Source organism: Balaenoptera musculus, chromosome 9 (assembly GCF_009873245.2).
Source record: "Balaenoptera musculus isolate JJ_BM4_2016_0621 chromosome 9, mBalMus1.pri.v3, whole genome shotgun sequence".
NCBI classification, from domain to species: Eukaryota; Metazoa; Chordata; class Mammalia; order Artiodactyla; family Balaenopteridae; genus Balaenoptera; species Balaenoptera musculus.
The window spans coordinates 42,361,422-42,504,991 of record NC_045793.1 but is presented as its reverse complement, the minus strand read 5'-3'; the positions used below and the strand labels follow the sequence as shown (position 1 = coordinate 42,504,991).

Genomic DNA, 143,570 nt, shown 5'->3' with positions numbered 1-143,570 from the left:
AGAGAAAAAGAAGCCCAACACCAAGAAGTACCTATTGTGTGTCCATATATGTAAACTTCGAAACACTCAAAGCCAGTGCCTGCTGCTGGAGGTCAGAGTAGGGGTCACCTTTTAGGTGTGGTGCCTAGAAGGGGGCACAAGGGACACTTCTGGGGGTGCTGGCAGTGTTCTGCTTCTTGATCTCAGTGCTGGTTACATGGGTGTGTTGTCTTTGTGAAAATTCATCAAGCTATACACTTACGATCTGTACACTTTTCTTCTTGTATGTTTTACTTGAATCAATAGTTTACCATTAAAATAAACTGTCTAAGACAATAATAATGTCTGCCAATACAGAGGCCTCAACAACATGAGTTCCTTCCTTCCCTCTCTCTTTTCTTTGTCTGGATGCCTCTTGCTGGTTCCTCCTCTCCAGGCATTGGCCTTCCAGTGTTGTCACTGGGTCTGGGGTCAGGGTTGCTGGGTTATAATGGGATGCCCAGAGTCTGAGACCTGGGGGTCTATGAGATTTCTTGGCTGGACCAAGGCGAAGAGAACATCTGTTCCCTCACTGGGGCTGCTCGCTGGGTTCACAGGGGGCTGCGCCCTCCCTGCCTCTGCAGGGCTCAGAGCTGGCTGCCTTGTAGTGGACCGAGTTCACAGCCGGAGAGCGTGGCTCGAATTTAGTCTCTGCTGGAAACTCGCTCTGCCCCTGGGCAAGTCATTTAGCACAACGGAGCCTCCACTTGCCCATCACAAAGTTCTTAATGACCTAAGGTAGGCAGAAGTACACTGTATGCTGCAAGTGTGATGTAAACACGGGGCCTCATGAATAATAATGAGGCGTGAGAGCACAGAGAAAGGACCCAGCACAGCTAGAACAGGGCACAGCCCTGCGAAGAATCCACCATCATCTGCTTTCCCTTGTCTCAGAGTTTCATGCTCCCTCCACTCACCTGGCTCTGCTTAAAAAAGGCTTGGGCTTAACTTTTTGTGGTTTATGTCATGGTTCCTGCAATATCCCCACAGACAAAGCGGCCGCCTGCAGAAGCTTCAGGATTTGGGCTTACTGCAAGCCCCTCTGTGAATACCGCTTCCTAGAATTCCCCGGGTCTAAAACCAGCACCAGCTGGCTGGTTTCATCAACAGTGATGGCCCTTGCCTTTGCGAGCAGTCAGCGTTTACATGGGAGGGATCGCAGAGGACATGGATGTCCCTTTGGCTGCCGAATCCCCTCCACAACCCCCCGACGAGCTCTTGTCCTGCCTCTGTTTGAAAATCTCCAGTGGCAGTGAACTTGCTAATTTCCACATACTCCTTCCACAGAGAGACCTTGAAAGGAGACTGTGGCCTCATCACTGGAATAAGACTCATAAATTTGAGGCTGTGCCATTCTGTTCAGAGGAGGAGCCACTGGGAGGAAAGGGTTCGGTAAGAACAGAGCATGATGCTCAACCCATGACGGAAAGGACTTCTGTGGACCATCCAGCAGAGCTGGGCCCCTCTCAGCTTCCCTGCCACGTGGAGCCAAGATGCCTGCTGAGGATGCCCAACCTAGGACAGGGGTGAGACGAGGCTTGGCAGAGGTAAGCTACTGTTGTCACTGCATCCACGGCAGGAAGAAGGCTGGGCTGCGGCCGGGCACAGGGCCCAACCCCGTCAGGGAGGTGATCCTGCTTAGTGTGGCCCGTCTTAAGTCTTCCACTCCCGGGACTCTGATACCATTAAAGAGTATGGAAGACCCTAAAGAGTTTTCCTGGGTTTTATCCACTAATACTAAAAATCAAAACTCAAAATGTTCTTAAATTATTCAATAATTTGTGGGTTTTTGTTATTTATTTATTTATTTATTTTTGGCTGCGTTGGGTCTTTGTTGCTACGCACGGGCTTTCTCTAGTTGCGGCGAGTGGAGGCTACTCTTCGCTGTGGTGCGCAGGCTTCTTATTGCGTTGGCTTCTCTTGTTGCGGAGCAGGGGCTCTAGGCGCGGGGGCCTCAGTAGTTGCAACATGTGGGCTCAGTAGTTGTGGCTTGCGGGCTCTAGAGCGCAGGCTCAATAGTTGTGGCGCACAGGCTTAGTTGCTCTGCGGCATGTGGGATCTTCCCAGACCAGGGCTCGAACCCGTGTCCCCTGCATTGGCAGGTGGATTCTTAACCACTGTGCCACCAGGGAAGCCCCGATAATTTGTCTAAAAGTGTCAGATTCCCTGGACTTGAATCCCATTTCTGCCACCTAGTGAGTGCTCACTCTTAGCGGTTGTTATTATTATCACAGCAGGTACTCAATACAGACTTGGTTGATTTTATTTCTAAAGCACAAGATCTGGAATCTCCCACCATAGGATTCAAACCAGTTCCTCAATTTCAGCAAGGAGCTCTAAAGGTTAATATTATTGCCGTATAAATATATGCCATATTGTTTCACTCTTGCAAATAGGATTAGAATAGTACCAATCCTGATAAGAGAATGGACCCTTGCTGTAGAGATACCGACTTCGTGGCCAGAGGAAAAATGCCTCCCATTGCTGAGTGATCTTGGCCAGCTTTTTAACCTCTCTGAGCTTCATTTTGCCTGTTCTGTAAAAGGAGATTAGTAACAATGCCTATCTCATAGGTTTGCTGAGAGAATTAAGTAAGGTAAGGCACTTGGCTCCCCACCTGGTACAGAGTCAGCACTCCATAGATGTTACCTATTATTACTTTTAACCAAAGGTTTTCAGTAGCATGTCTGAGTCACACCCCTCGGGCTCCACCTTCTAGAAATGCCACAAAGGTATTTGCTGTTGACACAAAAATGACTCCCTAGATGAGCCAATTTGTGGGGTTTTAGATCAGAAGTTATCAAATTATATTTCTAGTACTTTTTTTAGGTGCTGGGGTCATCAGAGACAAATCGCACAACTGGTCAGGGTTCGGGGTGTTTCGGGTGTGTCTGCCCCTTTGACACTGGCTGCACCTGTGGGCACATCAGGTCCCCACCGGCCGAGTCACACACCTGGCTGTCCTGTCTCATCTGCCAACAGGAGCGTTGTGATGGACTCTGGCCACGCTCAAAAGCGTAGAAGGCTCTGCAGCCTCACCGTGCCCAGTGCACGGAGCCCTCCTAGCTGGGGCTGGTGATGGTTTCCAGAACTGAGGCTGATGGAGTTAGCAGCAAAGACATAAAATTCCATTTTCAGCAATGCTCCAAATCACTCTCACTTTTCCCCTTCACGACTTTACGATCTAAATCCTTCCTGATAGTTACTGCATGTGTTTCTTCCCCCTGAGAATCATTTATAGATAATCCCAAAATTAAAAGACACGTTTCTTCTGGTTCTGGAAATTCATTTTTCCATCACAGCCCTGTGAACCTCTATCACATAAATGGCCATTATCTGCTTTGTGGTCAAATCATTGTTATTCAGCAACGCCACAAGCATTTACTGACCTTCACCTGTTTGCCAAACGCTGTGAATAGATACAAGGTGAAAGGGTGAGCCACCTCTGGGCCGGCCGCGGGAGCTGTGTCTTGGGCGACATGGAGACAGCTGCACCAACAAAGGACCGCAGGGCAGAGGGTGGGCGGGGGAGGGGAAGGCACCAGACCAGGCTGCCAGAGGAGGAGGAGTGGCGATCGGGCCTGCGTCCTCCAGGTTGGCAAGGACCGTGTCCCACTGTGTGTCCCCACTGCTTTGCTCTCTCCTCCTTCCCTCCGATCCTTGCATGGCTGGCTCCTCTTGTCATCAGCTTTCACTTCAAACGTCACCTCTGCAGAAACGTGCTCCTGTTCATCTGATTTGCAGCAGGCCCTCGTCCCAGGGCTCTGTCTCATCGGCACGCTTTATTTTGTTCACAGCATGTATCATTTAAACATTTCATTTACGTGTTTCCTTGGACATCATATGTTTCCCTGACCTAGTAAACACCCAGCGAGCATTATTGGCTGAATGACTGGCAGAGCCCCTAAATGAAAATGAATGAATGAACAACATGCTCATAGATGTTAAATCATTAGTCAGCATCACATGGACAATTTTGGAAAAGTTAAAAATAGCTAATGTCATAGATGTAATTACTGTCTTCAACATATCAGAATTTTTCATGAGAATATTAGTCTGGAGGCTTCCATGATTACAGGATAAAGTGGACCCAAATTAACATGAAAGGAATTTTGTAGTGAGGCCCTACCAATTAGAAACATACATCTGAGTAAAGACTTTAGTTCTGGAGACTTTGGGGGAAAATGACTGTTTTGAGGGTTTATTCCTTCACTGGCCTGAATGCAGGAATCTCAACCAGATGTGAAAGGCTATTATAGGGTAGTGAGCCAGCCATGCCCCAGAGAATATTTCCAGGATCTTCAATCACATATAGATACATGTGTATATAACATACTTACATGTAAATGTATATATTTTAATATATTTACATATACATATACATACACACACAGGAGTAGTAAAAATATGGAGAGACTGTTTAACCAGTCCAGTTTGAGCTACACAGGTACCCCTGACAGGTCAGCTATCTCCTCTGTCCTAGATTTTAGGCACACTTACAATGATGCATTCTGGAACATTCTTGGTACTATTGAATAGTGAGTTCATTAGCTGGCAAAAGTGCCACGGACTTTTGAAGCATTAGTGCAGACTCAGGCCATGTTTTTGCATTTCTGGAGACTTATTCATCTAGGAAACATGTGAAATATATATAGCACTGTTCAGTGCCAGGGCCAGCGTAAGAAACCAGGCATGCAGAGAACTTGAATGGACTAATGATGGAAACAGACACACAAATAACTAGCTGCTATACAGAGCGGGGCTGCTGAAGTATACTCAGCAGGGGTTAGGGGACCCATGGAAGGGGTTGTCGATATGCCTGGGGTTCTTAGAAGGCCTAGAAGTTTCCGTCAGCTAGAATAGGAAGGCTAAGTAGGGGCTTGCTGGATGTAGAGTAGGAGGGGCTGGGGCTCAGGGAGTGAGGAGGGCACTGCCAGGCAGAAGGAACACATGTGCAAAGGCAGGAGAGGAAAAACCGCCTACAGAGTTGAAGATGCGTGGACGTGGGCAGGGGCCAGATGAGGCTGCAGAAGCAGACAAGACCGTATCGGCAGGGACCTTGGGTTTGAAGCCAGGGAGTCTGAACCCTGTTCTGAAAGTTAAGGGGTGTCATAGAAGGATTGCGATAGACCTGCCTGTTAGAAAGAAGCTTTTGGCAGCTGGGAAGACGCATCAGGGAATTCCCTGGCGGTCCAGTGATTAGGACTCGGCGCTTTCACTGCTGTGGCCAGGGTTCAATCCCTGGTCGGGGAGCTAAGATCCCACAAGCCAAAAAAAAGAAAAAAAAAGATGCATCAGATGGGAGAAGGCCCCCAGCTCTTAGCAATAGTTCCAGGGAGTGGACACCAAATAGGGGAGATGCAGATGGGAGACAGTAAAAATACAGAGGGGCCTCAGGCCGTGGGAGACGGATAGGACATGATGAAGAGAGGAGTGTGGAGGATGAGAACCACGGTGCACCAGCCCTCGTTCTAAGCTCCTGGGCTCCGCAGTGGACAGAATAGAATGACAGCCCGGCCTGATGGCTCTGGCATCTAGGAGGAGGAGCCAGACAGAAATAAGCAAGTCAGCAGGTAATAAACCAGGGCTAAGTCCTCTAGAGAAAAATAAAGATAGCGGCCCTGGCAAAGGGGGCGGGCAGCTTGAAATTTTAGACAGGTGGCTTGTGAAGGTCTGCAGGGCCTGGGGAAACCAGCCCAGTGGCTCCCTGGGGGAAAAGCATTCCAGAAGGAGTGAACAGCAACGCGAAGGCCCTGGGGCGGGATATTTCTGGCATGTTCGAGGAACTTCAAAGGCCCGTGTGGCTGGAAGGACCAGGAAGGAGAATAGCAGATAAGAGAGCTGCGGGGGTGATGTGAGGGCAAGAAGGACTGTGAGGAAACTTACAGGCCGTTGTAAGAACTTTGGCTTTTACTCTGAGTGAGATGGGAGCCAGTGGAGGGTTGTGAGCGGAGGAGGACGTGCTCAGACCTCCGTTTCTATAGTTGACTCTGGCTTAGGGTGGAGAACAGACTGGAAGGGGCAAGGGTAGAAGCGGGAGACCTGCCTTAGTGGGGGCAGCAGAGGGGTTGAAAGTCATCAGATTCTGGTTTTATTTTAAAGGCCAAGCCACCAGGCATTGCTGATAGATTAGATGTGCCTGAGAGAGAAGTAGATGTGACTTCAAGAGTTTTGACCTGAGCAGCTGGAAGTTTGGAATTGCCATCTTCCAAGGTCAGAAGATCAGATGTGGAGCTGGTTTGCAGGTGGGGAGGGGGACAATCATGGGTTTAGCTTGGGGAAGTGAGCTTGAGATGGCAGGTGGAGATGTCCAATTAGCAGGGAATTATAGAGGTCTGAGTCTCACCTGGGCTTCAGATGGTGCTGTGGAGGAACAGGGCAGGTAGGAGGGTCGCATAGGCAGCACCCTGCAAGGTGTCCTGATGAGACCATCTTCCCATCGCTGGGGGTGTCTGAAATTCTGTCTTTAATGTCATGGTTCCTGATGGAGCTGACCATCATAATCACCAGGAGGGCTTTTTAAAGGAACAGATTCCTGAGTCTCACTTCAAATCTATAGAACAGGAATCTCAGAGGTGGGGTCCAAACCTAGAAAAATGTTGAAAGTCTGCATCAGGTGATTGTGATGAGCACCACTGGTTAAGATTCCCCACATATAAGGGGATTTCTGCTGGTTTCATTGCTGTTTTAAAACTAAGGGGGTCAATGCAATGAGAAGACAAGCCACACTCTTGGCTTGGGAGAAACTGTTTGCAAAACACATATCTGATAAAGGACCTTTATCCAAAATATACAAAGAAGTCTTAAACCTCAACAATAAGAAAACAAATAATCCAATTTTAAAATGAGCAAATACTTGAACAGATACCTCACCAAAGAATATATACAGATGGCAAATGAACATATGAAAAGATGTTCAACATCATATGGCATTAGGAAATTGCAAATTAAAACAACAGTAAGATACCATCACATACCTATTAGACTGGCCAAAATCCAAAACACTAGACAACACCAAGTGCTGGTGAGGATGTGGAGCAACAGGAACTCTCATTCTCTGCTGGTGGGAATGCAAAATGGCGCAGCCACTTGTGAAGAGAGTGTGGCAGTTTCTTGCAAAAGTAAACACACTTACCGTACAATCCAGCAGTCACACTCCTTGGTATTTACTCAAAGGTGTTGAAAACCTATGTCCATACAAATACCTGCATACAAATGCTTATATCAGCTTTATTCATAACTACCAAAAATGTAAGAAACCAAGATGTTCTTCAGTAGGCGAATGGATAAACTGTGATATATCTAGACAATAGAATATTATTCAGCACTAAAAAGAAATGAGCTATCAAGCCATGAAAAGGCATGGAGGAATCTCAAATGGATATTACTTTGTGAAAGAAGCCAATCTGAAAAGGCAATGTACTGTATGATTCTAACCATATGACCTTCTGGAAGAGACAAAACTACAGTGACAGTAAAAAAGATCAGTGGTTGCCAGGGGTTGAGGGGAGGGAGGGATGAATACTTGGAGAACGGAGGATATCTAGGGCAGCGAAACTACTCTGTATGATACTATAATGGTGACTATGTGTCAGTATACTTTGTCAAAACCCATAGAATGTACAATACCAAGAGTAAACCCTAATGTAAACTATAAACTTTGGTTGATAAAAAACAAAACGAAGGGGGTGAAAATTTATGGAGAGGACAGCCAGAAGAACATAGGAACCTGCCTTTTTTTGCCAGGCACTCAGCAGGTGCTAGAAATGGGCGAGTGAACAGAACAGGCCGATCACTGCCTTCGTGGAGCTTACATTCTAGAAACCCTGTTTGAAAAGCATGGAGACAGAAGGGGAAAGCAAGAGTGCCTGGAAATTGTGCCTCAGACTGATCTTCCGTCTCTGCCTAGAGAGAGGCTCCTGATGGTATAGGGAAGGAGAGTAGCTCACACAAAGCTATGTGCAAGGGTAAGTCCCTCATCACCCCACCTTCTCGGACCGCAGTGGAATGCTCACCATCTGAGCCCTAGCAGCCCCTGTTTCTTCCTGCCCGCCCCACAGGTGTCTTGACACTCAAAAGAATTGAAAACAGGATTCCAAAGAGATATTTGACACCTATGTTCACAGCAGCATTATTCAAATAGCCAAAAATGGAAGCAATCCAAGTGTCCATCAATGGATGAATGGATAAGAAAATGTGATACTTACATACAATGGAATATTATTCAGCCTTAAACAGGAAGTTCTGACCCACAGGGCAACATGGATGAATCTTGAGGACATTAGCTAATGAAATAACAGTCATATTTTTAAAACATTTTATTGAAGTATAGTTTATTTATAATGTTGTGCTAATTTCTTCTGCATAGCAAAGTGACTCAGTTATACATATATATATTCTTGAAATATCGGTCATAGAAGGACAATTATGCTAAATGAAATAAGTCCTAAAAGGGCAATTCTTTTTTTTAATTTTTTTTAACTGAAGTACAGTTGATTTACAATGTTGTGCCAGTCTCTGCTGTACAGCAAAGTGACTCAGTTATACACATATAGACATTTGTTTTTACATTCTTTTCCATTGTGGTTTATCACAGGATATTGAATATAGTTCCCTGTGCTATACAGTAGGACCTTGTTGTTTATCCATTCTATATGTAATAGTTTGCATCTGCTAAATCCCAAACTCCCAGTCCTTCCCTCATCCCACCAGCCTCCCTTGGCAACCACAAGTCTGTTCTCTACGTCTGTGAATCTGTTTCTGTTTTGTAGATAAGTTCATTTGTGCCATATTTTAGATTCCACATATAAGTGATATCCTATGGTATTTGTCTTTCTCTTTCTGACTTACTTCGCTCAGTATGATCATCTCTATTTGCACATAAAAGGGCAATTCTTGTATGAGGTACCTAGAGTAGTTAAATTCCTAGAAACAGAAAGCAGATTGCCAGGAGCTGGGAGGAGGGGAGGGAATGAGGAGTTATTGTTTAATGGGTACAGAATTTCAGTTTTGGAAGATTAAAAAAAAGTTCCGGAGATGACTAGTGGTGAAAGTTGCATAGCAATGTGAATGTACTTAAATTCTGAACTGTACACTTGAAATGGTAAATTTTATGTTAACTGTATTTTACCACAGTTTAAAACAAGGGAGTTAGGCACTTCTACTAACCAAGACTAGTAGGGTGGATAGGGGCAGCAAGGGCCACGGGGCCTCCTGGAAATGCAGCACCCAGACTGATGCAGCCAGGCGCCCCCAGAACCGGATCAGGAGCAGCTGTGGCTAGGAGGGTGCGGATTGGAGCCCGTGCTCACCTCTCCTTCTCTGCTGCGCTGCCCTGCACCACCCCCCTCCTGCCCCCAGCCTCCCAGCTTCTGCTCTCTAAGGCAGCTCGCTTCCTCATCTCCCTGCTTGCAAGGGACCCCTCAGGACACTCCCTACCGTCCTCTCCTGAGATGTTCTTTCATCTTCAGCTTCCCTGATCACTGCCTCGTCTCTGTAGCCTCCACTTCAAATTTTGAAGGAATCAGATTGGTCGTCCCATTTGGGGGGAACAGGCATACTGTGAGTGTCTGGCAGGCTTGTGGGCTGGTACCCCTGCTCCAGTCAGCTTTGCCAGGTTAGTGGACAGCCTCCTGGGCAGCTCAGTCAGCAGGGCTCTGGCCACCCTACCCTCAGTAGGGGCTGTGGGCAGCAGGGATGATGGGTCCTGATGATGGGACTCACTACAACAGCAGTGACCGAATCTGAAACCTCCAGACTGACAGGTTCTCTATCCATCCCAAAGTCAGCCGTCCTCTCCCTCCCTTCCTATCCCCGTAACCTCTCCATCATTTGTTATTCTGTTGCTCATACACTCCGGAAACAGTAAATTACACACAAGGCAAGGCCTGCCTTATTGATTTTTATATTCCCACATCACTGTATGGTAGCACTCAAATGTTTACTAATAAACTAATTAATGGGAAGATGAAAACATAGAAGGAGCAATGTGTTTGGAATCTGAAGACCACAGCTGAGTCACTCAAGGTCACTTTCTTTGTGACCTTTGAAAGAGCATCTAATTACTCTGGGCCTCAGCCTCAAATTCTGCAGCATAAATGGGTTGAAATCTATCAGTAGTCCAAAACGTGTTCTACTGTATCCCCCCCAAGGAGTCGAATGGGTGTCTTTCCAGTAGAATTTCTCAAAGTCTTTAATATGATGACGGGGCTTTACAAACTTCCCAGAGAGCGATTAAAATACAGAACACTTCCCAAATTCACTTCTCCATATAGTCCTTTAAACTTGGAACATCCTACGCGGCTTGGGCAGGGAAAGATGAAACATCTGTTTGGGATGCACGTGATTCTAAGGGCTGATTTAACCTCAAAGAATTTTGGAATTCATATGAGTCTATTTGCCACTGCCTGTCTACTCACCCAGAACAAATTGCTTTGGATTTTCGATCGGCTACCTTGGGTAATTTCCTATGTAAATATCTCACTCATGGTTGTCTGAGGTTGTTTCCCTCTGTCTGTTTACTCATGACCTGAAGTTAACCAAGGCCACTGAGTCAGATTCTACAAGTTGTTCCTCCTTATCTCGGGGTGACATGGTACCTCCTATTTCCAAGAAAGATAAGGCGCTGACACACCAGGCTATTGCCGCTGAATCACCAGGTGAAGGCATCTGAGTGGGCAACTGTTACCTAGGAAGTCCCCTGAGTTGTCAGTTCGCTGCCAGATCACTATCTCAGCCATATAATCAGTGGGATGCATAATCTAACTTGAGGGTTTATTGTAGGGAAGTTAAATAGCTTTCATGACTTTGGCTAATGGCCAGATACTATAACTTACTGGGGAACAAGACTCACTGTCAAATCAAAATATGGGGTGCTGGGGCTGCCACAGCTGGGGAGCGCTCTCCTGTAGTAGTTTCATGGGGCTGCTGTAACAAAGTGCCACAAAACTGGGTGCCTTAAAACAGCAGAAATGTATTCTCTTCAGGCCGGAAGTCTGAAGTCAAGGTGTCGACAGTGCTATATTCCTACAAAGCTTCTAGGGGAGGATCCTTCCTTGGCTCTTCCGTGGCCCCAGATGATTTTTAACTCATGGCTGCATGACTCCAACCGCTGCCTCCATCTTCGCAGGGCTTTTCCTCTGTGTCTGGGTCCAAATTTTCCTCTTCTTATAAGGACACCAGTCATGTTGGATTCAGGGCCACCCTAATGACTTCATCTTAACTTGATTATATTGGCAACGACCCTGTTTCCAAACAAGGTCACGCTCACAGGTACCGGGGATTAGGACTCCAACATATCTTTTGGAGGATGTGATTCAAACCATAACTCCCCTCATGTCAAGAAAAGGTATGTTTAGGGAGTTCCCTGGTGGCCTAGTGGTTAGGATTCCGGGCTTTCACTGCCGTGGCCCGGGTTCAATCCCCGGTCAGGGAACTGAGATCTCGCACGTGCAGTATGTTGCACTCATCCCTCTGAGCCCTGTCTGTGAATGATGACTATCTAGTCTCTCCTTTTGGGTCTATTTTTGGTTTTGAGAGAGGAGAGTCCAGAGTCTAGGCACCTTCAACACAAAAGGTAGAGTTTAGGGCCAAGGATGTCCAAAGTATTTGAGGCCATTTTTGCAGACAAGAGTATATCTCGAGTCACTGTAATGCGGGGATTAGGAGCCAGCTGGACTCTGGTTTGAATCCTGCCTCTACCACTTGGTAGCTGTGTGACTCTGAGCAGAGCTCTTGACTACTCTGAACTGTGGCTTCCTCACAGGTAGATGGGAATGACACCAATCCCCTCCCAGTGGTTCTCACCTGAGGAAGATTTTGCCCCCCGGGAGATATGTGGCAGTGTCTGCAGATATTTTTGATTGTCACAGCTGAGGAATGCTGCTGGCATCTAGTGGGTAGAAGCCAGGCATGCTGCTAACATCCTACAAAGCACAGGACAGCCCCCATATAACCAAGAATTATCTGGCTTCAAATGTCAGTTGTGCCAAGGTTGGGAAATCCTGTCCATCCTTGTGGGGTTGATAATTATCTTTGAAAATGAGGCATGCAAGGTACCTAGCACATGCATGGCCTTGTGTCAGCCCAATAAATGGCAGGTCTACATATTGCAAAGTAGGGAGTTTGTGACAATCTCATAAAAATATGTGAACTCACTAGAATTTTCAGAGTATGAAGAGGAAAAAGGCTCTCAAATTCAGCGTAGTCCCTGAATTATGAACTCCCAAGAAACATAAGGAATGTAAAAATACAATTGGCTAATGCAGATAATGAGTCATATAGAAGGGATAAAAATATTAGCGGAGTGCTTGTTATGTCACATGCTGGCCACTTTTTCCTCCATCAGCTCGTTTAATCCTTTTAGCAACATTAGGAGGTAAGAATTTTTAATCCCATTTTATAGGTGAAGAAACTGAGGCTCATGAGAGTTTAGATCTTGTCCCTGGGTTATGTATCTATAAGTGGTACAGCTGGTATTTGAGTCCAAGTCTATCTGTTACCAAGCCGTGATTCTCTGTTGCCCTGCCCTGATTCACATGTAATCACTGCAACTGACAAACTTATTAATCATGAACCCAGCAATGTGGATGCTGAGGGACACAGCCAGGGAAACCCTCAGGAGAATTAGGAACCTGTTGAAGGCGCCTCAGGGATTCCAAAGGATGTCTACCCCTCTAAGATCTCCTCTCCTCTTCCCTGCATTTGAATCCAGGCCCCTCTTGATGCTGTCTCTGGTGATCCTGATAGCTGGACCATGCCTGCCCTCCAGGAACAATGCAAAATGTTAAAAAATGAACCCATGTTCTTCCCCTCCTCTAGTTTCCCATGACAAGTCCTATTCCCTCAGGGTCACAGAGCACCAGCATACTACAAAGAAGAGACCATCTATTCTAACCAGAGATGTGACAACAATAGCACAAAAGTTGGGGGTGGAAAAATGGAAGTGTACTTGTGTAAGGTTCTTGAATATACATGAAGTGATAGGACATCACTTGAAGGTAGACAGTGATAATTAAAGATGTATACTATAAAACCTAAAATAACCACTAAATTAATGATACAAAGATTTACACCTAATAAGCCACAGAGGAGATAAAATGGAATCATAAACAGTTCACCAAAGAAGATAAACAAATGGCCAGTACGCACACGAAAAGATGTTCAACATCATTTGTTGTCAGGGAAATGCAAATCAACACCACAGTGAGATACTGCTTTAGACCAACCAGGACAGATATTAACAACTGTTGGAGAGAATGTGGAGAATTTAGAACCTTCATGCATTGCTAGTAGGAATGTAATATGGGGCAGTCACTTTGGAACAGTCTGGCAGCAACTCAAAAAGTTAAACGCAGAGTTACCATATGACCCAGCAATTCTACATCTAGGAATATACCCAGGAGAAATGAAACATATGTCTAAACAAAAACATGATATTCATGGCAGCGTTATCCATAAAATGTCCATCAACTGATGAATGGAAAAACAAATATGGTATATCCATACAGTGGAATTCGTTGATATAAAGGAATGAAGTAGGGGTATATACTATAACATGGATGAACCTTGAAAACACTATGCTAAGTGAAAGAAGCCAGTCACAATAGGCCCATATTATATGATTCCATTTGTATAAAACGTCCAGATTAGGCAAATCTGTAGGGGCAGAAAGTAGATTCGTAATTGCTTAGTGCTGGGGGAGGGGTAGGAATGAGAGGATTTGGGGGTGATAGCTAAAGGTATGAGGTTTCTTTCTGGGGTGATGTTCTGTAAATATGGTGATGGTTACACAATTCTCTGTATATACTAGAAATCACTGAATTGCACACTTTTTAAATGGGTGAAGTGTATGAGATGTGAATTATATCTCAAAAAAGCTGTTACAAAAAAGTAATCAATCCAAAAGTAGGCAGAAAAAGAGAACAAAGGGAAAAAGGAATAAGTGGAACAAAAAGAAAAACAGCGAGATGGTCAATTTAAACCTAACCATATCAATAATCACATTAAATTTAGATGGTCTCAGTGCTTCAATTTGAAGGCAGAGGTTGAGAGATTGGATGAAAAAGCAAGAACCAACTCTATGCTGCCTACAGGAAACCCACTTTAAATAAAATAAGGTAAACGTAGAACGACACAAAGGGATGTACCATGGTAACATTAAAAATAACCAAACCAAACCAAACAAACAAACAAAACACCAGGGTGGATATTAATATAAGACAAAGTAGATTTCAGGGCAGAGAATATTGCCAAGGACAAAGAAGTCCATCTCATAATGATAAAATGGTTAATTTATCAAGAGAAGATAACAATCTTAAATATTTATGGGCCTGATAACAGCTTCAAACTGCATGAAGCAAAAACTGATAGAACTGCAAGGAGAAATAGAAAACCCCCAATTATATCAGTTATTTTAATTTAAACACTTGTCATACAATAACTGAGGAGGAGGTTTGGAGATTGTCCAGCCCAGTCCACTCATTTTACTGTATGAGGCAAATGGGGCTCAAAGAAGTTCATTGACTTACCCAGGGCCACTGAGCTCACTAGTGTCAGAGCCTGGCCATTAGCCTAAGCGTCACCAGGGCTATTTGGCTCTGTGAGACTCCCTGCATTATACGGACTCCCAAATACAGCCTAACACTGTGGTGAGAGACTTACCATCATGAAAAGGTGGAGTCTACTAGATAACTACTCATGGTTACTTGTGTGTTAAGAGACTATCCATTCAGCCCCTTTCATAAATATTTATTAAAGCCTAGGCGCTGTTGGAGGTGCTTGGGGTACAGCAGTGAAGTCCAACTCCCTCCCTTCAAGGAGCTTATATTTTAGCTAGGAAGAGACAGGCAGTGAACAAATCTACAAGTGATAAATGCTATTAAGAAAAATAAAGCAGGTTAAGAGGGATCAAGAGCCGGCCAGAGCTTTAGGAAACTGTGTCCGCCTAGTATTTCCCCAAGAAAGGCTGGTCCTGTGAAATCTTTCACATAAAATGTCAAACAAGCACCGCCTGTACTGTTTCCTTCTGGAGATTCCCTGTGCCTGTTAGTAAATTGAAGGCTATGAGAAGTCCTGCCATGATGAAACATTTCAATTTCTCTGATCTAGTACTTTCCAACTATGGAGCATGCCTTGAGGAATGTCCATGGTGCCTCTTAGGCTCCCTACAACATCTTTCCTACCCACTTTCTAGAAGCCAAACTTCCAAGTTTTTGTGTCTTTAGCTTATTCCTCGAAAAGATTGTAGTTTCTTCCAGCTCAACTTGCAGTTGAGGCAATTACATCCACCAGAGAGGCAGCATGATGCTAGGGAAGGAGCCCTGCCCCTGGATCCTACGGGGTGATTCCCAGCAAGTTTCTTGGCCTTTCTAGGCCTCAAAAATAAAATGAGGATCTAGACTTGGTGCCCTCAGATCCCCTGCAGCTCTAAAATTTTATAATACCTTGGACTGAGATTTTAAGACTGTGGTTGACCTTGGCCATTAAAATAGGTATTCATGTTCCAGATGCTGATCCTGTCACTTTGGTGTGGAAAAAATGTTCAATCTCATTCATACTCCAGTCTAAGACTGGCTTAAAGCACTGGTTCCCAAGCCATGCACCGGAGTCATCTGGAGGTTTAACACATACACTGTTTAGGTCCCACCCCCAGAGTTTCTAATGGGATTGGTCTCGGGGAGAGGGGCCTGGGCACTGGGATTTCAGCAAGTGCCCTTGGGGTTCCCATGTGCTGCCATGGTTAAGAACCACTGCCTGTAAAACATGGTTTTTATACTGCAGCCTTTCTTGAATACATTCAGGGATTATTGCCATATCTGAGCACCATCTGGGCCTGGGGATGTATGACTGTATATGGAACAGCTGTATCTTTGGCCATAAATAGAAGATACCCAAAAAACAGAAACCCCCAACTGGAAAATAATATAATTACATTTTAGCTTAATACTGGTGCCTGTCAAGATTCTGAGCCCGAGATCACCGTTTTCTCCATGGAAAGAGATGAACAAATCTGAGAACGTGTTATGGTCACAGTGGCCCTGAACTGAGAATTTCCCCTCGACACAAAGTGACGGTCAGAGTAATGAAAAGGCAGAGATTCCCTACTGAGGGGTTCAATCGTAGTTAGTGCTGTGGCTGGGGCCTCCTAAATGTCTATTCCTCACCACCATTGGATTACATTTTGGGAGATGCTCTTTAAGTCCTTCAAGGTCATTTCTTAAGGGAGTCATTCCTGGAAGTAGGGCTATGAGATCAGGGAAGAGATGATCAGGGCTTACTTTTCCAATACTTGGGAGAAATGTGGCTAAGAAAGAACATCAGTGGCAATGGTGAAAGGGGAGAGAAGGCGAGAACCGGAAAAGTGCGCCATGAGGTTGAACTTGGCAGGGTGTGGACGATGGGGACGATGCTGCCAGGTGAGCCTGAAGCGGGAGTCAGAGCAGGGGAGGTCCACCTGCTGCTTGTGTACGATGAGAGCCCCCCAGCTCCAGCCATCAGCACTTCCGCCTCCGGCCCAGGGGCTGGCTGAAGGAGCCTCCTTCCCCGCTCCCAGAAGTTCAGGGTCCAAGGGCCTGCCTGATTCCCTCTTCTGCCTCTGGAGCATCCTGTGCTAAGTGAAACCTCCTAATTAGGCACCCAGAAATCAAAGTACTAGGCTCTACCAAGAAGAAGGTTCCAGAAACCCTCCAATTTAATAAACAATAAAGAATAAACTGTTCTGTGAAGAAGCGGAAGTCTGAAACTAACTGCAGATGTTGCTTTTAAGAGGAAATGAATAAAGCAAATGGGAGCTAGAGTTCCTAAGTGATAACCATATCGCCTTTAAAAATTAATGAATATTATTTTCTGTAATAATAACAACTCTGGGCATTACCATCAGAAGAAACACAGTACCTCTGACGGTAAATGTTCTCCATTTTGGTACTGTAAATGAAGACACCTCGTTCTGTTGGGACTTTGCTAGAATAATCTCCAGCCAAATGCTCCATAAGAAATAAAATGCCAGATGTCGGGGGAAATGACAAAAGCCTTCAACTGTCAGCCATGAAATGCAACAATTTATCAGTCAATAGACTATGAGCTTTTTTTTTTTAAACAATGTCTTTTTTTTTTTTTTTTTTTTTGGCTGCGTTGGGTCTTCATTGCTGCACACGGGCTTTCTCTAGTTGCGGCGAGCGGGGGCTACTCTTGGTTGAGGTGTGCGGGCTTCTCATTGCAGTGGCTTCTTTTGTTGCAGAGCACGGGCTCTAGGCACGTGGGCTTCAGTAGTTGTGGTGCGTGGGCTTCAGTAGTTGTGGCACGCAGGCTCAGTAGTTGTGGCTCGCCGGCTCTAGAGCACAGGCTCAGTAGTTGTGGCGCACGGGCTTAGTTGCTCTGCGGCATGTGGGATCTTCTGGGACCAGGGCTCGAACCCGTGTCCCCTGCATTGGCAGGTGTATTCTTAACCACTGTGCCACCAGGGAAACCAGACTATGAGCTTTTAAAGGAGGAATTTGATACAAAGAAACCCGAAATGGTACTGCCAAAATTTCATTCCTGCCTTTCAATCCACTTCCCTGGAATAAGGCCAAGTCCACTGAAGGAAGGAGAAATAACACTTCTGGGTTCCCTGGAAGCTGTGAATTGAGGTGCCTGTTTTTAACTGCTTTTGAGCTCTGTTGTGGGCGCTGATGTGAAGCCATTTAGTAATACCAAAGCAGATGCAGACTTGCACATAAGAATGATTGGGAGCTGCTTCTTCTCAACATCCATGTATCTCATCAGAAAAATAGGTTCTTCTATTTCTAACAGCAGACAGTGACCCCTTGGCACATAAGCTGGCACATCTACAAACAGACAGATGGATTGTAAATGGGGAAAGTTTTTTACAATCCTTTCTATTTACTTTATTGTCATAGAAATGTTTTGATTAATCTGCTTTAAAAACTTCATTTTGAAAAACAAAAAAAGCCTTCCTCAATAGACAATCCAAATAGGTCTGTATCTATTAAAGAAATTGAATCAGTATTAATACCCTTCCAAAACAGAAAGTACCAGGCCCAGATGAGTTCACTGGTGAATTCTACCAAACACATAAGGAAGAAATGATACCAATTCTCTACAAGTTCTTAGAGAAGATAGAAGCAGAAGGAATACTTCCTGAACTCATTCTATGAGACCAGCATCACCGTAATACAAAAGCCAGACAAAAACATTGCATCATTTTATGCAAAGGAACATTTCTGTATAGTATCATGATGTCAGTTAACTTATGGCATCATTTGAGACCAATCATTCAGAGGTTAAAGAAAAAAAGAATTGAGTAGTTTAAGTGTAGACATTATGAGCTTTCTAAAAGTCAAAAATTATTATAACTTTTAAAACTAGAAATGAAAAGGCCACTGAAGCATCCTACAGTTTTTAATTGCAAATAAGTTAGATATCAATTGCTATAATCCACATAAACAAAAAGCTTCTTTTTTTTTTTTTAACAGTAAAGGATTTTTGAGTCAAAAAAGTGAGAAAAATCAGTGTATATTATCCCCAGCTGTGATAGGTACATTTCTTCCTATGACCTCATAAGGAGCCATTGTTATGGAATTCCAGGCACCTGGGTCCCTGGCTGGGCCTAGATTTTTGGTCTGTCTAGCCCAGGAAGCTAGCTTTCAGTCATCTGAGGGGTTTTCACCAAAGTTAAATCTTTTCCTCTTTGGCTCTTTGTCTATTTTGCTTACTACCTTTTCTCCCCCTCCACACCCCCCCCCATTCTTTCCTTTTTTCTTTTTCTCATTTTTTCTTTATTTTTTCATTTTCATTTTTCTAATTTAAAATGTTTTTCTTTTAAATTTTTCCCTGCTTTCTTATATTTCTTTATTTTCTTTTTCTTTTTTCTTTTTCTCACTTTTTTCTTTATTGTGGGAGTGGGTACTGAGCAGAACACACAGTATTCCCTTCTATGGGATATTTCATATGAAATATGAAAACCTGCTCAAGAAACTCATCATCTTCAACCCCATCAAGGGAAGCCCTTTAGATGAAATCATAAAGGATTCATGGATGAACATGAGCCACGAGGAGGAACTAATGCCTTACACAGAGCTACTACCTGACTACAAGGATCCTGGGCAGACTCAGTTGATGGTGTCCATGGGCTACACATGGGAAGGGATCCATGACTTGTAGATGGGCCAGAAGTATGAAGAACTGAAGTGATGGTCACCTATGTGCTCCTGGCTTACAAAAGATCTGAACTGGGGGGCTATATCATTACCCTGAAGCCCGCTCCTTTGGCTAATCTGACCAACAGCTTGCCCTTCTTACCCATCCTGCAAAGTACAGCTAATCCAAAGCAGCAGCGTTTCAGCGCGCTTGCCATTCCCACCTTTAATTCTTACTCTGAGAGCAGTCAGAGCAGCAGCACAGAAAATCAGTGGCCTGAGGGGGATCAGGAGTTAGGACGGAAGTCCAGCAGCACAGCCAAAGTGCCTGCCAATCCCCTACCTGGATGGAGAAGACCACCCCAGCACAGCCCCCGGCCTGGCCCTGTGGTCTCCCCCTGCACCAACACACCACCAGCAGCAGTGGTGGAGTACACCCCAGATGGAACCAACCTCCCCAGGGGGTATCCTGCAAAAGAAAACTCCCTCCACACTGGGCAGCCCAGACAGGTGCCTGGCCACCAGAGTTTGCCTGAAAGTGCAGCAGCCAGGGGCCAGTGGGAAAGTGAAGGTCCTTCACCTGCATCTGCACCTGTGTTTCAGGTCAGCCAGAAAGAACCAGTCTGAAGCTGAAAGCAGAGGGAACCTCAGGTAGTCCAGGCAGTGATATAAACAAGAAAGCACATTGGGAGGTCAAGCGTGCTCCCTGCACTTTACGTGGAGTCTGAAGATCATGAGATCCATGGAGCCCAATGAGATGGTGTGGGAGATCGGTCAGATACTGCAAGAAAACAGCTGCGGGTGGAAGTTGAGCTGCTGTGGGCACACGGCCCATCCTCGAGAGGACTTTGTGCAGTGGAAGGTGGAGGTGTGCAACCTGCCTGGCCTTCGCTCACGGGGTTCAAATAAGAGGATATCCGGCACCTCCATGGCCTTCGAAAGCATAGTCTCCAAGTTAACTGGCAGCTCAAAGGACTGCCATAGGGCCACTAGGGGGACAAGAGGAGAGGACCCTGGCTGGAGCCGCAGGCCGGCCCCTCCCGCGCACCTGGGTGAACTTCTGAGGCTAGACTGTTACCCCCCCGCCCCCCTGCATTTCTCCTCGTCCCTGCTCTTCTCCATCTTGTCTTCCGTGTTTGTGGGGGAGGGGAAATGGCTCGGTAGAAATAAACGCAATCAAAAAACATGTGTGTTAATTTATTATGTTTAAATACAATCATTTAAAAAAACTACCCTGCTTTATTGCTACAGCTGTCACAAGACACTCATCGATCACTTGGCCAGAGGAAGGCCCTTGCCAAAATTCTCTCATGAAGCAACTGAAAAAAAAATAAAAACCACTTTTCTTGGGGGAAACCAAAGTCTGGTGAAACCATCCTAAGAATGAGACAAAGGTCAATGAATTGTAAAGGGGACAACATTTGGAGCTGTGGCATTGGCTTTTCTTGCTGGGAAAACAAGGCCTGAGGATCACATCTATATGATACATATTGCTGTGAGACAACCACTTCAGTATTTATAAGCTTAAAACAAAGACAATGTATTCTCTCTCATGACACCTGCCTTCTGGGTCCCCAATCCTAACTGGGGAGTGTTCACGGGTCTCTTCTGTTAGCTCCAGACTCACCTTCTTGGACCCCTTTGTTCCCTTTCAGCTTCCTCCTCTCCATCCCAGGTCACATATCCATCCTCCCTAAAATTACCGTCTTTTTTTTTTTTTTTTTCTTTGTGTTCAAAGAGCACTCCTTTTTATTTTTTGAAGATTTCCCCCCAGTCTTTATTGAGGTCTAACTGAAGTATACTAAACTGCACATCTTAAAAGAGTACAATTCTATCAGTTTTGACATACATACTCCCATGAAACCATGACCCCTCAAACATTTCTATCACCCCCCAAAGTTTCCTTGTGTCCTTTTTTAGTCCATTCCTCCATCATATCCCCAAGCAACTGCTGATCTGCTTTCTCTCTATATAGGTTAGCTTGTATTTTCCCTGGAATCATACAATATGTTCTCTTTTTTTGCATGGCTTCTTTCATTCAGTATGGTTTTGAGATTCTTCAATATTGTGGGTATTAACAGTTTGTCTTTATTGCTGAGTAGTATTCCATTGTATGGATATACCCCAACTTGTTTATCCATTCTCTACTGGTGGATTTGGGTTGTTTCTGGGTTTTGGCTATATACCAAATTTCCTATTAAAATTCACGTACAAGACTTTGGGTTTTATGCTTTCATTTCTCTCTGGTAAATACCCAGGAATGGAATCGTTGGCTTGTGTGCTAGATGTATGTTGAGCTTTTTAAGAAACTGCCAAACTGATTTCCAAAATCATTGTATCTTCTCACACTCCCACCAGCAATGTATGAGAGTGTCAGTTGCTCCACATCCTCACCAGCATTTGGTATGGTCAGTCATTTTAAATTTAGCCATCCTGTTGTGGTTTTTGTTTGTTTTAATGCACAGCAGTTTAGCTTTTGGCTTCATTTCTAAAATGGGGAACATATGCTTATGTTTCTAGGAAACAAAACCAGATTATGCCTGTTGTGCCAGTGAAGTTAATAGTTCCCATCTTATCCTCCAAAGTGTTCTGGATTAAATAATAAAATATGTTCCAGCCCAACTAGCAATGCCCCCAGGCTGTCCGTCCATAGCCACAAAGGGCCATTAAGGCATTCTGATCAACAAAGATTTCTTCCTCCTCTAAAGATATTTTTTTTAAAATTTTTAACAGCTTTATTGAGATGTAATTCTCATACAATGTAACTTATTTTTCTGTTAAACAATTTTTTCCCCCCTTATCACAACAGGATTACTGGAGGAAAGGAGTGGCATAATGTAGCCTAGTGCTAGGGTTGGGGAGAAAGGAGAGGAGGTAGAGAGGGTCAGACCAGGTCCTGATGACATCATTTGAGCTGGATGCAGTCACGTGTGACATAGGTAAGATCTATTCCTTAACTTTTCTACACAAGAACCCGGAAATCCTTTAGCTTTTATGTCTAAGCTAGTTTGACTTGGATTTCTGTCACTTGCCATTAAGAGTCCCGACCAGTATACACAGTCAGAAAGGCGATAGCATTTTGCCAAGCCTTGGCTGGCTCTCATTTCACATCTGAAGTTCCTCTGCGTTCCCTGAGAATTGGTTTTTGTTGACCTAGCCTGGGAAATTTAAAGCTGAAGCACCGGTCACACTGGTTGGGGATGAAACTTCAGAGGTCACTGAATACCCAGGATCAAAGTATTCAACGGTATCACCACACCGTTTGTTTAATCGAGTACTCTAGCTCCGTGTATCCACTGTAATGCAGCAGGCTCTTTAATCTTTAACTAAATTACCATTTAGTGGTATGATCCAAAAACTCTTCTGAATTTTGGGAAGCAGCCTCCATTTCCAACTAACACGTTCTTCCTCCTTAATAACTAGATTTAATACTTATAGAAAATATCCATATTTACTCAGTGCACTAAACGTGCAAACGAGCAACGCTATGTGACCTATGTGAACACACCTCTAATCCGTGGTGCGCGCCCTCTCCTAGTAGCACAGAGTTGCTAGGGCTGTTTGAGGACCTCTCTCAGCAAGCAGGGCAAAGGTAATACTCCACAGGAAGAAACGAGGACGCCGAAAGTGGGGGGGCAGAAGTTAAAAAGATCCCATTCAGTCCTCTCTCGAACGTTCTCAGACAGAACTGAGGCGAGGCCCCTGACCCGCAGGGGTGCCTCCCCCACTGGGAGTGCCCTCGCCCTGTCCCCACGCCCCAAAGACGGACTAAACTCGGGCTGGCGGCCCGGTAGCTTCTGCCGCGCCCCTGGGTGCAGCCCACCGAAAAGCAGTCGGGCAGGTCTCGCCCCGGGAGAGGCTAAAAAGCCTCCATCCCGCACAACCAGCTCTCGGTCCCCGGTAGCAACCCGGGCTCAGGAGCAGAAGACCCGAACACAGCCTCGCGTTGACCCGCCGCGGCTCCTCTGGCGTCGGCGCCGCCTCTTCAGTCTCTAAATCCCGCCTCTGCGCCCCCGGGGCCGCCTCCTCCCGCAGGGCCCTGCCTCCGCACTCCCCGTGCCATCACCACCCCCACGCGCTCAGGCCAGCCCTCTCCCAGCACAGCCCCGCCTCTCACACTCCTGGGCCCCGCATTCCTCCACCTCGCGTCCCGGCCCCGCCCGCGCGCTCTCGGGTTTGGAGCTCCCAGGTCCGGGCCTAGCGCTCGGGCCCCGCCCCCACGTGCCCCGGAGTCCGGGGGAGGAGTTGGCGCTCTGGAGGAGGCGTGGCCGTGGTGCCAGCGGAGGCGCGGGCGTTGCGGCCGGGACTTTGGTTTTGACACGGACGGCGAACGGGAGCAGTGTCTCTGGTGCTGGGGTGTGGACGCGGCTCTTGCGGATCCCGCGTTCGAGTCGGGGGCAGGACTTTTTGTCTGGATCAGCGCAGCTGCGGCAACGCAGCAAGTCCTGGTGCAGCCGCAAGACCTGGTACAGCCGCAAGACTTGGATTAGCTGCGGCGGCCGGATTTCACCGCCGCTGCCGCCTCCATAAAGCCCTGCAGCTCCTGCCGGTTCTGGGAGAGAGACTCTTGAGAGTTTCTCCAGCAGAAAGAGCTGGGACGCGCGGCCCGAGGCGGCGTGGGAGGGATCCCGCGGCCCGCCCCTGACCCGCACCCGCGCGGGCCCTGGCTCAGAAGGCAGCGGGCCAGCGCTGTCCTGGCCTGGGCTCAGGCCTCGGAGCCGCAGGTGGAAGGAGGAAGCCCTGGAGGAGCGGCTGAGAGGTGGGGCGCCGGAACGGCGGCGGGTCTGGTAGGGGGCGATAAACCCCTTCTCCGTGCCCGCACTAGTGAGGACGGAATTCCAAAGTTGCTGGTGGCGCTGAGTGCCAGATGGGGGCTACCGAAGCAGGGGGAGATGGCCCCAGTTCTGGGAGAGTTGAGAGAGGCAGGGACGAGAGGTGTAGGCTGATGGGGACAGGTCCCTTTCCAAGAGAAGCGGCTTATAGCGTTTTTGGACCCCAGTGTGATAAAAATTGGACCTCACCAGAAATCCTCATGGACCAGCCCTCTTGTATGTGTGTTTTCAGAGGTTCACAGACAGGCATCAGCCCTGGACTCCTGGCTAAGAACTCCAGCTCTAGGTAGGGAGTGCTAATGCAAACTGATTAACTGATTCGATCGATTTGTATGTTTATTAATTTGTTTTCCAGGTGGCCAAGTGAAAGGTGGTTTGGACACGCTGGGCATGGCTATTTAGTGTTTGTCTGTGGTAACCATTTCATGCCCTGAATCCTGCACCTTCCCTTCTGTGCCTGTGAGCTGCGCTTCCTCCCTAGCCAGAGAGTTCTTCTGTGGTGGTGAGGCCTTCCTGGCCCCTTGATCCTGGCCGGCCATGGGGAGCACCCTGGGCTGCCACCGCTCCATCCCCCGGGACCCCTCGGACCTGTCCCACAGCCGCAAGTTCAGCGCGGCCTGCAACTTCAGCAACATCCTGGTGAATCAGGAGCGGCTCAACATCAACACGGCCACGGAGGAGGAGCTGATGACCCTGCCTGGGGTGACACGTGCGGTGGCACGCAGCATCGTGGAGTACCGCGAGTACATCGGTGGCTTCAAGAAGGTGGAGGACCTGGCCCTGGTCAGCGGCGTGGGTGCCACCAAGCTGGAGCAGGTCAAGTTTGAGATCTGCGTGAGCAGCAAGGGCAGCTCGGCGCAGCACTCTCCCAGCTCCCTGAGGCGGGACCTGCTGGCGGAGCAGCAGCCTCACCACCTGGCCACCGCCGTGCCCCTCACCCCGCGCGTCAACATCAACACGGCCACCCCGGCTCAGCTCATGAGCGTGCGCGGCCTCACGGAGAAGATGGCCGTCAGCATCGTGGACTACCGCCGCGAGCACGGGCCCTTCCGGAGCGTCGAGGACCTGGTGAGGATGGGCGGGGTCAATGCCGCCTTCCTGGACAGGATACGGCACCAGGTGTTTGCCGAGAGGTCCAGGCCCCCGTCCACCCACACCAACGGGGGCCTGACCTTCACCGCCAAGCCTCACCCCAGCCCCACCTCGCTGAGCTTGCAGAGTGAGGACCTGGACCTGCCCCCGGGGGGGCCTACACAGATCATCTCCACTCGGCCTTCGGTGGAGGCCTTCGGAGGCACAAGGGACGGGCGGCCCGTGCTGAGGCTGGCCACCTGGAACTTGCAGGGCTGTTCAGTGGAGAAGGCCAACAACCCTGGGGTGCGAGAGGTGGTGTGCATGACGCTCCTGGAAAACAGGTGAGGACGAGACCCACCAGCGGTGCTGGGTGTGAAGGCAGCTGTTGCGTGGCCTCATTTGTGCATGCAAATGAGTGGATTTTTGGGGGGTAGGGAGAGGGCAAGATTTTTAAATCAGTGTTCTTGAGGCCCCAGCCAGTACTGTGCAGTATTCTGAGTGGCTTAGCTCTTCTTCTGCTCCAGAATTTTCTGAATACAGCTATCTGGGCTTGAGGTCTGTATCTTGAACATGGTATATCTGAGATCAGTTCCTAACTTTGGGGTAAGTGGAGATTGTATTGGTGTTACTGCTTTGGAGAATATAGTTTGGCTTACAAGACTTCATGGGGTTCACACCAGATCAGGCACTCAGAGCCTGGGAACTACTGCAGTTTTGCATCTATGAAAGAGCTACTTGGATTTCTTTTTTTCTTGGGAGGCAAAGTCACATTCGTTCCACCAAATATGCCTATTTGTGTGCAGAAAATCATCTTAAAGGCCAGGTATTTGCAAACACATGTGCTATGTATATTTACCAAAATGCTGTGAATGAATCACTCTTCATTCTTTTCCCTTATTTAGCCTGAAGTTGGTTTTTAGGCCCACAGCTGCAGCCCCAAATGTATGTAACCTCTCCTGTCCCAGAGTCAGAAAAGTCCAAGCTGAAGTGTGGTGAATATTGGCCAGATTTTCCCATTTGAACCATAGAAGATGAGAGTTGTAGGATGGGCTCTTATCACTGAGTATTTACATTATTCACAACACTGCTTTCTGTAGGAACTTCCGTTAACCCTCCCTAACACAAAACAATATTATTGTAGCAGTAACTCGCGCTGTTAGTGCAATAGTGTATTATATAACATAATCAACTTTGGGAAGAAAAGAAATGTTTCTAATGGTCCCTTCCAGGGCAGAAACCCTCTGATCCCGGTCTGGAGGGAATTGGCCATGCCACCCCCCAAGACACAGTATGTTTAGGGCCACTCGCTGCTTTCTTTTGCACTGAGCTGTTGGTGAGGCTGGTGAGGTGGCAGTTAGTGACATGAAGTGACTTCTCGGCGGGAAATCACAGTGCATTGTGGCAGAGCATCAGGATAAATGAGTGAGGAGAAAACCAGGTCACAACGTTTCCCTGGCACCGTCCCACTGGCATGCTCCATCACTGAGGATTGAGGGACCTTGCACCAGCTCAGGGAACGGGACCTGGGGGACCCCTGAGTGCTCTTCCTGCACCGCCATGTCCTCTGTTTTGCAGCATAACTCACTCCTTTTGCAAAATCATCTAGTTCACAGGTGAGAACGGGACTCAGCCTAGGAGGTACTTGTCGGGAATGGCTTGGCAATTGTTCTCTCCATCCATGGCTGCATGGGTGTATGTATGGGCAAGGAGAAGGGAGGAGGAGGAGGGGGGCTAGCTATTTAATTCCTATCACGAGTTTTCTTAAGGCTTAGTTTGGGGGGTGGAGGAGGATGAATCAGGATCTGAAGTTGCCCCAATAAGAATGATAGACTGGGTAGCCCTTGCCCACTATGACAGAGTTTTCAAGTGTGGTCTCTGGACCAGCATCAGCAACTGACTCAGAAATTCTGGGTTTCTGTGTTTTCACGCACCCTTTGGGTGGTTCTGATATACACTAAGGTTTGAGCCCCGTTGTACTGTGTATCGGCAGTCAGCTATCCCCGTGGGTTGCCCTGTAAAGCGCCTTCCCCTGCACTGGCTTTTCTGACAAGGTCTGTGAGTCCAGGCAGAGCTTTCTAGGTACTATTTTCTTTGGTTGTTCTGGTCATCCTGTTATTCAACCATATGATGTTCTTTCTGGCCAGAGTTTGAAGGATTTATTCAGATTCTAGAACAGATGAATGTAAAGGGTAGAAAATGGAAGAGTGAGCAAGAAACAGCCGACCTCAGAGTGGGCTCCGATCTGCAGGGCAGACCTGGGGCAGCCAGGGGCACACCGAGGAAGAGCGCTAGCTTGTCCAGCGAGGGATTTGTCCTGGTGTCTCTTGTTTGGATTTCCTCGAGGGGTGATGATTTGTTGAAGGTATTTGACTGCTGTCCTCAGGTGAGAGTGCAGGAAGAGCTTACCCAAACCCAGAAGGGTGTAGAAGGGAGCATCTGGGAGTGACTTTAAATGTGACTTATGTCCCCATCACATTTCTCACACTTGGCCACATCTATTGTCCTGTGGGTTGGTGGTTCCTTTTGCCTGTTCACGATGTGTTCAGTATTCTGGGTGCTCCAGGCACCTTGTTAGTGTTTGGTAAACCTGAAGTAATTGGCTTAGGGCTTGACCCCCTTCAGAACTGGAGTGGGTCCATTTGCCTGTGTGACTGTCCTAGGGCACCAAAAGATGCCTGGCTGTGATCACGTGTCTTCAAAACAGCAGTGCACATTCTCCAAGAGCTGTGTTCATCCTGATTCACAAAAATCTCTTGCATTCCAGCTGATCCTTTTATTAGTAAGAGGAAATACATTTAGTTTGAGCAAGAATGGATGCATGTAATTTTTTGGGTGGCTCTTAATTTTCATACATTAATATATATGTAGTACAGGAGTTACCTGACTTCTGAGTGTGCCTTCATATTTTCCAACAGCTTTCACATTCATTTGATTTCTTCAGTAACTCTAGGAAGTAGGTAATGCATGCTTTTATTAATGAGTCTCCATCTCTGGGTGAGGAAACTAAAACCAAAGAAGTTAAATGACTTACCTCCATCCCACAACTCATTAGTGACTCAGCTGGGACTAGGACCCAGAACCTTCTGACTTTAGACCCATGCCCTTCACAGGCGTGCTGTTTTATAAGCACCTCACCTTTATCCTGCCTCTTGTTCAGGCATCCCACACTCTGCCTAACCAAGGGCACTTGCCAAATTGTGTACTAGTCCCATTTTCTTACATTAAATCCACTGTAAAGGAAAAAAAAAAAACAAAACCCAAAACGAAAACCCTTGGCTCCACCTCTTAATGTGTTAAACTGATGAAATTCCTTAACCTCTCCAAGTCTCAGTTTTTCCATATGTTAAATGTAGCTAATGGGGAAAAAAGCCCACAGAAACACAAACGCCTGGGCACTTCTTTTGCAAAGAGAATAGCTGGCTCTTGTTTTCCTCTCTGTGGGTTTGCTTTAGTAGGTGGGGGACTAAAGCATGCCTGGGTGGGACTCTAACGGGATAGTCTGTTCTGGCCCTGAGATGCTGCTGCATTGGTGGACAGGTGTGTATGAGTTACAAGAAATCATGTTTTGCACGTGAAGCCTGAGATAGGACAGCAGAAAGCTCAGTAATCACACAATCACCAGGAGCCTTCAGGGACGTCACGCTGTGGCACAGAACCGACGGGTTTCATCAGATTCCTTTGCCAAATCTCAGTCTTAGGCAGTGTTTTTCCTTGTTTTCAGTATTTATGGAGCAGGACTAAAAGAGGACTGCTTCTGCTAAATACTCTTGCAAAATTTGGTGGCAGCCCGCCTATGGAATGAAGATTGTTTCTTTTTTTCTCTTCCAGTTTTACTGAGATATAATTGACATACAGGACTGCATAAGGTGTACAGCCTAATGATCTGACTTACAGACGTCATGCAGTGATGACCACAATAAATGTAGTGAACCTCCATCATCTCATATAGATACAAACTCAAAGAAATAGAAAAAAACATGTGTTTTTCCTTGTGATGAGAACTCTTAGGCTTTACTCTCTGAACAACTTTCATATGTAACACACAGCAGTGTTCATTATATTAATCATTTTATACGTTAGGTCCGTAGTACTTACTCATCTTTTAACTGCAAGTTTGTACTTCTTGACCACCTTCCTCCAATTTCTCCTCCCTCTACACCCCGCCTCTGGTAACCACAAATCTGATCTCTTTTTCTAAGAGTTTGTTTGTGAAGTATAATTGACCTACAACACTAGGTTGGTTCCTGATATACAACATAGCTATTCGATATTTCTGTATATTTCAAAATGATTACCATGATAAGTCTAGTTATGATCTGTCACTATTCAAAGATGCTACATAGTTATTGACATATTCCCCACACTGTACATTTCATACCCGTGACTCATTTATTTTATAATTTGAAGTTTGTACCTGTTAATCTCCCTCACTTATTTCTCTCCCCCTGGCCCCTTCTGGCAAGCATCTGTTTGTTCTCTGTATCTATGACTCTGTTTCTGTTTAGTTGTGTTTGTTAATTTGTTTTCTAGATTCCACATATAAGTGATATCATACAGTATTTGTCTTTCTCTGTCTGACTTATTTCACTTAGCATAATATCCTCCAAGTCCATCCACGTTGTTGCAGATGGCAAAATTTCATTCTTTTTTATGGCTGAGTAATCCATTCTGTGTGTGTGTGTGTGTGTGTGTGTGTATAAACAATATCTTTATTCATCTATTAATGGGAACTTATGTTGCTTCCATATCATGGTTATTGTACATAATGCTGCAGTGAACATAGGGGTGCATATATCTTTCCAAATTAGTGTTTTTCTTTTCTTCAGATCTATGCCCAGGAGTGGAATTGCTGGATGATATTGGTAGTTCTATTTTTCATTTTTTTGAGGAACGTCCATACTGTTCTCCATAGTGGCTGCACCAATTTACATTCCCACCAACAGTGCACGAGGGTTCCTTTTTCTCCACATCCTCTCCAGCATTTGTTATTTGTGGTCTTTTTGATGATAGCCATTCTGACAGGTGTGAGGTAGTATCTCATTGTGGTTTTGATTTGCATCTCCCTAATGATTAGTGATGTTGAGAAGGTTGTTTAATTTTTATTTTCTGTTTTTTGCTGAGGAGTTGTTCTGTTTTGGAAAGTCCCTTTGGTTTCTGAAAGCGTAAGTCCTGTGCAAGCTGACAGATAATCTCCAAAAGAAATAAGGAGGTTTAGCATCCCACTTGTACATTTTCCCCATGGCCTCCATCAGAAGGGAATATAAAGTCTTGAGCCTTTTTACGGTCTGAGTCTGTTTTCTTGCCTCGTGTTTGTTTGCGATATCAAAGCACAAGGTGAATTAGTGCCTGGCAGCACGCACTCATTGTGAAAAAAGATTTTAGTTGATCAGACTTGATTAGTAGGCTCAATATAGACACAACCCATCTTGTCGTTTGATTCATTCAATGAAAAACACCTATTGAATGGCTGCGGTGCACGTGCATATGCTGAATTCCGGAGTCAGACTGGCCCTGTTTTTAAACCAAGTTAAGCATTGTGAATCAGCTTTTATGGCTCAGCCTCAAAACAGTCTGAAAAATCCATACATTTTATCAAAAGTCACTGAGTAGGACTGATACCTGGTTGAATTTTTCCTTTAAGAATAATGGGCTTGGGTCTTCCTTGGTGGTGCAGTGGTTAAGAATCCGCCTGCCAACGCAGGGGACATGGGTTCGAGCCCTGGTCCGGGAAGATCCCACATGCCGTGGGACAGCTAAGCCCGCGCACCACAACTACTGAGACTGCGCTCTAGAGCCTGCGCACCACAACTACTGAGCCCGCGTGCTGCAACTACTGAAGCCCATGCGCCTAGAACCCATGCTCCGCAACAAGAGAAACCACCGCAATGAGAAGCCCGCGCACCGCAACGAAGAGTAGCCCTGACTCGCCACAACTAGAGAAAAGACCACGCAGCAACAAAGACCCAACACAGCCAAAACACTAAAATAAATAAAATAAATAAATTTATTTTTAAAAAAAAGAATAATGGGCTCATCCTGTGGGACTGAAAGGTAGATGGATGCAGCCAGACATAACATCTGGGGGCAAAGTGCCAGCGATCCCCTTGAAGTAGAAATTGTGAAATCTATTTTGACAGCTGTGGAAATGGAGGCTCAGAGAGATTAAATGGCAGCCATGTGGCCTTCAGAAATGGAGATGTTGGAATCAGGTTTTGAAGCCAGACGTTTGTTTGATTGCAGAGCAGGGAGTGGAGGTGTCTCTTCCCCAATTCCACGTCCCTTGACTGACCCCCGGCCCACCTGCTCTTTCCTCCCTGTCTTGGGTCTGAGGCTGGCCAGGCACCAGGGCTTTCCCTAGACTCTCGGGACTGTGTCAAGCCGCTGGAGGCCTCTGCTCCCTTCCTGTTTTTGTTCCTCGGAAGGACAGGGCCTTTGGCCAGAGGTAGAGCACTCCAGAGGGCGCCAGGGCCCCTCCACCCGGACCCTCAAGTGTGAGTTTGCGTGCGACCTTGGCTCCACTCCAAGGCGGAGTTCCGGTTTTCTGAGCCAAGGAGATCTGGGTGGTTTCCAGAGAGAAAGGTGGTCAGAAATAAGACCGCTGAGGATTAATAAGGGAAGAGAGTGTGAATGAAGGGAAGGCCTGGGGTGGGCGGATGCAGGGTTTATTTCACCAAAGGGAAAGCTGTTACTTTTGTCTTTCCAGAAAGCTGAGCCCGTTTGGGATCTGATTTGGTGAGGGTGGGGCGGGGATGTGGAAAGTATTGATTCTTCCAGGAGATATTCATTCCTTTATTACTTATTCATTCATTCAACAGAAAGTTTTTGAGCTCTCACTAAGTACCAAGCTCTGTGTCAGGCTCTGGTAATAAAGTGTAGGACAAGACAAAGCTGGTGCTCTTATGGAGCTTCCATTTTAGGTAAGAAGATGGACAAGTCAGCACACAGATAAATAATTACGGGTAGTGGCGAAGGCTGAGGGTGATGGAGGCTTGCTGAGTAGATGGGGGTCAAGGAAGCCTCAGCTGAAAGCTAGAGTCAGCTGAGGAGCCAGGCATGGAAAAACTTGGGGGAAAGAGTGCTTCACCCGAGGAACCAGCAAGTGCAAAGGCCCTGAGAGTGTTTGTTTTGGAGAGAGTGGAGTCCCGGGAGTGGCAGGTGGCTAGGGCTGCAGGGGGAGGCAGGGCCAGGTGGGTGGGCCCTGCAAGGCTTTTACTTTCACAGCGGGAGGAGGCCACAGAGGATTAGAAGCAGAGGTGATGAATTAGCTGTTACCAGGTTGCTCTGGCTGCTGGGGGAGCCGCTTGGAGTGGGTGCTGGGAGTTGAGTAGAGAGGCTGATACAGAATAAAGGCTGAAAAGGATGGTGACGGGGGAGCAGGAGAAGTGGGCGGGGATAAGAGGATCTTCAGAGGCAAAAACTGGAAAGACTTGCCTGTGTTTTGGTTATTGTGGGGATTAACTGGGTAGATTCCTAGAAGACAGGCTCAGAGGCATTTAAGAAATCCCGGGGCTGACTCACATGCCTCTGCATTGTGTCGGCATGATGCAGCTTGCTGACCTCACCCCTCCATCTGCTGTTGCCTCACTCTGGACAGGTGTGGGATCTTGGTCCATAGTGGAGGGAGGAAGAGGCCTTGTGGTCCTCTGTGCAGCCCGGGTGTTGGGCTATACCCCGCAGTCCTCCAAGCCTTATAGTTGTCCAGCCTCGAGACGAACAAAGAGCCCAGAGACAGTGACAGAGACATCAATTGTTTATTGGACTGGGGAATCTTACACAAAGGGTCCTGGATCGATACGCCACCTTGTTCGGCAGACGGCGGGCAGGACATGGCAGCAGTCTTTGGTACTTGCTGGAGAAGGAGGCTATCGTTTGTAGGGGGGAATTGACGTCCGGTGTGCTCATCAGTTACCAGGGACTAATTAAGCCCTGTAATTAAGAGGATTGGGTAGTCATGTGAGTGAAACAGGGACTGGTCGAGCAGGGGTTGTACAGAGAACAAGAGAACAGCCATCTTAAATGGCCTAACCACACACTGGGCATCTGACAAGGCCACTTCTGCTGTTTAGTATCAAGTACACGTAGAACAAGGACATATATGGGGAGTTTTAGGTAACTATTTCTATCAAAAGACATTTCCATAAGTTAAATTCAACACTGATCGAGCACTTACCTGGTGAGGTCAGAGGCACAGGGAGACCCCGCCCTGGCATCAGGGAGGTCACAGTCTTACAAGGAGACACGTTCGCAGGTACTTACCGGGGGGTGGGGGTGGGGGTGGGGGGTTGGGGGGTTTGGGGGGGATGAGTGTTTTGAACGAGGAGGTCAAGCTTAATAAGCACAGGGGTCTGGTACCTGTTTGATTGGCTCTCGCAGGTGGGTGGAGACCTCAGCACAGAGGCAGGATTGGAGGACAGGACCAAGTCAGGTGGTTGGAGAGGAGTTAGTCCGGAGGGCGGGGCTGGGGTCTGAGCGGCTAGGGTCTTGTCGGCGTGCAAGTCGCCGCTCCCACTGCAGCCGCCTGGTGAGGAGGAAGTCAGAGGCAGCTCCCGACACGCAGGGGTCCAGCTGGCCCACCGCCCGGGCTCGGCTCTGGAATGCTCAGACTGGGAACGTGGCAGGCTCCCATACACGGTGCCTCACGGGAGAGAAGAGCGTTGAGGTAGGTGTTATTTTTATTTCAAAATTACCCTACCTTACAAAAGATTTCATCCTGGAGTTCCTTAATAACAATCTCTGCCAGTAACAAAATCATGCATTTCACTCGAATGTGATGTGTTCATCATGGACACCCTGGTCTGTGTGTAGTCATGTGCAGCTTAGTGGAAATTCCACACCAGTGAGTCTTATCTGAACATCCAGGATAGGCCACAGAAATGCCCTGCTCTGTTTGGAGTCCTCAACAAATACTTAGGAACCTCAGAGACTTCCCGATCCTATTCCTGATGACTGTACACAGGCCTGATCTGGATGGCAGTTTTTATTGTAATGTTTTGATTGACAGCTGCCAAACAGCTGGACTCCAGTGGGTAGAAACCCTGGGGAGATGTGCTCAGAGTAAGCGGTTCATTATAAAGAATTTTTTTTTTTAATTTTAAATTTATTTTTTATTTATTTATTTTTGGCTGCATTGGGCCTTCGTTGCTGCGCGCGGCCTTTCTCTAGTTGCAGCGAGCGGGGGCTACCCTTCGTCGCGGTGCACGGGCTTCTCACTGCGGTGGCTTCTCTTGTTGCGGAACACGGGCTCTAGGCGTGCAGGCTTCAGTAGTTGTGGTTCACGGGCTCTAGAGCACAGGCTCAGTAGTTGTGGCGCACAGGCTTAGTTGCTCTGCAGCATGTGGGATCTTCCCGGGCAAGGGCTCAAACCCGTGTCCCCTGCATTGGCAGGCGGATTCTTAACCACTGCGCCACCGGGGAAGCCCCTAAAGAAGTCTTGAATCCTTGTACTAAACTACTGGGTAAAGAAACCCTGAGTTTTCTTTACTGAGTACAGCTGCCTACCTCTGTTGCTCAGTTGTTTGTTTCCAACAAGCCCTTGTTTCCTGCGAATTCTATTTTGATTCAGCCATTACCTGATTAAGCTGTTAAACTGGGCCTTCAATTGTTTTATCTAGAAGCTGTTGTAAACTCCTGAAATGTGATGCCAAGAGAATGTTGTTCACGTGGTCACATTGAAGGTTGTGTGCGTTTTGGGTGTGGTTTTATTGTGTTCTAGGGATCTGAATCTGGTTTGCTCACCCAAAAGCTGGAGGGTGAAGTCACTACTTCGTGTTTCTCAGCTTATGCTAAAAGCGTGGTGTCTTTTAAAGTGGGAGGGCTCAGGTGGATTGTTGTTTTTAAAAATACTTATCCAATTCTCTATGAAAAAAAAAAAAATTCCCCAGAATGTATTTTCATTAAGCAAATTCAGTCTGACTTAAATATTTTTGCAGTCTCTGTTTTCTTAAATGGGGAAAAAGTAAAAATTTTAGTGGCCTCTAAGTACCAGTGATTAGGCTTGGGACTCACCTGCCGGTAGATTTGGGGCTTTGTCCTTCCTTGCTTGGTGAGCAGCCTCTGCAGCTGCAGGTGATTGTGTCATTTTACTGGTTAGCTCTTTGCAAAGTGGTTCCCAGTTGTTTTTAATTTGAGGACTCATTTTAAACAGTGAAATACTGCGTGTCCCTCCCCCTCCACATATGGTGATTATATTTTCAGTGTCCGTGACCGTGATGGTAGTAGTAGTTGTACCAAGAACAAAAACAATGATAGTTAACACTGATAATTACTGTGGCTGATGGCTTTACACTGGATACCATCATCAGTCCTCTTACAGATAGAGGAGAGATGGCTCAGGGAAGCTGAGTAATTTTCCCCAGGGTCACACAGCTTTTAGGTGATGGAGCTTGGATTATAATCCAAGCAATTAGATTCCAAGGCTTGATGATAAAAAGCTACTGTTAGTTCACTAATGCTTTTCCACAAATTTGTATTTTATTCATCACCCCAGCCTTTTTACTGGACTAGGTGCTCCTTTAACCACCTTGGTTTGAGTTCCCTAGTCGTGATCTTTCATAAGTATGCTGCTAACAATATCATTTTGTGTGTGTGTCTGTGTATCCAGTATTTCTTTATTCAAAGTGGAGCAAGGGTATTTGCAAAGCCATCTGAGTGTGGGATACTATATTTTTATGACTTTCCAGTCTTTTTACAATCATCTTGCCCACACCTATTTTGACAGCAGTCTCTTGAAACAATTTGCTTTCATAGAAGCTTGGCTAACATTCATCTTCCTTTTCTTAGAAACAACTTTTTCTGCTCATATTCCTGTTTCGACAGTCTGTGTCACATTTAGGAGACCACAGTAATATATACAACTGACAAAAACAAGTCTGGGGACAGACATAGCTGACCCTGGGTGAGCGTGTGATGCCCCACTCGAGAGGGGAAGTGCACAGCTTATCCTCCGGGAGAGCTCAGCGTGCCACGGGTGCCCAGCTCTCAGCATGTTTTACGAAGGGAGTGGGGACAGTCTGGTGGATCCCTTGAGCAGAGGTTGGTTAGGACAACCTCTGTTGTGTTTTTAAGAACACTAGTACCTGGGCTCAAGTTACATTATTTCTGGAGTCTAGAGACAGCATTTGCTGTGGATGTATATTGCAGACCCCTGGCAGTAACTGTGGGTTGTTACTGATGCACTGTTGTTTTTTCTAGAAGATTGACTCAAAAATATAACTAGTTATAAGGTCAGGAGTTCATTGACCTAGTTTCTTCCCCCAAATCTCGTGCAACTTTTAGAAATAAAAGAGGTGAAGGAGTAATGAGCTCTTTTAAACAATTTTGACCTAATACCCGTACTAGTCAGCATTTTCTTCAGTGCCATAGATGGCCCGCTTATGAAACTCATGAATAACTGTGAGCTGGGAGGGATTTAATAAGCAGGTGGACTGGAGTCGATGGTGTATAAAACATCTTTCTGAGTTTGTAACTCTGTACTGTCTTTTTTAACCGTTCTGAATTTAATGTTCGAGTTCAATTTTCATGTTAAATTCATGTTCATACATGTGAAACTGTGTAAGAGACTCGTGTCTCAGTACTCACACACTGGGCTCTGTTAAATGCCAGGCAGGACTGTTTGGAGTAGATTTGTAATCTTGAATTGTATTAGTTTTGATGCTTCCAACATTTACAGTAAAAGTGCAAATAGTTGTTAGATATTGTGAGAGTTTCAACTTAGATATTGTGAGAGTTTCAGCTTGGAAATAAAAGGTGATTCTGTCCTTTAGACTTTTGGGTAAATTGAAGAACATCTGAGACTCTAGGTGATTGTTCAGAATGTTACTATTTGCAACTATTTATCTAATCTATGAAAATCAGAAATTTCTTGTCATTGACCTACCAAAGCAAGATATAGAAATAAACTGGGTGATGAGTGAGAGATAAGACTGCAGGATTACCCATAACCCCTGATTCCAGATACATATCTGTGTTCATCAAAGTAACTGTGGTATTTTTATTGATGGATTATATTGACAAAGACTATATGTTTAAATGTATGCAGTTCTTCTGAATCACAAAATCCCTTCAAACCCTTAGGCTTTTTCTCCAGAGAGGGAAAATGGTCACTATTTCTACCAAATGCCCTTCAATTCAGAGAAGGAAAAGTATTTGTTTTTACAGGTAAGATTGTATTAGTTTGCTAGGGCTGTCAGAGCAAAGGAGCATAGACTGGGTGGCTTAAACAAAAGATATTTATTTTCTCACAGTTCTGGAAGTCTAAGATCAAGGTGTCGACAGGGTTGGTTTCTTCTGAGGCCTCTCTCCTTGGCTTGTAGATAGCCGTCATCTCCCTGTGTCTTCACATGGTCCTCCCTCGGTACCTGTCTGTGTCCAAATTTCCTCTTCTCATGAGGACATCGTCTTATTGGATTGGGGCTACTCTAATGGCATCCAAATACAGTCACATACTAGAGTACTGGGGGTTAGGACTTCAACATATTGGTTTTGGGGGATATGATTCAGCCCATAACAAGATGGTGTAAGAGAAATCGCCCAGGGACTTCCTCTTTGGCTTTTTGTGAGAAGCCTGTTCCTCTTGGTTTTTCCTGGGGCAGTGATGATTTCAAGTACTTGTTTAACAGTTTAAATGCTGGAGAAAGCTGCCTTAGAGTTCCTGGAGTGACAGTCTGCTGGACAAGAGGAACGGCTTTCTGGCCGGGCCACGGCAAGTATACACCAGCAGTAAGGGACTGGGATTTGTTTCCCTTGAACTTCTCTCCTTCCACCTTGCCAGTCCTTGGTTTTCTCCTGAAATGCCAGCAGTGACCTGAAACCTTCTACCCACCCCCGCCAAGGCAGCGGCTCCACTCTGCCAAGTTCTCTGCTTGCCCTTGGCTACAAGTAGTGGTGACACATGAGTTTGTCTGCCCTTTAGAATTTTAGTGCCCTTTAGCATGGCCGTGGAAAGGTGTGATTCAGAGGGACCACTGTGAAACCTACTCAACTTCGACTGTCCCTGACATTGTTAAGCACCACAGCTATGGGCTCCCCTATTGGCCTGCGTTTCCCCTCCCATAACAGGCATTCTGTTGTCATTGCCTGTGTGATGCCCTCTGTACCCTCAGACTGTACATACAGCCTAGTTTCAGCACCCTAACGCTCAGGCATTTGTGGAAAGGAGAAACGACCCCTGACATCTATTGACTATTTACTTTGCCCCATGTGCTCTTGCTCAGCCTTTTATATTCATTAACTAACTTAATGTTTGCACCATCCCAGTGAGGTTGGCAAAGTATTCCCACCTTACGCATAAGGAAACTTAAATAATTTAAGTAAACTTGCCCAAGTCACATGGTTGGTGAGTGTAGAGCAGAAGTTCAGAGCTGGGCAGAATTACTCAGAGCCCAAACACTTTTATATTCAGAGGCAGAGAATCCATAAACCTGGAGATGGAACGAGGAGGTTAAGGAAGGGGACAGTTCTTTCCTAGTCTTTTATATCTAGAAAGTGTGAGAGACAAGTTTAAAAGGGAGGTGCTTCCTGGAACAGGGCCCAGCTGGCGCTTGAGGAAGTCATCCAATTCTATCATCCAGTGAGGTCGGGAATGCAGGGCTTTGGGGACACAGGATTTTTTAAAAATTGAGATATAATTTCCATACCATATAGTTCACCCCTTTAAAATGTACAATTCAGTGGTTTTTAGTATATTCACAAAGTTGCACAACCCTCACCACTCTTCCAGAACATTTTCATCACCCACAAGGATACTCCATACCCATTAGTAGTCACTCCCCTCCTCCCAGCCCCAGGCAACCACTGATCTATTTTCTGTCTCTGAGGATTTGCCTGTCCTGGACATTTCCTATAAATGAAATTATGTAATATATGGCATTTTGTGTCTGGCTTTTTTTTTACTTAGGTTCATCCATGTTGTAGCATGTATTTTTCTTTTTTATGGCTGAATAATATTCCATTATATGGATATACCTCATTTTCTTTATCCAGTCATCAGCTGATGGACATTTGGGTTATTTTTACTTTTTGGCTATTGTGAATAATGCTGCTATGAACTTTCATGTACAAGTTTTTGTATGACATACGTTTTCATATCGCTTGGGTGGATACCTAAGAGTAGAGTTGCTGAGTCATATGGTAATTCTATGTTTAACACTTTGAGGAACTGCCAGACTGTTTTCCAGAATGGCTGCACCGTTTTACATTCCCACCAGTGATATATGAGGGCTTCTGTTTTCTGCACATCCTCTCCAACGCTTGTTGTTGTTTCTTTTTTATTATAGCCATACTAATGGCCATGAAGTGGTATCTCATTAGGGGTTTTAGTTGCATTTCCCTAATGACTATTAGTGATACTGGGCGTCTTCTGGCCATTTGTATGTCTTCTTTGGAGAACTGTCTGCATAGTGCTGGGTGGCCTGTTCTCACACCTGTTTCCAAGCTGATAAAGTATATCTTTGTGCTGACTCCCTTTTCACTCCATATTCCCCTCTTCCTTGCCCCTTACTCACAGGATCATTATACCAGAGCCTAACCTAGAATAATTGTTTTGTAATAGGAAAAAATGCCTCCCATCCTACAGAAACAAACCCCCCATCTGGGAAGGAACCTGGAGAATTCCATTTGGTGTGCTTCATTACATATTCTGGCTGGAGCGGTCTGGCTGCACTGGACTTGTAACACTGTCCTTGAGAAGCACTTGGTGTCCTTTGATTTTCACATTTAAATTATGTGTTTTGGATGGAACTTCAGCACTTTTTTACTTTTTTCCAAAGTCAAAATGTAACATTATCCTATGCCAGGATTTGCAATGAGAGGTAATTTGGAGATAGTTCATGATAAGATCTGCAAATTCCAGAACCCTGGGCCAGGAAGGAACCTCCCACAGGACTCTGCCTAAGTCACCCCAGACAAATGAAATGATATGTATAATGTTTATATCCTTATTCTTTTGAACCCAGCTGTAGAGCGTTGAATCGTTAAGAGTCTTAAGTTTATGGCACTCTCTCATCCATCAGTGCTAGGCTCCACTTCTCTTTGGTTTTATTTAAAAATTGTCTTCTTCATCCCCATCCCCATTCATCCCCCTCCCATAGATTCCCAGTGCACAGTGTTAAATATATGACCTTAGACATATCTTTGAAAAACATAATGGTTTCATCTACAAAAAACCTTGTGTTTTTATGGTTTCCAGCTAGTTCTTTGCTCCTGACTGCTGCTTAGTCATGGGCCACGTGCAAGGGTAGGCCAGTGTCCATCCCCAGGTGATGGCGCACCAGGCTGCCTCAGGCCCCCTGCTACCAGTGAGGCCACCATGTCCTTCACATACTTTTCTAGCTATTTAGATTTCCCCTCTGGGGGACACCTTTTCTCAGCTTTTGCCCATTTTGTAAAATTTAAAGTTGCTTTTTTTAAAAATTTCAGTTGTTTTGAAATGTTCATGCACATTCTAGATGCCAGTCCCCTTTTTGGTCTCAGAGATTGCAGAGCTCTTCTCCCACTTTATCACCCTCTGTTAACTTTGTCTGTGGTGCCCTGCACACAACAGAAATTCGTAATTTTGCTGTGGTTAAATCTATCAGTCCCCTTTTGGATGCTGTTGGACAAATCCATCTCACCCCAAGTTAATTCTTACATTTTCCTCTTAGCTTCTTAGTTGTGTAGTTTTATCTTTTGCATTTAAGTTTTCACTCTATCTAGAGTCTACCTTTGAGTAGGTATGAGGTCAGGATCCAGTTTTCTTTTTTTCAATTTTTCTAGTCCCATCCACAAACAACTTGTTCCTTCCCCACTGGTTTGTATGCGCACTTTATCATCCTTTATCATATGTGCATGGCAAATTTAATGTGTGTCAACTCATGCGTTCCAGTGCTGTAACCACACTGTTGTTAATACCGTGGCATCTGGTCAGGTAACTCTCCTTCCTTGTTTTTCTGCTTAAAAAATTCCCTAACCTGAGAGCAGGGGAGTGGCTGCCTCGGCTCTGGCTTCCCTGGGGCGGTGGGTGCCTGCCCTTGACTGCAGGTGGCTGTGAGGCGAGCGCCCGGCCACTGAGCCTGGCGGGGAAAGCGGGCCCCAAAGGTGATGTCAGCGGGGAGGCTGGCATGGGGCGGGTGGGTGACGCCGTGAAGACCACCTTCCCTGGGTCGGGGCCGAGGCCCTGAGGAGCGGCCGGGGCCTTCGTGGGAGGAGACAGTGCCCCGGTGCCTGATCCCCGTCTGGAATGGACGGATGGATGTGGTGTGTGGATGGATGCCCTGGGAAGGTCGGGGGGAGCGTCTGCCGGGCCGACCCCCTGGGTCAGGCTCTGATTTGAGGGGCGGTGAAGAGCGCTCACTTTTTGTGCCGGCTCCTGTTGGTTTCTCCGCCGGTTGGGGCTTCAGCCCTCTTCCGCCGCTGCGCAGGCGGGGCCGGGGTTGGGTCTGTCTCGTGCGCCATCATCCTGCGCACCGGCACGTGGCAGGCGCTCCACAGCAGGAAGGAGAACGTGGGGAGCGGAGCGGGGCGGGGTCTGGAAAGAGCTTCGGAGCCAACTCTGCCAAGGTTCCAAACGTGGCCCCGCCCGTTATTAGCCTGGTGGCCTGGGGCAAGCTGCGTAACCAACTTTGAACTTTGGCTGCCTCATGTGATAGGGGCTGTCACACTGCAACCTTGCTGGTCAGTGGAGAAGGTCAGAGGTCTATAGAGCACCTAGCCCTGAGCTGCACGTGGTAGGTGCTCAGTACGTAGGCGTTGTCATCTGGGTGTTACCTTACAAGAAAGTTCTCCAGTTCATTAAGCATGTCCTGTGCCAGGCTGTGCCAGGTATTGGGTATCCAGAGATGAATGACCTAGCCCCGCCCTTTGACAAGCCCACAGTTCAGGGTTAGATAGTAGTAGGTAGGTAGGTAGACAATAGCTAACCCTGATGCCAAGATCAGGGTGTAAACTCAAGCTGTGGAGGATGCATCCCTTAGCCCAAGCTAGAGGTCCAAGGGAGGCTTTCTAGAAGAGAAGCAGCCTGAACTGAATCTTGGAAGGTGACTGAAGTTAGCTGAGGGAATAAAAGGCAGAAGGGCATTCCAGGTAGAGCGGCTGGCAGGAGCAAAGCATGGAGACAGGGAGCATAGTGCACGCTGGGAAAAAAAACCTCTCTAACCAGATAAGTTTTACAGTCACTTTGAGTTTCTCAAATATCCTGTTGGAATTTTGATTGGGAACGCATTGACTTTATACATGAAGTTTGAGACAATTTGACATCATTGAAATGATAAGTCACCTTTTCCTGGAAAATCTATGTTTCTTCATTTATTTATGTCTTCTTTTGGAACTTTTAATAAAGCTTAACTTATATTTCCACGAAGGTCCTGTGCATTCTGTGTTAGCTTAGATCTTAGATACTTTGATTCCCTGTTTTTAAAAAATCCCCAGAGAATAAAGTTCCAGAGTTTTCTCTTTTACTCATTCCAGTATTTAACTGTTCTTATTACCATGATACTCTTCCTTCACTTACTGTACATCCCTTATTTGTAGTTTAGGCCCATTTTTCTAAGTCTTTCCTACTAGAAGTAAAAACCAGCCAGTCAGAACCTCTCTGAGGCTCTCTCTGTATGTTTGGAGACCTCAGTTCAATCTTCTTCCACCTTATAGTCTCACCCTGAATAATTTTAGTTCATTTTGCCTTTCTCCATGATTCATATTTTTCAAGCATAAATCAATTCTTCTTTTTAAATCTCAGATTGCCCTTCTTGTATGAGTAGGTATACAAATATGAGCAATCCCGGTGGAAAAACCAAAACACGGCCACTGGCTTTAAACAAAAAAAAAAAAACCAAAAAAAAGTAGTGACCATAAATTATAAATGTTTAAATTTAAAATTAATTTTCTTTGTTCAGGGCAACCCTAGCAGTGAGTCAGACTTTATTTTATGTCAAATTTGAGATCAAAGAACTTGGAATTATCTTTTATAGTTCAAACATCATTTATTGAGTCCCATTTTTGCAAATCTTTTTTGCTCCTCACGTGTCCCTGGATTCCTGTTTGACCACAGGCATATGTCTGTACATGCCCCCACCCACAGAGTGTCTGGGTATGTGTGAGTTATAAATATACCCATCTTTTAAAATAGATCTTTATCTTTACTGTTAATTGCTTCTTTGCTTCTTCTGCTTTCTCAGTGAGTAAGTAGAGTTGGGAAGACCTGTATGCAGTTGGCTGTACACTGCCTTCTAACTAATTATTGGAGGCTCTCCTCCTTGGTTAGTTTCAGCCAAGCCCAGTGGTACTGGCATCTGATTTCACCTAAAAGCAACCCAGGTGAAAATTAGAAGTTTCTTTTTCTTTAACCAGGTTTCCAAGTGGCCTGGTAGCTGCTTCCATGTCCTTGGTCTTTTGCATAGTTCTAGGCCAAACAGTGAAGTTTGTTTTTTGGCATCCAAGTAGGGACCTTTAGTTTTGATATGAAACATTTAAAACATACAAAAAAAAAATAAATAATCCTTGGGCCCTTTTTCCCCTCTTGTCAATGCATTGTACTTTCTGAGGACCCAGAGCCCTTATATCCCACTGTCCCTCCCACTTTACCCGTTCTGTGCTTAGAAAATTTCTGTCCTTATAAGACTTGATGGGCAGCAGAGTCCACCACCCATGGGGGAAGCTGGAAATGCAAAGGCTCACTTTCCCAGCATCCTTTGCAGCTAGGGCCTGGGCTCTGCAGGTCAGTGTGTCCGTTCTAATCTCTGAGTTGGGAGCCAGTGGCACTAACAACTCAAGAACTATGAAGAGTTCACTCTGAATCTATAAAAATGTCAAGTCTCTATGTTGTACACCTGAAACTAATATGATGTTGTAAGTCAACTATACTTAAGTTAAAAAAAGAGAAATATTTAAATACATCCACCCAAACTTCAATTTATAGGGACTTTATAAAAAGAAGCACAGGGGAAGAAAAAAGTTGTTACAATTAAAAAAAAAAAAAGAAGAGCTCACTGTGGCCATAGGGACAGTTTGCACAGGATCGTGTGAGGGAGAGAGTATGGCTGGTGACAGGGAGCGATGTCCAGGGCTGGTTACTGTTAGCTGCACAGGCTGCTACATCAGGGATTTGGCATTGAGACAGTGGGGTCCTTGCCACCATAGTTCTGGGTCACGTTTGCCTCTTGTTCCTGATCGTCCAAGCCTAGCTCCTTAATATCCTTTTAATGAAATACTTTTCTGCTTAAATCAGCCAGTGTTGGTTTCTGTTTCTTGCAACTAAGAATCTTAACTGGGGGCTTCCCTGGTGGCACAGTGGTCAAGAATCTGCCTGCTAATGCAGGGAACACGGGTTCGAGCCCTGGTCCAGGAAGATCCCACATGCCACGGAGCAACTAAGCCCGTGCGCCACAACTACTGAGCCTGTGCTCTAGAGCCCACGAGCCACAACTCCTGAGCCCATGAGCCACAACTACTGAGCCGCATGCCACAACTACTGAAGCCCGTGCGCCTAGAGCCCGTGCTCCGCAACAAGAGAAGCCACCGCAATGAGAAGCCCGCGCACCGCAACGAAGAGTAGCCCCCGCTCGCCACAACTAGAGAAAAAGCACACGCACAGCAACGAAGACCCAACGCAGCCAAAAATAAATAAATAAAATAAAATAATAAAATAAAATAAACAAATTTAAAAAAAAAGAATCTTAACTGATACACCCTGATATATAGCCCGTGGACCAGTGGTTTTAAAACTCTGTTTAGCCAAGGAAACATTTTTTTAAATGCAGTCTCATCTGGAAGTACAACACGTAAAGCCCATAAGAGGGGGTCTGCTCTGGGTTAAGGGCCCAGGAGGGGCCTGCACCACACAAAGCCCAGTTGAAACCCACCTGCCCTGGACATTTTCTGATCTGGGATCAGTCACTGCCTCCCTGGCCTTGTGACAGGCTGTTCTCTGCCAGGCGACCACTGGACAAATAGAGGCTGGCGTTTGCTACTGGTTCTTCATGGTTTGTATTTTCAGGGCTCTTCATGTGCTGCCCATTCCAAGACCCTGGCCTTCTCTTTGCCTTCTGATCGCTCTTACCAGGTGAATGGTTATATACCTGGCTCATGTCCAGACCCAGCACAAGTGTGGACACCTGGATCAAAGGACATTTGTTACATGTCTCTCTTAAGAGTCCTCTTCAAAACACAAATCCATTTTTAAGATTAAAACAAACTTAACAGTTGACTAGTCAGTACGGGCTGAAATTCGCCCTCACATGTAAAGAAGGATGTGTTTTAGAGCAGGGTCTCTCAACCTTGGCAATTTTGAATTTAAAAATTTTTTTCATTTTGAGGTTTTCATAGATTCACATTCTATTGACACCTTGAGCCAGGTAATTCTTGGTTGTGAGGGCTGGCCTGTAGCATGTTTATCGACATCCCTGGCCTCTACTCACTAGATGCCAGGAGCACCCCCTGCCCCAGGTATGACAACCAAAACTGTCTCCAGATGAATGTCCCCTGGGAAGCAAACTCATCCCCAGTTAGGAGTCACTGCTCTCGAGCTATTCATAAGGGAGACGTCAAGAGCAGTGTGACCACTGTGGGGACCAGGGCCCAGCCTGACCTGGTAGCTTTTCCTTGGCTTCATAGAAGTGCTGGACCTTGGGGCCCAGGCTGGACACGGAAAGAGGGGAGCCAGAGGGGCTGAGAGGCAGACCACCCGGTCCCAGCAAGGTTGAAGAAGTGTGGGTGACTCTTTGCAGCTGGAGGCCTGGGGGTGGGGGGGTGGGACGTGTACAGTTTCAGCCATGGAGTGAGTGGCGTGGATGGAGCTGGGGGGATGTGTGTAGAGTAGAAGGCAAGGCTGAGGAGGTGAGGCCCAGGGGCCGCTCTGCACCTGTGCCCCTCGCTGGGACTTCCAAATAAAGCAGGAACTTGGGAACCACAAATGGATCCACCTCCTTGGTGATGAGGGCGAGCCCAGGATGGGGCAGGGCTGGGGCTGTGGCAAGGGCAGGGAAGCTAAGCAAAGGCCCCACGGAAGGAAGTTGCCTAAAGAGGGTAAAGAGGATAAAGCAAGGCCTTCCCAGGGAAGGTCGATGCACTTGCTTGATGGCAAAGCATTTCAAGAAGGGCCTGGAGAAGACTCCCTCCTTCACACAGCCCAGAACAGAGCAGAAATTTGGAAGAAGGAGAGAAGAGGTAGGACTACTTTTCCCTGGGCCTTGTTTTATGGTAGAAAAATTGGGTCTCATGGGAGCCCAGTAAATTCAGCAAGTTCTCTTATGCAATGGCTATTTGAATAAAATTTGTTCAGATTACAGAACGGAAAAATTATTTCTGTTCAGATGCTGGGAGGTACCACTGTTACAGTTGTGAACAGGTAGGAAAAAATATTAGCAGGGTTTGAGTTACTCAAGTATTAGTGTTTGTATTTCTGTGGGAGATGTTATAATTTTTCCGTAGTAATGACCCCCTTGAAATAAAAATGAAATAAAACGTTATTTTTGTGTACAGAGAAACATCTCACATTAAAAAGATAATTGTATTTGACTCTAGATCGTGCTAGCTTGATATGTGCTTGACTCTATTATAAATATACTCGGAAACAAACTGCTAATGCCAGAAAGCAGAATAAATCATTTTCAGTGAGGAACAAAGAGGTGGGAGGGAAATAGCATATGGTATAAAATTGTACAACCTAAAAATAAAGCTGCCTTATTCTCCTAAAGTAGCTCTTAGGTACTTTGAATGTCTTCAGTGGAAGGAAAAATAATAAATCCCCAAATGATTCAATATATTTTGACTTAAAATGTTACTGCATACATTTTTAGAGACAGAAAGTGGATTTGGTGGTCGGGGCCGGGGGTGGGAATAGGGATTGGCTGCAAATGGGCACAAGGAGACTTTTCGGAGGATCTGAGTGTTCTAAAACTGGATTGTGGTGATGATTGCACAACTATAGATTTACTAAAAATCATTGAATTGTACACTTAGTGATTTCATGGTATGTAAATTTTATCCCACTAAAGCAATCACAGAGTTACTGCTCTAGGCTTTAGATGACATCTTATTTGACTTCTCAGCCATTCTTAGGTCTGTTTCATTGGTCCTTTCAATGAGTGCCTGACTTAAGGTAAGTCATTTAAGCTCCCTGTGCCTCATTTTGTCCCAGAAAAGGGGGTGATGGTGGACCTGCCCAGAGGTTGTTGGGACTAATAATTGAATTAATAGGTGTAAAGCACTGACAACAGCCCCTGGTTCCCAGTGTCGTCGTCACCATGACCATCATCTGTGTCATTATTTGTGGCTATGGTTGTTTTCTCCTCTCTCTGGCTGAGGCCTGGCTCTGGTCCAGGCCTCCTGCAGAGCCTCCCATCCGCTCCACTCCACACCCTGCAGTCAGAGTATGACTTCTAAAAGGAAGACCTAACCTTTCTGAAGATGCTACCGTGGTGGATCCCCATGGGGCTTTTGCATAGATTCCACACTCCCCATGCTCCCAGGGAGCCCCCCCCGCCACACACACACTGTCACCCCTCCTTTGTCCCTTGTCTCATCTCAAGCTCTCCAGCCGTCTCTCAGCCCTTGATGTTCCTGCCAGTCAGGAATTCTTCCAGTTCCCATCTGGGCTCTGCCTGGGACCATCTTCCCACCCTTTCTCTTCCTGTTGGTGCCAGCACAGGGCCCCTGTGAGGCCCTCTTAATTTTGGGCCCCAATTTTGGGCTCATGGTGGGTACATGAGTAATTATTGAAATTGCAACTCCGGAGGATTTGAAATTACTGTAATTACTCACGTACCCACCATGAGCCCTGCAAGGTAGGGCGTGCCCTGCTCCTTGCTGGTCGTAGCTTCCTGCACAGTGCCTGGCACTTGGTCAGCAGCCCTTGAAGATCAACTGTGTCTCTGAGGCGCTGACTTGCCTTCCTGTTTAATTGCCCCAGGGAAGTAACGTGATCCTACTGTGTGTTCTGTGTGTTGTGTTGGTCTCAGGAAGCCTTAGGTCTAGAACCCTTTCTCTCTTGTGCCTTTGTTCAAGAGAAAACTCCTGTTTGTTTTCCAGAGGTTTAACTTAAACTGGAAAAGAGATTATAGCCTTGGCATTTTGCCCCATGGTACTTTTCTAAGGGGAAGATTCTTTTTCCATCTGACCTCCTGGGATCTTAAAACTCTAAATTAGAAATGCTTTCTTTGCATGAACTAACAGAGCTTACCCATTAACCATCTGTTCACCTGCAAACCAGCTTTTTCCTGTGGAGGTCCTCTATTTTCTCCACACATGCATTTTCAAAATATATTTAAGCTGAGCAATGTTCCGGGGCTTTAATCTGAGAGATTCAGTGGTTTACCTCCCACCCTGGTAATCAGCCTTTCCCTCCCCCGACCACTGCTGGGCCAGTGGGGACTGGCGATCCCCTGAACTTCTATTTATGTGAATTTTATCTCATCCGTTTAATATTTCTATTTTAGCTGTACTTTATAATGTGCATACTGTTAGATTTCTACTTCTGTATAGTTTACCAGTAAGTAATATATAAGTAGGCTACACGCTCAGAATTACTGAGAGTGCTGTAAGGATGGTTGAGGTAGTGATGCCTTATTTTAAAATTAGGAACGGGGACTTCCCTGGAAGTCCAGTGGTTAAGACTCCGTGCTTCCAATGCAGGGGGCGCGGGTTCGATCCCTGGTAGGGAAACTAGGATCCCACATGCTGTGCGACACAACCCCAAAATAAAAATAAATAAATAAATAAAATAATAATTAAAAAAATAAAATTAGGAACACGGTTACGATTATATAGAAACTTACCTATATACAGTGGTTTGCAGGCTTTAAAAATCAGCGGAAGCTTTCCTCGGAGGAAACTGTAGGTAGAACTCCAGAATGTACCAGTATACACACAGACGGAAGTTCCGCGGGCTGGAGCCGGGAGTCTCACCCACTTCACTTCCCCGGAAAGTGCGCTCAGCCCTCCTTGTGCGTCACAGTCACCCGAGATGCTCTGAAGACGTTCCTACGCCCGCTTCCACCGAGATGCCCCTCTGCCAGCCTGGGGAGGCAGGCACGGGTGTGCTGCTCAGAGCTCCCCGCTGATTCTGAGAGCGGAGGGTTGAGAACGCTTCTCCCCAGCCCGGTGGGCAATGGCTTCTCTCGAGATTCCAGCCCAGGGCACCTGGATATTGGAACTTCAGTGCCACAGGGAAGACTCCAAGAAGACTCTTTTTCCACCAACAATAAATTCATAGACGAAGGCCTCAGGTAACTGGCAGGGCACAGGATGCTTAGGAGAATTCTGCAACACCTGGAGGAAGTGATGATGTGAGGTCACTCTCCACCTGTGCAGTATGTGTTCTCCCTTGTCTTGTCACTACCAGGTGTCACATTGCACTGTACCCTTTTCTGTTTGGGGTTGACAGGAGAGGGCAAAGGTCACAGGGCAGCAGCTCTTTTCTTCCTTCTCTCCTTCCTGCCCACTCCCTCATTCCCCCTTCTAAGTACATGGGGGTTTGGAGGAAAAGTGTCCAGAAAGGCTGCAGGATCTCCCCTTCTCTACCCTTCCAGAAACCAGGGCCATGGTGCCCCTCTCTGGCACTGCTGTTGGAATACTGGAGATTCTGTGACTGTACCCATAGCTGTAGCTTGTCCTAGACCAGGGTGGTAGGCAGGAGAAACTTTAATAGATATGCTCAGGGCACACGCAGTGTGGCTTTGTGGCAGCCCCAGGAGGTTTGGACATATACCTACCTTAGAACACTGGCTGTGAATTTCAGGAGCCTACATGCATCTGCCTGGGTATCTCACTAATGCCAGCTCATCCTCAGATCCCAACTTAAAAATCCTTCCTCTGGGCAGCTGGCCTCCACCCTGGGCAGATCGGGCTCCTTCCCTGCTCTGTGCCTGTTTGGACAGTGGGCATCAGTTATAAGTCCATTCACTTCTACCCTAACTCTGTCTTTTGCTCTATAAGCCCATGCCCTCAGCCCCATCATCATGTACCTGGCCTCGTGCAGCGTCGTCCCCTTTACTGGTCTCCTGGCCTCCCACCTCCTCGTAACTTGCCAGCTCCAGAGTAACCTGGATGGTTAAGGCCTGCCTGTCACTCCTGTCACCCTACACCTCCATTGCCTTCAGCAGCATTTCCTGAAGTCAAGTTGGATAATCTGCAGAATTACTCAGAGTGATTTTTTGTTGTGGATTCCTGAACCCACTTAATACCTACTAGATCTGACCTCTGTGGATTGCGCCTGGGAAATGTGCATTTGACAAGCTCCCCGGTGATGTTGGTGCAGGCAGAAGTTTGAGCACCACTGAGCAGGGTCTACCAGGTGGTCAGCAGTTATCCGTCCACATGCCTTCTTCATCTTCTATCCCTGCCTCTCGCCCCTCCACAGTCCCCCGCCACATCCTGCTGCCCTAATTTCCACCTGCTGCCTCTGTTCCCTTCCACACTTGGAAACTCTACAGTCAGTGCAGCACAAGTGGGCCAGGTAACCCGTCCTTGCTGAGGCTCTCTTCTTGTGTCCTGTGCTCATCTCTGTATTTTGGCAACTATCGAACTGCCCATCCCAGGGTTGACTTTTTGTAGGTTTCTCAAGGTGAGAGATCATGGGACTTCCCTGGTGGTCCAGTGGTTGAGACTCCGAGCTTCCACTCCAGGGGGCACGGGATTGATCCCTGGTCGGGGAACTAAGATCCTGCATGCTGTGCGGTGCAGCCAAAAAAAAAAAAAAAAAGAAGGATAATATCTTTGCACTCCTAACATCTCACACAGCCTGACATGAAAGGAATAAAAAGAAGTTTTGAGTTGAACTTCCTAGTTGAGGGTGGCCAGGGTAAGAAGCACCTTGAGTTTGGCTTGTGTCTCACAGATCCTTCATGCTCCCAGCCCTCAGCCACCCCTACTCATGTTAGAGGGGAAAGCGGGTACATGTGGAAATACACTGGTGTAGGAGATAAATAAATATGACAACAGAGTTAGGAAACACCTGGAGTTTCTCTTGGTGTCCCCAACCTCAGAACCACAGACCAGCAGGGCAGTAGGGCTCAAGGCTTCCCTTTTCAAAGACTTGTTAAGAGCATTTATTTCTATATCCCATATGTTCAGCTATTCTTTTTTCAGCTCCTTATTTGTCAGTGTTAACAAGGAGGAGGAGGAGAAGATGCAGGACCACGGGACAGTCTTGGCACATACTATTATTCTTTCTCTAACACTGCCAACCAAAAAAGGATTCCAAGACTTTTGCTACCCCAGTTCCCATCTCTTGTGTTTCTCATCAGTGACTAAAGCCATTGACAAAAATAAACATGATTTATAAAATAGTAGCCTGGGGGGAAGGGGAATTAAAATCTCTGATATGCTTCTGGAATTTATCTTACAAACAAACCTGCACACAGAGAGTGAACTCTGGTTAAGGTTGCACGTTGCACGTTTTTCTGTGACAGCAGAGCCTGGAAACAGCCTGTGTGTCCACTGTAGCACATGGGGTCCAGCCACACAGGGGGACACTCTGCAGCTGTAACAGAGAAAAGAGAGGGCCCATGTGGAAAGATCTCCATTCTATACTGTTAGGGGAAAGAGTAAGGTAGAGAACAGCATATACATTCGTGTGTAAGAAAGGGAGAGAAAAATAAGGCCATGTATTCGTATTTACTTGTAAACGCATTAAGAGAAGCTGGGTGAACACCAAAGATCCGATAAAATGGTCATCTATTGTGGGGGGGGATGCATGGGGGACAGGGGGTGGGAGCTAGATTTCTCAGTGTGTCTCTCCAAAGCATCTTGATTTTTTGAACTATGTGAAAGTATTACCTTCCAAAATTATATACAAATAAAATATATCATTTAAAATATTTTATATAAATGTACTGATTATTCTTTTATAATTACATTTGTCTCCCTGTATCCATGGGTTCCACAACCTTGGATCGAAAATATTTGGGGGGGGGAAGTTCCGGAAAGTTCCAGAAAGTTCCAAAAAGCAAAACTTGAATTTGCTGTGTGCCAGCAACTATCTACATAGCATTTACATTGTATAATAATAATTACGTTATAAATTATTATAATCTAGAAGTGATTTAAAGTATACAGGAGGATGTGCATAGGTTATATGCAAATACTGTGCCAGTTTATATAAGGGATTTGAGCATCCTCAGATTTTGGTATCAGAGGGGGTCCTAGAACCTATCTCCTGTGGATACCTGGGGACGACTGTAAAACCAGACTGGTCTCAGCAGCTTTTGCCCTGGCTAAGTTCCCACCGAGCTTTCAGGGCAGGATCAGAGCTCCTGATCCCCAGCTCAGGACTGCATCTGTGCTGTTGTGCAATAGAAGCAGAGGCTCTTTCCCGTCAGCAGTTGGACACGGGACCAACACACAGAGGTAGGCACTTAAATGGCACCCTTGAGGTTAAATCCAGCATCTTGTACCTTTTCACCTTTTTAAAGTTTTGCTTCATGTCTGTAGATGCTCTTTTGGGTGTTCACAACCTGTTAGCCTCTACTCTTCATGTCATGCTGACCTTTGACCTTTTGCCTCTTCCTTCCTCTGTGGACAGTCATTGCCATGGCAACCCTAAAGCTCCAGTGGGGGGTGAGTCAGGGCTTCTAGATGGACTGGGTCAGGCAGACCTTGGAGAGGAGGCCCAGAGGGATGGCAATCCCTGTTTCTAAGCCCCCGCTCCTGAGCCAGCTCACATGCCCAACTGTCATAGCTGTTCTCCCCGAGCTTGAGCAGCTGACCGTGGGCTGTTCTGAGTGTCTTAGGATGTGCAGATGGCACGCACATTTCATCGTGCTCTCCACGGATACCAAAACGTGGCTTGCTTGGCGCAGGTTTTGGACTTGGCAAACGCACAGTCTAGTTGTGCTCCTGGGAGAAGATGATACTGGAGACCCAGTAAGCCTGAGCATGGTCTCTTTTTGATAAAATGCGGTCACATCTACTTAGTAGATCCGCCTGACAGAGGGCTACACAGAATTGCCACTTTCCTGTTGTGCTGTCGAGTAGTATAGTCGGCTCGGGTCGCAGGGAGCTGTCACGGGGGCAGTGTTGTCAGGACATCACACCTGATGGCTTCACACCTGATGGGAGAACAGCTTTGCTCCGAATAACTGTTACGTTTTTGTTTGTTTTCCTCGAACTACGTGACTTTTTCCACAATGGTGTACCTTTCTGCTTTGTCTGCTCAAAACACAGATTGGTATTCCAGTGTTGATAGTTGTGTAGATCTCATGCCCTGGATGGTCTTTCTGTCTGGGCCTGTCTCCCCATTCTAGCCAGAATATTCCTTGTTTTTTAAATTTATACTATAGTTTATTATATAGTCTCATAAGCAGCCACATATTTCATATGAAATGAGGTCCAATATAAGCACAGAAGCAAATTTTGTGTCTTAGGTTCTGTACCTGACCTGATTTACTTCTTAATCTTTTCTCTAGGACAAGGGAGGCAAGTTTTTTTCTGCAAAGGGTCAGATAGTAAATACTTTAGGCAGTTACTCCATTTTCTGTTGTAGCACGAAAGGAGCCACAGGTGAATGAATGTGGTTGTGATCCAATAAAACTTTATGGACACTGGGGCCTCCCTGGTGGCACAGTGGTAAAGAATCCGCCTTCCAATGCAGGGGACACGGGTTCGATCCCTGGTCAGGGAACTAAGAGCCCACATGCCGCGGAGCAACTAAGCCTGCACGCCACAACTACTGAGCTCACACGCCTCAACTAGAGAGCCTGCATGCCACAAACTACAGAGCCCATGCGCCCTGGAGCCTGTGTGCCACAGCTAGAGTAGAGAAAAAACCTGCATGCCACAACTAGAGAGAAGCCCGCACGCTGTGACGAAAGATCCCGCGTGCCACAACTAAGACCCAACGCAGCCAAAAAAAAATAATAAAAAAAAAAAATCTAAAAAAAAAAACTTTTATGGACACTAACATTTGAATTTCATATAATTTTCTCATGTTATAAAATTTTATTCTTTTGATATTTTTCAACCATTAAAAAAAAGTCAAAACCATTCTTAGTTTTACAGGTAGCACAAAAACAGCTGTCAGGCCGGGTATGGCCCATGCATTTGCAGTTTGCTGACGCCTGCCCCAGCCCAGCGGATATGTTTTGGTCACTTCTAAGAAAGAGGAAGGATTATGTACACTCAGCAGCTCCCAGACCATGTTTAACTCAGAGTTCATCTTATCTGAGTGACAGTCACAGAATCAAGAGTCAGGTGTGCCCTGGGAATATCAGACCTCAGACTGTGTGAGGGCAGGAGAAAGCTCTGGAATGACAGCCCTTTGTTTTTGCCTTCCCCTGAACATTTGCAATCCCTTCAGTTTGAGGCATGAATGATTCTATAGTTCTCTCTCATAATCAGGCAGCTTTTTAAAACAGTATTTTTGGAGCCCCCTTCAAAGACGTTCTGTATGTTCTACTTTCTTCCTGTGTTAAGGGAATATCCTTGTAAGAAAGAGTCAGTCCAAAAATAAATAAATAAATAAATAAATAAATAAAAATAGTATTTTTATAAAATGCGTTACTACAAAAACTTTCACAACATATGTGTAAGATATAAAGAATTAATGATTCCAGGAGTGCTCAAATGCCTACCACCCAAGAAAGAGAACACCGTTATTTTGAAGTTCCCTTTGTGCTCTCCCCACACAGAGATCACTGCTTGCTGGAAATTTCATCATTGTTCGTCATTTCTTTGCTTTTCTGTGGAGAGTTTTACCACATATGTTTATATCCATAAACAGACGCATCGTTGGGCTTCATACACATTGAGTAACACGCCGTGTGTTTGTCTGCAGCTCCCTTTTGTTCCACTCATCCTCACGCTCCTGAGATCATCCGTGCGGGTGCACGTAGCTGTGATCTGTTCGTTTCCCTGCTGTGCATTCCACTTTGTGGGTGGTGGGTGCACCACAATTGACTTATCCATTCTACTGGTGGTGGACATTTAGATCGTTTCCAGTTTTTGCTTATCACAAGCTGTACTGCTGCAGACATTCTGGTATGTGTCTCTTGGTGCATGTGGGCAAGAATTTCTCTTGGGAATAGATTAGAGTGGCCAGCTTTTGGTGTCTGACTAAGGAATTTTTATTTCATTGATCACACCATCATCAAGTTATCCCTGTGCCAGACATGATGTAACAATGGTGAGTGTGTGGATTCCCAGATAACCTTGCCCTAAGTCCCATGGGCTGTGGTCCATCACGTTGCTACCCTAGAAAGATGCTGCCCTCTCCAACTCATGGAGGTCACTGGTAAGATATGAGCATTCTGAGTTGGGGATGGCTCCCGTCAGGGAAAGAAAATCATGCCTCTGTGTCTGTTCACGGTTCCTAAGCAGCTTTGATGTTTTACTTTGTGCCCTTTGTGTTGGTGGCAGCATGTTTGTTTCGCGTGTCATTAGACTTTGCTGGGATCGTGTATTCTATATCAGGTGTTTTAAAGCTCCATAGAGCGCCTTTACCTTGGTGTAAAGTGTAACGGCATAAATCAGAATATTCCTTTACCAACTGGCAAAAGGGACCATTTAACATTGGAACAAGTATAACTGGCTGTTATGTTATAAATATAGATACTTGAAGTACATTTACCTTCACTTTTTCCTTTCTAGAGATGTATTTATTTTGCTTGGTGGGTTGGTTTCTTCCTGGCATATGTAGAAAACCAGCAGCATGTCACCGTAGCTCTGCATACCCCGGGGACCCAGAGGCCAAATGGCCAACACTTTGTTCGCATCCCAGCCTCACTCCAGCACCTCTCAGGGCCCTCCCCTTCCCTGCTATTTTCCTTCCTTCTGTGTTTCACCCTCTTCTTCCTCAAAAGTATAGTCTCTTATTTCCTTAGGTTTCACAGTGCAGGGTGATAATGGCCACTGAGGAAAGGACTTTGGGGCAGGTTGGCTCTCTGACCCCCAGAAAGTTTATCCCAAGTGGGAGCAGTCTGAAATTCCGAGTGTGATTCCCAGAAGGAGAAGCAGGGTCTGTGCCCCCTGGCACCAATTCCAGACCTTCAACAGGAATCCATTGGGTTCAGTGGGGAATCCAAAGACGGTTCTGTAGCCTCATTTAAAGACAGCAAAAATGCATTACCACATTCTCCTGTTGGATTGTGAAATAGCAGCAGCCTACTGGAAGGACCCAAAAATTGTCTGTTTTTCCCTTTATGACTGAATTTAAATGTCTGCATTGAGCTGAGGGAAGTAGAGTGATTCAAGGCAAGCAATTAAAAGTAACTCAAAATAAAATTTAAAAAAATAAATAAAATGGATTGAAGATGTTCAACTAAAAAAAAGTAACTCAAAATAAATGTACAGGTAAGGATGCATGAGTGTATACGTGTGTGGGTGGAGGTGTAGGCAAGGTCATTGCTGTGGCTGGGGTAGTTGCAAAATTTGGGCTGATTACAATTTAGTAAGCTCACCATTGTTTCAGTAGTCTTAAGGAAGTATTATTGGAAATGTTAAATACCAGACGTTTTAGCTACAACATGTATTTCTGTAACACAGGTTAGCTCATATGCTATTATGATTATAAGTATGGGAATGATGTCAGGGTAATGTGGAAGTCAGTTGTTCCCAGCATTTTAATATTTTACAACAGTGCACAAATCCAGCAGAACTCCGCAAGGCAAGAGAGAACACAGAACCCGTTCACCTTGTTCTTGGTTCGTTTTGGCTGCGTGCTCTGTTCAAGAAGTGATTTTGCGTGGCTCTCTCTGAGCTGTGTGCATTTTGCCCTTGTCATTACAACTCAGCAGCCTCAGTTCCTCTGTCCTCCTCTTCAGTCAGAGGCACCTTTTACCTTTTAAGATTTTAAGTGAAGTCTTCTTTCTTTTTAAAATTGTGGTAAAATATACGTAATAGAAAATTTACCATTTTAGTCATTTTTAAGTATATTGGCATCAAGAACATTCACATTGTTGTGCAGCCATCACCACTGTGCATCTCTAGAACTTTTTTCATCTTCCCAGATTGAAACCACATACTCATTAAACACGAACTCCTCACTCCCTTTTCTCCCCACAGCTCCTGACAACAACTATTCTACTTTCTGTCTCTATGAATTTGACTACTCTTAAGTACCTCATATAAGTAGAATTATACAGTATTTGTCCTTTTGTGACTGGCTTATTTCACTTAACATAATGTCCTCAAGGTTCATCCGTGTTGTAGCATCTGTCCAAATTTCCTTTCTTTTTAAGACTGAATAATATTTCTCTGTGTGTATATACCACATTTTGTTTATCTATTCATCTGTCTGTAGACACTTGAGTCATTTCCACCTTTTGGCTATTGTATGAATAATGCTGCTATGAACATGGGTGTATAAATATTATCTGCTAGTCCTGTTTACTTATTCATAATTAGTTTTTAACTGTGCTGGTAATTTTTAACTTGTAATTGTTACCTGCTTTGTTAATTCTCTGGGTACAAATTTGCATCAGTGTTGAACAGCCTGTTTTTGTTTTTTTTTTTTCATAAGCTCTGTTATATTTACTATAGGATTTTTAGAGCATGTACTTTTTTTGATAATAGATATAGCGAAAATGATTATATTTGAGGACGAGGCCAGAAATGAATAGAAGAGGCACTTCCTGTTCTCCCTGCCGTCTGTCAGTTATAATGATGACATTTTATCCATCATTTCGTGTGTCTGGCACCTGCCGGCACTGTGCTGGGGTCAGTCTCAATGGTGTAGTAATGGCCTTTGATTCCCACAACACTCTATTGAGAGGTAGGATGCTGCAGCTAGCAGCATTGTGACTGCAGCTGAGACAGGTAGGCTGGGTGGCTGTCATCTGGGTCCTGCAGGGAAGGAGGGTCCTGTGATCCCATGGCTATGAGTCAATAATCAGCTTCAATAAAAAGCAAAATTTCCATCAGGGCCTTTCCTTTGCTCAGATGAGATCTCCAGTAAATAGGTGGTGAGAGTTAATTCTGCATCCTTTTCCTCTTGTCGTGGTTCCTAGTCATCTGCCAAAATGAGTGGTTTGCATTAAAAAAAAAATTAGCTCTGAAATGTATAGATAGCTATTTATAGACATTTAGTTTTAAATATGTTTGGAAAGCGAGTAGATGAATGCTTTTGAGACCCATTGGTTACTTCTGATGTTTTATTATGAAAATGCTAAATGTTATCAAGGATTTATATAATTTCATATTTAGAAATGCTTTACAACAATCTATTATCAAATATTGATTTCCACATTATAAAATATCAGTTTAATAATGCATGACAAATTGGGTGTCGTTCAGTGGGTTTGATTTGACAGACGCTGTGGATCTTCAGTAGTCTGATGTAGTGACCAGTGCCATTGAGACATTCCTGTCCTTCACCCCGGCCTCTGCAGTGGGTGTTAGTGGGTGTCAGACCATTCCCACTGCCCCAGCCGTCACAGCATGTGCGATCCAGTGAATAGCGCACTGCAGGGGCCATGAGGGAGGGACCTAGCGCAGTGCCTGGCACAGTATGGTCCTCCAAAATATATTTGCTGATTGATTAACCCAGTTTATAGAAATTTCAAGATGAGTGCTAATCTTAATTTTGAAGGCTGGAACATTTTTCTGGTTGAAAAATAGGGATTTTTTAAAATGCCAAGTCCTAGGAAAAAAAATCCGTGAATAGTTTTATTTAGTCTTGAAATATTAATACTGATGTTATTATTAAATGTGCAAATAACTATGGTATAACATTGAACTTCTTTATGTTATCAGTGGACATTAATTTCCCTAAATCCTTTTGAAGTGCTTTGACTGTATTAACTTTTGGAGGTAGATTTGCTGAATGTGAGAATCTTGAAATCTAGGCAGTCAGTCTTTACTGAGGTAAGAGCTCCAGTCAGCGCAGGTGCTCTGGGGATAAAAGAATGTGCATACCCTCCACTTCTCATGTTGACGGAGAAGGAAGGCTTCCCAGAAATTACTTATGCACGTGGCCTTGCTGAGGTTATTTAATACTGCAGATAGGAGCAGAGGTCTGCAATTAGACTTGGTTCACATCCTGTGCCCCAGGCTAGCTGTGTCTGACAGGTTGGGCAAATTACATAATGTTTCTGTGCCTCAGTTTCCCCATCCATAAAATAAAAGCAACAGGCGCCCCTTTGGTTTTGATGACGTGAAGATGAGAGGTGCACACAGGAAAGCTGCAGTCAGAGCTGACCACTGTTTTTAGCTCGGGTGACTCTTTTTTTTTTTTTAACATCTTTATTGGAGTATAATTGCTTTACAATTGTGTGTTAGTTTCTGCTTTATAACAAAGTGAATCAGCTATACATATACATATATCCCCATATCTCTTCCCTCTTGCATCTCCCTCCCTCCCACCCTCCCTATCCCACCCCTCTACGTGGTCACAGAGCACCGAGCTGATCTCCCTGTGTGATGCAGCTGCTTCCCACTAGCTATCTGTTTTACATTTGTTAGTGTATATATGTCCATGTCACTCTCTCACTTTGTCCCAGCTTACCCTTCCCCCTCCCCGTGTCCTCAAGTCCATTCTGCATGTCTGAGTCTTTATTCCTGTCCTGCCCCTAGGTTCTTCATAACCTTCTTTTTTTTTTAGATTCCATATATATGTGTTAGCATATGGTATTTTTTTTTTCTCTTTCTGACTTGCTTCACTCTGTATGACAGACTCTCACTACAAATAACTCCATTTTGTTTCTTTTTATGGCTGAGTAATAGTCCATTGTATATATGTGCCACATCTTCTTTATCCATTCATCTGTCGATGGACACTTAGTTTGCTTCCATGTCCTGGCTATTGTAGATTGTAGCTCGTGTGACTCTTGATTTGGCTTCTGTGTCCATCCTGCACTCTCAATTCCCGTGACGTAATCAGACAAAAATCAATCTGATCCTGACCGAGAAATGATTCTTGCTTGATTTTTCAAAGGCTGTGCATCATTTCATCCTTAAGCACGGGATTACTTTTGAAGGTGACACAGTGGCAGCAGCGACCAGCACACAGGGTGGCCTTCGCAGACTGGCAGAGGGGAAAACATCTGGCCCCTTCCACCGGCTTCCTTTGTTCCTTCAAGTTTATTTTAGTCCTCTGAGTCTGATACCTAATGGAAGCCTGGCACATAAAAATAACACTCAACCGAGTACAGATGTAAAACAACCCGCTCTTTGAAAGTGGGAGAGTGGGGGATGAAGCCTGCAGCTTGATTATCCCCGTTATTTTTAGAGTGAAGCCCACCCTCAAGTAATCACACATCCTTCCTGGCCTCTGCCTCCTGGGGTTGATCCGGGCTGGCTGAGAGCATGACCTGCACCCACCACACCCCAAGTGCTTCGGCTTCCTCATTTTGGTCTCATGCCAGCCGTCTTCCCCTAAGTCATTCCCGGTCATTGACCTCTTCCCCAGAAGAATGCTCAAGAGGTTTCAGAACTTGAAACGATATCCACATTCGCTTTTATGCAGGAGCTTTAGAGTTCCCTTGTTTGGGCTAGGTGGTCGAAAACCAGACCTCCCTGGGGAATAACCATGGCGGTACCAAGTTATGAAGCGCCCATGGTTTCTGTGCAGGAAACATTCTCCTGAGAAGAGTTGCTTTATGCCAGACCTCATTACCTTGGGCGGCTGGGTTGCTGGTCCTCAAATTAAGCGCGTGCTTGGACTGACAAGAGTGAGTTAATAGGATAAGGAGACGGGGCCCCGAGGTCAACCAGTCTGAGACGGCTTTGATTTAGAACCTAAAATCCGCTGTTTCAGCCCCGAGCCCTTGCTGCGGGTGAAACCTTTCTGGCACAGCTGTCGGTGAGCGTGGGAGAGGGTGTGTGCTGCACACCAGGGAGACGGGGAGAGGCGGAGGCACTGGAGCAGCCTGGCGTGCTGAGTCCCCCTCCCCTGTTACGGCCGAGGCAAAGGTGGCACTGGCAGTGGCTAGCTATCGTTTACTTTCCACAGTGAGACTTGAGTCCACACTGAAGGAGAGAGACGAGCACTCGGATTGGGAATGATTAATGACGTGTTCAGCTGCCTGGTCAAGTGTGAGCCATCCTGGGAGGTGTAAATCTGGGCACTTCTGATTCAAACCATCCCAGATGCCAACGCTGGGTCTCTGACCAGATGCACTTCATTTTGTGACTCAAGGTTGCTCTTCTTTGTTAGTCTGAGGGAGCTTATCCTGGGGACAGTTTGTTACCAGAGACCACAGCCTTTTCTGGTTTAGGAGTCTGGGATCCTGAGGCTGTTTGTGACCCCTGCCCCATGCCCTTGAGAATGCATGGGTGGGTTTGGGAGGTCAAGGTTTGGGGCACCAAGACTCTTCCAGGTTATCAGAACCTTGCAGGTTAAAATGCCTCATCTTTACAAGTCCTGCACAGGCACATAGGAGCTGAGTCCCATTTACCAGAAGGTGCTGGGCACCCAAGTCTCTCACCCTTTTCTAAAAGCGGAGCGGGTGAGCTTTGCATTGCAGATGTGATTTTTATTTTTAAACGCCGGGAGTGATGGTGTGCGAGCAGTGACGCATCCCCTGCCAGCTAATCTGTATTGTGTAAAAACACGCAAACCACAAATTATTTTTAAAAGGGAAGAAAGCAAAAGAACAGATGCAGCAAACTCCTCTTGTCACGTGAATCGAGGGAAGAACTCTGCAAGAGGCATTTGTGAACAGTGGCAGAGGGAAGACCCTGTGACTGGAATGAACAGGCAGCAAATTCTGCCTACTTGTCTTCTCTGCGGTAGCTGACACCTTTCTTTGTCTCTGATTTTCAGGGCGCTGATGATGTCCATTTCTATGTGCATGTGTTCCTTCTTTCTCTTTCCTTAAAATGAATTGGAATAATATTCTTGTGCATATTGAAAAATATAGAAGTCAGGAGTACACAGCTTGTAGTATCATCACAAAGTGGACAAACGTGGGACTTGAGCGGGAGAATTTTACCAGCCCTGCATCTCTGCACTAGGTAATACCGGGCAGACCTGGTTTACTAAAGTCAGAGACTATCATATAACCCAGCTCCCCTTATATTTAAAAAAATTGGTATTAAAATCTAAGAGTAGAAATGATACTCCTTGGGCCACCAGTAGAACTAAATTGTGTTTCCATGAATGAAATTAGAGACTTTTGCATCAGAAACGAAAAGCATCAGAGTGGGAAGAATTCCTTCTTCCCTCTCCCGAGTTTAGGGGCTGGTTGGGCTGTGCATTCTCCCTGAAGACCAGTGATGCCCTGATGCCCCTGGGCAGGAATGGAAGGCTGTGGCACAGGATCCCTTGTGTCCCTCAGTCTCCCGTGTGGGGCTCAGGTTGCTGGAGGGAGGGGGCCTGGGGAGGGACTCCCCCTCTCCAGATAGTCGCAGCCTGACTCTGCCGGGCCCTGACCCTGTGCCTGCTCTGAAGAAACTCCTGGTCCAGTGCTCGAGGCAAGCAGGGCACAGAGTTCGAAGTTAGCAGCAAGGATGCTAACCGAATCTTGGGGTGAGTGGGGTGAGTGGGGTGTCAAGAAAGGGTCCCGGAAGACCTGATGATGCATGCCAAGCTCCGAAGTGCCCACCAGGAGAAGTTAAACGAAGAAGGCTCCCAGAGAACAGAGGTCCCGAGAGGGAGAAAGTGAAGAGGTTTAGAGTAAGAAGGCAAAGTATAGCTGGAGTACAGAAAAGAAGCCTTAGGGGGAAATATGGAGCGATGAGGCTGGGCAGGAAGGAAGGGACCCCTTCAAGTAGGCCTTGGGAGGCCATTCAGAGGCGCAGGGTTACCCCGAGGGCAGAGGGAAGCGTGGAAAGAACAGAGGAGGGGCAGGAAGACCAGTGAAGCTCTGGAGTTTTCATTAAGTATTGATGGAGTCATGCCCTGAGGTGGCCAGATTCCCTCTCCTTGGAGAGAAAAATCTGGAAAAGCTCCAGGGGCCACAGCTTCTAGAAGGCCCTTCCTTTGGACACTGTGGGGTGTTGTTTCATGTTCTATGAGGGGCGGTCTTGTTTAACACGTGCCCAGGGCTGTGTTTTCTAGGAGGAATTCAGGAATCCAGGCCATCAGTTGCCACCGTAAGTGGGTGACCAGTAGCAGCCTAGCTACCCTCATCCTGGTACACTGTTCTTAAGGGTTTTTCTCGAATAGTCATCATCTCCCTCTAAGGTGCCCTTTGGGGCCATATCACAGTGTAGGTAGAGCTGACAGCAAAATTTAGCCTCGGACACAGCGTGAGGGGTTTGGAGAGTTTTGCCTGGAGCCTCTGTCTCCACCTGCGTCCTCAGGGCCAAGCAGCCTCTACCAATCCTGAGACTCACCAGTCCCGGGTTTATTTTGTGTGGCCTTTGAACTTCATGTTTTGAGTCCTTTTTGTTCCAGAAGAACTGTGGCTATTTCTGTCGTGAGGTCAAGAAAAGACCTGAGTTCATATATGAGGGACCCTTCGGGTTTCTGGTTCCACATGGGGAAGGTGATGATGTCTGCAGTGGACGTCGTCCATTGGGCATGATTGCCGGGCCCTGAGGTCCTCCTTGGGAACAGCTTGGGTATATGTGGAACCAAATTCATGCTTTAGGGTCCGATCCTGGTCCAGGCGTGTTAAGTACATGCTGAAGGAAGAAATCCTGGAACGGTGAATGAATGAGTGAATGCATCAATGAATGAATGCCAGTTCCAACCTGAGGCACACTTTTCAAGGTGGTGATTTTCATCCCATTAGTTCTTTTGGCGTCCCTCCCTGTCCATTCCTTGTGGCCCCTCCAAGGTGAGTATCCCCTGGGGCAGGGGAACCTCACAGGACTTCCCCAGGCCTGGCCCCTCCTGCTGCCACCTTCTTTCTGCATCTTGTTACCTCTCACTTCCCTTGCATCAAAATGTAAGTCTTCTGAATCACATCCCCCAGAGCTTGTAACTACTCGGCTAAGATCCTATTCTCATGGGAAAAGCCCCCGTGTGGCTTTCCAGGGCTACTACTCTAGTCCAGGTATGGCAAATGGGACAGACGCTAAGTGATTGTTAGTTCTTGCTAGAGCAGTGGTCCTCAATATCCCTCTACCGAAGGTTCACCTGGGCATCCTTTTAGATGCGGATTCCCTGGTCCCAATTCCAGAGAGTCTGACCCAGCATGGGATGCAAGCCAGTGGTCATAATCCTCCTAACAGAATCCCAGGTGCTTCTGGGGCAGGTGGACAGTGGGGGTGGACAGTACACGTCGTGCTGTGTGGCAGGGTCCCAGGCTGCATCTGGACTGGTCTGGGAGGAATGGTGAAGTTGATTTGGGGGCGCCCGCATGAGAGAAGCGGATGGGAGAGGCGGCATCGGGTCCTACATCAGCCTTCCTCATCCTACCTTGCCTAACCCTTTAGCTTAGAAGTACACATTTTTAAAATGTGGGCACGTGATCAGAAATCCACGTTCCCTGTGTGCACCAGGATTTGTTAGTTGATTCCAGTGGTGATTTGGGTGTGTCTTCACCTGGTCTCCAGTTACCAGACGCGAATACTCGTGCCCCTGGAGACGACTGAATTCTTTCTTTTTGAAGCTAATCCCTCCTAATGCCCCAGATAGGGCTCCTGATGCAATCTTTTTCTGACTCATTTCTTCTTTTGTCCATTTCTGTATTCCTTTAGTGATCAGGTATTATTGGGTACCTGCTCTGCAGAGACCTGGCTGGGTCCTGGTGATACAGTAAAGCTTGAGGGGCAGGGCCCCCCTTCCGAGCGCCACAAGCAGTCGTCCTATTAGTGTGGAAGGTGGGGCTGAGAGGGCTAACGTGGCTGGCTTCTTGGAGGGATACTGAGGCCTGACAGACTTTGCGGTAAGAGGAGGGCAAGGGGAAGCATGTCTGATTTGCTCACGGGAGGTAAGAGGTGACTCAGAGCTGCCCTGACCCAGTGAGCCCGGGTCAGAGCCAGGCCCAGCGCACGGCTTCCCTGATGGGATGCTTCTGACCGTGAGATCAGGGGTGGGTCTGAAAAATGTTTCCCCTCTTAATGATTCGTAAAAGAAGCTGAGAAAGCCATCCCGTAAGGCCTTATGCCTTTATGAACTGAGTTTGTAGTGTCTTTTCCAATTTTAGTTAAAGAACTCCGACAAAATGTGCAGTGGTGAGCAGGAAACTCTCTAGGTCTGCACACAAAGTGTAAAGCACTTGAATGCTGGAATATCAAGGACCTTCATCCCTGAAGATAAGAAGGAAGCTTTACAAGATTAGACTCTCTGCATTCCTTGTGTGTGGGAACAAGATGGATGCTATGTTCAATCAAGGCATGATTGAAGGTTGATGGGTGCTCTGGTCGTGATTGTCCCCTCCCCAGAGGCCCCGGCCAGAGCTGTCTTTCCTGAGCACATGCTCGGGGTCACTTGGGTGGAGCCTACCCCCCCACTCCGTGCCCCCCATCCACTGACTTGCTGCCGCCTCGTGGTCTGAGCAGTGAGGCTGGGGGGTTGAGGGTGCCCTGCTGGCTGTGCTGGGAGCTCTCTCCATGAGGGGATGGACCCCAGGGAGAGCCTTCTTGCTGCTCCTCCAAAGCAGAAGAGCACCTTACACATTGCCGGGAGTCTCAGGATTTCACGCTCACCCAGCCAGCCCCGTCAGGACACACAAGTCTCACATAATGCCTTTGACTGGCATCCCGGCCCAGAAATGCAGGTTTGTCCTCGGGAGATGGGAGCTCTTTTTCTCTCTGAGAAATCTGAAGAAAGTTCTCCAGAAGGTGCAGTGTCTTGCCGACACTCAGCACATTCTGCCCTAGACCCATTTATCCAGGTCCTGCCCCTCACCAGCCATTTCTCGTTGGGTATCAGGAAACTGAGTTGCCTTGGTTTTCCAGTGCGAGGGCTGTCTGGATGATAAGAATTTTCTAGGAAGGGGGGGTGTTTATCATTATTATCGTTATTATTAAAAGCTCATTATCCCCTACCTTTAGAATTTTAGCTTTTCTAATTACTGGCCTGGCCCTCGGAAGGAAGGGGGAGGATGGGGACTTGCTGAGAGATGGCAGGACACAGTGTTTATGGGAAATGAGACCTTATGCCTGGGATTAATAATGAGTAATACTTAACAGTAATGTTTGGGATTAATAAGTCTGTGACTTCTGAAACTTCCAGGACTCCCTGGACCAGTCTTGCAGAGCCTTTGGGGGGAAAAAATGAGGTAGAGAGACAGCCTGCCATTGGATAGGCCTGGTTCAGATTCCCATTCTCCCTTTCCTGGCTTGGTGATGGCATCCTCTCTGGGTCTCAGCTGCTGCTTCCCTAAAATGGGCATTATACCCTCTCTCCAGAAGCCGTGGTGCCCCCAGCATGTAGAAAGGGGAGGAACACTTCCCCTGGGGGAAGGGAGCTGCAAGCGTCAGAACCTTCAGAACCCAGGGGCTTTGGGGCCTGTGATGAACTCCCCCATCACCTGTATAGGACTGTCACAAGGACTGGCCCCGACACATGACACACAGAGCACCTGGCCCTTCGTAGTCATTTATGAACGGTCGCCATTTATCACCTTGTAAATCTTGAGTTCTTACTGCTCTTTTCTAAGATTTGTGGGTACTTTCTCCAGTATCATATTTCTTTAAGCATGCCCAGTTTTGCTGTAGGATTAGAGCTCAGTTCTAGAAAGCAGTGCTCACTTTCGAGGAATCATTACCTGCACATTCCAGTTTTCTAGCTTGGATGCCGTGAGTGCTGGATTTGCCCTTCAGAACATTCCTGCTGGGAGGTTGACACCGAGGGTGTTTTTGGTTTGTGTTTTGGGGTTGTTTTGTTATTGTTGTTGAGAATACCAAATTTCCCAGGCCGATTCATGCCCGAGGCTGTTGCTGGAGATTTGCTGGGGTTTTCGGCAGCTTGTCTGTTGTGCCAGCTAGTGGTCAAACATGTACCCAGGTTTCTCTCCTGGGTACATGAGTTCTGGTTCTCCTCACTGCTCCTCCAGCCCTGTGGCCCTTGAACTTGAGCCCACACCAGAATCACCTGTTCAGACATTTGGGCGGTCTCCAAGTAACTCCTCATGAGATGGTTATTAGTTGCAAAGGGAAAAGTGGTAACTTCACAGTGGAGACACCTGCGGACACTACCATGCGGGACATAGCAACCTCATTTATCTTCTGATATGATACCCCCAGAAGAGTAGAACCTCATTTCTGTGGCATCTTTGCCAAAATGCGTGATCTGAATTTAATCACAAGGAAACAACAAATAAACCCAAATCAAGAGACATTCTACAGTTAACTAGCCAGTACTCTTAAATTTGTCAGGGTCACGAAAGACAAAGATGATGGAACAGTCCCAGACTGGAGGGGACCAAGGGGGCATGGTAGCTAAATACAGTGTGAGGTCCTGGACTGGATCCTGGAGCAGGAAGGAACCTTAGTGGACACTTGGCAAAATGCGAATATAGTCTGTAGAGTATTACAGTTGAGAGTTAATATTATTTTGTCACCGTTAGTGCTCTGATTTAGGTAATGACGCTGTGTTTTGTAAGATGTTAACTTTGGGGGAAGCTGGGTGAAAGGTCCTAGCATCTTTTCCACACCAGGGTGTGGAGTAAAGTACTTGGATTTTGGAGCCGGAAAGGCCTGGTCTGGGTTCACATCTTGCCTCTGATAACCGTTAGCTGAGTGACACAAGGTAGGTCGCATTACCTGTCCGAGCCTCCGTTTCCTCATCCGCCCACCACCTGGTGTGGCTGTGAGTATAACCGAGGCGCTGTGTGCAACCCACAGTGTGTAACATTCCCTTCCCCAGTGATAAAGAAGGGATTTGTCTTCTTTCCTACCTTCCAGCCTTTCCCTGACCTGCCCTTTATCTCCTTCAGTCTCTCCAAGTGAGAGAGTGCCCCTCTTTCAGTCTCCGCCGTGCACCCTCTCATGTGGTATTTTCAGAAACCTGCACATACATTTATGCCCAGGGTCTAGAAAGCAGGTTCTGTAGACGAGAAGCTCTCTGACTGGCTCTTGCTGGATGAAGCCTGAGGTAGGATTGAGTCCCGGTGCATCCTGCCTCAGCTGCCCTTTCGCCACCTCAGGAATCCTGTAGGATTCTGGTTCAAAGCCCTGTAGCCCTTGCTGCTCCTGGACCAGCAGCGTGGGCATCACCTGAGAGCCTGTTGTAAACACAGAGTCTCAGGCCCCACCCCAGACCCAGAGACTCAGAATCTGCATTTTACCAGGTGATAGGAGATTCAAAAAGTCCTCTACTCAAGGACTTGACACAGAAGAGGCCTCCAAACCGGGAGAGCAGTCTCGTTGTTCATCTCTACAGGGAGGGGCTAGACGGGAGTCGATACGAGAGCTGAGAAATGTGAGCTCAGGATAGAAAAGTCTTCAGGTCGTATGGTTCAGGCCCGGCCTTTTGTGGAATTCTCTCCCCCGGAGACTTTAGAGGCCTGAGGTCCTGCCAACAGCCTGGGATTCCAGCCGGGGCCTCTACATGGGGTTGCCTGTCCAGGGTCTTGCCTGAGAGGGGTTGTTTATTTTCCGTGGGACTTGGGTTTCTCACCCTGTGTACTCGTTCATGCCAAGCACGCCTGGGGCCTCCATACAGAGGCTGGTGGCATCCTGCTGCGGGGGGTGCCCACAGGAAATGGACAGCAGCACAGGCTGCTGCTAGGTGACAGAGGCTTTGTGGCAGACCTGGTCTCTCTCAGCTGGACTCAGGTGCTGTGCAGGTTGTCTTTTAAACTAAGCTAACCTTTCTCGGATGATCCAGCTTTAAGTGCCTTTAAGTTTAACCATCACTAGGACTCTATGAGGTGGGACCACCACTAACCCCATTTTACAGCCTTGGACTCCAGGACTTAGAAAGGCTAACAGGGACCTAAGGTTACGTAGCTTGTAAGTGGAGCTGGGATTTGAACCCAGAGCTTCCTTCAAGCCCAGCTCTTGAACCCTATGTTGTACTGGCCCAGGTTCCCTTCTGGTGTCTAAAGCAGGATGGCCACCCCAGTGCCCTCATACACAGAGGGGAGGCAGTGACCCTGCAGTGTCCTTTCTGCCTTTCTGTGCTTGCCCTGGGTGGGCCACCTGCCAGGCCCTCTGGCCCTGCCCTCTGGTGGGGCTCGACCTGCTGGCGGTCACTCTTGGCATGCTGGGGACAGGTGTTGGGTTCTGGGTATAGATCTACCATTCCAGAAGAAGGCAGAATGGCAAGCCGGGAGACCAGGCAGAATGTAGGGCGATTGATGCTTGTCATGGTGCAGCTCCTGGTGGCCGGGCTGGGCCAGGCTCCAGTTTCTGCACAGTGGCTTTGAAGCATGGCCACTATGACAGGGTCTGGGGCGGTCATGGGGTGGGCTACACCTGGGCAGGAAGCAGCTCAGGAAAGCACCGCAGGTCGAGGCCGCGCTCTGCAGTCATTTTCCTTCCTTTTCTTTCTCCTTTCTTACAGATGAGCAGAGGAAAGTGGAAAACCACCAGCAACTCTAAATTAATACCCAGCCCGTGTGGCTCATCCTTTTCCCACAACTCCAATGAGGGAGAAGCTGGTGTTTTAAAAACTCTGGTTCTCTTTCAGACTCAACTGAAAGGCTCAGAGGTAATTAGCTATTCTAGAAAGACTGTATCATCACCTTAAAAAGCTGTCTCGTGGGAGTAACCATTATCTGTAGTGGGATGGGAACACGGCAATAAAAATAGACCCTGGACCCTCGTCTGCAGGAGCTGAAGGAAACCAGCCGATTGGTTTAATGAACATTAGGCAGTGGGCCAAAAGTTGCCACTCTCTCACTTTTTAATTTGAAAAAAACTCATAAAAAGAATACATTTTACTATGAAAATTAGGAGGAGTCAGAAAAGCACAAATAATAAAGAAAAATCACCTTTCATACCACCATTTGGGTGAATTGCTCTCAGCATCTTGGCAAATACACCTCCAGTCTCCATTTCCTTTGTTCATGAATTAATGTTTATTTATACAGAATTGGGATCATGCTGATGTATAGTTTTATAAATCACTTTATTCACTCAGTAATATTTGTCTTTTCCTCATGTCATTAAATGCTCTTTTTACTGGTGAAATGGCTGCATTAGGTAAAGGCATCGTGATTCATCTAAGGACAGCAGCGACAAGGATGAAGATGACAATGAGTAGGTCTTGTCTAGACGTTGCTTGGTGCCGGGCACTGTTCTAAGCTCTATCCATAAACTCACTTTATCATCACACAGTGCTGTGAGATAGGTACTCTTGTTATTCCCATTTAGTCTTTGATGTTTGGCATCTAAGCCTTTCCTTTTAAAAAAATATGTATTTTAAACAACTCTGTACTAAGCATACACGTTTAAACACATTCTTAGTTTCCCATAGGTTGCTGCTGGGTCAAAGGGTCTGCATATTTTAAAGCTTTGATGCCCGTTCCCCATCGTCCTAGAATGAGTCTCCACTCCCTGTCCCTTTTCCTCTTTCCACTTCTTGGTCTGGAGGTGGCCTCACAGGGGGCCTGTGAGGTGAGAGCAGGTGATTCTTCAGTGTCTGCTGAATGTTGGACCTTGTGACTGAGGGGTCTGGAGAGGGAGCAAGTCTTTAGTCCTGGTTCTTTAGGACCAATCGCCTAGACCCCTTACTTGTTCTTTGTTGCCTCGTATTGTTGGTTAAGTCCAGTCTCTTGATTTGGTGCCTCCCAGTTAGACTGAAAAGTTTTTGTGAGCAGAACCATTTCTCATGTGTCTTCTCGTAGCTTAGCATCCTACACAGGGTATGTGTTCTGTAAACACTGGCCGATTGAGCAGAGAGGAGAGTAGTGTTAGTAAATATGAGTAGACTTTACTAGCAGCTGAAACAGATTTTGGAGGACGTGAGATCTGACCACCCCGAAGGCCAAATCTGTGGCGAGCAGGCCTCCTGCATAAGCCCATTGGGTTGCGTGGGTGTGGGTCATTTGTCCATCTGAGTAAGGTGACCTTGACTCATGGCACCCCCATGAGACTCATGGCTGTCTGGTCCTCGGGGATTTGCGGCTGCCCCAGAACAGACAGGGAGTGAAGTCAAGGTATCAGAGCCTGGCAAACACGTGGGACCACCTGGGCTGCAGAGACTGGGGCTGCCACATTCCTGTGTGCATCTCCCCTGTCCCTGTATTCTGGAGAGCCTCCATGGAGTTCCTGAAGTGGCTGGACATTACTGTGTGACTGGTTTTAAAAAGGTGTGCCCTGGGACAGTGTAGCAAATGTCTATTGATTCCTTCCTAGGTGCCAGATCCCGTGCTGGACACTGGGGGTGTAGGGATGAATAAATCATGGCTCTTTCCCTCTAGGAACTGGTGGAAAGACCATCTTGTAATGGTTATAAGACAGGGTGAAAGGTTAGCTGTAAATAAAGCCAGGAACAGTGGTTCAAGCTCATTTCTGTTCCCACCAGTGGCCTGTGCACACAGGTCACCCCCCTGGGCTCTTAACTATGCTGATGCTCAGCAGGGAAAGGGTTAGCTGTGCCTGGAGCCCTGGCCCTCAAGGCAGTGCAAGGTGGGTGGGGGGAGAGGGCTGGCAAGTGAACGTGACAAACAGACATCACGTTTCATCAGAAACAAAAGCTAAGAATAAGGTAGAGGTGGCAGTGGTGTGAGCTTTCTGTCACTTACTCACTTCTGTGCTCTTGGGATTTTTTTTTTTTTTTACAATGAGAATGCAGCCATGTTTACTGTGTTTGTATAAATAAAATAATTTAGAAGATAAACAATAGGAAAAAATCAATTAGTCTTGGACTCCAAACTCTTCAAGGACTTCTCTCCTTTCAAAACTGTATCGTATGTAAGTCACTGCCCCACGATTATTTTGCGATGAGGAAGACATGTCCCATATTTCACGTGGGAGAGGAAGGAGTGGCCTGCAGAGTATTTCTGGCCTCTCGAGCTTTGCAAGGGGTTTCAAGTTTCACTGCCAAAGTGGCCCTTCAGTTCTGGGTCCCAGCGCTGTGTGGGGAAGAGTGAAAGCGTTTGTCTCCAGTGTAGTTTAGAGAACTGAGCTGCAGGTGAAAAGCATGGGGTGTGAGTCTTTTCCCCCAAATGAGGTGGCTTTAGATTTTGTATTGCATGTTTCACTTTTGAAAATGGTTAACCAATTCCCAAAGTGAGCAGGCCGTTTTATCAGGATGGTGGAGTGAGTAGCACTCAGAAACCAGAGCTCTAGCTATTTTTTTTAAAGGTTTATCACCTCTGCAAAGTGGAATTTTCTGCAAAGAGGGAACAAGGATAGCAAAGAGTGTCGAAGACAAAACCCCATAGAAACTCTCTCTCAGACTCTGGGGTAATGGGGCCACTGACCTAAATAAGGGCAGAAATCCTCCAGTACAATGAGCTCACACTGCCAGGACGGGCTGAATTGAGGCCGCGACGTCCTCCACTCACACTCCAGCCCCATGTGCATTCAGGCCCCAGACGACATGCAGGCCGCGGTCCAGAGACAGCCAGACCGCTGCAGACCGTCCCAAAAAGGGTTTCCTGACGCCAGGCACCTGGTTGAAGGCTGGGTGATAACAAGGCTAAATCCCTGGACGGAGACACTAACTAAGGAATAGGGTTTTATCGTAAGAATCCCAAGAAATGAGCAGATCTCGTCGGACTCCCGGGCTGGGTCAGAGAGAACAGTTCTTGGTAGACCATCCAAGAACTGCGCTGAGGTGCAATACAACGTGAGCCACATGTGCAATTTTCAGTTTTCTGAAAGCACAGTTTAAAAAGGTAAGACAGAATAGGTGGCATTCATTTTAATTTAACCCAATATATCCAAAATAGTCACATTCAACATGTATGCACATAATCAATATAAAAATTACTAATGAAATGCTTTACCTCCTTTTTGTGTGCTCTTCAAAATCCAGTGTGTGTTTTACCCTTAGCAGCATATCTCACTTCAAAGCCATCACATTTCAAGTGCCCAGGGGCCATATGTGGCTCATGGCTGCTGTCTTGGACAGTGCAGGTCTAGAAGCTGTATCACTCAGCATCTTACAGAGTGAGGCTGAAAGGCTGCCGGGATGCTGTCTGGACCTGTGGGATCACTGTAGCTTTTGGTGTAGGGTCCTCATAGCATTCTTCTGCTATTGAAAAGAAGCTTTCAACCTTAATAAGTTATAGATAATAATACTTTATATTTTCATAGGACTTTTTCATTACAGGACACTTTAGTATGCTCTCCTTTGCACCCCTAAAACTGTGAGAGAGGCCAGGCAGGTACCATTCCTTTGGCAAATGTTTATTAAGGGTCTGTTGGGTGCTAGGTCCTGATTGGCAGACAGCTCCTGCCTTCTTGGAGCTCAGATTCCAGTGGAGGAGAAAAGCAAATCATGTGTGACTGTAGTTAGAACTGTAGTGGGTATGGGCAGGGGCTATGGAAACACAAGAGAAACACCTCTAATTCTGCCCAAGACGTCAGGGGAAGCACTTCAGAGGAGAGATATTTGAGTAGAAAGATGGAGAGTGACACCTTTGCTAGGTAGATAAATGGAGGTGAAGGGGAGACGTGTTCTGAACGTGATCCATTCGGGTTAGAACTTCTGAACCTAGTATGTCCATTTTACAGCCCAGACAGTTTAGGTCACCTGCTCAAAATCCTACTGGGTGTTCATGGGAGATGGATCCCGGAGGAGTTTGGATTAGCTAAGCCTAGAGCAGCTATTCATCTGGGAAAAGTGTACCTGGGCACGATCTTTAGGAAGGGAATAAGTGGTGGGAAGAGCCCTACCCTGAAACTTAATGATCAGGTGACCTCACTTCCAGGGTCCTTTCCTGCCAGCAGCTACCATTTTTTGTTTTGAGATCTGACTTAAGAATATTTTGCATACAATTCTGTATTGTCGTTCAGTTGAAGTTCAGTAAGGATGCATGCTTTAAGTGCTGCTTTCAGTGTTTCTATTGTAGTTACTGGGGAGTCTTGGGGGAGACATCACCATTTCTGGAGGTTTCCAGTCCCAGGTGAACTGACTGCCTATCTGGAATTTCAGTGCAAGGATTTTAACCCAGACAGGGAGCTGGGCTCTCGCCTTTTGTACATACAAGGCCATTGGCCACCGCTAGGGCAGGACAGAGCGCCCACATGCCTGCCTGAGGCCTGCTGCCCTCCAGGAATGGTGAGCCTCCTCTGCACTCAGCAGTTTTTATTTTTATCTCATCAGCGTGTTCCTGCTTTTAAAGTGTGAATCCTAGTGACCCGAATGAGCTGTCTGCCTGGGCCTGGGCCAGCGGCACCAGGTTACTCCCGTTCAGAGGCGGCCCCGGGCTGGGGTGGCAGGGATGGGGGTTCCCTGTGTGACTGGATGGGATGGGGCAGGGAGCCAGAGTGGCCTGCCAGACTGACAAGCTCTCAAACTGGGAAAAGGTTACGCTTAAAGTAAAGCGGGCCCTGTATTCCTCCCTCCCTCATCCCCTTTATAGTAGCCCTTTGAAAAGAACAAGCAAAGTTCGCAAAATTCTGATGTTAATATTTAGAAGCATGAAATCAAGTGTGTGTACTTCTTCAAGTTTGGCTGTAGATGGAATTCAGGCCTGTTGGCTTTGGCGTTCACACATGTGAGGCTCTGCTGAGATTTCATCCATGCTGATGCGTCAGAACAGCATGGTTTCATACTTAGAGCTTGAGCATGGGTGTGTGTGTGTGTGTGTGTGTGTGTGTGTGTGTGTGTGTGTGTGTGTGTGTGTGTGTGTGTGTGTGTGTGTGTGTGTGTGTGTGTGTGTGTGTGTGTGTGTGCGCGCGCGTGTGTGCGTGCTCTTTCCCTGGGATTGAGGGGCGGCTGCCCTAGGCTCTCGGGAAGGATAGGGTAGAGTTTTAGAAACAGGAAGACAGACGGCCTGCCCCACCCCACTGCTGGCTCAGGAAACTGGCACGAATCAGAGGGAAGAAATATAATATTTGTGGGCCCCCTATGCTGTACCAGGAACTGTGTTAAGTACTTTTCCTCTGTAGGCCCATGAGTCCCACACAGCTGCTCTGTGAGCTTATCATTATAGAGGCAGTTTTCCTTCCCTAGGGCAGTGGTTCTCCAAGTGTGGTACGCGGACCCGCAGTATCACCTGGGCACTCGTTAGAAATGCAGATTCTCAGGCCGCACCCGCGCTCTCCAGACTGAGGACTCTGGGGAGGGACCGAGCTATCTGTGTTTTAACAAGCCCTCCAGGCAACCCTGAGGCACTCCAAAGCTGGGGAACCCCTACCCAAGAGGTGAAAAACACAGACCCAGAGCTAATCTGGGCTCAAACCTCAGGCGTGTGGCTTGGGGCAAGTTGGGCAACCACTCTGCGCCTCAGTGAACTCATTTGTAGATCAGGGGTGTGAATAGTACCGGCTTCGTGGGGCTGTGTGGATTGCATTAGGGAATATACGATAAAACTAGAGCGGTGCCGGCACGTGGTGAGCAGGCCCCAGGTGTTTGCTCTCGCTCACTCACAGTCAGCCAGCTTTGATTCCCAGGTCTGCTGGACCTCAAAGCCATCTACTTCGAAACCTAATTGTACCAGCTGTCCCTTAGAAACCTAATTCAATTAGCTGTCACCACATCTCCTTCTGCAAAAAATGTAGGCTGCTCTGTAGGCCTAGAGTAGCCAGGGGTTCTCCTGTCCCTCTGCCTGCTCCAGTTCCTTCGTAGGAGCTGCTTGGAACACGGAGAGAAGGATTTTAAGGCCAAGGCCGAGTTTAGCATATGTGTGCCTTTATTGATTAGTGTGTCTGTCTTGGATACACAAGGGGTTCTTTTCTCCTGCTGGTGCTGGTTGTCAGGCAGCTTAGTGGGAATCTCTGATCCTTTCCTGTTACCGGGTTTTAATGGAAGGCTGTTAGGAGTCACTGCTCAGTGCGGTAGGCCAGAGGGCTGTGCGGGCCGCACACGTTCAGGGCGGGGCGGCCGGAGGCTGCGTGTGGCTCGTGGGCCTTGCCTGGCCCAGGAATTAACGTGCCTCTTGGCCGGGTGCTGTCTCTCCTGAGACTTGGGGAGGTGCTGTGGCCACAGGAAAGGGCTGGTTGAGAACCGGGATATTCTGAATCCTGGCCAAATGTCTTTCCATTTTACCGTGATTAACAGGCGCTTTTGACCCCATTTTGCAGCTGTGGGAAGGGCTGCCATAACAAAGTACCACAGACTGGGCAACTTGAACAATAGAAATTTATTTCCTCATGGTTCTGGGGACTAAAAGTCTGAGATCAGAGTGTCAGCAGAGTTGACTTCCGAGGCCCCTCTCTGTGGCTTGTAGATGACTACCTTCTCTTCCTGTGTTTTCACATGGTCTTCTCTCTGCACTTAGCTGTGTCTAAATTTCCTCTTCTTTTAAGGACACCCATCATATTGTATCAGGGCCACCCTACTGGCCTCATTTTAACTTAACTACCTCTTTAAAGACCATTCTCTGATTACAGTCACATTCTGAAGTCCTGGGGGTTAGGACTTCAACATATGGATTTGGATAGAGGTGGGACACAATTCAACCCATGACGCCCGGCCTCGGATTATCCACGTGGGTCTTTCAGAAGAGGGAATCCTGTGTGGCAGGTTGGCCCTGAGGTCACTGAGTTCACTGAGGGCAGAGAGGAGGGAGGCGGGGCGGGGGGGGGGGGGGCGGACATCCGGTGGGCAGTGAAGGTTTCTCAAGCAGAGAGGTAGCTGGAGGTGGAGAGGTGGGGCGGGGTGTGAGGGGAGTGGGGAGAGGGAGGACCCCAGTTTCAGGAAGTGGTTGCTTGTAATAGTGCAGGCAAGTGACAGCAAGGGTCCAGAAATACACGCTGGATCTTCCGGAAGAAAATTTTCCACATTTTTACTGGTAGATTTTTGAATGACTTGAATACGAGGAAAGGTAGACCAGTTTCTTGGATGAGAATACTGCATTTCGCAAAGATGACAGTTCTTCCAGAGTCAGTGCCTAGAGTATTTAATGATTCCAGTTAAATCCCAGTGGGCTTTTGGGAACACGACAGAATGATTCTAAGAGTCTTTTGAAAGAATAAAGAGCTGAAAATAGTCCAGACAGTTTTTCATGTGGGAGGGTAATGGTGTCTCCTTGAGTTTGTTGCCCACACCCCATCCCGAGTGACCTTTTAAAAACATGAGTCAGGTCCCATCTGATGGTGTCATCCTGTCGCACAGAACAGAATCTGCCTTCTTTACCGGGACCTGCAGGCCCTCTCGCCCGCCGAGCTCCAGCCACTCGGGCTTCCTCCTCGTCCTGGAGAACCCCGGGCTCGTGGCCGTCCTCACGCGCGCTGCTGCCTCCGCACAGAATTGTTCTCTCTGGTCCAGACTGTCTCCTGCCTCACTGGTTCTTGTGATTCAGGTCTCTGCTCAGAAGGCACCTCAAAGCCTTCCTCGAACACCCTGTCTACACCGCACTCTCTCCTGCCATTTACTCTCCTCTGCTTTTCCCTGGATTATACGCTTCACTTACAGTGAGGTGGGCTCCGACCCGCACTGCCTGGATTCATTGTCCGGCTTTGCCCCTTACTACTGTGTGGCTCCCTGGGCGGCGGTTTTCCTCGTCTGTAAAATGGGAATGACACTGCCTATGTTATGGACTGTTGCGAGGATTAAATTTGACACGTAAAGTGCCCAACAGATCCTGGCACACAGAGTAGGCATTCAATAAATGTTGTTGTTATTACTTGTTCAACGTTCATTCCCCCACTAGAAAGGGAAGCAGACAGCGGAATTCTTTGCCTGCTTCGCTGGTGTGTCCTCAGTGCCCAGAACTGTGTCTTGCACACAGTAGGGGCTTGGTAGATATTTGTTGAGTGAATACATGAAAGCATGACGGTAAAACATATAAATGCACTGTAATTCAAGCAGTGATTGGTATATGAGTAGAGGTGCAGATTAAAGGAACAGAATAATACCTCAAAAGCCAAACCTAGCTTTTCTGAGAATTTAAAATAGGATGATGGAGCATCAGATATCAGTGGGGAGAAGGGATGGATTATTTATTAAGTGACCAATGCAAAATAATTACATCCTCTCTCACAGCATACACCAAAATAAATTCCAATTTGACATTTCAAGTCAAACCATAAAAAAATAAGGAAATATATGGGAATATCTTATTTTCTAGGGAAGAGTTGGCTTTCTAAGCACAAAGCACTAGGGAAGATAAGAATAAAGAGCAGTGGATGGGACTGTCTTTACAAATTAACTTCTGTATATCATAAGCATTAGAAACAAAGTTTATTGTCAATGTAGAAGAATTGCCACATGTAACAGAAAAAAAGTCCTTTACTGTATAAATTGTTGCTTATGTAAATCTGTAAGGAAAAAACATTAATAGCTCAATAGAAAAATTAGCCAAAGGGAAGATACAGACCATGCACAAAAGAAATACAAGCAGCCAAGTAATATGGGGGAAAATGTTTAACTTATTGGTAATCAAAGAAATGCAAAGTAAAATGAGATATCATTTTTTTCCTATCAGGTTACCCAGCAGGGGTTATGTTGAGAAAGGCACTTTCCTAAATAGCTGGTGGGAGTAAAGCTGGATAAAGCTTTTCCGGCTTTATCACAGTTTGAAGAGGCTTAACTATATACATACCTTTTGACCTAGTAAAGCCAACTCTAAAAATGTAGCCTAAGGAAGTAGGTAGAAATGCATCTGATATATGTGCAAAGATATTCATTATTCATAAATAATAAAAATGTGGAAAAAATCTGCACATCCAGCAATAGAGGAAATGGTGAGTTGTGGTACATATACACAGGAAATATCATCCAGCCTTTAAAATTAATTTTTCTAAGATTATTTAATGTATCAGTTGTTAACCAGGGGCTTTTATTTGCATCATGCTCGCTAATGTCCCGTTGGCCAAAGCAAGTCACGTGACCAAACCCTGACTCAGGGGAGCAGACCACAAAGAGGTGACTACTGTTGCCCACCAGTGTAACAGTCTACCATATATATTCATTATATGATTGCAGTTCCTAAACACAAGACACACAAAGACACGTGCATATATGGAAATATGACACAATGTTATCAGTGGTTATTCTCTAATTTCTTATTCTGTGTATTTTCAAAAGTTCCTATAATAAGTATATATTTTATCATCATAAACAAAAAATATCTATTGAATTAAGGAAGTATGGACTTCCCTGGTGGCACAGTGGTTAAGAATCCGCCTGCCCATGAAGGGGACACAGGTTTGAGCCCTGGTCCGGGGAAGATCCCACATGCCGCAGAGCAACTAAGCCCGTGCGCCACAACTACTGAGCCTGCGTCCTAGAGCCCACGAGCCACAACTACTGAAGCCCCGTGCCTAGAGCCCGTGCTCCACAACAAGGGAAGCCACCGCAATGAGAACCCCCTGCACCACGACGAAGAGTAGCCCCTGCTGGCCGCAACTAGAGAAAGCCCGCACGCAGCAACAAAGACCCAATGCAGCCGAAAATAAATAAATAAATAAATAATTTAAAAATGTCTGAAAAAAGAAGGTATGGCTCTGCGTTTGGAGAACTTAATATATGATAAAGGACAGGTTCAGGAGATGGTTGGACGGGTAGAATTAATTGGTGTTCGTGGCCTTTTAGATGATACATGAGGCTGGGAGCAGGTGGGTTCAAGAGTAATGTGGCTCAGGCCTTGACTGGATGGTGTCCAAGATGCAGGAAGGGGATGGGGGGCAGATTTCCTTTAACATGTTGAGTTTGAGGTCCCTCCGCGTCGTTGTAGTTGGAATCCAGCAGCTAGTGGAAATACAGAGCTGGAGTTCAGAAGAGAAGTCGGGGCTGGACAAGGAAATAGTTTTTGAATCACTGGTGGTCATTGTGAGAGAGAAAATATGATTGGATCCTTGAGTTCACCAACCTTTAAGGTCTTGGCAGAAGAGGTGCCAGGCCCCTTCCAAGCCCTGACACTGCTTCACTGTAGCTTCACTCAGTGCCTTCCCTGACCCAGACCCGACAACCCCACCCCACCCCCGTCATACGTAGTCTCAGCACCTTGTGCTTCTCTTTTGGAGCGCTTGACATGTTTGCAATTAGGTGACCCTTTGTATAGTTAATTGATCCGCGGAGGTGCCCCCACTGGATTGTCAGCTGTGTGAGAGCAGGGCAGGGTCTGTCTCGTCCACTGTCGTTAATCAGGGTTGTCTGGCACAGGTTTTCCAAGAGGGTGAGTGAATGAAAGCACGGAGCAAGCAAACCAGAGAGGTAAACGGATAAGAAGGATTCAGAGAAGGTGTTGGGGGCCCAGGAGAGTTTCAGGAGAAGATTTTCAAGGAGAGGGCAGGCACCAGTGCCAGACAGAGGTGAGAGGTCGAGAAAGATCAATGGAGAAAGTTTTAGAGCAGGGGTGCAAGCAGGTCCTGGGGGACGGGAATGCGATCGGTTGTTCAAGAGCAAAGGTGGGCTGTTTGGTCTCGGAAAAGAGGACTGGACGGTCTTCTGAGTGGAAGGATAATAAAGAGGGTGGGACAAACATGGTCGTCCCTCGGTATCCACGGGGCATTGGTTCCAGGAGCGCCCGTGGACGCCAACATTCAGGGATACTCAGGTCTCTCATATTAAATGGGTTAGCACGATACATACAGTTGGCCCTCTGTATCCACAGACACCAGCGTTCTCCAAAGAGCCCTCCTCACCAAGTCTGGTCAGGGAAATCTTAGATGCGTACCACGTATAGTTGGCTGTGTTGAAATCTTCACAAAAGTGGCATTCTTAGCTATCATACCCTAATTCAGCGGTTCTCAAAGTATGGTTCCCAGTCTGGCAGCAGCTGCCTCTCTTGGGAACTTGTTAGAAACGCAAATTCCTATTTAAATAGAGGACCCTGGGGTGGGGCTCAGCAATCTGTTCTAACAGCACTCCAGGTAATGCTCACTAAAGCTCGAGAGCCACTGCCCTAACTCCAAAAACACAAGCAAGTGTTTGTTGGAAATGAACTTGCTCCCCTGACATTTGTGCAGGAGCCTCCAAGAGCAGGGATGTCTGTTTTCTTACCGCCTGCTTCCTGGAAGAGGTTTTGAGGTTGTCAACTCCAAACCTCCTTTGGAATTCCCCGAGGTTGCAGAATTGGGCTGATAAAGTTAGAGACCCCTGTCTTGCAGAGGCTTCTTCCATGTTACGCGCTCAGCAGTTTCTGTTGGGATCCCGGGCAGCTTTCCTGGCCTGACTCTGAGCGCCAGTTTCTGAGCCAGTCGGTTCAGGGAGTGGGGAAGGGGGCGCCTCCTGGGCCTCCCTGAATTCTCTATTTTAAATTGAAGACAGTGAATGACCCGAGGGGTTACAGACTGGAGGATAAGGTTTCACACGTGGCAGCTGGAATTCATAGCTGTGGTGTCTGGGGCCTGTAGCTTTGAAAACTTGGTGAGATGCTGTTACTTAACAGAAACCAGCCCCGGCCCAGCCCCCATCCTCACCTCGACTCGGCGCTGTGCTGGGTCACCAAGCTTCTGGTGCACCCTGGGGTTCCCCGGAGAGGAAAGCTTGGTGGCCCTGACTGCTGCTGTTACTTTAAAGAAGCTTGACTTCGCTGCAGCTCACAGTATGGACACCCAGCAGCAAATGTTAATTGCTGGAGAGGTAGAGTGGGTTTTCTCCTCTTCGTAATTCAGAGGGACAGATATCCAGAGACCAGCCAGATCCCCACACATTAGAAGCTGACCCCAGAAACCAGGGGTTAAGATTTCCCAGATAACCAGGGCTGTCAGCAAAGAGGAAGTGTCCATTTGCCCCTGCAGTGGGGTCCTCACTGGCCTTCTAAAAGCCTGTAGACGCGATGTTTTGGGGGCCTTGCTGCCTGGGATTTGTGTTCCAGACTGTTCTGCGTTGTCGAACAGTGTTGTGGGTAGATTCTGGGGAGCTGGGACCGGCCCCGTCCCCCGTTGGGGCTATTCCTGGATGAGAGGCAACAGCAGATAAGTGCCTGCACTGTCCCTGGGGGCTCCCTCTCCCCATCTGGAAAACCTCTGGGCTTCCCTGCAGACCACAGACTTGTGTCCAGTCTAACTAAACTCTTTCTCATCTTGCACAGTTGTGAAGGTAAATCTTCCTCTGCTTCCAAAACCACAGGGAAGATGGGAGCCCTTGGTTCTGGTTCTAGTTTATTCACGTGATTTTGAGCCAATGACTAAATCTTTCCAAATCCTCTTTTTTTCTCTCTCTCTCCCATGAGAGGGCTTTAATCATACTATTTCCAGCCAGTGGGCCTCTATGTAAAACTTTTGGGACAAAATATTGAAAGTAGTTACTTATCAAGAATATTTGGGAATCTAAAATTTCTGTATACACTGTTCTGGTGTCTCCAGAGAATATCCAATTAACAAAGGAGAGGAGGGAGAGAGATGGTTCCAGAACTTCAGCTAAGTTACAGGGGTCTGGTTGTTTACTGATTACCCTGTACAGGGCTGCTAAAGCTCTCGTGGGCCTTCCGGTGTGACTCATAGGTGCTGGAAGACATTCCCCAGGACTGTCCCTGACCTCCGCACCATCATTCACTAGTTCTGATGAAAGAAGAGTTGAAAATGCCAATAAAATGTTCCATTTCTCTAGTGGTCAAATAAATGTAAACTTGAATAGCATAATAACACCTTGGATGAGGGAGGATTTACAGAAATTAACTCAGGGCAAAGGAGTAGGTTGTATAACTGCTGGTGGAAGTCTAAATCTGCAAAGCAGTTTTGCAGAATTTTTTAAATCTTAAAACTGCACATAGCCCTTGACCTCCTGGAAATTTTTTGTTTGAAACAAAGTTATGCAGAAAGTAGTATGTTCAAAGTTTTTCACCAAAATGATAATTAGAACAGTGAAAAATTAGAAACAGCCTTGATGTCCAACAAGGATTATTAATTATAGCATACATCTATATTTGTATCTATATCTATATATATCTTCATTAAAATTACATAATACTTAATGACATGGAATTATGTCAATTAATAATAATGACAATAATTTATAACTTAGTGGCAGTTTAAAAATAAGAGAAACAGCATAAACATTATGATTCCAATTTTATAAACTATATGTATTCACTTTTTTTAAGTCTAAAAGGGTATAAATCAAGATGATAATGGTAATTCCTGGGTAGCAGAATTATGGTTAATGTTACTTTTCTCTCTCTTTTTTTTTTTTTTTTTTGGTATTTTCTAAAATTTCTGCAATAAATATGTGCTTTGTAAATTACTTCTTTTAAAACAATAAATAAAAGAGTCCTGTGAAATATACCCCCATAATTGCTGCTTTAAACAACTTCCTTCCCAGAACATCTAACTGGCTGGTTTGCATTACAAGAAGGGATGAACGTTTGCTTTTTACTGATTAATGAGGAGGCCATCGCCTCTGACAAAGCCCAGAAGTGAATTTCATCTGGCCTAAAAGGAAGAGGAGCCTTGGTAAGAGGTGAAAGGTCAGAACTGAAAGCCAGATAAAGAATTTTGGCTGGAGTATTAAGCTGGAATCACAGACCCTGTATTGTGTCAGATAACTTTCTAATTTCCAGTATTCTCTGAGAGTGGAAATTTTTTTTTCTCTTGCACGTTAGTTAATCATTCTTGCCCTATCCCAGAAAAATGAAACAAGTAACTAAGTTCTGAAGACGGTGGCAATGGCAGTTGAAAGCAGCAGTAGTAAGCCTCACTGGGCACAAATGACACTCTGCCTGTTCCTAAGAGTTGGGTGAGGGGCTGGAGGGGTCACGAGCAGAGCCGGTCTCATTTCCTTTGGTAGTGCTCCCGGAGAGATCATTAATACCGAGAACTGTGTGAAAATACCATTTTTCTTGGCTGAAAATATGTGATCAAATGTAAAACTGAGCTTTAGAAATATTCACTTCATGGTGGCTCGACATGCTTAGGATGGAAACATTAGACGGTGGGAGAGGAGGGGGTGAGGATGAATGGCGACTTCGTCCAGGTTAGGAGGGGCTAAAGAAAGCGTTAAGAGAGAGCCAGAGAGGAAGGCCCTGGAGGAGAAGCATTGATCCGGGTCTGCAGTAGAGCTGCGAGGTGGAGTTTCACACTGGGGCCTGGACTCTGCAGGGAGCGGGCCAGTTGAAAATGAGAGGAAGAATTACTCTGAGGCCAGGCTTTGTGTGAAATATCAGAAACCAAACCACTGGGCCGCAGCATTACTTTGAGATGCATCAATAACAAACAAACAAACAAAAACGATAGATTGGTGGACGGTTAGGACAAATGTGTGAGAAAGCAAATATGGGAAAATGCTAATGGTTGTGGAATGTGGGTGGTAGGTGTGTGTGGGGGTGTTCACTGCACAGTTCTCTAAACTCTCTGGAAGGTTTGAAAAAAAAAGTCATAGTTAAAATATTGGGGAAAAAAAGAGCAACTAGATGGCAAAACCTAAACTTGTGACATTTACACAGAAAACAGGTAACATGGAATCCCACAGGAATTCCCAAATACAAAAAGGTGGGGAACCAAACCCGCCCCAAACCCTTAATTATTGACCTGACAGCTGGCCAGCATGCATTGAAAAAAATGTGTGTGTGTGTGTGTGTGTGTGTGTGTGTGTGTGTGTGTTGCCTCCATTCCCACAGGATTTGATACACATAGAGAAACACCTACAAATGCAAAAGATGAAAATGTTGGAAGGAAGCCTAGTGAGTGGCAAGGGAAGATAGGGAACTGAGACAGGATCACCCCTGGAGACACACGCTACATGGTTCTGAACGAGTTGCTACAGGAAGACCACAGGAAAGCGAAGTGCAGAGGGGAACAGGGTCAGCTACAGTCCTCACCTTTTGCCAGGTGAGGTCATTCAGGAGGGGGACACAGTCCCCACTGTAGATACAAAAGTGCATTTGGGCCTTCCCTGGTGGTGCAGTGGTTGAGAATCTGCCTGCCAATGCAGGGGACACGGGTTCGAGCCCTGGTCTGGGAAGATCCCACATGCCGCGGAGCAACTAGGCCCGTGAGCCACAACTACTGAGCCTGCGCGTCTGGAGCTTGTGCTCTGCAACAAGAGAGGCCGCGATAGTGAGGCTCGCGCACCGCGATGAAGAGTGGCCCCCGCTCGCCACAACTAGAGAAAGCCCTCGCACAGAAACGAAGACCCAACACAGCCAAAAATAAATAAATTAAAAAAAAATAAAATAAAGGAATTCCTTTTTTAAAAAAAAAAAGTGCATTTGATCGGGTTGTTTCTTATACCTCCCCCCAGTGAAAGCCAAGGAATACTGTAACCAAAAAGGGTTCAGGAAAAGCAGTTGGGGAAGGGTGGTGAAAGTATTTCTTCCTGCAGGAAAAATTATCCTCAGATGATATTTGCAGCGTTTTCTGATTGTATTAGCCAGATGTCTCCTTCTTGTGTAAACATGTGTTGAAAAAAATTGAGGGGGAAGGCTCAAGTTCCAAGAAGTCCCCAATTCACTTGGATTAGAGAGGTGAATGGTACCAACTTGAAAGCCCCCTTGGTTTAGGGACATCTGGACCTATGTCATCATAACCACTTGGATTAAGAATGATCAATAAGAAAAGAACCTCATCCAAGGTCTAAGGCTTCATCTCTTACCAGCTGGATGTGACACTGGGGAGGAAGTTTGGAATGGAATCAGGAGGTACCCCAGCCAGAACCCTGAGCCCGGCTTTGAATGACCACTTTGCTTTTGCTTAGTGAGAATAAAGATTTTGTTTTGTTCATTGCTCTATCTCTGGTGGCCAGAACCATGCCTGGCACACAGTGAGTGCTCAGTAAATATTTGTGGAATGAATAAAAAGCAGTGAGTCCTTTTAAATCGTACAGACCAGGGTTCAGTTCCCTCAGTTCCTAGCTCTTGTGTGGACCTTGCACAAGCCACAAAATCACTCTGAAGCTGTAAAATAGGAATTGAAATCCATGCCTCTTCAGTTGAGAATAAAATGTCCCAAAGCCAGGAGTAAGAAAAACTAATTTTGTAGCATCCAAATTCCTGAGTGCTCTTTAGCTTTGGGATCTGCAGTTTGTTACCGCTGTGTCGGGGAGGAAGAACTTTGAGGTGTGAGTGAAATAACCTAATAAGGCCTTAGCAGAGCACCCGACACCTGGAGAACACTGGGTTAACAGCGTCCTCTCTCTCCCCTTCATTGGTTCTGTCCACATTCCTGTCTGTTCCTGTGTCTTTTCTTCCCAATTTCCCAGGACTAAAACCACCCAGTCTACTGTAGTTTCCTCTCCTGCAGTTAAACCATGCTGTTAACTTCCTAATGGGCTTTCCTGTGGGGCCTCAGACCTTAGATTAGGCTAAATGTTTTAGCCTTTTAAAAAGTGGCATGAAATAGGCAGTTTGCTGCTGAAAAAGAACACTGCGGATGGGAAAAGCCTTTCCCAGTCTCCACCAGGAGCCACCCTCCCATCCCCTGTCCGGCTGTCTGGCATTGGGTCTGATCATCTTCAGCTGTTTTTCAGTTCAAGTCAAGGCTTCCTCGCCTCTGGCAATTCCAGTGGTTTGTGCTTGGGGAGATTTCCAGAGGGCGCTGTCCTGATCCCACACAGAGGGGCTTCCTGAGAGCAGAGGATCTGGGATGCCTGCCAGGTAACTCAGGAGCCTGGAGGCCTGCAGCCCCGAAGGTTGCGGAGCCGGACCTGCCTCAGGGAGACAGATTCCCTCTGGGAAACTTTTCCTCACACGGAGGGTGCAGAGCCCTGCAGTTTGAGGAGGAGCCAGTCTTTCCATCTGTTGAACAAGCCAGTTGCTAAAAACAGAGGACCAGACATCATCCTACCCTGCAGAGACACTGTCTCTGGAAGCATCTGGTTGTTCTGAAACCATCTTCCTGTTCATCAGAAAGACACAGGGTCCACCCTGGGTCCAGGTGCCACGTGGCTTGCAGTTCCTCCTGATTCCTTCCTGATACACCCATGATGACACAGAAAAGTAGCAACAGGCTGCCAAAAACCAAGAAGGATTGACAAATGCCAGGATCTTGGAAGCATCAGCTGATGGCGGTGAGAAGACAGGGCTGGACCGCGGGGCTCTGTCCAGGATGTAGCTCATGCTGTGAAGGTTCATGGAGAGGAACCACACCCCACACCCCTGAGAAAAGTCAGAAGGTAGTATAGTTTATACCTTCTCTATTGTTTAGTTCCTGACTCTTGTACTTGAAGCAAATTCCAGCTGATTGGCCTCTTTTTTTTTTTTTCCTACTCTCAGCTACAGGCCTCAGAGGTGGGCTTTTGTAAATCCATGTCTCTCTCTGTCTCTTTTCCCCCCGCCCCACCCCGTATCCATGTAGAGAAAGAAAACATGGGAATAAAATCAGATGGGAAATAGGGGAAACTGGCATGATTTCAGTGCACCCCAGTAAGTCTACTCCCCCAAAGCAAAGTGCTTTAAGGTGGGTGCTCTGGGAGCTGTGCATGCTGGAAAATAGAGCACTTCCTGTCTGGAGTTGATTCAGTCTCTGAGGAGGAGATGAACTTTGCTAGAGCAAGGGTTCTGAATCGCTGGCAGCTGTGCCTTTGCCCTGTCCCCTCCCATAGTGGGTACAAGAAGGAGATACATCCTTTATGAAGGTGGACAGAAAATGGAACCACTGCCAATCTACTCATAGCGTCTGTTGAAATTTCATCATTGGTCTGGACAAACTTTTTCCTTATTCAAGGATGAATAAAGATAAAAAAAGACTGCATGGAAAAGTCCTGCAAGACAAGGTAAAGGCAGTAGCTTCTAAAGACCCAGAAGCAGTGTCTACTTTTAGAAAATCATCTACAGCAGGCTCCAGAAGAGAATTTTGGGGAAATGTGTGGCATCCTCAGTATACTACAAAAAGACATGGCCTCCCTGGAACAGGAACAGAAAAACGTAAGGAAAAGATGGGTTGATATGAAAAGGCAACAGAAAGAAAAAAAAGATATGGATTAAATGAAGAAAGGTTTTGAGGAAATAAAATCCAGCAGCAGAGCTCAAATCCGAATTAGCAGGAGTATAGAAGAGTATTAATGTGTGGGAAGCTGAATAATGCCCCCGCCCACAAAGATATCCGTATCCTAATCTCTGGAATCTGTGAACACTACTTTACATGGCAAAAAACGACTTTGCAGATGTGATTAAGTTGAGGATCCTGAGAGATGGAGAGCTTATCCTGGATTATCCACGTAGACCCTAAATGCAATCACAAGTGTTCTTGTGAGAGGTAGGCAGAGGGAAATTTGATGATAAAAGAGAAGGCAGTGTGACCACAGAGGCAGAGATTGGAACGATGTGACCACAAGCCAAGGAATGCTGGCAGCCACCAGAAGCTGGAAGAGGCAGAGAATGGATTCTCCTCTAGAGCCTCCAGAAGGAGTACGGCTGTTCTGATAACTTCATTTCGGCCCAGTGATACTGATTTTAGACTTCAGGCCTCCAGAACTGTGAGAGGATAAATTTCTGTGGTGGGAAGTCACCGAGTTTGTGATAATTTGCTAGAGCAGTCACAGAATACTAATACAAATGCTATGGAAAATCAAACCAGTGATGTGGGTTCAGGAAAAAGAAACTTGAGAAACTATTCTGGAAAATACAAGAAAGAGAACAAGAGACAAGGTTTAGATGTGGAAGACGGAACTGACAGCCCACATTCAGCTTATCGGTGTTGGCGATTATTGGGATCAGTGCCCAGGCATCAGATACTTCCCTGAGCTGACGAGAGACTGTGTATAAATGTAAAGAGCTCACTAACCATATTCTAAACAAACTCAGGGGAAAGAGGCCCACATCAGGGTATACCCGGGGGAAAATACAGAATAACAAGGATAAAGGGGAGAAAGAAAAATATTTCACAAGTGCCCAAACAGAGAAAAGAATAATAAAAATCAAGCTGACTTTAGATCTGTTCTCTATAACAAAGAGTCTGTGTCTACTGAACCTGTCAGATTAGGCCACAAGGGAGTTTTTGTTTGTTTGTTTGTTTTTAAGTTCAGATATATTCATGCCTATGTGGGTTGGGAATCTGAAACATTAAAAGTTCTTTTGATTATCAAGTAAGTTTGCAAACCATCTATAAAGTTTTGGGGATTACGTTGTAACCCAACTACTTTATACTTGACTGAGATGTCTTCTGTGTATGAAGCCCATCAGAAGGACATTCTCAGACATGCAAGGGCTTGGGAAAATAAGCATGTTCCTTTCTTTAAAATGTAAAGATATGTTGCAGAAGCCTAAGTGGTAAAGCAGAATAGAGCTCAAGAATAGGTAGCATAGGCGCTGTAATCAGTAAACCTAGAGAGCAGTTTAAATTATTATTATTATAAGTCTGGTGATCAAACAAATACAAATGTCAGAAATTGTTCTTAAAATAAGCTATAGAATGGAAAGACAACAGTATGCCTGTGTTCTGGGTCTACACCCTGGAGTGTTGTTAACAGAGATCAAAAAGGGAAGAGGAGGTAAAGGTTTGTTACGTTGCTTGTCTGAAATAGTGTTGGTAACAAAAAAAGTTATTTCCTTTATTATTCTAATCTTCAGAGAAGTGTTAATGGCTAAAGAAAGACTCTGAATAGTATTGGTACCAATATCTGCCATTTTTGGAGGTTTACTCTGAGCTAACCAACATGCTAAAAACTTTACCTTCATGCCAGATCCTTTCCCTCCCACCCACTGTTCTTAAGGTTCCTTAAGATCCTGCACCAGTAGGTGGTACAGCTTGAACCCCAGGCCAACCGACTCCAGAGCTCTTCCCTATCCCCTAATATGAAAAATTTACAGGTAAACACTGGGAGATCCAAAAACAAGTCCTGGAACTACCCAAACACTGGGGAATAGAAAAGGAAGACTCATCATAAAGTAGACCAAAAAAATGTATCAATAGTTTGTTTGTTTGTTTGTTTGTTTTTGGCTGTGTTGGGTCTTCGCTGCTGTGCACAGGCTTTCTCTAGGTGTGGCGAGCGGGAGCTACTCTTCGTTGCGGTGCGCGGGCTTCTCATTGCAGTGGCTTCTCTTGTTGTGGAGCACAGGCTCTAGGTGCGCAGGCTTCAGTAGTTGCGGCACATGGGCTTCAGTAGTTGTGGCTCGCAGGCTCTAGAGCGCAGGCTTAGTAGTTGTGGTGCCCGGGCTTAGTTGCTCTGCAGCATGTGGGATCTTCCTGGACCAGGGCTCGAACCCATGTCCCCTGCATTGGCAGGTGGACTCTCAACCACTGTGCCACCAGGGCAGTCCCTGAATAGATTTTTAAAAGCAGGAAAGGTACAGGGTACTTTCTCTAACCACAGTGGACTTAGAATTATAGAAAATACAAAATTATAAAATTTAAAACCCAAATACTTAGAGAAAAGCACAATCCAAATACTGTGGAGTCCAGTAAGAGACCAAATCTGCAACTGCAGACTAGATGGAAAGTAACAAGAAGGCTAAATAAGGAAATTTGAAACAAGGATAAATACTTACCTAGAGAAAAATTCATGGCTTCATATATAAGAAATCATTTAAATAAATGAATATGCAACTTAAGAAGGCAAGCAGAGAGACTAACGAAAACAATGGGAAGTTGGAGAAAGGAATTAATGAAGATAAATGTTGACCTTAATTAATTAGAAAAAAATGGTAGGCTTGATAAATCCTGTTGCTGATTTTCTCAGAAGACCAACAAAGTAGACTGATTTCTCACAAATCTAATTTTTTAAATGAGAAAAAATACCTATACACATTAATGAGGAAGGGGGCATGACCACAGAAACAGAAGTTGTTTTTAAGTTAAAAATGATTACTAGTACAATTCTGCGCTCCAAATTAGAAAATTTGAATGGATTGGACAATCTTCTAAGAAATTTCTAAGAAATGGAAATTACTGTAATTGATTCAAGCAGTTGAAAACCTGAGTAGAACAAAAACCACGGGACTGTCATCAGAGAAGTTTCCTGCCCACTGTTTTGCAGACTAGTTCTTGCAAACCTGCCAAGAAGAGTTACCCAAGCTAAATTCTATGTAGACTGTTCTGGTGCTAATGTAATAATTCAGCACTTGGCTTTGGAGAGGAACAATGAGATGCAAGCATGTTTGGCAGTGATGGGATGAAATGCTGTAGAGGACGCATGTGAGAAGAGCCCTGCCTTCCCTGGGAGCCGGTCCTTTCTTCCCAGGTGTGCGCCCACCTGCATCCAGAGTCTGATGCCCCGCTATGTTTTCCCAACCCTGAGCCAGTGGTGGAAGACAATAAAGCATTAGAGGAAATGAGTCTGAACCTAACACCCATGGCATCTTCTAAAATTTGGTGATCAAAAGAGAGAAGTCTTCCTTACTTTGCTCAGGGGAAGGTAATGTGGAGCCTTCCTTGAGAAAGAGACGTGTTCAGACAACTGGATTGACACGGTTGCTGAATTTGAATTTTGTGAAATTTCATAAATCCCCCCACCCAGGGGCACGTGCGTAGAGGGTGGCCATTGCCGGTGGCCACTGGACCCGCCTTCAATTCTACCTTCTCTCCATTCTCTCCTCTTGGCCGCCCTCTCCCTTGTTGGAAGGCTGCCTGTCCCACTCCCGCAGTTTTATCCTGTTGTCGCTGACTCTAGTCTCCTGCTGAAGGTGCACGTGGAAACCCTGCTCCCTTCACTGGCCTGGCTGCCAGGCCTGGGGACAGTTTGGGCTGATGCACTGGGCACAGAGCTTGTGTCCCCAAGAATTTCACACTCCTTCCCCTTTTATCCTTCAGAAGAGGTTGTGGAAATATTGTATTACAAAACAAAATCACCCCGGCATCGTTTAGGACTTTCTTGACCTTTACTTTTCCCCAAATCATTGCAAATGGTGATTATGCTCTTGGAGAAAAGCTGGATCCTCTGATGATACCGTTTGGGGAGGGGGAGGGGAGGGGAAGGGGAGGGGAGGGGAGGAGGGATGGTGGGAGCGAGAGAGAAGGAGGAAGAGGAGGGAAGAAGCCTTGAGGGGGTCGTTGTCTGCACTTTAATAATTCCACGCACTTGATAATATGAGGACCTCTCAGCTTTGCCTTCTGCCCCTGGGCATCGTGCTGGGGGACTTGCCACCCTACCTCTTCTGCCTCGAGTTTAATCTCATTATTTCCCCTTCTCTGCCTCTCATCCGTCCGCTCCTCACCCACTGAAACCTGGCTTCTCTCCACCACTTCCTGAAACTTCTCTCTCCCAGAACACCAGCCCCAACTTCCCTGGCGTTCCTCAGAATCAGAGCCATTGCCCCCCTGCCCCCGCCCGACTTCTTGCATCGCCCTCTCCCCGTGGCTCCTGGGCCACGTGCTCTGGGTTTTCCCTCCACCTTCCTGGCGGTTCCTTCTCTGTTTCCCTGACAGGCCCTGTTCCTCTGCCTGCCTCTTTAGAGAGTAAATCTTTTTTTTTTTTTAAATAAATTTACTTATTTTTGGCTGCCTTGGGTCTTCGTTGCTGCGCGCGGGCTTTCTCTAGTTGCGGCGAGCGGGGGCTACTCTTCGTTGTGGTGCGCGGGCTTCTCATTGCAGTGGCTTCTCTTGTTGAGAAGCATGGGTTTCAGTAGTTGTGGCACGTGGGCTCAATAGTTGTGGCTCACGGGCTCTAGAGTGCAGGCTCAGTAGTTGTGGCGCACAGGCTTCATTGCTCCGCGGCATGTGGGATCTTCCCAGACCAGGGCTCGAACCCGTGTCCCCTGTACTGGCAGGCAGATTCTTAACCACTGTGCCACCAGGGAAGTCCTCTGCCTGCCTCTTAAGTGGCAATGGCCCTTGGTCTTCTGTTCCTCTGCACAGTCTCCTGGGCTCTGGATGTGGACCAGAGAGGTCCACACCTCCTTTTGCTCCTGGTGTCCACACCCAGAGCCCAGAACTTGCTGAGGGACAGCCAGCTGCTGTTCACACCCCACTGAGAGATCCCACAGGCCCCAAAGTCAGTGTGTCCAAGACATAACTCTCCATCAGCAACCCAAGTAGATGGTCCCTTCAGCCCCCAGTTTCACAGGCTGGGAGCTACGAGGGTATTTCCCTCACATCCCCCGTATCTGTTTCTTCATCAGGTCCTGCCAGCTGCCGATCTGTCTGGAATTAGCTCAGTGCCTTTTCCCTGCGCCAGCCTCCACCATCTCTTCCCGGGACCCATCGCAGGTCTTGCTGCCTCCAGTCCTGTCCCCCATGCCTCCCCACCCCCGTCCCTTCTCCACATCAGGGCCATTTTTGTACCTTGACTGGGCATCTTCTGTGTCCCGGGCCCTCTACCACACCACAGCCCTATATCATCGGTGGTCACTCCTTGCCCCCAAAGGACAGGCCAAACTCCTTCATACGGCTTAACAAACCCTCTAAGAGGCCTGGCCCTGCTTGCTTCTGCAGAATAATCTTTCAGCACCTGCACCACGCCCCAGGCACCCTGTGTCCCCTGGTCAGCGTGCAGTCCCTGCGGGGGCCGTGCCTGACCTCCCACCTCGTTCCTTTGCTCGTGCTATTCCTGCCACCCCACCTCTCTGCTTTGTAAGCCCGTAGGTGTCAGCTTAGCAGTCACTTCCCAGGAAGCCTCCCAGCTTTATTATGTATGCTCTTGCAAAGGGCCTCAAAGCACCCCGCGTTTGCCTCTAGAGAGCGCTCCTCACGTGGCTGGTGTATTACTTACCTGGTTCCTCCCTTACACTCAGAAGTTTGAAGGCAGAGGCTGCGTTGTATCATTGTATCGTTGTACATCATTGTATCCTCAGCGTCCAGTAGTGCCTGCTACGTAATACACATCCCTTAAATATCTTCCCTGTGCAGTGAACGCGTGGCTCCACTGTATCGCACCCTTTCTGCGTTTATTGACATCTGCTGTATCTCATGCGCTGTACTATAATAAATGCGGTGGAAACTCAAAGTGCCAGAATCCTCAGAGAAAGGGAGCGGCAGCGAATTCTTGATTCTGGTGCCCTGTAGCTCATAAGCTGTTCTGGAAGCGTGAGTTTCTGTGTAGTTGGGAGTTTACCCTTTAAGTGCTTTTGCTACACCCAGAGAGTTACATTTTATCCGTCTTTTCAGGGGTCACTGAGGATCATTCAGTCTGCAGCTCTAAGCCACCTCCAGGCGGCAGGGGTGCCCTCCGTCTTCGGTCTTTTTAACTTTGCTGCTTTTCTTCCCTGCTGTCAGTGTCCGCCTGGCACCTTCCCCATCACCACTTCAAACCCCGTTACAGACCTCACTGTGCCAGCCACTATCCAGCTGAATAAGACATCTGCCCTCAAGCGCCTCACCTCCTTGTAGCTTACTTAGCAAACATTAATTGCATGCATTCTAGGTCCTTCTAAGTGTTGCCCGTCTTGACTTCAGAACTTGGCCTTGAAATGGCCATTTTACTAAATAAATCACGGCTGTCAGCTGCTTTTGTGTGATTTGCCTCTCTTCTCAAAGTCAAGTGCGAAAAAGAAACTGCAGCTCCCATCTGATGGGAGCCCTGCTGTTTTCAGAGGATGCTGACCAAGCACCAGGCCACCCGAGAGACATGCCCTGTTTCGCTCAGCTCTGCTGGTCCACGTTGGAACCCAGGAGAGTCTCAGAGAGACATACCTCCCTTGGCTTGTGCCCTAGCAGCACCCTAGCCCCTGTGAGCCCTTTGAGGGCAGGGACCATATTGCATTCATCTTTGTTTTCCTGGTGCCTGGTGCCAGTATATATTTGTGGAATTAGCAGAAGGACAGAAAGAGGGAAGGAAGGAGGGAGAAATGGAGAAAGGAAGGGAGGGAAGGGGGAGCAAAGTCGAAACTGAGAGATGAGATTCCCTTCCAGGGTAAGAAGTTAGAGGTGTCGAATGGAGGATTTGGTAAACGGGCTCATTACGTCTTCGTGTGTGTGAAATTTCCTCCCAGGGAGTATCTGATGCTCTAGAAGAATCTGATACCATCAGTACTGAAATAAATACTCCAGACTTGAAGAGTTTCCAATAAGGTAAGAGCTGACAGTAGGATAGCTATATAACAGGAAACATCTCGAATACTCTTAAAGATTATAGCTCTAAGGAGGAAAAAACACAACTTCCTGAAGAAATCCAATGTTATGAGCAGCTGTTGCAGTAACTTCTGATTAACATGTATTGTTTCCATTTTGAAACTCAAACCATCTAGATTTGAGTGTCCTATCCTCTTTTCTCCATCTTTTCCATCTTTTCTCCTTTGTGTTGCTGGGTTTTAGTAGTGTGAAAAAGTTTCTGTTTTTTTTCTGCCCCTACCCAATACATGCATCCTATTTGGTATTGGTTTTAGAGCAGAAGTTAAATTGGTTTAATCTCACATGTCAACTTCAGTAGATCGGTTGTGGTTCACTGGAGAGTTCAGAAAGATTCTGAAGCTGTATCTAAGTTAGAAGGGGGTGAGTTCCGTGGAAAGAGGTGAAGAGGGTTGGAGAGTGTACATGCCAAGTATTTGCCATTCCCGTTCAAGAGGAAAGTAAACTGGTGAGAGCAGGGACTAACATCCTTCAGGTTTTGACTAAGAAGTGTCAACTGAAGTTGTTTTAATTTCGTCTTCATTCAAAGCCTCAAACTGTCAGTTTTCAGATCATGTTGTACAGTGGTTTGAATGTAGTATCTTTGTGAATAGGGAGAAGAAGAGAGTTGAGTGTATTAACAGTGTATAAACCTTTTCTCTAACCTGTCGATATCTGATACCTGATTCTGAACTGGACTTCATGACCATAGAGAAGGGCAGGAATGAGAGACTATTTTAAAAATTCCTCCAGTAAAAATATTTTCCAGTGGTTATTTTAGAAGTAGTTTAAGCTTCTGAAACTTGGTCTACAACTGGAGTCTCCTTAGCCTATAACTTGCTGTCCAAATTGATAACCTGGAATCTAGAGGTGTGCATTGGGAATCAGAGTGCACTGAGAAGTAGCCAATAGCTTTGACCTGCCACCAGACACATCCTGGCAGACATTTCTACAAATGCACGTGGCACCGTTCACCCTGGGGAAAACACACACAGTCATCTCATTGGAGGCCTTCCTTTTCAGGTGGAGAAACTGAGGCTTGGCCAGTGATTTTAGCTGTCCACACTGATAGCGACTTGACCTCTAAGCCCCTGGGCCCTGCCTGGCGGCCAGTAAATATTCCTGACTGTCCTTCCTCTGTCAGTTATAGACACTGCAGATGTAGTGAGAAGACCCTTGAGCTCCCAGCGTCAAAGAGCTTCCAGTGCTGGTTGGGAGGAAACAGACAAAAGCACCCTAACAAATGTTTTAAGGTACCAGTAAGTGCACTGAAAAAAAAAAAAAAAAAAAAAAAAAAAAAAAAAACGAACCTGGTGACGTGGGATGCTGCTTGGAAGAGACAGCATTTGCACTTAGACTGAAACGATGCAATGGGATGCAGTCGGTGTTGTCAAGATCTTGGGGAAGACTGTTCCAAGCCAGAGAAACAACAAAAGCAAACCCGTCCAAGAGACGAAGGAAAGTCAGTGATTGGAGCAGAGGGAATGCCCAGGGTCCTGTCCATTAGCCCTGATGCCTGCTAAATTGTTGTTGGTAGTGGTGGTGGTTTCTTGTAGGCCTTGAAAACCTTTATTGCGCTTGCTGAAGTTGCTTTAAAGTAAACCTTTGCATTTGGTTGGACAATGCTTGCTTAGTTGTGCAGAGAGATTATGAAGAATTCTGTAGATGGAGGTGAACCTTATCACGGGCATAACCCCTTTTGATGGAGGTGTGTGGTACAGGCGGGGCCCATTTCTGCTCCAGAGAACCTGTGCAGGTTGGTGGGGACGCAGTGACCAGTGACCACAGGCAGATTAGCTGGGTGGGGAAGGAGCACGATAACACCATCGACAGCTGACCCACCCCCTAAACAGTCTCGCTGAGCTCCTGCTTCCTCCTGCGTGCTGGCCTGTCCAGCCTCGGCCGCCTGCTCACTGCGTCCACAAACACTTCAAAAGCAACATGTCGCAAAAGGGAAAATACCTCCCCTGTAAAACCTGCTCCCACGTCTGAATTCCCTCACTTCAGCTGCTGGCTGCAGTCTGGACTCTGGCCCCTAAACTGGAAACTGATGAGTTGTGTACACTCGAGCCCTTTCTCTCCCCTTGGTGCCTTTGCCCCCGCTGTCTCCCTGCGGGTCACCTTTCTCCCCAGCCCCCTCCCCTGGCAAGGCTAACCCGGTCCCTCCTGCAGGAAGCCACCTCTGACCTTGGCCGGGCTGGGCTCCCCTCTGTGCCCCAGACAGTCCACTCGGCACCCTACTGGTCCTCTTCTGCTCTGACTGTGGCCTCCGAGAGGCTGTGAGCTCCTCGTGGGCAGGGAGCAGGTCATAGTCATCAGGTGCCCTCGACTACCTGCACACAGTAGGGCTCAATCCATGTACGGTAACAGATGAGCAGCTGAGCAGGCCCTCTTCATAAGGAGTGATTTTAGCTATTTGTTTGTTCTCATCAAAGGGACATCAAGGGAAGATTAATGCTGAACATGGGCAACTATTTTCTTCTTTACATTCCTCTGAATTTATTCAGGTTGCTTACATAAGCAACTATCAATTATTTTTAGAAATTTTTGTGGTGAAATGTACGTAACATAAAATTTACTATTTCAACCATTAGTAAGTATACAATTCAGTGACATTAAGTACATTCACATTGTTGTGCCACCATCACCACCATCTACAGAATATTTTCCCAAACAGAAACTCTGTACCCGTTAAATAATAACTCCCCATTCCTCCCTCCCACAGCCCCTGACAGCCACTATTCTACTATCTGTCTCTTTGTGTTTGACTAGTCTAGGGACTTCATATAAGTGGAGTCAATATAATATTTGTCCTTCTGTGTCTGGCTTATTTCATTTAGCATAATGCCTTCAAGTTTCCTCTGTGTCGTAGCATGTGCCAGAAGTTCCTTCTTTTTAAGGCTGAATAATATTTCATCATATATAAAATGTGTACCATATTTTGTTTATCCATTCATCCACAGATGGACATTTAAGTTGTTTTCACCTTTTGGCTGTTGTGAACAATGCTGCCATGAACATGGGTGTACAAATATCTGCTTGAGTCCCTGTTTTCAACTCTTCTGGGTATATGCCCGGAAGTAGAATTGCTGGATCACATGGTAAAATCACTTTTACAACTTAGAAACATTTTTAATAGTTCTGAAATGGTCATTTCAGTTCAAACCAAAGGTTACCTTGAGGTGGGAGGTGATGCAGAAATGCAGGCTAAAATTTCAGACTTTTGTTCCTGTGACTTGTCTGATGCTTGGTGATATAAAATGTTTTGTTTTCAAGTGTGGTTTTAATTTTTTCTTACAGCATCAAGCTGCTAGCTGTGCAAGAACTACTTGACAGAGAGGCCCTGGAAAAGGTAAATATTTTGTTCCTCTTACCCCAGATTTACAAACTTAGAGCAGAGTGCCACACACAGGAAAAACTCAACTCCCTGTCACCAGAGACAGCACTTATAGCAGAGTTGGTCTGTTATTTTGTGTTCTTAACAGTCAGTGAACCTTGCAAAATTTTAATCAAAACGCCCCACATTGCTCATAGGCCATTAACACTTGCAAACTCTTCCTTGCTTGGCTCTTTCAGAGTTGAGTGAAAGCAGAGGCTCGCCCTGCTGTGGGCCAAGCTCTGGAGCAGGCTTTCTGTGCCTAGAAATACCGCACACTGGACGCCGCCCACATGCCAGATGCTGTGCTTCCTTCCATCTCTGCTTGTGTGTGTTCTTTTCTGGACTTACGGATGGTAGAATTGAGGCAGCGAGGTTAGGGAACTTGCCAGAGGAAAATTACCTAAGCGGCAGAGTAAGGGTTTGAGCCCCGTAGTTTCATTTCCAAAACCAATGCTTTTTCTGTTTAATAGGCTAGTTCATGAGTTTGAGCCCCTGTGGGGACTACTTCTGAGGACTGGGAAACTCCCTCCCACCGAAGCCCTGGAAGGAGCTATCCAGTGTGTCTCGGTTTTCTACGTTCAAGTCAAGTACTCAGCTAGGGATCTTTTGCCAGTTATGGGTTCAAGTTCTGTGTGGTGGGCTCCAAAAAGCAGGCTGGGCAGGTGCCGAGGAGGCCCAAGTGCCACCCCACAGGCCTCCCAACTCATAACCAAGCTGCTCCCCTGGGTGGCTCAGGACTCTTCCGCAGTATGTGGCTATGGGTGTTAATTCAAATCTATAAGGTTAACGTAGAAGAAAATGGTTAGAGAGGTAAGTACCCAAACAACATTATCTTATTTATAGAATTTAAAATGTTTGGATTAGTGGTCCATCTGCTGGTTGGCACTAAAGCAAATAAAGTCTTTAAGCACCAAGCAGTGGGGGGAGGGGAGGGGGAGGTGTCTGAGCTCTGGCTCTGAATTTAACGTCCCTCCAGCCTCATTGGCAACACAGGTAGAACAAGGGTGGGGCTGCCTGCCTGACCTCAGAGAGGTGACATGAGAACCAAATGAGTCGGTGCAGTGGATGGGCTTTCTAAATGCCAAAGCACTCCACTCATATTAATTCTTAATTACTCATTGTGATTCTTTAATCCAACCATGAAAACATACTAAGTCCAGGTTATTATATATGAAGATTCTTGGTATGTTTTTGAAACTTTTGAAAAGTTACTCCTCCAAAACCAATTCTCTTCTCAGTGTTCACTACAGGTAATTGTTTTACTCCTCAATTCTCATCCACCCTGACCAGCTGAAGAACCACAAGGAAAGATCTTCGTAGACCGTAGAGCTTTGCTACTCAAAGTGTGGTCTGCAGACCAGTAGCATTGTAAGCTTGTTAGAAATGCAGAATCTCAGGCCCTACCCAGACCTCCTGATTCAGTTTGCATTCTCACAGGACCCCAGGTGATTCTTGTGCACCAAAGTCCAAGAAGTCCTCCTGAGGAGTAACACTTACTATCACCATCACTGGTCCATCTTCACAGAGAACCTCTGAGGTGTCAGCTTTTTGCTTTTGTGGCCAATCAAGCTCCTTTTTTTCACACCAAAAGTGAAAAAAGTGAAGTAAACACCATAAGTCTATTTGTAAGAACCCAGTTTTTTGTTTTCTTGGATTTTTTTTGGTTTTTTCCATTCTTTTTTTTTTTTTTAATTGAAGTATAGTTGACTTACAGTGTTGTGTTAGTTTCAGGTGTACAGCAAAATGATTCAGTTATTCATATATATATATATATATATATATATATATATATATATATATATATATATACCTATTCTTTTTCAGACTTTCCCATTATAGGTTATGCAAGATATTGAACATAGTTCCCTGTGCTATATAGTAGGTCCTTGTTGGTTATCTATTTTATATATAGTAGTGTGTATCTGTTAATCCCAAACTCCTAATTTATCCATCCCCCCTCTTCCACTTTGGTAACCATATGTCTGTGAGTCTGTTTCTGGTTTTTTTGGGTTTTTTTTTTTTGTTGTTGTTGTTGTTTTATTAATTAATTTATTTATTTTTGACTGTGTTGGGTCTTTGTTTCTGTGTGAGGGCTTTCTCCAGTTGCGGCGAGTGGGGGCCACTCTTCATCGCGGTGCGCGGGCCTCTCACTGTCGCGGCCTCTCCCGTTGCGGAGCACAGGCTCCAGATGTGCAGGCTCAGTAGTTGTGGCTCACGGGCTTAGTTGCTCCGTGTCATGTGGGATCTTCCCAGACCAGGGCTCGAACCCGTGTCCCCTGCATTGGCAGGCAGATTCTTAACCACTGTGCCACCAGGGAAGCCCTGTTTCTGTTTTATAAATAAGTTAATTTGTATCATTTTTTAGATTCCACATATAAGTGATACCGTATGATATTTGGTAAGAACCCAGATTTTATCTTTAGTTTGTCTGCTTCTTCCTTTCATTAAGAAAATAGTCTCATTTAATTTAATAGGTAGAGCCAGCAAGAATGACCTCAGTTAAACACACATCCTGCAAACCTCACACCTCTTTAACTGTCTTTGCAGCCGGGCTTCAAATGGCACCGTGCTTTCAGGTTTTGCAATTACTGAACTCCTGAGGTCCCACCATGGTAGGACTGATCACTTCTAGACAGATGGTCTTTCTCTTATAAGAAGGAAGCTATCCTGAAGGGGTCATTTCCCTCACAGCTACTTGTAGGTTAAACCTGACCAGTAAAATATTTAAATTATGTAAAACGTAATATAAAAGGCTAAAAAGCAGCAGCAGTGTTTTGGAGTCTCCTAGACAATAAGACTTTTAGTGCTTTTTCTCCCTAATATTAGACATTGTTATTATGATCTTAGCGTTTTAGTTAAAAATTACCAGCCATTTGCCTGACTTGTACTTTCCTTGGCTTTAGGTAGAGAGCCTGTCCATTTTTGGAAGTGCCAAGGCTTTCTCGGTTTCTGTAGTGCACAGAGTCTGTTGTAGAAGAGCCAGGGTCCCCTCCCAACCTCGCCTCTGTTTGGCTGTTGGACCTGGCAGAGGGCCTTTCTCAGAGGCCTGGGCCCCTTTCGTTACCCATAAAACTGCTTTCTATTCCTTCTGTGGCGTCTTCGTCTAAAAGTCTTTAAAAAGTCTTGGGTTTCACAATTGATCCTTGATCACACTGTGAAGAGGGGAAGATTCTCCTTTTCATGCTCTGGTTTCTAAATTTTTCTCTGCTCCTCGCTCCAGTGATCCTTACTGGTTTGGGGGCTTCTGTGTTTCACCTGCAGGGAGAGGAGAATAGTGAACACCTGCCCAGTGAACCCCATACATAGATCAGTAGAGTCCCAGTTTTTACCTCTTCAAATGCTCTTTGTTTTAATTCAGGTGCCATTGATTGGGGTGGAGGCTGGGGACACCTGGGAGGTCAAGTCTCTGAATTTCTGTCCTCCACCAACACCACATAAAGCCATTTCCCAGACAAGTGACAGTGATTTGTCGTTTATTTAAAAAATGTTATAAACCATACAATTAATAATTGCTTCTTTTTCTAAAAATCTGTTAGAACCTTGAGAAGATGGCTTATTATGCATAAATGTCAGGATATGTGACATTTCCTTGAAAAAGTGTTTTGGATTTGATGTGCGCTTTTTTTTTTTTTTTAATTTTATTTATTTATTTATTTATGGCTGTGTTGGGTCTTCGTTTCTGTGCAAGGGCTTTCTCTAGTTGTGGCAAGTGGGGGCCACTCTTCATCGCGGTGCACGGGCCTCTCACTATCGCGGCCTCTCTTGTTGCGGAGCACAGGCTCCAGACGCGCAGGTTCAGTAGTTGTGGCGCACGGGCTTAGTTGCTCTGCGGCATGTGGGATCTTCCCAGACCAGGGCTCGAACCCGTGTCCCCTGCATTGGCAGGCAGACTCTCAACCACTGCGCCACCAGGGAAGCCCTTGATGTGATTTTTTGATCAGATATCCATTAGACACCAAGAGCAAAGGTTTGCTCTGAGACAGATGCATGCCATCCTACTCTCTCTGTTCTCTGTGCTTTAAGAGCAGGATGCTTTTGTTTTTCTGAACTTAAGTCACATAGGCTTGTTTCCCAGGCTTTATAAACAGACCCCATCTAATGCCTTTAAACACGGCATTGCATGAAAGGAAATAAAAATATTGCTACATCTTGATTTAGTAAGATCATTTTTCAATGACCCTTTCAAACAGCTTCCTGCAAAGCTGCAAACAATAGTTTGGCCGTTCCCTCCAGCTGGAGGTCACCCTCTCCCTGGAAGGGCCAGAGGGCAGAGCACCGACTGACCCCACCCGAGACCCAAGCCTGCCTGAGGAGCTGCTTGTGTGAGCCAGGCCTCCTAGAGGCTCAGGACGCCCAACTCATGGCCATCGCCCGTCCTACCCCTACCTCCGCCCACACCCCATTTGCAAAATTGTCTAGGACAAAATGCCTGCAGGTCTTCATGCCTGCTGCTGCTAGATATTTTTCCTAGAATCTCAGCTTTGAAGTCCCGCTCTTAGTCTAGTTTTCCTACAGGTGGAGCAGATGATCTCTAAGACCTCTTGGTGTTTTCACGTGAGATAAAGCATGTACATTTCACCAGCGAGCCTGAGACTAGAAAAATTGAACTTGACATTTGCACACGGTGGCTAGTCAGGGACTCTTCCAGCTGAACCCTAGTGGTGGGCAACATTGGAATTAGAAGTTAGTAGCTTCCTGAGGATTTTTCAGAAGGAAATAGGAGGTAAATAATTGTCACATAGAAGTGCATGAATAACCTAGGGATGCCAAGTGCTTGTATCTGTAACTGGTGGTGGTATGTTCTAAACATACACACATGCACATACATAAGCTCTAGCTCTGTTATTACACACCTTTGGAGTGTTTCTCACTGTGATTTGGACTTTATGTTAATTTAGTTTGTGCAACAATTGAGTGCTTCTGCTGTCCTAAATTGCACTACATACCAAGGGAGTTAAAGTTATAAAAATACATTTGGGGCTTCCCTGGTGGCACAGTGGTTAAGAAATCGCCTGCCAATGCAGGGGACACGGGTTTGATCCCTGGTCTGGGAAGATCCCACATGCCGCGGAGCAACTAAGCCCGTGCGCCACAACTACTTAACCTGCGCTCTAGAGCCAGCGAGCCACAACTACTGAGCCCATGTGCCACAACTACTGAAGCCTGCGTGCCTAGAGCCCGTGCTCCGCAACAAGGGAAGCCACTGCAGTGAGAAGACCACACGCCACAACGAAGAGTAGCCCCCGCTCGCTGCAACTAGAGAAAGCCCGTGCGCAGCAACGAAGGCCCAATGCAGCAAAAAATAAATAAATAAAATTATTTTTTTTAAAAAATACATTTGAATGGCATATGTGGAATACCAGAATGTCAGAGCTCAGGGAATCCAACCCTGTCATTTGTCATTTTGCAGACAGGACACAGAGACCAGAGGTGTTGAAGTGTCCTCCTCGTCCAGGGCCCATAACAGTTGTGTTGGTAGTCTACCATCAACCCTGGTGGACTCAGCTCCGTTCCAGGGCTGCCTTAAGTACAGCTGCTGCCTGTCTTCCATGGTCTCATTTATCCTGGGCGTCAGCTTTAGCAGACTTTGCTGGTGCTTCTGTCGCTGCACATTTCAGGGCTGGGAGCAGATGCAGAGTGTTGGTCCCTGGCCCAGGTGATGGAGAACTGAAACCCAGGTCTTCTAATCCTTGTGGCGAAACAGACACAGGCTTGTGGTGTTTGTCTCCAGGAGCTCCCCTTGGCCCAGCAGGGGAGACAGAGAACGTGGGCTGGGGGTTAGAGGAGGAGGGCAGTCAGAGGTTCAGGGCTCGGGATGCGGACACTGTCGGGGAGCATTTGAGAGCAGAGGACCTCTCAGAGGTGTGAGGCCGGCAGAGGGTCCGGGGGCCTGGGAAGGAAGGTGATGAGAAACGTGCAGGAGGGTAGAGAACACGCAGCAGACTCGCCCTTCGTAGGCTCTGTGTCAAATGAATTGCTTCAAGAATCTTAACATAAAATACACCTTTTACAAAACAGTACTCTGTTTTGATTTTAAAATATCAGAAGGAGATTCTTCAGCTCCCTGGGTTTATTTTTCTCCCAGGCCTAGTCCTTCACATAGAGCTTAATTTGAATGCCATCTTGAGTGGTCAGTATTCATGTATCTGTTAGATTTTTTTTTTAAGTGGATTGAGCCAGATCCGTGTCTAATCATGATTAAATTCATTGTAGTCACGTTCCTGGCTAAATCCCTTCCAGCAGGCAGCTTGCTACCTTCCTTGAAGGGCTAGTGAGCAGAAATGGGGGCCCCTGTGGAGCTCAGGCTCCCCCTGTTCGCTGTGTGGAGTCTGGCTGAGGCCCGCAGGGGCCCCCACAGCCAGCCGCTCACCAGCTCCGCTTTGCAAACTGCACACTTGGGCCCTGACCCCGTTCTGGAAAGGGCTCTCGGGTGGGCTACACCGCAAGCACCTCAGCTGTCAGAAAATGGAGCATCTTGGTGAATTATGGGCCAGGCTTCACAGTTCATTTTCAAAAAGGGAAAAAGATGCATTTTCTCCTATTCTTTTAAAACCATCACAAGATACCATGTATATTGAGGGGCTCCTGGTACCTTTCTCTGATTACGAAAAGCTTTTATTTGAAGTGAGCAAAAAGTAGAGTCTCAAAATAGGACTTTTTAATTCCTTTTAGCTTTGTTAGCTATCAAGGATCAGCAAATTAAACAATGAGGGATCATTTAAAATGTACTATTACATTGGCAAAGGTTTTTAAACAACGATATGTAATGTTGAAGTTGTGATAACACCAGTGTCCCCATTCATTGGGGAGGGTAGTGACAAGACACTATCCTTTTGAAGCTCTGGGGTGGTGTATTTCATTAGCCTTTGAGGTGCCCCTACCCTGTGACCAAGGTGGATTCCTAGGAGTGTATTTAGGGAATGATCCATAAATATGTGGAAAAGGCATTTGACAGCATGCTTTATAATTATGAATCATTGCAGACCGTTCACTGCTCAGTAGGAAGGGTGGGTTTAAACAGTCTGTGGTGGGTCTGCCCCATGGTCTGGTATGTGCCCATTAAAAATGATAATCATTTAGCCTTGTAGAAATTCGATATAATGTTTACAAAAAGGAGGATAAGCAGTTGTACCTGCTGTAATTACAACTATGTAAAAATATATGTATTCATTCTTTCAACCAGTATTTATTAAGTACTTGTGTCAGGCTTTGTACTAGGCTGGGAGACACATACAGCTGTGACCAAGATGATTATCTTTCCTACCCTCATATAGCTCACATAGTTGGTGAGGAAAATGTTAACAAGTACACAAATACTTATTTAAATACAATAGGGATAAGCAATGCCCCCCAAAACACCAAAACAAAATCAGGTCATGGTTGGGGGCACCTAATGTTCTCGTAGCATCCAAGGAAATATGAAACAAACAAAACATAATTAGGTAATTCTTTTTTCCTTTTAAATTTCCTTTATCATTCATTTAATATTCCTGGAATCAACTTTTGAAGATCCCGTAAGACCTCCAGCTATGGCTGGAGGAGCCAGGGGGAAGGAACAAGGTGGATGGCAGGGAATCTGGAGGATGGGGCTGTGCACCAAGACAGAAGTGCCCTCTGAGTGCCCGGGAGTCCTGCACAGGAGGGTCTTTCTACATCAGGGCAAATGATGATGGGCCCTCCAGTCAAATCTGGCGATAGCTAGTTTTTAAACATCAAGTTTTATTAATATGCCGATGCATCCATTCATTTACTCATTGTCTGTGGCTGCTGTCACATTACAATGTCAGCGTTAAGTAGTTGTGACAGAAAAGGTATAACCCACAAAACCCTGAATATTTATTATTTGGACCTTTGCCGAAAGTTTGCCAACTCCTGTTCTAGATCAGTGGTGCTTGGCTGCTGACCTCTGAAGTATCACGTGACAGCTGTACGACCCCATCCAGGAAAATGCACCTATGAACCTATACATGCAATTGAATTTACATATTCTTGAGGCTTCCCCATGGAGGCCCTCAGGGTCATACTTCTGGGCCCTGGTGTAGGTAGGACTCATTTCTCTACCCCAGAAATGCTGAAATATCTTCTCTCATTACAAAATGGTAGCCTAGTGAGGAAATGTTTCTCAGAGTGGGACGGCTCACCCTTCCCAGGGAGGCATAGTGCCCAGGGTCTGTGGGGAGGGTCCTTCATGTGGTAAGAGGCCAGTCAGATTTTAGATGAGACTGCATCCCATTGGCACAGAAATAGCATTCCTTTGGTTACCTTTTCGTGATTTATGGTTTGATCCCATATTGGTTATTCTAAGGAGATTATCTGGTTCATAGAGTACCTGTGATCCCATTCTTCACCCCTTTCTGTCTAGCATCATTTTCTTCACTGATAACTTGAGACATATTTAGGTCTCCTGAAATCTGAAATGTGTTCCTACTGTCCTACTTTCCTCTTCGCTACTGCCCTATTTCTCTTCTTTCATGTCCTCACAGTTATCTTGAATGTAAATTCCCACCCTACACAACCAACCTTCATCTCCTCTCAGCTGTCCTTAACCCTTAGGAGCCTAGCCCCTGTCCCAGTTAATCTAATAAATCATAGCTTACCCTAGCCAACTTCTAACCCAAAGCATTTTTATTGAAAATATTTTTTGCTTTCTATTGAAAAGTATTATGAAATAATTTTATATAGAACTTAAAATTTGTATATGCAATTATCCATTTTCTTGTAATTTCTGGGTACCTATTTCTGTTTTTATACTGCATCCATAATGATTTTATGTTAAAAAACATTAAAAAAAATTTTGAACCCATTTAGATACAAATAGGAGTGGGAAAAGGAAAGAAATCATTCCTAGAGCTTGTCTTATCTAGGTGAGCTATACCACTTGGGGAGTCTGAATCAACTGCTGTCTTCTACCTGTGATGGTTGTCCTTGGGGACACTCTCCTTGATGGTTCCATTACTTTGTCTTCATACTCTAAAAGCTTCATTACTTCCTAGTCTCCTAATTGATTCTGGGCTTATAGAGGAAAAGAAGAGAAATCTTATAATAGCCATATGGATTGCAAACTCAGGCAGAGGCCAAAGCAAGACCTATAACAAAAGCAGAAACATCATTTCATTCAGGTTTGAAAGTCAAGGGAGCCTTGAAAAATCACCCCTCTCCATCTTTTGCTAAGAATCATTTTATCATCAACTAGAGAGAATTTTGCTGGCGTCTTCTGGTGGCTCATAAATGGTGGGCTGGTTTTGTGAACTTGTCTAACCTATGATTTAAACATAATATGTTCATGTTAATATTTTTCTTGTGCTGACTCTCCCCTTGAGACACCCTCTTTCCTCTTTGAGAGGGCATCTGGAGGTTCCACTTCTTGATAATGCCAGAGTAGCTTGTATCAGAATAACCTTTCCTCAAATAACAATTATAAACTCTGGATAAAGTGCAAACAACTATTTGAAGGCACTTAAGAGAAACCAAAAACCAGAGAGATGTCAGCCCTCAAAAGAAGGAACTAGCACTGGGTGAGTTCCACATCTATATGGCTTTTCCCCTGATGGCATTCCCCAGTCTGTGTGGGCAGCTAGAGCTCAGGCAGGTTTGGGGGATGTCATGAGTCTTCTCTCTCTTTTTTTCTTGGTCAGTCTATCTAAAGGTTTCTCATTTTTGTGTTGAGCTTTTCAAAGAACTTTTAGTTTCATTGATTTTTCTCTATTGTTTTTTATTCCCTATTTTATTCACTTCTGCTCTAATCTTTATTGTTTCTTTCCTTCTCCTTGGTTTTTGGGTTGTTTTGGGTCTCCTTGCTTTTTCCAGTGTCTTAAACTGGAAGGTTAAGTTATTGATTTGAGATCTTTCTTCTTTGTTAGGAATCTACAGCTATAAATTTCTCTCTAAGCATTGCTTTAGATGACTCCCATAAGTTTTGGTATGTTGCATCTTCATTTTCATTTATCTCACAGTTTTTGTTTTAGATTTCCCTTGTGATTTCTTCTTTGACCCATTGTTTATTTGCAAGTGTGTTGTTTAATTTCCATTTATTTATGAATTTCCCACCAAATATTTTGTTGTTGATTTCTAATTTCATTCCATTACATTGTCATCAGAGAAGACACTTTACTTGACTTCAGTCCTTTCAAATGTATTTAGGCTTATTTTGTGGTCTACCATGTGGTCTATTCTGGAGACTATTTCATGTGACTTGAGAAGAATGTGTGTTTTGCTGTTGTTGGGGTGAGTGTTTTGTGAATGTCTGTAGATCTATTTGGTTTATGTGGTTGTTTAAGTCTTTCAGTTCCTGTTGATCAGTTTAGTTCTATCCATTATTGAAAATGGGGTATTGAAGTCTCCAGCTATTGTTGAATTGTCTGTTCCTTCCTTCAATTCTGACAGTTTTTGTCTTATGTATTTTGGGGCTCTGTTATTAGGTGCATATATAATTATAATGGTTATGTCTTTCTGATTGATTTACCCTTTTATTATTATAAAATCTCTTGTCATCTCTAGTAACAGTTTTTGTTTTGAAGACTATTTTTCTGATACTAGTATAGCCATTCCAGCCTCCTTATGATTGCTGTTTGTATGATGTAACTTTTTCAGTCTTTTTACTTTCAACCTACATGTATCTTTGAATCTTAAATTTATCTCCTCTACACAGCCTGTAGTTGGATATTGTCTTTTACTCAGTTTGACAGTCTCTGCCTTTTGATTGGGTTGTTTAATCCATTTACATTTAATGTTATTATTGATATAGTTGAGTTTACATCTGCCATTTTACTTTTTGTTTTCTATGCCTTATGTCTGTTTTGTTCCTCCTTTTCTCTTTCACTGCTTTCTTTTACACTAAGTGAATATTTTCTGAAGTAGCATTTTAATTTCCTTAATGATATGTTTTTGCTATGCTTTTTGAGTTATATTCTTAGTGGTTGCTCCAGAGTTTACCATGTACATCTTAATTTATCAGATTTATACTAACTTAGTTCCAATGAGATGTAGTAACATTACTCCTATGTAGCTCTATTCCCTCTTCCCCCTTTTTGTGCTATTGTTACACATATTACATCTAACTATGCTACAGACCCAACTATATATTCTTATGATCATTACTTTATATACTTTTATGTCTTTTAAAGAAGATGAGAGAAGGAAGGAGAACAAGTATATTTTAGAGAGTTAACTACATTAACCTTCTTACTTACCATTTCTGATTTTCTTCATATGTTCCTGTGGATTCCACTTACCATTTGGCATCATTTTCTTATTTTAGCTCATCTTTACTCCTACCCAGCTCCTTTGTGCTGGTCAGCTATATTATATTTCTATATGTTATAGACCCAACAGTACAACTGTATACATGTATTAATATTCACACAATATGAATAAAGGAGAAGAAATATGTATTCATACTGTCTTTTATAATTATATAATTACCTTTACTGGTTCTTTTCATTTTTTTCATGAGGATTTGAGTTGGTCTGGGGTCACTTGCTTTCAACCTGAAGAACTTTCTTTGGTATTTCTTATAAGGAAGATCTGCTAGGAACAAATTCTCCCTTTTTTTTTTTGTCTGGGAATGTATTTCATCTTCATTTTTGAAAGATGGTTTTTCTGGATATGATTCTTCATTGACAGTACTTTGAATATGTCATTCTACTGCCTTCTGGCCTTCATTGTTTCAGATGAAAATTTAGCTGCTAATCTTATTAGAAACAAGTGAATTTTGAAAACTGGCTATATTCCTAGACACACGTTTACTGAAGGGGTATTTTATTTTGGGGGTTTCTGAAAAGTGGCTCTTACTTACTCAGTGTCCCAAAGCTGGTTCAAATTTAGTGACACAATTTCATTTGTTTGAGGAGACTTCTAAGGCATTATCTACATAAAGTCCAACAAAACATTTCACTTGGTTTTGGCAAAGAGAAAAATGAAAAGTATACAGCATTTTGATATTCCAGTAAGACCAAAGACTTTGTACTAAGAAATATCTGAGTTTAATTCTCAAATTATAAGTTATGAAATCAATTGAGTAAATTACAACCATCATTTGTTTCATTGTATATGTATATGGATGGATTGATGGATGGATGAGTGGGTGGCTGGATGGATGAATGGATAGGTGGATGGGTGGATAGATGGATACAGACATACCTACACAGTTGGCAGGCAGACAAATGGATAGAATATACCAGGTTGACATATAAAAATTTATTTATTGCTATGAGTCATGGTCAGAAATGCTTGAAAACTGCCATTCTAGACCATTTCTTGGCTTGAAAGAGGGGAAGATGGCATGCTCTGGGATTATTTTCCAGCACTGGAAAGGCTCTGCTTACCCTCGGGTATATCCTAAGCACTTTTCCCTCCTGCCTTGTTAGTCTCTTAACTCTTTTTTGCTTTTGAACAGTAAGAAAATATGCCCAACTCATTGCATTACCCCCAAAATTGTTGCATGTAGCCATCACCTTATACAAACACTCACACAGCCATGATGACAGGAGGTATATGCAATTTCCTGTCTTATTTGGCCCACCCTAAAATGCTTCTCTTATCAGGAAATGCTAACAATGAGTTGGTACAGAGAGAACTTTCAATTCACTGTTTTAGAGAATTCTGAGACTTTTTGTGAATGATTCATTCACTCATTTCTTGAGAGCATGACTTTGTATTCAGCAAAGTTCAGGCTAGTTTATAATTTTAAATGAAACGGAAGGGCAGGCAGGTGAAACTATTTGGCTCAGTTGCTAAAAACATTTATGCTGGATGTTCTCATTAGGTAAAATTATCCTGATTGAGTTGGTCATTAAGGCTTGCTTTGCCAGAATTAATTCAGTGGAGAGATCTATCAGATTGTTAACTACCTACTTAGAATGAGTAATTGCTACAGCTGATAAAGTATTTTTTATTAACCTTTGGGAGGCACTGAAATGGTGAGTTTGGGCCTTAACACGACTCCAAACTTCTGGGAAAGCATCCAACCCACTTTTAGAGATTTTGATCTATCTTTGCAGAAATTCAGAACAGCATACTGACATCCCTTATGAGCATAATCCAAGACCCCTTTCTAGATCCTAGACTTGGTTTCCCCACCACACTCTGTACTGCCGCCCCATTCCTTCTCTTGCCCTGTCTGTCCCCCCTAACCCTTGTCCACGAAATGCAGGCTTATTTTCACATGCAGAGTTAATTAGGTTGGAAGAAGACAGCCGGGGAAAACAAAGCAGCTCTCCATATATGAGTTACTGTAAAATTACCTGCCCTCCTAGTTAGCAGTTAGTGGCTTCCTACACAAGTGGCCAGTCAAGAGATTTCGTGGCTCTGTAGAATCACTGTTGTGTCACAGAGCATCTTCCTGTTGTGTCCAGCTCTAGGGATCCAGAGGGATGAGAAGTACCCAGGACTAAAACAAGATCCCCAGCATTTACAAGCCAAAGGGCTGAACCTGGAAGGGAAGGTGACAAGTTCTGGGTTTTTGCCTGAATTCGCAACATTTGCACCAGCTCTGAGGTTGAGTGGGTGGGGACGGGGGCATTAGAGCCTTTTCCCCCTTGATTATGAAATCATGAGACTGTAGTTTTACGTCATTGCTAACCTTCTCTGTCAGGCATGCTTTGTCTCTCTCCCTCTCTCCATCTGGCTGAAACCTCTACTTAGAAAATAAATTGCTGTGTATCGATTGTTCATTTTGTTTCTCATCCCCCAGATGTCCTTGTTATGCACTTAGCTTGCTTGGCTATATTTGTGAACAAGAGGGGAAAAAGTAATAAGTATTTCTAGCCTTCATGTTAGGATGTGGGAGGGACTTTTTTTATGTTGTTTTTGGTGCTTAATTTATTTAGTAACAACACCGAATCACCTTTTATTTATGAAAAACAAAAAAGCGTGTGCGTGTGCTTACACATCTTCTACATGGACAAAGTTCAAGCCAATTAATTGGTATTTATACTATGACTTTCTAGAAAAGTGAAATGTCTAGAAAATGTGGAAGCAGAGAGAAAAGTTAAAACGTATAAAATTACTACTTGGTCTCTGTAATTTTTGTTTCAATCCTTCCTTTGTATGGTTACCAGAGTAACCCGCCTAAAATGCAAGTTTGGTCCTATTACTGCCCTCCTTGTAGTTGCTTCAGCTGGGAGCTGCATGCTATAATGGGAACACGGACATGGATTTGGGTCCTGGCCCAGCCATTTGCCCTATGGGTGATCTTATCCCCTCCAGGCCTACATCTCTCATTTCTTGAGCAAGGAGAATGCCTCCCTCGCAGAGCCGTGGTGTGGGTCACATCACACAGCATGTGTAAAGAGCCAGCAGTGGTACTTGGCTCATGGCAAGTGTTCTAGTAAAGAGGACACTGGGGTTACAACCCATTAATATGGAGTCATCCTTGTGCCTGCAGGACGCTGTCATGATGCCCATGTGGCCCCGTCTGGTTGCAACTTGATCTTTGTGACACTCCCCTCTGTCCTGTTTGCTTTCACTCCACCCACTCCCAGTAATTTGGAAGGAGCCTGAAAAGCCTGTGAAACTATCATCAGACAGTTTGGCTATTTTTAATTGCCTCTGGCCAAAAATGTGATGGGAAGGGAGGTTGACTGAGAGATAGTTTGGGGATTTGGCTTTCCGTTCTTCCCATTTGCACAGAAAATTGAGAACCAAGGGGTCTCAGGACATTCTCCAAAATGAGGATGCTATTTTCATGAACTACCGCCTATAGTTCCTGCTGCCATAAAGTGTCTGGGAGTGAAAAATTGCAGGTCTTTCTATCCCTGGCTGCCCACATAGAAAAGAACAATCAAATCTATGTGGTTTACCCTGAAATAAAATAGGAAATATGCAGGCTTTAGAGACTAGGATTTGGCATAATGCAAACCAAAATAAAGTTAAGTCATGAATCTGTAATACTTTCACCCACCGCTTTGAAGTCTTTATGATTATTGCTGCTGAGGACGACAGGCTGCATAAACACCATTTAGAATATAGCTGGAGGCTGGAGTTTTATAAGAAAGATGGCAACCAGAGCAATTTCCCTGAATGGTCCATAAGTACTAATTCTGTTTAATGTGACAGTTCCTAAATAACTCCGCATTCTTCACAGAAACACGTATGGGCGGTGCTGGGCCTTGCCGTCTAGAGTGAGTCTAAGAGTGAACTAGTCTTCAGTGTTTACGGATCGAGAAAATATCTCTCTGGGGTTTAAAAAAATATGTGGGTGGTCGTGTGGGAGGGTTAGGGACGGGGAGCTGATGTAAACTGCCAGCTTTGTTCTGCTCCTCCATTATTTTCTTTGGATTTAAGTACCTGCATGATCATTTCCCACCCTTTTGTGTCGGCTTTCTCTCTCCCTGTCCCTACCCTTTCTGTTGCTCACAGGTAAAAATGCTCTTAACTAATCAGTTGTACTGTGGGATGGCTTGTTGGGGTTTAGAGACCGTCTCTCCTCCATCTATACCCGTCTTACTCATTCTCTGAGCTTGTTTACCTGAAAATGTCAAAGGGGGAAGAAGACTCTAGAAAAGGAAGAACTACGGTTGGCTAAATCAACATGGTTTGACTTAGGCAATGTTCTCATCATCTTGGGGCAGATGCCTTTTTGCTTTACAAGTAAAATGTTGTAACGTGTATGGTTGACATTTCCTGCCGAGTTTTTGGTTCAGCGTGTCAGTAGGAAGTACCAAATGAAACTCTGTGTCCTCCACCTTTATTGTTGGCGTGTTTCTCCAGCGAGGTAAAAGCATTAGCATCTATGGAATAGCATGTTTGGTGCAAGCCATGGCATGGCCATCCCAGCATTTCTGCTCTAACTTGTGGGACTTCACTCTGCCTTCAGCTCTCCTACGCTCTTCTAAAATAGCCACAAAATCCTCCAAAATGCTTTGCTATTTTCAGACCTGCTCTCACTTAGAATAATTAGTTTCCAGCATTACTCACAAGTTTAGTGTCTAATTTGGACACGGGGTTTATTTTATTTGCCCTAAAACTGTCTTTTTTAAGCTGCAGAGAGCCTATATTCCAAGAATTACCAGCCTCTGCATGTCTCTCCCAGGTGCATTGTATAACTATGTGGAGAGAAGGCTGGAATAACCCTGTCTAGAGGCGGCCTCCCCAGGGCTGTGGCCTTGCTTCCCTGCTCCCCACCTGATCTAGGGCTCCGTAAGGGACAGCCCGACTTCACAGCTGTACCTAGAATAGCACGTGGCATTTGTTGAATGAAAGAGTGGTTTCTCTGCTGTATCTTAAACATCTGGTCCATTGCCCAAGTCACTTTTTAAATTATTGACATAAAATTCCATACCATAAAATTAATCATTTTAAGAGTCCACTTGAAAGTGAAAAATTCAGTGGCATTTAGTAGCTTCACAATGTTGTACACCTGTCACCTCTGTCTAGGTCCAAGACATGTTCATCATCCAAAGAGGACAGCCGGTACCTATTAAAGCGGTCACTCCACATCCCTCCCTCCCCCTGGCACCTGGCCTATCTGCTTTTTGTCTCTATGGATTTGCCTCTTCTGGACATTTCATGTGAATGGACTCATACAATTTGTGGCCTTTTGTATCTGTTTTTTTTCACTCAGTATAATGTTTTCGAGGTTCACCCATGAGGTAGCCGTTATTAGTTCCTCATTTTGGGGGTTAGTTCAGTACTGTTCCAGTGTATGGATATAGCACATTTTGTTTATCTGTTCATCAGGTGATGGACGTTTGAATTGTTCTGTCTTTTGGCTCTTGTGGATAGCGCTGCTGTGAACATTCACATAGCAGCATTTGTTTTCAATTCTTTTGATCCAAGTCGTGCTTATTTCCCAATTATCTCTCAGATCTGTCCCACTGCTGTCCTGTCAGTCAGGCCACCCTTATCACTTACTGCAGTACTTAACTGGTCTGGCCCTTCTTCAGCCTAACTCTACACTGCAACCCTATAGCCTTTTCAAAATGCAGATCTGTTGTTCATGCCCTTCATTGATTTTAGAATTGCTGAGAGGGTAAGAAACAAACTCCTTTCAGGCCCACAGGCCTGCATGACCAGGTCTCTAACCATTCCTTTAAGCTCATCTCACCATTCTGCCCCTCACCATCTGAGCTGCAGCCACACTGACCTTCTGTCCAACTAACTCTCCAGGCCCTGCCCCATCGCAGGCCCTTTGCACATGCTACCCCTGTTGCCTGGAATGCTCCCCTCTCCTCTTTGCCTAATTAATGCCTTCTCATCCTGGGGTTCTCAGTGCAAGCCTTACCTCTTCAGGGAAGCCTTCCCTGACGAAGTCAAACTCACCCCCACTGCCACTGCCACCATCATGGATGCCCACAGGCTCCTAACCACTCCTTTGCAACACAAGTTCAGCTGCATGTTTGGATGGTTATTTGATTCATAACTGTGCCTACAGAGACAGAAGGCAGCTGTACTCAGATCATGGGTTCTGGAGCCAGACTGCCTGGGTTCAAATGCTGGCTCTGTCCCTACTGCCTGTGTGATCTTAGGCAAGTTAATTAACCTCTCTGTGCCTCTGTTTTCACATCCACCAAGTGAGGATCATAATAACATAACACCTACCTTAGAAGGCTGTTGTGAGCATGAAATAAACTCATGCGTGTTAAGTACCTGGCACTAAAATGACCTCAATAAAAGTATAATTACTATAACTTTTTAAAAACATAAATAACTGTGCCTACTTTGGCACCCCTACACCCCTCATCCCCAGACTGTAAGCTCAGGGGGGCAGGGAACCATGTCTCTTTTGCTCACGTTGTAGCTCCAGAGCCTAGCCCAGGATACCGACACAGTTAGTGCTTGTTACATTTTTATTGAATGATTGGAGGAATCCATTCTCGCGCTCGCCAGAGAAGAATATTAACACTACCGTGTTCCATCTCTCTGTCCATATCTGAGTTTTAGGGGGCTCTGCCTTCCAGCATGCAGTGTGGTGGCACTCGGCTGCAACCCCTACTCCTGCCCACATCCCCAGCTGCCGCGTTTGGGGAACTGTGCTGCGGCGTGTGGCAAGTCGAAGACGGGGATCCTGTGTCCTTGGCCCTGCGCTGAGGGAGGGCCCAGTCTCTATGACAACCACAGGAGCACGGAGGAGGCTTGCCGTGCACCAGGCCTTGTGCACCCTGCCTTAGAAATATCCAACTCATGAGGCGGGAATGATTGCTATCCCCTTGTTACAGCCGAGGAAAGGGAAGGCATGAACAGGGGAGCCATTTGGCCAAAGTCAAAACTCTTGGTAAGTGGCAGAGCCAAAGTTTGGATCCTGGGAGCTTTTCTCCCGAGTCTCGATAGCTTTGTTTAAGGCCCCAGAGCAAACAGTGGACGTTCCCACTGAGTTCTGGCTTGTGATCCCCCCGGCCCTTTGCACCTGAGGGTCCTAACAGATACAGGTTGACATCAGGACAGATTCTCTAAAGAGACTTTAAAAACAAAGCTAGAGGGGAAAAAATAAAGGTGAGAATTGTTTATCTGCAGATGAAAGAAACTAAACTATTTACGAAGACTCCCACCTCTTATGTCAGTCGGAGATGTAAAAAAAGAGTGTTACTTCCTTTCTGATGGTACATTTCAGGTGCTTAATGTCTGTGGTCATTCACTCTCTAGGCCCCTGTGCTGCCATCTGTTTATCACAAGTATGTATATTAAAAATGAAATAAAATAAAACCTCTTGATTTACATTCAGAAACAAAAATATTACGACTTTAACTTACTCAGGATATTTTTTTAAACATGTGGATGAAACCGTTGTGAGCACATAGGGTAGAATGGTGAGGTTTTATTGTTACCATAGTAGGTGATTTTAGGATGTTTATATTGAAATGAAATGAGCCCCCAAACGGCAGAAATTCCTCCCAGCCAACGAAACATCCACCACCAGGGGGATAGCACATTGTGTCCATATGATAGCATGTTAGATGGTGCATGAAGTGAGTTTGGAAGAGTTTGTAATAATGTGGCACAGTTATAACAAAACTGTGTCTTTATGAATAAACAGATATACATATATTAATAAAATGCATAGGAAACATCCTAGAAGGGAATCTACCAAAATTGTTAGCAGTGGTTGTCTTTGCACCATGACATTCTACTTAAATTTTTCTTTGTTTCTTTACTTTACAAATTGTCCTATAATGAGCTTGTGTTTACTGATACCAGAACATAAGACTCAATTTAAAGAGGAGAGGGGACTTCCCTGGTGGCGCAGTGGTTAAGAATCTGCCTACCAATGCAGGGGACACGGGTTCGAGCCCTGGTCCGGGAAGATCCCACATGCCACGGAGCAACTAAGCCCGTGCGCCACAACTACTGAGCCTGCGCTCTGGAGCCCGCGAGCCACAACTAGTGAGCCCACATGCCACAACTACTGAAGCCCACATGCCTAGAGCCTGTGCTCCGCAACAAAGAGTAGCCACTGCAATGAGAAGCCCGTGCACCGCCCCAAAGAGTAGCCACCCTCGCTGCAACTAGAGAAAGCCTGTGCACAGCAACGAAGACCCAGCATAGCCAAAAATAAATTTAAAAATTTATTTTTAAAAAAATAATTTAAAAAATAATAAAGAGAAGGGGAGGAGCTTCCCTAGTGGTCCAGTGGTTAAGACTCCGCCCTCCCAATGCAGGGGGCCTGGGTTCAATCCCTGGTCAGGGAACTAGGTCCTGCATGCATGCTGCAACTAAGAGTCTGCATGAGGCTGCATGCTACAACTAAAGATCCCGCATGCCGCAACTAAGACCCAGCACAGCCGAAATAAAGAAAGAAAGAGAAGGGGGGAAAAACCCACAAAATTACTAGCACAGTCTTAACTCCCATCTCAGATTAAGAGTCTTAGCATCCAAAGAGAAGAACCTTTGGAAATGTCCCTGAAGGGCAGAAACAAGGGATGTTGAGGACGGTGACAAGGACGGTGGCAGCGTAGGAGTGTGGAATCCCCACAGGAGGGTCCCGGGCCCCCCGCATGCCTCTCCCTTCCCGCCCTAACCTCCCTTCCATCTCCACGAATCTTCAACTCCCTCTTACTCTCCATTTTATAATTGCCCTTGCGAAAAGAATCTAATTGCCCTTGCAAAGTCCCCTCCATCCCCCATGCTTATTTTTAACCATCTTGTTCAGGAAACGTGTGCTGAGTAACTCCTGGGAGCACGGAGGAGAAGCTACCAGGACCAGCAGCTGCTCCGTTGACGGGGGGCATGTGGGTGTCGCTTCCCTTGACTCTGAAAAAACAGCTGATGATTAGCTGTTTGTGGAGGCTGAGGGAGTGTCTCCTGGGTTGCTTTGTATCTTCCTCAGCATGATAAGAATGTTTAAACGAGGATGAACAGTCCTGCAGTATCCTCTCGGGTCCCTGTGGAAGAGTGTGCTCATTGCAGCTGACCTAGCTACGGCTCGCGGGCAGAGTGATGAAAGGGCGGTAAGCCCGTTGCTTCTCCGGACGGATGCAGAAGCAGGGGTCTGAGCTTTTAGGGCAGGGGCTGCCCTGCAAAGCTCTGAACGCTTGGCTGTGTGTCCCACTGGTCCCTGGCCCCTACCAGGGGGAAGCCTGTAGTCTGAGGTGTTGACCGTCCCGGGAGAGCAGTGTCCTCAGGACCCAGGCAGCCTGGCGCATCGGTGAGGAAACTGACATTAGCAGGGTGGTGGTGGTGCAGCTTTAGCTCCAGAGAACCCACACACACATTGTCACACAGGGCAGCTGGTTTGATTTGTGTTTTCTGAGCCTTCTCTCCTGAGTTAAGTGCATTTGACCAGTAGAGTTGCTGCCCCGGGTTTAACCCTCCCCGGCCCACTTGCCGGCAGTGGGTGACCTTGCCGTGTTCCCTTTCTGAGCCCTGCTTTCCTCACGTGTCACATGAGAGAATTATTAACTGCCTCACAGGATTGTCATTAGGATCAAACGTGATAATACGTGAAAATTGCCGAATAGTTGGCACTTAATGAATGCTGGTTCCCTTCCCTCGCCCTTCCTCCTGCCTCTGGCTCTCTCTTTTTCACAGGGTTCAGAAGCTAACTTGGTCGGGGATTATTGGCCATCTATGTTTTCTTACTATTGCTGGATTTACCCAAACTTAACCTATTAGAATTACTACCTATTAAAAGTAAGCTCTTATTTTAGGCACTTTAGCAAGGAGTCTTCAGATGGGGCTTAGGGCATGTTAAGGAAAGCTGATGCTGGTTTTTGGAAGAGTGGAATCCATTCTCCGCGTTTGGGAGAAAGCCTTTGGAAAGGTAACCCAATGCCCTGTCGGCGCAATCAGCTTCTTTATGGAGTTCATGTGGCGATTATCACAGAGAAAGAGGGAGAAAGGAGTTTGAATGTTTCTGAGAATCCTGTATTTTCTCTCCCAGTTTTATACTTCTCTCCCCCCACCCTCCTGCCTTTCCCTCTCTCCTCCATCCTCTCCTCCTAGTGTTCTAGAATCATGCTGTGTTGGAACTTGGAAGTGCCCTTGTTGGGGGGGATAGTCATCTCCTCCCATCCCTTCACTAGATGGGGAGATCGAGACCCAAAGAGGTCAAATGCCAGGGGTGCCTGGGGTCCCGAGCTCCTCCAAGCTCCTCTTCTTCCAGCTCCTGAAAGTGGCCCTCTGAGGACACTTCCAAAGCTACAAGGAAACAAGCCCAGTTCTTTCTCTCAATGTTAGAAAATGATAGTTGTTCAGTGAGCCCCCAAGGGGCAGAGGAATGGCTTCCCTCTCTCCCTCCATGGACTCCAGGGCCTCTGGGAAAGGCTTTTAGAAGCAGTGCTGCAGCAGTGTTGTGTGAGGGGCTCAAAGTGGCCCTGGAGCCCCAAACACACGGCTCTCTGTCCCACCTTGCACCTGTCTCCCCTCTGGGATACGTACCTGTGTTTGCATTTGAGCAAAGGTGACTACACCTCATCCTGGCTCTGTGGGAACAATCTCTTTCTCTTCCATACAGATTGGGGGAGAAAGGCAAGCGAAAGACTCTTCACTTTTGCCCTATGTCCGTGGTACATTTTGTGTGTGTGCCCTGCTCTGGGGAGAGGTGGACCAGGGCCTTTAAGACGCCTAAGAACCGTTAAGGCACTTAGCGCTTAGTAGGAAAGAGCAAAGTAACTGAGTGTATTGCTGCCCTGTAGGCAATATGGCCTTACAAAATATCAACATCTTAAAGTCTACGTGTGCCCGAAAAACTTTGTAATAGGCTTATTTGTTACAGTTCAAAGGCCAAACATGATTAATAATGCTCCAGGCGTAATTGGGCTTTTGCACTGCTCAGTGTTCTTTTGAGAGTATGTTGACATTTTTAATGCCCCTAACCATTCCTTGCTTTCACTCTCCACGTGATCACTGTCAGGTACCCATAGATGTGCTGGCTTCTAATGTTGGCCATAACATACATGTGGTTGACCATCCTGGCGAAGATAAGCCCTTGCTTACTATTAACATTTCAAAAAATATTGTCTGTGTTATTTGCTCTGTTTCCTGTAGTATTAAAATGAAAGTTGAGTCTTTTGGCCTTGCCTGACTTAATACAGGGCTGCTTTCTTTTATGGTGGCAGTTTATCTTTTAAAGGCACCTGTGCCTCTCCATCCACCACAGTACACTGTGTTTCCAAGAGCTCAGTGCACAGAGGGAATTGGTGGTTGACAAGCGGAAAAGTCACCTCCAGACTCAAAAGAGAAGTCACCTCCAGAATCAGGAAAGCAAGCGAAATAGCCAACTCAGTGAAGCAACTTCATCTGGAAATTTGACCCAGAGGATTCCAAGTGAAAACATACCCTCCCACCCCGCAACTCCCCCCCACCGTCCAGGAAGCGGGATAAGGGCAGCCGTTTGGAGTTTGCTTTGGAAACGCCTGCCCGTACTCTGACATTCTTTCTCCAGCTGACTGTGCAGTCAGCCCTAATAGCATGTCTTTATAACCAGCACACAGAGCCTCAGGTTTCCTTTCACCTTAACTGGATGCGGAAGATGACGGGACCGCTGAGCTTGGTGGTGCCTGGACAGGCCACTGAGTGAGGTTGGAACACCTTTCCTATTGTTATTTGCCAATCAGGACCAGATGAACTAAGGAGTATTCATTTCAGGAAGGGGGAAGGGTAGAAGGGAAGAAACAAAGTCCAAAGGTCCACAAGCAAAAATCAGTTGTGTCAAGCCTTGGAACTTTTTTTCACTGCAGAGATGAACAGTCCAGTGATCCAGGCAGACCCGACGTGCATCACATCCTAAGTGTAGCCAAAGGAATCTTGGCTTTTAGGACCTGACGTTCCTGAATGCCAGTGCCTTGGACAACTTGGAGATTGGAGTTTAAATGTCTGTCTTGAGGCACCTTATTGCCAAGGTGAAGGGTGGGGTGGATTTGGCCTTGACGATCAAGTTCTGCCATCTGAGCAGCAGGTTGTGGGACAGGTGCTAAAGGATGGTGACATCACCCCTACTTGATCTGAAGCTTGAGAAACAAGTTCAGCCCATGGGGGTTCTTGTAACTTATCCTGGGAGAGAGAAGCCATAAGGTGGGATTCCCCCAGAGACATGCCTTTGATTTATTCATTCAGTAAATATCTGTTGCACGCTTTTTGCCGTACGGTGGCCAGGCTCCCTCTGTTTGTTATCCTACGGGGTGATCTGCAAAGGGCCTCAGTCAGATGCTTCCACTGGGCAGGGTGGGAGAGCTGAAATGGTATTTATTTGTTTTGAACAATAAAAGCTGTCTTTCCTGACCACAGGTATTAAAAATGTGAAGGCCAAGTTCTAAAGCAACAATTGTCTAGCCTTGTCTGAGCTTCTAAAACTTTGGTTTAAAATTGCTTGGGGAACTTGTCAGAAGTGCATACCTTGGCTCTAACCTCAGAGATACTGATTCAGTAAGGTGGGCAAATCTACGGTTTAAAATAAGAGCCGGAGTAATTCTGACGGAGGCAGACAATGGGACTTTAGAAACACCGGTGGCAGGTAGGAGGACTCCTGTTGGGGCTGCACAGATCACAGTTACCTGGGAGGCTTTTTTCCAATCACACTCACCCTCCCCCTCCATTTCCACCCTTTCTGGCCTGGTGAGCCACTTTTACTTACGAGTATTATTTCTCCCTTCTGGTATGTGGGCGAAGCAGAAAAGTTGAGAACCAGTCGTTCTTAACAAAGACAAAACCAAAAATTGACTTAAGGCAGAGTTCAGGTTGAGGGCTCTCAGAGGATACTTTTGTTTTCCTTTGAAATTTTTGGGAGATAGGATCTAAGGATTGGTAAAGGCCAGTTGGCCACACCCCTTGCAGCCTGGCCGTTCCCGCCTGTTCACCTGTTCTGGCCAGGAGGTGGCAGGTCAGGAGACAGACCTCAGTTCACACCCCCCCACACCAACCTCTGTCAGCTGTGCAATCTCGAATGTAAACTCACTTACGTTTGGGCATAATCTTTCTGGGCTGCACCTCACTCCCGAGTAACTGGTAGGATGTGGCCGGCCGGGGGGGATAATAGGGGTGGTGTGTACAAAAGAGGAGGGGCTCTGGAATAGGATTCTCAAAGCTTGCCGAGCTCGTGCATCACCGTGGGATCCTGTGAAAGTGCAGATTCCAATGCTCCAGATGTGAGATGGGCCTGAGAGCTTGCGTTTCTAACAGACTCCCAGGTGACGTTGATGCCACTGGACCACTCTCTGAGTAGCAAGAATTTAAAGGTGCCCCCCTCCTTAGGCTTGCTGCAAACTCTTAGTGCAGTCAGCCAGCTAAGTTAACGAGCTGGCAATTCTTTTTTCAGTCCTAGAAATAGAAGAAAATACCTACCCCTTACCTAATGCTGATCATGAAAATTGGAGCATAGAATGCTTTCAGCCATAAACACTGTTCTCCCTGGTCCCTTATATTATTAATCATCCCTAATAACATAAGAAATACTGAAGAAGAGGGCAGAGGGAGGAATCATCTACTCTGTGGGCCAAGAGAGGTCATCAAGGGCAAGGCTTCAGATGTACAAAGTACAGGCGGCGCTTAGGGTTCAGGAATCATGGTTCCTTGTCTCCCGGAGTTTACCTGTGACAGAAAGGCTTTTAAATATAAAAGAAAGAGGAGAATGTCTTTCCTTCATTTAATAACACCAACTTTAAACTTGAGTCAGAGTCACCTGGAGGGGCTGTTAAAATGCAGATCGCCAGGCCCCGCCCAGAGACTCTAATTCAGTAGCATTTTAGGTTCCCAGGTGATACTGATGATCACACTTGGACTAACTGGCACATCTCTGAGAGCGGTGTGCATGGAAAATAGTGTCAGCCTGTGCCGCCTCCTCAAAGTTCTGACCCCTCCCATCAAAGTGGCATTGCCAGCAGTGGGAATGTGTAAGCTGGGCTGGCGTTTGGGGCGTGAATGGGAGATTCACCTGTCTTCAGGTGTCTGAAGGTCCTGTGAGGGTCAGGAGAGATGAGCTTTCTGGCTGCCTGCAGATCACTCTTCCCAGCACAGCGTGACCCCAGAAGCCCGGGCTCTCTAATGTAGCTGGTTGGCTCATCACCTCGGGGGCTTTTTAAAACTAGAGCTTCCCAGGGTGCGTCCTCAGAGATTCAGGCAAGCAGCCAGGCTCGGGACCCCCTGCGTGGAGAGCAGTGAGGCACCAGATGGGCAGTGGAGAGCTGCTCTCCTTTCTAATGATTCTTGGATTCAGCTCTAATGAGCACTCAGCACGTAAATGATTCCCTGGCAGGAAATTGGACCCTCTGGAAGTACATTTCCTGCTGGATCCCTAAAGTTAGAGTCGATAAATTCTACCAGCATTTTCCAAAGTGCTTCATTTCCTACCCGAGGCTGGCTACCAGCCAGGACCATCTGGCCATGGGGATTCATCCGAGGCAAAAGCCCCCCATCAGGAGTAACACTGTCCGTGGCAGCATTGAAAGAGGAATGGATAAAAGTCACTGATGACCAAATCCCAGAGAGAACACTTCCCAGGCAAACTCAAAGTCAGGTTAAAATTGAGGCCATTATTTAAATAATTAGCTTCAAGAAGAAATTCCTCCTTTTGTTTATCATACACGGATTTGAGGACTGTGGTCTTCCTTGGAGTTTCCTGGTTCACCAGCAGAGCGTCACTGGGCGCCATGCTCTGTGCCAGGTGGGCTTTATAAAGGTGACTTGGAGACAGTCCCTGCCCTTATGGCGTCCACCGCTGGGGAGACGTAGACACGTAAACACATAACTGTAAAAGCAGCATGGCTCCTAGAACAGTAACCATCTAGAGAAGCCCTCCCAGCAGGCTCCATCCTTGCCTGGTCTTGTTTTCTCCATAGCGCTTGTCACTATGGCAATGACTGGCTGAGTACTTGCTTATGCCTCGTCTTCCCTCTTACAGCATGAGCAATGGGAGAGCAAAGAACAGACCCTTAGACCCTGGCATCTCTCAGCCATTGGATGTGAGCCTCCCAGGAAGGGCACGAGTGCAGCCGTCTGCAGCTGAGGCGTTCCCAGAGGGGGCTGCCAGCTGACGGCTGTCTGCTCACAGCACCACCTAAATCTGGGGCGGATGCTTAGGGAGGATGTGGGACCTGCAGTGGTTCTCAGACCTTAGCAGGCATCAGAATCACCTGGAGGGCTTGTTAAAACACAGGTCGCCGGGCCTCACCCTAGAGTTTCCGATACAGTAGGTCTAGGATGGGGCCAGAGAATTTGTAACAAGGTCCCAGGTAACGCTGTTGTTCCTGGGCCCCACACAACAGTTTGAGAACCACAGGGGTGGTGCGTCAGCATAGCCATACAGGTTACCCAGTGGACGGATGGTAGGTGATCGAATGACAGAGAGGCAGGGAGGCCTCCACAAGCTACGCCAGTGACCCAGGTGACAGAAGATGGGTTCTGAAACGGGCCACAGCAGTGGTGCTGGAGAACAGAAAGAGGGCACTGCAGACACACGTGACGCAAGATGGGGCCTGGTGAGCGCTGGCATGTGGGAGGAGAGGGAAGAGGCCGAGCAGCTGGAAGGATGCAAATGCCAGGAACTGAGATGGGCATGGGGGGGGGAGGGGAACGGCATGTTCCTTTGGGACCTGCTGGGTGTGTGCTTCTATGGAAACCTTCAGATGGGAATGTTAAAAAGGAAGTTGAAATACAATTCAAAACTCAAGCGGGGAATCTGAGCTGCAGGTACAGATGTGGGGGCCTTTGGGATCGAGGTATAAGCTGAAGCTGTGGGGCTGAGTGAGATTAGTCCAGGGCAGCTGATTAAAGAGATAGCAGTGAGGCCTCCACAAGGGAACCAAGAGATTGGCTTGTAGGGCCGGGCAGAGAAAGAGATGAGTGGGGTGGTCCGAGGTCATGAAGCAAAGGGACAGGAGGGTGTCACCGGGAAGGGGCAGTACCAGCTGTCAGAGGATCTCAAATGAGATGAGCCCAAATCTGACAAATTCTGGGGTCGCCTCAAAAGAACCAACCCTAAGAGATGGGGTTGTGTTTGAGTCATGAGTTAGAGGAACTGGTCCACATACTCTGAAGCCCGTAGTTTTTCAACTCCTCATTTTACTTTGTCTGTGCAGTTTTTTTAAATTTTTATTTATTTATTTATTTATTTATTTATTTATGGCTGTGTTGGGTCCTCGTTTCTGTGCGAGGGCTTTCTCTAGTTGCGGCAAGCGGGGGCCACTCTTCATCGCGGTGCGCGGGCCTCTCACTATCGTGGCCTCTCTTGTTGCAGAGCACAGGCTCCAGACGCGCAGGCTCAGTAATTGTGGCTCATGGGCCCAGCTGCTCCGCGGCATGTGGGATCTTCCCAGACCAGGGCTCGAACCCGTGTCTCCTGCATTGGCAGGCAGATTCTCAACCACTGCGCCACCAGGGAAGCCCTGTCTGTGCAGTTTTATTTTGCCTTGATGGTAAAGTCGCCTTACGGTACTGTATTGGTGGAACACACATAAACAAAAAGAAGCTCACCCTACAAACACACATGGGGCGTAGTAACCATCCACGACAGGAGGGCTTTCTTCTCAGAGGAAAACCAAGGTGAACAATATAGTGGTGCACGGTGAGGGCGGGGGTCAGTTGGTGTTTTTTTAATTGAAGTATAATTGACTTACAATATTGTATTAGTCTCAGATATACAACATAGTGATTTGACATTTTTATACCTTATGAAATGACCACTACATTAAGTCTAGTTACCATTTGTCACCATACAAAGTTATTTCACTATTGACTACATTCTGGGGGTCAGTGTTTGCGCCTCTAATATAAGCGGTGGGAAGACAAGACACCATGTATTCATCTTTTTTCCTCTTCATTTGATACCTATCTAGACCCTCCTGCGAGCTTAACCATTGGTTTTGCAGGGATTAAAAGGATTCTGACAACTTGTTTTGAACTATTTGTGGTAAAATGCTACAAAGAGAATCGATTGCTGTGAGCTAGGAGTCCCCCGGTGATAATTATGTATTTCACAGGTAGACAGTTTGCTTTTTAATTTGTGGCACTTGTTTTGCCATCCAGGTCTTCGCAAACCCTGGTCTTTGAGAACACAGGGATGAAGTCTGACAAGTGTCTGAGTCAGGCTGATGAGTCCGGATCACACATTTTCGGGCTCCTCGGGCTGCCTGCAGCGGGAACGGCTTTAGGCGGGAACACATACTGACTTGTGCTCTGTCTTTACAGTTCTGTACGGAGTTAAACCAGCCAATCCTGCCCAACATCCGCAAGTGGAAGGGGCCCCGAGGATGCTGGAAGGCCGTTGTTTCGGAGAAGCCCTCGACTCAGCTCCAGAAGGTACCCTCATCTGCAGAACTGGGGGTTTCTTTCCATTTTCTTTTCCCCTGATCACAGACATTTGAAATCATTTTCCTTTGCGAACATCGTTGATGTAATTTTGTATTTCTGCCCATTTTTTACCTCTTGGCCATTTGTTTCAAAATGCCCTGGTTCTCGTTTCCTGTTTGGATCAGGAATGGACTGCCGCCCATTCGGAAATGGGAGTTTGGGTGTTGGGAGGAAAGGAGAAATCCTGTCTGGAGCCAAGGCAGCAAATGGGGCATTTCTGTCCTTTGTGCTCCTAATCCCTTCTCCACAGTTCTAGCTTCTGCCAAGTTTGTGGAGAGCCCATTGTTCACTGACTGAAAACTTCAGATTCACTTAATTCATACGTGAAGTGTTTGCTTTCAGTGGTAGGAATTGTGCATATGGAAAATTTCAGCAGATTTTAATTTTGAATTTTCTTTCATTAGTATTGCCCATATGGGTTTGGGTAAATCTCTGTATGTATACATTTTCACTCCTACCTATAATATTCAAGACCAGTTTTTACTCACTTGAAATATTCAATATCAGTGGAGTTTTAGATTTTTAAAAAAAGACTCCTGATAATTAATAATGAGTGGATTATATCATTACATAATTTTCCCATAAATGCAGATGTTATATTTTTTATCTCTAGTATACCTAATATGCTTATAAACACACATGAATTGTACTCATCTGAGTGATATTTGAGATTTGGGGCTTCTAAATTATAAATGTTTACTGGATTAAAACTATCCAGTCGCTTCTTGACAGTAAGCTCTCTTTTTAGCTACTACTTTAAAGTGTGATGTAAATCTTACTTCTCTGGGTTTTGGGGTATAAGTGGTTACTGCAGGTAACAGCCAGCGTATATTCACAAGGAGGCTGGAAATACAGCCAAATTGGAAGGTATCTGGTCTTTACCACTCCAGCCCATAGCCCTCCCTTCTCAGTCCACGTAGAAATAGTACTAAAACCACCTTGCTTTTTTTTTAATAGCACTTTACACAAATATGTAGGTTCACAGGGCTCTTACTGTCCCTTTAACACTCTTTTTTCATCTGTTCAGCAAATCGTTAAAAAGGTTACTAAGCGCCAGGCACTATGTTATATGCCAGATATTCACGGTGAGAAAGATAGAGCCAGTGACCCAGCCCTGCCCAGGGGCTTGGCTGAGCCTGATGGAGCCCGTTGGAGGGACAGGCCAGGTAACCCTACTCCAGGTCAGGTGTCAAGGCCATTGGAGAACAGCGTGTGGCTGCCACTCAGATCTCTCAGCCTCAATTCCTCCATCTGTAAAATGGGAGCAGCAGCCCCTCCCTCAGCTCACAGGGTGGCTCTAGGATTTTAAAAGATAATGTGCACTGAATGCTTGATTAACAGACATAAGCCAGCACCTGGCAGGGTACACATGAGGCGGCAGGCAGGTGTACTGGGAGCTGGTACCCGTCGCAGGCTGCCACTGGTACAGTCTAGCCGGTTGTTGCCGAGGGTGTAAGGAACCTGCAGTGGAAAGAGCAGCATGCACAGCCTTGTGAGGCCGGAAAGGCCCCGTCTGGCCGGGAACATAGGTGAACAGGCATGAAAGGCAGCACTGAGCAAGGAGGTGCCCACCCGGAGGGCCCAGAGGGCAGTGGGCAGCGGCGCCACTGAAGGATTTTAAGCAGAAGGGGACCTGAGCAGTGCTTTAGGGAGGTGACTCTGGCACCACTGCTTGGGAAACAGTAAATGGGGGGACAGCCCCCTGAAGCCGACAGGGCAGATACATTTCCCTCACTTTACGGCTGAGGGAACAGGTTTAGAAGAAACAGAGTGGCTCCCCCGAGGTCCCAGGGCTAAGTGATTCGAGGGGATGAGACCCAGGTCTTCTCATTCTTAAACTAGCACTGGTTCCAGTGGGTGGGCAAGTCAATCATTTAAAAATAGAAACATGCATGGCACGCAGGACGCTGTTCCTTCCTTCCCCCCCTCTTCAGCACACGTGTGGCTGGGACCTGAGCTGAACCTGGGGACTCAGCAGAGGCCACTCAGGACGTGCAGAGTCACTTCTCCTTTCACAGGAGCATCGCCGGCCCCTCGGATGACGCTGCTGTTCCCACCCGGGCAGCAGAGCCTCCAGCAGCTGGGATCGGGGCAGGGGGATCTCTTCTCTTTCCACAAGGCACCTAGTGACAGCAGCACGAAGCAGGCAGGTTCAGAGCGGCCCCTCTGATGGCCAGAGGTGGCAGGGGTTCATTTAGCCCCAGGCCCTCGACCCTGCCGACACCACCCCCATCCATCTGCCCCGCTCACCGGCCTTCTCAGTGCCCTGCACCGGGGCTTCAGACCCCTGTGTGCAGCCCTGTAGGCCTGAGGAGGGCCTTTGACCAGTTCTAAACCACTGGGACTGTTAGCCCTGACCTCTCTTCATCCAGCAAATATTTATTGAGCTTCTGCTAGGTGCCAGGCCCCAGTTGTTATAAGCAGCAACTAATCAGTAAGCAAAACCACCCCTTGGAGTCTTATATTTGACCCTCAGCATTGCCATTTACCAGCTGTGGGGTTTCAGGGGAGTTACTTAACCTCCCTGAGCAGCTGAGTCTTCATCTGACAGATGGGCGTGTGAGTGGCTACCTCATGGGAGGCGATGATTAAAAAGATAACTCCATGCCTAGTCTGGGCCGCCCCCAATCCCCCCCAAAGAAGAGCCCAGGCACCCCGGCTGTATGTGAAACTCCCTGAGACTGCCAGTCTGGGAAAGTTGGTGGGGGGACAGGGAGGGAGAGGCCGTGGCTTTTGGATGTGCTTTTGTCTCAGAAACAGGCCTTGGGCAGTAACCCCAGGACCCGGTGTAGAGCCTGCTGCTTCCCCCTCGTCTCCTCCTGGCCTCGCCTGCCGCCTCCCAGCTCGGGGCTGAGCCCCGCCGCCAGACCGACCCCTCTGCACACTAACGCCTTGTCTTCTCCCGCAGGGCGCTGGGTTTGCAGGGTTCCTGTGGGACACCGCGGCCGGGGTGGAACTGAGAGATGCCACCTGGCAGGACAGCTCACCTGGCAATGGGCACGGGAAGCCCGCAGGCCCCAGCCCGTACCTCGTGAGGTTCAAGGTACTGCTTGCTCATGTTGCCGTGAAGCGCCACTCCTTCTAAAAAGGAAAAAAAGTCCCCTTTTGAACTGTGAGCCAGAGAAGCTCGTCTTTTTGCTTTGGTTTTCTTCTCTCTCAGGGCTGGGTCAGCAGGCACTCCTGGGGTTCCCTTGGCTGGGAACTTGTCCAGAGCAGGAATGAAAGGGATTTGGGGGGACTATAGCTTTGGTAACTTTGACAGCTGGGCAGGAAGGAGATGAGGTGGCTGCCTTTCAAACCTGATAAACAGCAGAATCACCTGGGGAGATTTTCTCAAAATCAGGGGTTCCTGGACCCTGCCCCAGACACACAGAATGTCCGGTTTTCAAAAGCACCTCCGGTGCTTCTTGCGTTCTCCCTGCGCTGGTTAAGGATGCTGGGCCTTTGGGAATTGCTGGATTAGAAGGCAGCAGAACTGCTCTAAGGACCCCCCTTCCCTTACCAGGGAGAGGGGGGACCCTCGAGAGGTCATTTGGGTTTGGAAGGGGCTCAGAGGAGCTTCTGGGCGGTGGGGTGAGGGCAGCCCTGTAACTGACACCTCCAGATGAGCCCTGTCTCACCAGAGCCGGAAGCAGCAAACAGACTGATCTGAGCTGCCTCTTCGATTGCCCTGGACGCCTCTGGGAGGTGTTAAGGCACAGCATACAGTCAGAAGCTGGGCAGCAGGAAGGAGGAGAAGGCAGCAGCCAAAACAGATCACCAAGTCAGCAGTTGGCCTTAACCCCGTGAAGTGACAGGGTCGGGCAAGAGTGGTCCCCAGCAAGCCGCCTGCAGGGTGTCTGGGACACCCCCTTTCTGTATGCTCCAGAGCAGTTCTGGAGCCTGAGAGTTGCCCCAGACCTCAGCACAGTCTCTCCCTGGTGGCACGGGGCTGGGGCAGCCCATATGCTGGGGGCTGTGGTGGCTCTGGTGGAGGTCTAGCCCAAGCTCATCCCGCCTCGCACCCGTGGTTGCAGAGATGCTGGCGTTCCGTGTGCACACACACGCCCGGGGGTGTCTGCGTGCTGTGCTTATGGTACTGACGCATAAATCAGCTAGGTATCACCTCTACCCTGGGTCCCTTTTCTATGTAAGGTGACGGTACTGGCTTTGGCCAAGCAAGGCAACAGGAAGAACCAGCCAGTGTCTCTAGGGGGCGGGCTGTTTTTAATGGCCAATGAGAAATGCTTTCAGATCACGAATTGCCCAGATCCTCTAAATGAAGCGATCCCCTAGACAGCCGCGTAGCCTCCTCTACTTTGTGTCTCATCCTAGGCCAGGCAAGTTCTAGGGACAGAGATGTGGCTTCGCTCTCCAGGCAGGTTTTCCCCGCCCACGGCCTTACGGTGCTTCCCCCGAGGTCAGAGCCACAGCTGCAGAGGGAGCTCTCCCGGCTGGGCACCGGCGATGGCAAACTGGGGTCACATCTGTAAAACGAAACTGGTAGCCTCCACTTCCCGGGGGCTCCCTCTGCACCTCCACCTTCCTGGTAGGGTTTGGTGTTTGTTGCCATGACAAACAGAAGGGCGGGGTTGCCAAACCCAGAGCAGCTGAGCAGTGCTGCGGTGCTTGGGAGACCGACTCCGACTTTCTCCTTCCTCACCTGCCCTGGGGACACAGGATGGGCATAGCCCGTGTGCTGCCAGGGTTCGGGCAGCTTTCGTTCTTCACATGTCTGAAATCAGGTGAAAGTAAGCCTCAGGGCGCAGTGGTCTCTGGAGGGAAGAGAACACATGGGGGAGGTGCGGGGGGAAGGAGGTAGGGCCCGGCAGCGGGTCCTGGCAGGGGGTGGCGGGCTGGCCCCGTGGGTAAGAGCCCCAGGTCTTTGTTAACAAAGCTGCTAACCAGCGGCTAGAGCCACCTCTTCCTCTCTCATAGCTGCTCAGAAGGAAAAAAGCTACAAAAATTGGACACTTCTAGATGTGCCCAATTTTCCAGGCCCTAAGGAGGAGTAGGGGTTGAAATGTAAGGGGTACACCGATAGGACAAGACAGGTCTCGGTCCTGCAGGGGCCCCAGAAAACTCTTCCAGTGGCCGCCTTGCCTTCTCTCCAGGGGGAACTGGCCTTGTGTGCGTTTCCCATTGTCAGTGTTGTGCAGGAAGCTATTCGTGGGGCGGAGGTAACGGGTACAGGCAGTAAGAACATCTCCGCCTGTCCCTGATGCTTTGTTTCCTGTTGCCCAGGTGGGAAGTCATGACTTGACCCTGGTGAACCTTCACCTGGCAGCCCTGACCCTCCCAGGGGGTGAGAACCCAAGCAAGAGTCACAGTGACAGCCACTGCTGGGCTAGCTTCGTGCAGACCTTGCAGGAAACCCTGAAAGGTAGGAAACTGTCTTTCTCTGCGGCTGGGCCAGCAGCCCCCACTTCTGCAGGGCAGGCGGGGGTCACCTCTTCGGAGCATCTCTCCCCTGCCTTAGGCTGGCCGTCCTGTGGGCGGCGATGCATACTGAGTAACGCATGGGAAACCACCACACCGCCTGCATGCTGGGGAGCCCGGCTGCCCCGTGCATGCTGACAGCTTTGTCTCTGTGGGTCTAGCGTGCGGGTTCCACGGTGTTGGCTTTGTGGCTCGTCAGACTCTCTTTGATGGAAAGGATTAGGGGGGAAAAAACTAAGTGATGATACCCTCCCCCGTGACACCCATCGTGGGCTCCGCTGCCCCGGGTGTGCCCCCGTGGTGGTCCTTCCTGCAGATCTGCACCTGCTCTTCTTGTGAAAGACAGTTGGTGACAAGGGGAATGGGAAAGTCCTGACGAGCCAGAAGTTGAATTTTTCTCCCTGGTGGAATGCCGACCTTGTTCAAGGAGCCCTGAAGCTGACAGAAAAGCTGGATTTTAATCTTAGCTCTTTCAGCTGTAGGACAGCTGTAGGACATCCGGCAAGTCGCCACCCTTCAAGCCCCATCTGATGGGGGCTGGCAGTGCTAACCTCACAGGGCGCCCAGGCGCGTGGTAACCGTCTGAGGGAGGACCCAGCACAGAGCAGGGGCTCAGCGGACATGCGTTGACTCACAAAAATGCCAGAGGGATTAAGAGAACATTGAAAGGAACAGAACTTCAGAAGAAAGGTGGGGCACTCTGCTTTCCAGGCTCCTGCCCCCAGTAACACAGAAGGTTTTCTGTGCGCGGTTTACCAGAAGGAAAAGTTGACACGGCTGTAAAGACTGGATGTGCTCCGTTTGGCTTGGCTTTTCAGAGCACTGAGTTTCTCCAGGTGCGGGTTCATAGCCGGAGGCCTGCAGTTCTCTCCCATATTCTAGAGTCTTGACCAATATTCCCTCGCTCGCTAAGCCTTGTTTTCCCTTGTTGAACTGGCACCCCCCAAAAAGTGATTTATGAAGATTTGGCTACAAAAATAACTCAGTCAAACTACACATTTACAGTTTGAAAAGATTTTTATCATGGTAAAATATATGTAACGTGAAATGTACCATCTTAACCGTTTTTAAGTGTACGAGTCAGTGGTATCAAGTACCTTGACATTGTTTTATAACCATCACCACCGTCCATCTGTAGAACTTTTTTATCTTCCCAAACTGAAACTCTGTACCCATTAAACATGAACTCCCCATTCTCCCTTTCCTCCCAGACCCTGACAGCCACCCTTCTACCTTCTGTTTTCTATGAACCTGACCGCTCTAGGTATCTCATGTCAGTGGAATCTTACAATATTTGTCCTTTTATGGCTGGTTTATTTCACTGACATTATGTCTTCATGGCTTGTAGTATATGTCAGAATTCTTTTTAGGGCCAAAGACTATCCCATTCGTCAGTCAGTGGACACTTGGGCTCTTTCCATCGTTTGGCTGTTGTAAATAATGCTGATAACACTGCTAGGCAGCTTACATCTCAAACCAGGATGTGCTGTGACCAGCGTTCTCCTTAAATTATGAGTCTTTGGGCTAAAAAAAAAAAGTCAGAAAGATGTTTAAGTTGAGATACTTCATCCAAGGAGCAGCTATGTGGGAAATTGTTCACCTACAGCTACTTTCTAACCTATTAAAAAGGATGACTTGATAGCTTTTAAATCTGTGGACATTTCTATTGTTCTTGATCTCAAGCTTTTCCTTTTCTTTACACGGAAGCAGAAAGGAAAGATGCCAGTTCCTAACTTCTCTGATAACCTTAGGCCCTCACTGTTTTTTCTGATATCCAGGCAGGGATCAGGTTTTTTGTCAGAAAACCTGGGCAGGGTATTGTTCCAAGTTGCCAGGGGACTGTTGACCCACAGCCTGGCTAGGCCTCGACATGCCCATGTAAGGACAGTGACTCATGTCCCCGTGTCCCCCTGCTTGTAGCTAACGTCCAGTTTGCTGTTAACTAGTGACATGGCAGAGCCGAGGATTCAGGAAGTGCTGCAGCCTGCCCAAGGGGCAACAAGGGTAAATCAATGAGCAGAGGTGGCTCAGCTGAAACAGAGACTAAGCCTTTATTCCACAGGCTTCTCTCTATCAGAGTAAGCAGAGCCGATTTGATTAGCAAACTCTGGGCCTTTCTGCCTTTGTCTGGAATGTGCTCTCAGGTTGAAGTCAGCAGGGGCTGGGGGTGGAGTGCCCATCCTCGGATGGAATTTTCTTCTTTCAGACCCCACGGGGCCTGTTCTGTGAACTCAGCAAGAGTGAAACAGGGCAAAGTCATGCCTGACATCTGGGTAAGACCTTCTTCCACTGAGGACTGGCTCCTGCTACTGTCGCTGGCATTTTGTAAATCTAGGGTCTCTGAGGAAGTCAGCCCCAGGCATTCTCCCTTCACTCCTGGAAACTAAGAGAATGACTCAAGAGCCCACCCTGGCGCACAGCTCCCTGGGAGAGATCAGGCGCCTGCACATCTGTGGATTCTTAGAGGCAAGGACTGTCTCGATGTCATTACCAAACCGCTTTAACCAAAAGAAGGTGAGTTGTAAGAAACTGGACCTGCCAGTTCAAAAAGAGCTGTTATTTTCATTCCTGAAGTCACACAGAGCTGGGTTTATTGACCCAGGACACCAGCATCTCTCCTGGTTTCAGAATTGTCTTTTTTTGGCCCGAATTTTTCAGGTCTGCATCCCAATGAAAACCTCTCTCATTATATGGGGAACCTTCTGCCTCAGTCTTTCCTAACTTCAGTTTTCCTTGATATTCAATAAAGGTAGCATCTTTCTCTTCGTTCCTTTTCAAAAATACAGTGCACCTTAATTCTGTGGTTTTCTTCGTGCTTCGTTCACCATTTCTCTCCTGCGTGTTGATCGCTCGTCTGCCCGGCAGCAGGCTCTGTTCCAGACGTGTGGGGCTTTTCCATCCTAGCTCTTTGTAAAGAGCCCTGGATTTGAGGGCTAGCTCGGTGACTTTGGGCAAGCCCTTCCACCTCTCAGAGCCTCAGCTTCTTACCTGCAAGAGGGCCGGGCACATGGTGAGGGCTCAGTGGAGGGTCATTAACACTGGCCACGTATGAGTTGTTACTTGTATTATTCTCAAGTTGGCTTTCCTGTTGGAAGTTGGCACTGATTTCTCAAGACAGCTTGGTTGGGCTCGCCCTGCTTTGGGTGCCAAGGTTGTTACGATCTAGCTTGAGGGGTACAGTTACCTCTCTGTTGGTCACACAATGGCAGCAGGAAGGCCTTGCTCCCATCCTCTGCTATCCGTCACGCCCCCTGGAGGAGAGCGTCATGTGCGGTGCGCGAGTGCCCTCTGCTGGTGGCTTGTGTTGTTTCACTTTAGATTTCTTTAGCCATTATCATTGCAACGTAATTCGTGTCCAGGAAGATTTTGCTGAGTGTCTCGGATGCATTTGGCCCTAGTTTATTAATTGCTTTGCTTAAAGCTTTCCTTACAAAGTGCAACAGAAACACCACTCCCTGTGATAACGTGGCTCCCGGAAGGAAATCTCGAGACAGGAAGTGATGGGAATCCCAGGGAATCCCACTGTCCTTTCTGAGTGTCTCCTCACTTTGGAAAATACTTCATAACTATCCCACTTACTCTAGTAAATCAAACTATGAGAGAAATGTTGAAAATACTTAAAGAGAAAAGCTTTCCACTTTGGCCCTGTGTTAGTGTGCTAGGTCTGCCCTAACAAAATACCACAGGCTGGGTGGCTTAAACAACAGACATTTATTTTTGCACAGTTCTGGAGGCTGGAAAGTCCATGATCAAGCTGCTGGCAGGGTTGGTTTCTCCTGAGGCTTCACCTTGGCTTGTAGATGGCCGTCCTCTCCCTCTCCCTGTGTCTTCACCTGGTCTTCCCTCTGTGCTCAATAAATGTTTGTTGAGCTTTTGTTAAATATCTGGGCAAGACCCTCAGGGCTTTTTGTGCTATGAGACTTGGAACCCATGATCCGGAACAGAGGTGATCTCTCTTATCACATTGCCCCCCATTTCCAAATGTGTCACTAACCTACTCCTAAAGTTTTGGGGGGTTTTTTTTTGCACAAGGAATTTGGAAAAATTGGGAGAATAAGAACCCTGCCACAGTCCTAACCCTGGAGAGTCAATTCAGAGAGTCATGATCCTACTTAAATGAGTTGTGGTCAGTGTTGTGTTGACTTCCCGCCACCTCTTACATTCCTGAATTTCTTTCTTCCACTTCCAGGCGAAAAAGAGGTGATAGTTTTAGGAGATTTCGGCCAGGGGCCAGACAGCAGTGACTATGATATCTTGAGGAAAGAAAAATTCCACCACCTCGTCCCCGCACACACCTTTACCAACATCAGCACCAAGAATCCTCAAGGCTCGAAGACTCTGGACAACATCTGGATCAGTAAAAGCTTAAAGAAGGTTTTCACAGGTAAAGCACAAGTGCTCTTCAGAGACAGAGTAAGGATCACCTGTCTGAGCTGACAGTTCTGGATTGTTTGGTTTCAGCAAGAGTCAGGCGTGACCTTCCCTCCTCTGGGGGCATTTATCAGGCTATTGCTTAGGTGGCTGTGTAATTATCGTTCAAACAGAGCCACTTTTAAGAGTGAAGGGGGTGTGAAAAATAATAAAAGGCGTTCACTGATCTGCAGCAGGGCCAGAGCAAGTGTGTCTTGGGCAAACCTGGTTCCAGACTGGCAACATCCCCCAATTCCAAGATGAGCTGATACCTTAGGCTAATTTTAAGGACACAATCCTTCAGCAAACACTCCTCAAGCCCTGTCACATTCAGACGCTGTGTTGCGGCCTGAGGTTTACCAACAGCCTGTCAGTGCCCTGAGGAGCAGCAGCTGGAGGTGAGCTGACATGTCACCTGGCATCACGCTAGGACGGAAAAGTTCTTTAGACAGGACTCCACCAGGACCAGGGTGTGGTGGGTAATCTCAGCCCTGAAAAGCACTCCCCCACCAAACCAGTCACTTGCTGAACAGACTTTGGGTCATGAAACAGTCATAAACAGAAATATAGAAGCAGCATGTCTTTTGGTGAAGGACAAGAACGGTTGTTCTCAGTTCTACCTGGAAGCTTTACTAAGCACCAATGGATGCAGGTTATACTTCAGTGAGACATTAAAAAAGTTTTTAGGTACCAACGCTGAGGTCCCATTGGGAGACCCCAATGTGCAGCCAAGACTTAGATCCTCAGGACTAGAATTTCCTGTTGGACTGTGTCATGGGAGAATCCAAAGGACGAAGAAAGTGGGTCTCAGAGGGAGTGATGGCCATCAAACTAGGCAAGGTGCAATTCGCAGAAACGCACTGCTGGCCAGACCAAGGCCAGTGGCAGGCTGCCGTGGGGCCCGGTGGGAGGGCAGTGCTGTCACCAAGGGAGCTGGAGCGCCCGAGAGCGCGGGGCCGGGAGGAAGGTAGAGATCGTCTCATCTACCCCCTGCTCTTAAGTTGTAGAAACCGAGGCGCAGGGAGGAGTTGCCACCATCATGGAGCTGTCACCTGGGCAGGCACAGCTCACACCAGAGCCCAGGCCTGGGTGCACCTAATTATCCGCGACGGTTCTCACTGAGGGCCGTGCCAGTGCTTCTAATTACTCTGTCCTTGCTTTTGTGACTATTTCATTGTTTCTGAAACGTACCTCCTGCTTCATATATTTCTAAATCGTGACTTTAAAGATACCTTTACTTTCTCATAAACTTCTGTAACTTTCTCTTCTTTGCTCTTTTTGTAGAACCACCTCCCCACACCCCCGCCCCCCTGCCCCAGTGTCTTTGCTTTGTGAAATAGGACCTTCACTTCGCTTTAGACATCTTTGCAGGGCATGTGTCCCTGTGTCAAACACTTAGCCTTGCTGGGCAGATTAGATGTGGTGCATAGTGAGGGGGGGGCCACCACGCGTAGGCCGACGGATGTGTGACTGGGCAGGAGGCCTGGACCCGGGGTAGTTTCAGGGCCTACTTGGTAAACCCCCACTTGTCCGGCACATCCAATGGGCTAAAACAGCTCGTTTGCACAGACAAGCCGGCTGACTTGAGGGGTCTTGTCAGGCTTGCAGACATACAGCATTGGCCTCCAGCCGCCAGCCTGTGACCTCCACCGTGTCCCCCATCCTGATTTCTGGGTCTGTCTTCCCTCTGCCTCCAGGCCACTGGGCTGTAGTGAGAGAAGGCCTCACGAACCCTTGGATTCCAGATAACTGGTCCTGGGGCGGAGTGGCTTCTGAACACTGCCCCGTGCTCGCCGAGCTTTACACGGAGAAGGACTGGAGCAGGAAGGAAGGCCCTCGGAATGGCAACGGGGTCACCCTGGAGCGAAGTGAAGCCAACACTAAGCACGAGCGATGATGACAGTAAGTCAGTTCTCCACCCCCTGACCCCGGAGGCGACGAGTTCGCCCTTCCTGGTGAAGATGCAGAGCCCGAACTGCCTGCCCTTTCGTCCTCGTCCTGACAGCGCCAGCGCCCAGGCCTTGACCCGCCTGCCTTCCTTGCAGATGCTTGTGGACTCTCATGGGGGAGGGAGCACGGCGGGCCCTCAAGGTGCTGGATGGTCAAATCAGAAGCCCGTGGAGAACTGGAAAGCCTCTGATCTGCGGATGCTGCCAACCTCAGCCGCTGCCCTGGGCTGGCCACCCTGCTGCCTGGACCTCAGCTCGAAGGGAACAGCAGTGGAGGCTGAAGGCAGAGAGGGCGACCTGCCCGGGCGACGCCCGGAGCTCCCGTTTCTGACCACCAGTCCGCGATGTGCTGGCTGCAAATTCCATAAAGCTTTTAACTTGAGCACTCTCCTCAAATGTTTTGAGTGATGATTTTTAGTTTTGTTTTGAAAAAATAAACAGAGATGAACCTGCCTGGCCTCAGCGAGAGCCTGGGGGTGGGTCCCCTGCTGTGTGTGTTTTGTGCCCCCTTCTGATGCCTCTGGGGGGGCTGTGACCTGCAGGGCCCTGAACATGATGAACCCCGGGAGCTCCTTTTACATCCCCGCCTTGAGATCATGCAGACGCACCCGTGACACCCTCATCGACCCCCCGAGACCGCTGTAAAATCTTTAGATCGTCTCCTCCCTCCCATCCCGTGCTTCATCCTCTGAGCCCTTTGCCAGACTGTCTGTTACTTTGAAGGGCCATTTGTGCCTGCAGACACTGTGGGTTCCCTTGTGCTGGACGAGCATTCCATCGGAACGATCTCCTTTCCTCCTTCCCCACCCGCTCCGGGTCCCCAGCCTAGTCATTCACTACCCAGAGCCTCTCTCTGCTGATCCCGAGGAATAGCTGTTGATTCTGGATCCGCAGGAAGCTAAGCCCCGGAGTGTCAAGGGAAGGAGGGTCCTTCTTTGTGACAGGTGTTGGGGGCGGGGGGGGGAAGCGTGGGTTAACTGCCACCAGGCACCCTTTTCCTTTCCCAGGTTGGGTCCTCGCTTAGGTCCCCGTGAGACCAGGATTGTAATGCCCATTTCACAGCCGAAGAAACCGAGGCTTAGAGAACTTCACCTCCTGAAGGTCACACAAGCAGTAAGTAAATAGACGGGATCCACACTCAGTCCAAAGCCCATGCACACATGTCAACCCTGTGCAGCCGACACTGACGTGTGAGAGTGTTAACGCTGACAGTGAACGTGTGGACCACCGTCACCACCAGTGGGAGCCCAGCGGCTTGTTGGGCCCAGGGCCGATGGGCAGAGGGTCCCGTTGTCCATCAGAGGCCACCTTTGGGGCCACCTGGCTCCAAGGAGCATCACTGGTCGTGAGCATGGGAAGGAAGCCCCTTTCTGGGGGCTCTGCAGGTACCTGGGCATCAGCCAGGCCCACTCCCAGGGGTGTCTCTTCAGTGGGAGGGTGAGCGGCGCCCGGAGGCCCGGAACCTGTGCCGGCTGAGCCTTGGCTGAAAGCAGCCAAGTTAGAATGAAAAGTCGTGGCGGGTAGGAAAGGGTGCCCCCCAGCTGAGCTGACCTTTTTTGGTGCTTCATCTAAAGTTAAAAGCTCCACCTGCATTCACCAGCCAGATGCCCCAAGTCCTTTTAGCCAGATTTTTGCAGCAAAACTGGGGGAAGCAAAAGGCTTCTTAAGTAAGGAGAGAGGGAAAGAAATCCAGTTCAACAACCTTTGTGAAGGTCATTTGGTTTGAGCCAGAGGCTGGGGAGCTAAACGACAGCGGCCACACCTGCTATAATGGAGTTTGCGCAGGACTTCTGCTTAGCCTTGGCTGGACGCAAACTCACACCACAGACACAGAGTGGGGGCACTTGTCATCCAAGGGCCCCAGGAGTAGGGTCGTTGCTCGGTGGCCACAGGCCCGGGGTTTGGGACCAGCAGACCTGGCTGCTGAGACCCAGCTCTGCCGGGTCCAAGGTGCGGCCCCTGCAGGTTCTGCTTGTCTGGCTGAGTCCCAGGTTTCTAACCTATTAAACGAGGATAGAATCCCTCAGGGTTGCAGAGAATAAATAACATCTGTAAAGTTCTTAGCATACTGTCTGACCACAGGACACAACTCCAGGGGGAGCCGTTCCCCAGGACACATGGTGAGAGCTCAATAAGCAGCAGCGTTTTTTTGTAATTATTTTAAATTATTTATTGTTTACATTTTATCCCCAGAGTTCCCCTCAACTGGAACATGAGCTTTGTGGTTTCCCAACAGTGTGTCATCCTGGACTGTCCACTGGTCCAGCTGAGCTCTCAAAAAGAAGGATCCCCACCCAGTGGAGCCTGTCACGTGGACACTGATGGTCCGGCCCGCATTCCACTGAAAAAGACCCAAAGGCCCGGTAAGGGTTCAAGACTGCCCCTCACGGTTCCCCCTGGTGGAGAAACTTGGTAGGACACTCAGTAAGTCATCTCCCAGGGACGGAACCTGTGATTTGTTCTGTTTGAGTTGACAGGAGATGGCAGACTGACTCTGTCTTCCAGAAGGAGTAAAAGCCGGGCTCAGATGTGGCATCTTAAGTGGCATCATCGCTGGGCACATTTAGCCTTTGAAAGTCTCGGTTGCCAGCCAGGCTGCGGAATGATGGAGCCTTTCTGTAGTAGAGCGTTGGGCTGTGGAAGCAGCTGTCTGGTCCTCTGCTAGCACCTGGCCGCCTAGGCGCCTCCCTGCCTGGGCCTGTGAGCCTTTAGCCCAGAGGCAAGATTTTCATAAAACTTCCAGAATTAAAAGCTTAAGTTTTCTAGAAACGTTAAGATTAATTAATAATCAGACGGTCTATCTCTTCCCTCTTCCCCTGCACAGTAAATACGAGAGGATTGAGTAGAGCTTAAAATCCAAAGAATACTTAAATTTACAAATTGTGGATAGTTGTTGAAGCTGGGTGATGGGAACATAGGAATTCATGTCACTCTTCTTTCTACTTTTGTCTATGTTTGAAACATTCCATGATCACAATGAAATAAATGCATAAATAATAAAAGGCCCAAGCCCCCTTCCCCCAAAAAAAGACATTGTTCGAAGATTTACACTTTTTAACAGAATAAATACTACATTTCCCTGTAGACCAGGTGTGCTGAAGTCCTCACAGCAGAAGTGGAAACACGTGAAGGAGATTAAGTCCTATAATTCTTTCTTTTTATGCCACTCCCTGAAGCAGCATTTTGCTAGGAAGGAGTCACTGAAAGTGATAAGAGTATTTCATTCTAGAATGGGAAAATTAAAATATATGTATTTGGAGGGTAAATTAGAAGTACCAGAGAGAAGAAAGGGATATTTAAAAGCCCTGGGGACTTCCCTGGTGCCGCAGTGGTTAAGAATCCGCCTGCCAATGCAAGGGACACGGGTTTGAGCCCTGGTCCAGGAAGATCCCACATGTCGTGGAGCAACTGAGCCCGTGCGCCACAGCTACTGAGCCTGCGCTCTAGAGCCTGCGTGCCTAGAGCCCGTGCTCTGCAACAAGAGAAAAGCCACCACAATGAGAAGCCCGCGCACCACAACCAAGAGTAGCCCCCGCTCGCTGCAACTAGAGAAAGCCCGTGTGCAGCAATGAAGACCCAATGCAGCCAAAAATAAATAAATAAAGTAAATTTATTTTTTAAAAAAAGCCTTGGGCTGCTTTTCGTTCATCACACATGGTGCACCCACCAGGCTGGGCCCTGGGGGTGGGCGGGGGAGGGGGAGGGAGACACCTGCCTTCCAGGGTCACTCGGCCATGGTCCTGGGCTGTGCGTGTCTGCAGCGTGGCACCCCTGCAGCTGCAAGGGCCTGGATGTGTGGGATCCCCAGTATTCTCCATTCTCCTCTTGGTGAGCCTGGAAGGAGGCAGCAGGGTCTCCCTGGAAGGCGTAGCCCGCAGGGATCTGAGTGCTAGGCCACTGGGAAGCTCGCCTCTCTCTTTCCTGGCTCTGGGAAGCCTCTTGCAGAAGCCAGACAAAGCGATTCATTCCGGCATCTTCCATCTTGTAAGAAAACCATGGGCCCCCTAATAAAACAGAGCCCTGAGCCCCAGGCTGGTGATGCCTGGAGACAGTACTCCGTGGGAGAGGGCCAGTCCCTTCCAGCCAGGCTCTCCGCCCAGGCTCCTTGCTGCTGCCCCCTGGCCTCAAGGCACTCACCTGGGAGTGCTCCCACCCACCACACAGGTGAGCAGGTAAACAGCCCTTACCAAAGGCGTAAGGAGGCGAAGAAACAAGCCAGGGAATCGTAAACGAGCTTCCTCCTCTTCAGCTTGTGGGGGCAAGTGGGAGTCTCCCTGCCTCTCCCCACCTGGAGAGGCCAGCAGCCCCTGCCCTTTAGGAAGACCCTTGGGTCAGTCCGGACACCCTGCAGGAAGTCCAGAGTGAGGACAGAGTGGGCACCACGAGGTCTCCTGCCCGTCGAAGGCTATCATCCGAGTTCCCTCTACTGCTCGGCACCTGGTCCCTTTCCCGGTTGATAGGCCCGGGGAGGAGCCCCGCCCCACGCACAGGGGTGTGTGCTTAGCCTAATTGCCACTGAAGGTGGGCAGGCGCAGAGGAGTGAAGGTGGGAAGCGTTCCTGAAGGCAGGAAGGAAGGGCCCAGAGGGGAACGGGCACTGCCTGCTTCCTGGGTGTCACACACCTGGCCAGGTGACCTCCACAGCTAACCTGAGGACATTCTTCAAGGATTCGAGGCCGATGCCATCGCCCCCATTTTACAGTGACTGACCTGGGCCTCACAGCTGGTAAGTGACAAAGTCGGGATTCCGACTCAGCTCTGTTTGACTCCAAAGGGCTTGTTTTTAAAGTTCTTTAAGGGAGAGGCTCATAATTAAGAATAAACACAGGAAAACTTGTACAGGAGCAATATAAAGTGCTATGTGAATCAGAGGAAGGGAGCATGTTTTCACCTGGCGGCAAATCTGAGGAGTCTTCCTGGGGAAGGTGTCTCTGAGCTGGGACTTGAATGGGCAGGACTGGAGATGTGGAGGGCGAGCAGGAGATGGCGTTCTGGGCAGGGGACTTGAGGACAAGGTGTGGAGGGAGGGAAGGGTTCAGTATAGG

General features: G+C 46.8%; 1 protein-coding gene and 1 long non-coding RNA gene across 2 annotated transcripts; one reads left to right on the top strand and one right to left on the bottom strand.

Annotated features, from left to right (window-relative positions):
• The first annotated feature begins 23,460 nt into the window (after positions 1–23,460).
• Positions 23,461–138,978, top strand: EEPD1 (endonuclease/exonuclease/phosphatase family domain containing 1). The gene is made up of 8 exons (XM_036863119.1): positions 23,461–23,913; positions 24,342–25,401; positions 97,958–98,009; positions 126,588–126,698; positions 129,658–129,792; positions 131,973–132,111; positions 136,357–136,551; positions 138,275–138,978. Exons 2-8 carry the CDS (start codon positions 24,524–24,526, stop codon positions 138,472–138,474), a joined length of 1,710 nt encoding a protein of 569 aa, XP_036719014.1. The 5' UTR covers positions 23,461–23,913; positions 24,342–24,523; the 3' UTR covers positions 138,475–138,978.
• Positions 32,316–42,519, bottom strand: LOC118900632. The gene is made up of 3 exons (XR_005021176.1): positions 41,388–42,519; positions 33,413–33,695; positions 32,316–32,986 (listed from the first exon to the last, which is right to left on the bottom strand). It is a non-coding gene; the product is annotated as an uncharacterized LOC118900632 (long non-coding RNA).
• Positions 138,979–143,570: the final 4,592 nt, after the last annotated feature.

Bases quoted from the DNA above. Each gene is read 5' to 3' on its own strand.
- EEPD1 (XM_036863119.1), top strand. From the start codon at position 24,524: ATGGGGAGCACCCTGGGCTGCCACCGCTCCATCCCCCGGGACCCCTCG. The intron at 126,699-129,657 runs GTACCCTCATCT...CTTCTCCCGCAG, and splicing joins CCTCGACTCAGCTCCAGAAG to GGCGCTGGGTTTGCAGGGTT. The intron at 132,112-136,356 runs GTAGGAAACTGT...TTCCACTTCCAG, and splicing joins CTTGCAGGAAACCCTGAAAG to GCGAAAAAGAGGTGATAGTT.